The sequence below is a fragment of the Mesoplodon bidens genome, assembly GCF_964165515.1.
Source record: "Mesoplodon bidens genome assembly, chromosome: 5".
NCBI classification, from domain to species: domain Eukaryota; kingdom Metazoa; phylum Chordata; class Mammalia; order Artiodactyla; family Ziphiidae; genus Mesoplodon; species Mesoplodon bidens.
This window is the reverse complement of record NC_138161.1, coordinates 35,940,992-36,085,170: the sequence shown is the minus strand read 5'-3', so window position 1 is coordinate 36,085,170 and position 144,179 is coordinate 35,940,992.

Genomic DNA, 144,179 nt, shown 5'->3' with positions numbered 1-144,179 from the left:
ATTGTTCCCTTAGTATATCCTTCCAGCTGTAACTCTTGCTCTCCATCAAGAGTTAAAATGTGGCATAAAGGACTTCCCTGATGGCACAGTGGTTAAGAATCCGCCTGCCAATGCAGAGGACACAGGTTCAATACCTGGGCTGGGAAGATCCCACATGCCGTGGAGCAAATAAGCCAGTTCACAACTACTGAAACCCACGTGTGTAGAGTCCATACTCCACTACAAGAGAAGCCACTGCAGTGAGAAGCCCACGCACCACAATAAAGAGTAGCCCCCACTCGCCTCAACTAGAGAAAGCCCACGTGCAGCAATGAAGACCCAATGCAGCCAAAGATAAAATAAATAAACAAATTTATGAAAAAAAAAAAGATAGCTAGCAGGAACATACTATAAAGCACAGGAAGCTCAACTTGGTGTTCTGTGATGACCTAGATGGTGGGATGGGGTAGGTTGGAGGGAGGTTCAAGAGAGAGGAAATACAGGTACACATATAGCTGATGCACTTCATTGTACAGCAGAAACTAACACAACATTGTAAAGCAATTATACTCCAATTTTTTTTTAAAAAGGGTTAAATATATATCTTTATCAGCTACATTGGATTTCTAGGATAATAGTTGAGTTTGGGGTATTATAAGTTATTGAATTTTTCTGACACTTGTTAAATTTCACAGTGGGAAGTTGTGAAAAGCTGAGTCATGAAAGTTGTATAAATTTGCTTCTTTCCTGATGATTTTTATTTGAATCAATGTTTATTTTCCAGTTAAGCTAGAAGGAACTACCTGCCTAACATGATTTATAAAATAGCAACTATAAAACAAATACAATTTTGTTATAATAATTTATACTTAGTACTTTTGATTTTTACCCATTATTTATCTTTAACTTTGTTTTCAGAATGCCCGTTATATGTCAGTACCTTGGGAGGCATAGCTGAAAGTGAGTAAATTCCTGGCCTTAGGAAAAGATGAATACTTCTTGTCTATATACAAATGGACTGCATTTAAGGCATGATCTTCACAACTCTACTACTGGACCTTGGAAAAACTCTGGCAAAACTAAGCTTTTCTGTAAGGATACTCTCACATTTTTGTCTTTTTAAATCTTATTAATAACGCTTTATGTTTTTCTAAAGACAAAACAGGCTTCATGCACCCAAAGAATTTAGGTGGGACAGCCACATATATTCATTTATCCATGAAAATATTCTGTTCACACATCACTGCTCTTCTTACCAATATGACCCCATATGCGGGACCTATTCTAATATTCCTCTATTCATATCTGTTTATTTTGTGTTTATCTCCCTTTGAGCAAACATTGTAATAAATTAATCTACTGCTAAATTGAAAAAGATAACAATAGATTATTTGCTATCCTTTAGTGGCAGCCTTTTAATCCTGTAGCAGGGTGTTTGCCTGTTTATTTTCCTGGATTTGCAATGCCTTTGTCCAGAGGAACTAATTTTCTGATATAAAGTTACGGCAAAACCACTTGTTTTGTTGAACTGAAAGATTGGCATCTCTCAACTCATAGCATGTGGGTAGCTGCCACAATCTTGCTTCCTGCTCTGAAGCTTCCTTTTGAAGAGGAGCAGCATTAATATTCTCCTGGAAAAATAATTATCATGCTCCACTAATGCAACATACAAATGTGCCATCTTTACTATTCTGAGTCTGTAACAATACATTGAACACTTGTAAGACAGCTCACCTTCTCACACGGAGGAATGTATCAGGTTTGCTGTATAGAGGTGATTATCCTTTTCTATTTTTTGCTCCACTATCATTTAAGTATAAGGCCATCACATATCCTTCCTGTCATTTTTATGTAGGAAATCCTCAGTGATAAGGTGACAGAGTTTGACAAGCCATTTACCTCCCTGGTTACTATCACTCATTCTACTGAATGCTGTCTTTATTGTGGAGATATGTAGGTAATTACCTCTTTCTTGAAGATTTTGCAAGATAGTCTTGCAGATATTGGACAAAAATACACAAATGAGACTCCTAGTCCTAACCACATGCTTTCTCAATGTACCTTCAGAATTATCTTTATATAGATATGACTCTTTTAAATTTTTTTAATATTATATGCAGACTAATAGATGAGATCTTCACATTAGTTTGAAAAGAGCATAAAAAAACATTTGCAGTTCTAGATTTTAAAAAATCAAACTAATCAGTAAGTTAGAAAAGAACAGAAGTATGTGCTTCATCCTTATCATCATCATTTCCTAAGAAGTTTACTCATGTATTTAAGCATATAATTTCTAATGCTCTATTAGCTTCCCTCATTGTAAAGCCATTAGCCATATAAATTTGAAATGTAGTTACTTTAAATATCACATCATTTCAAATATATCTACATATTTATTATCTAAATAGATTACATAATAGTAGTCGATTCAAGCTAAAACTTAAAATATCTGTATTTCTGTACATAGATCTTTATTACATGTTGAACACTGCATGTTTATTGCACATATAACAATCATAACATCTATATTAGCTCATGGAATCTCAGATTCATTTCCATTTTAAAATCAAACTAATATTTTTATCCTTTGTGATGCAAATAATTGAACCAACTCTACTTTTGTCTGAATTAGCTGGTGATTTAGAATAACTGAATGTTTAAATAATAAAGTCAGTTGTGTAAAAGCTAAATCCCACTATTAATGTAAAAAAAATTCTCATTTGTCAAGAGAAACTAAATTCATAAGGTTTCTTTTGGGCATTAGGGCTCAAAAAGTTTTCTTCCTGCTGAAGAAAATATATTTCTGCTACATATATGATTTAAAATGAATATGATATTTGTGTTTTCTTTGGTGTGTGTGTTTCATGTTTTAAACTTTTACATTCCATGAAGGGAATATTATTGTGAAATTGCAATGAGCTCTCATTCAACTGACATCCTCTTTGAGAATTGCCCATCATCCGACAAAATTGGTCCTAGTCTCCATATTTAAATAAACAAATACATACACTTGCCTTTTATCAACCCACATCCAATCACCCAACCAGAACTGATAGGGTAGAAACCTGAATCAAGATAAGCCAATCAGATTGTCTCTCTAAGAAAATTAGAATTAGAATCCTGCTACTTGATGCTAGGTCCCATGAGTGAGAGATCAGAAGGTAAGAATATCTGGTGACATTGACAAGACTAGTGACAATAAAAGAAGAGCCAAAAATTAAGTATGATGAAGTAAAAACTATTACTGTGAGACTATGCAGAGAAAAAGAAAAACTAATCAGGGATTCAAACTTTTTGGTTCCTATTTCTTTGATGTATTTCCATCCAGAAAGTTATTTCTATTTTATCATTAGCAACTGTTAATTTTATGTGCTAACTATTGTGCAAAAATGTAAGTTTATTTATTGCTTATAATAATCTGTTTAAATTCCATTTATGATATTCATGACATATTTAATCACTTCTTGCTTAAATTGCTGTGTCTGTTGAGTAACCGTTCCATTCAATTCAGGATTTTCCTTCTTACATATCTCCTAACTTTCTACCTGATGGTGATTAAAAATCAAGGCATACTGACATGTGGCTCTGGTAATGAAAATGAAGCCTATGACACTCTCAGTCATTCCAGTTCTTCAAAGCTTTCCAGTTGCAGGATTTTCACCCAATCCAATCAGGTAACTCTCCTTATGTATCTCTTCATTCTTTCCAGCTCTATATTTCTTGGGTTAAACTTAGTGTTCAGGTTTTGGTTTGTTGATCATCAAAAAATGCTTTTGGACTTGTTTCACAGAGTCTGTCCTTTGCAAACCCAAAGCACTTTGGCTTTCCAGGCTATTGATGCTGCTACGATTTTCAAGAGTCTCTTTGACACTTGGTTCTTAACAATATCAGTCACTTCCCAAAATCAGCACTTATAGAATTCTATGGCTGCTCCCAGGATCACTGATGTAGTGGTAGTGTTGTGAGAGGACTAGAGGGATGGGGAATAAATAATATTTAAAAAATTATCTCAAAAAGTATTTTTCAGTAGATATGTATCATTATAAATTTGTCCAAACCCGAAGAATGTGCAATATCAAGAGTGAATTATGTGAACTATAGACTCTGGGTTATGATGTGTCAATGTAGGTTCATCAATTGTAGCAAATGTACCACTCTGGTGGAGGATGTTGATAATGGGAGAGACTGCATGTGGGGGGCAAGAGCTACATGGGAGTTCTCTGTACTTTTTAATTCAATTCTGCTGTGAACCAAAAACTGCTCTAAAATAGAGTCTATTAATATTATGCTTTTAATATTATCACTAAAATTAAATACACTTATCATAAAGCACAGAGTCTGGTATATGGTAGAAGCTCATTAAATGTTTGCTGGCAGTCTAGAGGCATAAACAAATTGCTGAATAGATTAAAGAGTAAAATAAGTTCAGACAAATACATGCATAGATTCAAGAAAGAAGCAATCATTTTAGTAGTAAGATAATAAAGAATAAGTATTTTGTCTGTAAAGAGTAAATAGAGAGACCATAATTAGAAAAAATGGGATGAAGTGCAAGTAAGATGACTCAGACTAGCATCTTTCCTGGTAAAGATGTTCAAGTCTACTTCCAAAAGTCAGACAGCAGTACCTGATGTAAATCTAGGTACAGGTATTCGCTTCAAATTATTTGTTATCAGTAAATCTAATTCCTAAGTCACACATGGTCAGAGATTTTCATTTTATCTTTACTGCAAGTAAAGTAGAACATTCTGTACACACACACACACACACACACTCACTCACACACACACACAAAGAGTAAATGGATAGAGTAAGCGCTCTCAATACTTTTAAACATAATTTCATTTAAAAATAAGTTATTTGGAGTAAATTGTCTCCCAAGTACCTTTCAAATTTAACAGTTCATTACTAATGATACTACTGTTAACTCTGGGTAAACAGCAGATGATTGTAAAATAGATACAAATCTTATTCCCTTGAATTTTAGTTTTCTTAAATGTTTTGATTGTTTTTAATGCATTCAGCATTACAGAATTAAGTACTATACAGTGGATACAGAATATGTGAGAATGATTATGGAGAGAAATAGTGTTGGCAATGTATATGCAATAGAGAACTAAGAGTTACATTATTGTTTCGTTTTGACACCCCTAGGTAACTGTAACATGTTACCTGATATAAAAAGCACAAAAATAAACTCAAAATAGATTAAAGACCTAAACTTAAGGCCTGATACTATAAAACTCTTAGAGGAAAACATAGGCAGAACACTCTTTGATGCAAATCGCAGCAAGATCTTTTTTGACCCACCTCCTAGAGTTATGAAAATAAAAACAAAAATAAACAAACGGGACCTAATGAAACTTAAAAGCTTTTGCACCGCAAAGGAAACCATAAACAAAATGAAAAGACAACCCTCAAAACGGGAGAAAATATGTGCAAATGAAGCAACTGACAAAGGATTAACCTCCAAAATATACAAACAGCTTATGCAGCTCAATATCACAAAAACAAACAACCCAATCAAAAAATGGATGGAAAAAAAAATGGATGGAAGATCTAAGTAGACATTTCTCCAAAGAAGACATACAGGTGGGCAAAAAGCACATGAAAAGATGCTCAACATCACTAATTATCAGAGAAATGCAAATCAAAACTACAATGAAGCATCACCTCACACCAGTCAGAATGGCCATTATCAAAAAATCTACAAATAATAAATGCTAGAGAGGGTGTGAAGAAAAGGGAAGCCTCCTGCACTGTTGGTGGGAATGTAAACTGGTACAGCCACTATGGAGAACAGTGGAGGTTCTTTAAAAAAGAACCTCCACTATGGAGGTTCTTTTAAAAACTAAAAATATAGTTACCATATGATCCAGCAATCCCACTCCTGGGCATATACCCAGAGAATACCGTAATTCGAGAAGATGCATGCACCCCAGTGTTCATTGCATCACTGTTTACAATAGCCAGGACATGGAAGCAACTTAAATGTCCATCAACAGAGGAATAGGTAAAGAAGATGTGGTGCATATATACAATAGAATATTACTCAGCCATAAAAAAGAATGAAATAATGCCATTTGCAGCAACATGGATGGACCTAGAGATTGTCATACTGAGTGAGGCAAGTCAGACAGAGAAAGACAAATATCATATGATATCACTTATATGTGGAATCTAAAAATAAAGGTACAAATGAACTTTATCTACAAAACAGAAATATAGTTTCAGATGTAGAAAACAAACTTATGATTACCAGAGGGTAAGGGAGGGGAGGGATAAATTGGGAGACTGGGATTGACATATACACACTACTATATATATAATAACTAAAAAGGACCTACTGTATATTACAGCAAACTCTACTCAAATAATGTGTAATGGCCTATATGGGAAAATAATCTATAAAAGAGTAGATATATGTATATGTATAACTGATTCACTTTGCTGTACACCTGAAACTAATACAACATTGTAAATCAACTATACTCCAATAAAAATTTTTAATAAATAGATAGATTTTCCTACCCCCTCAAAAAAAAGAACAAATAAACCATTACCTACTTTTCATAAATTCACTATTCAGAAAGCCCTTTTCATGCCACATTTCTTCTTCTCTGTCATCCCAGCAGCATGATGCATTACAACAGCAGAAAATAAATTATATCACACTGACAAGAGTGTCATGACGATTGCACATTTAAAGAGAGGAGGATGAACATATTGTGAACCCATGGTTAGGTGTCTGGAGACCATCACCACTGGAAGCAGCTATGAGACTGTTAAGATCAGCAAGCACTGAACACTGCAAAGCCTGTAGTTTTTAGAAGTATGCATAGTACTGCATTCAAGCCTTTTTTAAAAATATTTTTATTTTTCAAACTTGGACACATTTTATGAACTGATAAAATACTAGATAAGAAATACTATATCTACAACATCTAATAGAAGACTGTATACTTCAGGGCCTTTTCTGATTTCCAATCACAAAATAATTTTTTTCTTTGAAGTTTTTCTTTTTAATATTGAAGTGAATGCATATTGAGATTCAATAACTAAAAGAATAGACCAATACAGTTTCAAAGTTTAGCTATTCATTTGTCCATTATTGCTCTTCAGTTGAAGCCAAATTAAAGCATTGGTTTTTCAGGAGAAAAGAGACACCCATCTTCCAGTTGGCTAACCTATCTCTTGAATTCCAGATGCTTCATCTCCCAATTTTATATCTTCACCCCTGCGTATTCTATTCCATTTCAAAGTTTTTATTCATTAATCTTCCCCAGAATATTTTAGAGTACCACATTCTTTGCAGTCATTTCTTTTAAGATTCTAATTACCTTTTGTAACTTACTTGTCTTCAGATGATTCTCAAATTTGTCTTTCTTCTTTCTTATTTGTACCTTTTCAATCTTCACTTCAGAATATTGCCCTGGAATAACTCAGGCATGCAATAACTCAGTAAGGTGTTAAAGTATCTTCTCTCTTTCTCTATCACTAAAGTCATTATCCTTCTGTCTCAATAATTAATCTTACCTTATCCTTGACCTTAAACTTCACTCCTTTATAAAATAAATCTAAAATACATCACTTTTTCTTATCTCCAATATACAATTTCATTCAGTAAGTTGGACATTTTAAATTTCTTCTTGCCATCTGCCTGTCCTTCCTCTTTACTATTTTGTAAGAGTAAAATGCAGTTTGTAGAATGTGGATTGCAATGAAATGAACCACCATAGCCTACACTTCAGGTTAATACAACTCTGTATTCAATTGTTTTACAGAGAAATTTACTGAAAAAAAACTTTATCCATATATTAATACGCACAAAAGCCTTATGATTTGGGGAGAGAATCAGAAGATGGTTTTATAAGTGGATGTGATAAGTGGATGTGATATTTATACCCAATTATTAAAACTGTTGTCCTTTTATCCTTCTCTTACCTGTTATCATAATCTTGTTTGAACTAATTTTCCCTTCACTCAGTTTCCTTTTGCCTTATTCCTTTCTCTTTGTTCTAACTTCCCTTTAGAAATTCCATTATTTCATAATTAGCTTGTAATAATGTTTTCTAGATTAGTGGTGTTACTTAATACAAAAATTTAAGTATTAAATACTCATGACTGACAAACTCAGAAGCATTAAAAAATGTACTGATGTAAATGTATTACAGGTATGTATTATGAACTATAAATTAAATTATCAGGGAAAAATACTCTAAATATGAAAATTTTCTACAGTATTTAACTTTTTCCATTGCTTTGTTTGTTTAATGGACTTAAAAATCTTTTTTAATGCTTTGTTAATTATGCTTTAACATTTAGTATAATAAAATTACATATTTAAGGCCACTGAGCATAAAGGAAATTAGAAACAAGTATAAGACTATAACTGCCATAAAGTAAAACTAATCTGTACCACTATACAATATATTGATAATTCTCCAAATTTATTAAAGTAAGGGGTATTATATTACCTCATAAATTCTGCATTTTGATTGTTGTAAGAAAACAAAATCAATGGAAAAAATGAATATAAGATTTAGAAAGTTCAAATGTTGTGTAGACAGGTTCATATCATGTAGTATACATATGGGAAAAAAGGCATTAATAGTAGATAAGATTTTACTATGAACTTTTTATTCTGCTTTTTTCTTTCAATAACATTGTAATAAAACTAGATTTTGTTCACCCCAGACAGTAGCTATATTGTATTTATAAATAGAACCCACTCATATGATTTTTGTGATAAAGCAATAAATTGGCATCTTTTTATAAAAAAGAAGAAAAGTTACAGTACTTAGAACTGCTGCAACAGTCTCAGACTGCTCACCAAGCTCCTCCTATGTGTAAGCTAATAAATGATACTTCTCTTTTTGAAGTTGGTTCAAGCTTCTGCTGAGACTTTCAAAATGTGATATATCATTTTAAAGGTAATAGGGAAAACTTTTTTATTACTTTAAATTAAAAGTATTTATAAAGATATCATTATGTCCTTCAGCCAAGGTTGTTACATTCTTGCTATTATTGGAAAACAATGGCTGTACTCTTTTACATTTATTTTGATCCCACTGAGCTACCTGCTTGAACAATAATACTTTCTTGAATCTCATTATTTGGTGATGTGATTGTGATATTGGATTTCATTGAGATAATCAATGTAAACATGACGGGAATTTATGTATACTCTATATGCCTGCTGTTTTTAAAATGTGATAAAACAAAAAATTTCTTAGAGTATGATGTTTCATTTAAAAATAAACCAATATCAGGCACTTTTGAAACAGTCATTAAACAATTTAAGTAAACTGTCTTCCTTACCATCAGGATCTCTTGTTAGCTTTGTAGATACATAAGATTATATGAGATATACTGCACTGTATATTGCAGTTGGTTAAATTCATGAATATGCCATTATAGCAAATCACAGGTAAAAATTAACTAGATATATCATTGTTTTTGCTCAAGTATCAAGCTAAAAGTTTATACATTTAGACGTGTATTTGCTATAAACTTCAGTTTCCCTCACATTACCTACTTCTTATAGAACAGTACAAAGAGGTACAGGTTATAAAATACTTGGGTGTCTATCCCTTAAATTGAATATTTTTTCCCATTGTGTATTTCTATCTTAATGAGAAGTATTAAACAAACAATCTGAAGTAATTTTATGTTTGTAAATGTATTGTTTAGACATTTACAAGCATTCTCTAGAATTTTTAATATGAAAGTCTCTTGACTACCATATACCCTCACTCCAGTAAATTTGGTGGAACATGCTTCACCTGGTAGTCCAGGTATTTTTCCATGCCACAGGTTTTTCCTACAAGTATATAGAACAATTTTAGAGAAAAGACAATAGTGAGCTTTTTCCACTGGTTTGCAGAGTTCCTTCCCTTGCTGAGAGAGTGGGGAGAAGCAGAGAGAGAGATTGAGTCGTGAGCACAGTTTGAAACTGCTGTCTTAAAGGTTAGAACTGTGCAACATTCAGTTATAAACGCCCACTAGAAAACTTGTAAATTTTCTATGATATTAACAACAGAACCACACGTTTGTATTACTCTATGGGATTTGTATAGGGTTTGGTGGTGAGTGGTCTGTCAAAGTGACTAATGAACTCAGCTCACTGAGTGTTCCTTACATTTCTAATAACCCCAGGTCTGCAGGAGGCCTCCCCACTGTTTTGCCCCTGATGTTGCCTAGCTATATCTCTGTGTCAACCTCGTTTTGAAACAGCTGCCTCTTCACAAGAAATTCAATCACCTCAAGACTTTTCTAGGAACACTGAAGATTTCAGAAACAGTGGGGACGAATCCCTGGTGTAGCAATCAGCATTCTGTCATCTGGCTCCCCTTCCAATGCTCTGTCTCTTTCTTAAACCTCTACCTGCCCCATGTCCCAGGACCTAATTCTTCTCATTTTGTTATGCAGAGTTCCTTCTATCTTGCCTGGAATCCTGGTAGTCAGTTATCACCTGAGTTTTATATTTCAACCAATAGGCCAAAAGAGGTTATTAAGGTTTAGCCTCAACATTGGCAGGTGCCTCCCTAAGAGAAATTATCAGGGTGACTCCTTAGGGAAAATAATTTTAACTCTTTATATAAACAAATATTTTATTCAAAATATATTTAAAATCTGATCTCTTCTCACAATTTCCATGTCACCACATTTGTGATATTGTGATTTATATATAAGAAATATATATCAATATTTGGTCTTACTACCCTGTTCCTGGCACAGAGCTCCTAAATACCTCGGAATTTCCCAAATGAGGAAAGTGATAAAGAAGTGGTTTATAGGTTAATGAGGTCATTTGGGAAGCTCTTAGGTCACCTAAGGTTGGGGGCTGATTGCCAGCAGAACCAGCCATGTGATTAGTGCTTTGAAACTTTCAGTCCAACCCTCGACCTCTGGGGAGGGGTTAGAGGTTGAGTTTAACTTCAAATGGCCACTGCTTTAACTAATCATGATCATGTGATGAAGCCTCCATAAAAACCCAAAAGGATGGTGTTCAGAGAGCTTCTAGGTTGATGAACACGTGGAGATTTGGGGAGAATGGAGCTTGTGGAGAGAGCATGGAAGCTCCAGGTCCTTTCCCCATCTCTTACATCTGACTGTTCCTGAGTTATGTCCTTTTTTAATAAACCAGTGATATAGGAAGTAAAATGTTTCTCTGAGTTCTGTGAACTGCTCTGGCAATTTAATCAAACCCCAGGAAGGGGTCCTTGGAAACTCCAATCTATATATAGCTAGTGGGTCAGAAGCACAGGTGACCATCTGGACTAGCAATTGGCACCTGAAAAGGGGTGGGAAGGAGTTTTGTAGGACTGAGCCCTTAACATGTGGGATCTGAAGTTATCTCCTGGTAGAAAGTGTCAGAATTGAGGTGAATTGTGGGACACCTGCTGGTGTTAGAGAATAGTTGTGTGGGGAAAAAAAACAGTCATTAGAATTCATGTCGGAACCCTTCCATCTCTTCTGGGTAATTATACACACTTCCTAACTGCTTTGCTTGCTTCTACTCTTGCCCCTAAGCCACACAGAGCAACCTGAGGGATGCTTATGAAATGGAAGACAGGTTGTGTCCCTGTCATGTCTAAGATGTTACTGGTGTCCTATCTTACACAGAGTGAAAGAAAATGTTTTCTCTGTTCTTATTTATTCTCTTCCACTTCACCCTTGCCATGTCAGTGTAGTCTCCTTTTGCACCATCTCCACACCAACCCACTCCTATCAGAGACTTTGGATTTGCTGTTCCATCCCTAGAATGCTTTTCCTCAAGACATCTGCATAAGTCACTCCCTTTCTCGCTTGTTTCATGCCTCAGTGTCATCTTAACAAGGAGGACTGCAAAATATAGCAAGCAATCCTCCACACCCCTATCAGCAACACACTCACAAGTACATGTGTATTCCAATATCCCTAACCTGTTTTATTTTTCTTCATAACACTTAACACCTACCCTGTCATCATAAACTGGTATCTTAATGTGTCAGCTAAGTACTGACTTAAGTCTCAGATTTCTTTCTTTGCAAATAGAATATAAAATATAGTCTTGCAATGCATGCAACATGTATTCATTTATTTATCCATCTATTCTGCAAATTATTTAGTAGTAATTTCCATTTACCTCAGTGTATTCAACTGTAAAATTGAAAAAAGTTTTAGCAACTGCTACTTACAGTGTTTTAGGTAATATAAATTTAGAAGGTATATTTAACGAATTGGCTTAGTGCCTTAGATTAAAATGCCAGTCAATATTAACTATCAATACTGTAATTTTCTGAAGGACAGGTAATTATATTAATAACAAAATAAATAATAATATCCCTGATTCTATTAGTAGGTGTTTTTAGGTCTTAAGAAGCATACCCTGAGATGGGGATTCTTGTTAGGAAGATGAATCAGAGGAACACTCTCAGGAGAGGGAGTGAGGAAAGTAGGATAAAGCAGTGAGGGGGGCGGGGGGATAGAGGTAAGTAATGTGGCATCTGCTAGAAATCTTGATCTCACAGGGAGCTTGATCTCACAGGGAGCACTTGATCTCACAGGGAGCACTGATCCACAAGTTACACCACAGAATCCCACCTCGATGCAAAAGGGTCAAATTTTTGTCCCTCTATGACAGTCATGTATGACCACAGAGGACATGGGGGGCTCAAAGTGGGGGCTCCCAGGCAAGGAGGTCTGCCTTTGCCTGAAAATGATCCTCTTGAGAAGAGAGTACCTGTTGAGTTGTTAGTGGCCAACACTCACTACTGAAGGATGGGTGCACCCCTTCTAATGGGATTTGGGTAGATTTGGGGGGAAGGATAAATTATAATTTATTTTTATTGGAAAACAAATGTACAATTTGGAATGGATCTGAGGAAAATTTTGCCCTAAGCAGATTTTCTTTAAGTGGCTAAACCAAAGTTTAAAAAGCAAGTAACAACAAAATACATGTTTCTGGTACAGGACCAGAAGTATAAAAAAATAGTGTACAAGTACTGGATGTGTACAATGCACCTGTTTTGCAATAGTGCAGCTTCTAAGTACACACTCCATAACTCCACACTTCAACAGCAAAATGCTGATAGTTCCTAAAGAAAACTACTTAAAATCCAGATGTTCCCTTATTTGACCAACTCTATCTAAGTTTGTACAGAAGGGCTTAGAGATATACAGAGTAAGCCACATGCAGTATGTTACTTGATCAATTTTCTAAAATAAGGTTTCAGGACAATGATAGTAAGATGAGGGAAGAAACATTGCCTACAACTTCCAAAATTTTATCATAATTTAAAAAATTAAAGATACTGAATGCAGGGTTTGAAATTCATTTACGAATGGCTCCATATTTGTTTCAGTAGGGGTAATTCATGTCCTTTCCACTCTCTTCCTACCTTGTAATTGAACTCCAATTTTAGATTGGTGATCACACTCAATTTTGTAGCCTCCCAGGAATCCCTGAAACTAATGGAGCATGCAGTGGGATGGTGATTGATTTCTTTGGGTTTGTTTATCTGAAATTTCAAGGAGATTAACAGATGGAATGTCAGATTCAAATGAAGCTTTATTGCTTCAAGTGAAGGAGCAGCAATTAGATTGTTGTTTACATAGATTAACACTCTGAACCCCTCCCTACCTGGTCCAAATACTTACCACTAGGACATACAACTGTAGATTCTAGGCAGCTGAAACAGCAGCCAAAACATCCTCAGCCATTAATAAAACTTTTTCTCCTTTAGTACTTTCTGTTGAATCTCTCTGCCAATAATATAGCTCTTCTGTTACTTATTGCCCAAATATATGCTGAATAGAATATATTTTAAAGATTTTTATGTTCCATGTTAAAATATGATAAACTAAGAATCATTTAATGATTAAAGTCTTAACAATTGCAATGCAGACCATAAAACACTTGATGTGGCACATAAATAAGAGAAATAGTCCCTTGGTTATTGAGAAATCAGGACTATTTTAAAAGGTCCATTTTAAATAATTAACAATCCACTAAGACTTAGTACCTCATGAATGTCTTCTTGACTCAAGCTTAGCTCTTTGGTCTTACAGAATGGACGTAGTGAAAGGGTTTTAATAGCCAAATTTACAATAGTTTGTACTCCTGTATATTTTAAATCACTTCCAGATAGATGGCCATTCTCTATCTGATTTACTGGTCAACAATTCATGCTAAAGAAACCTGTGATACACTCCTTTCAAAAGACACAAAAAATCAATAGTGCAAAGAGTGACAAAAGGAAATACATAAATATAATTATATACAATCACTAGATAGAATTATTATAACTATTTGCTAAGTACCGAATTAAAAGTGGCTAACTATATACAATATCCTATAGCAGGATTTCTCAGCCTTGGCACTATTGATATTTTGGGACAGATAATTCTTTATTGTAGGCCAGACTGTGCATTGTAAGGTGTTTTGTTGTTGTTTTTTGACCTCTACTCACTAGACACTGTTAGCAATCTTCTACCCAAATTGTGACAATCAAAAATGTCTCCAGATATTGCCAAATGTCCTAGGGAGCAAAACCCCCAGTTGAGGACCACTGCTTATTAATATGCTATGTCTGATGATAGATATAAAATTATGTTAATTATTGAGGGTGCCAAAGATACAAAACAGGGGCTCAGTACTCAGAAATATTGCTGTTTATTCCAAGGCTATCAGATATTCTTCGGGCTGCTGAAGATGCAGTCTTAGGCAAAGTGAACAGTCAGAGAAGCCTGGTAGGTAGAGAAGGCACAGGAGGGGATGCTAAGTCTACTTTACTATGAGCCAAACAATGTGCAACCCAACTCCCCAGAAGCACCTCTCAGGCAAAGAAAATATAACACCTACCTGTATTCACAGGATTCACTATCATGTTATGAACAACACACAGACAACTTAGGAAGATGTCTTTATTATTTTTATATGTATAACTATAGCATCGCTGTCCTCCAACCACTCCTGACTGTGTGGACCACCAGTCTGTATGGACCATAGTCTGTGAACTCATGGTTATAATATATGCTTGTTTATGTGTGTGTATGACTAAAGACAATTTTAATTTCCTAGACCCGTCTTAACTCCCAGCACAAAAGTTCTTTATGCCAAAGTTTTGTAGTACCTATACCTATAATTAAAATATGTGAGAGCATATTAAATTTTCTCTCCCAATATCCCATTAGAATTCTAAAGTGCATCCCATAACAGTTTTAGGAATCTGGAAAAAATTGTTAGGAGCCAAATTTCCAGAAGTCTGTCACATTTTTGCATGTCTTGTCACCAGAAACATTGACTACCTTTATTCCAGATTATTTTCATGGATATTTGTATAAAATCCAAGTGAAATCCCTTGGAAGGTAAAGAAAATATCTTCATCCAGGGATGAGAGGCATGCTTACTGTCTAGTATAATGAAGATAATATTTCCCTGTGGAACAAAAATAAGTCAGGTTTATTGCCTATTTAAAAGATTTGGGTTACCTGAGCTCAAAGCTCCTTGCTTGGAACACAACTCACTGTATGCAAAGGTATATCGTTGCACTTTCCACATCACCCTGTGGCAATTAGGACTCAGGGAACAGTACAGGAAAATGCTTATATGCTCTCTGCTGCCTTTGCTGTGAGTAAGAGAGTCTTTTCTCTCACCAAGGAATGGCATGTCTTCTTTCAACATACATGAAAATTGTGGCAGGTAAACTTATACTTTCTACTCCTCTATGCTGCTGGTCTATACAGAGTCTTTCTTTATGAAGGCTGTGTACAAGTTAAGTGACCATCCATCCTGGTCTGCCTAGACTTTCCCAGGTTTAGCACTGAATATTTCACATCTAAGGAAACCCTTTGGTCCTGGAGAAACCAGGACATTTGGTCACTATACATATGCAAATTTGCTTCCTGTTTCTTCTATTTTCTTTCTTCTCCTTTTTATTTTTTTATCTTTCTTCTTTTATTTCTTTCTTTTTCCCTTCTCTTCTACCTTCTCCTCCTTCCTCTTCCTCTTCTTTTTCTTCTTCTTTCCTCTATCTTTTTCTCCTTCTTTCTTTCCTTTTTTTTTTCCATCCTATTCAATTATTCAATCAAGTTTTTAAAAAGAAGGCAAAGAAGAACTAATTTCAAATGCTGGGCATCAATAAGACACACCTTTAGAACAGGAACAGTAGGTTTCATAATTAACTGGGAAACTGATAGTAACCAATTCTTGATGTTTTCATAGTTTTCACCTTTATTACCTACTATTTATAGATAATTTTTCATAGATTCCAAAATTGATTATATAACTGTTCTCAAATATTTGCTGCCCATATTTGTGGGAAAATTTGATCCTCATCTCATTCACTGGACCTCGACATGTGATTTGAATGTTTCTTTCTGTGGGGGGTTTAGCTTCACATTTCACTGAAATCAGAAATGCCTCTGTGATTTACTTTAGTCAAGAAAATGTGAGCAGAATGACACATAGCCCTTCCAAAGAGAATTTCAAGAGCCAGAAAATTATTCCACCATTGCCCTGTGCCATTTGCTTCCAGATTGGCAATGTCTCACATAGGGCCAATGCCAAAATCTGAATCAGTTAACTGTCTCTCCTGTACATTGATACAAACACATAAAATGATAAAGGTTATCAACTTCGCTCTTTGCTAATGTCTTTCTCATTCTCTATCCATTTTAGCTTGGGAAAAGAAAATTACCACGTGGAACAGTCAGAAGTATTGCTGATTAGTTAGTTACCAAAGATCAGTAACATAAGACCAGGAAAGATTCTGTAACTGATTTTTTTAATTGATTTTTATATTGTAAGCCATATATTTTTTCCAGGACTACTCTATGTATTTGAGGAATCCCAGTCTCTAAGCCATACAAAAATTAAGAAAATAGAGATAATTAATACTGAGTTGTGAAATTTTAGGTGAAACTACTTTAAGAAAATAGCAAAAGGACTGATGTTTATAATAAATTATGGCAATAAATTTATGAGGAAAATCACATAATAGTGGGAGAAAAACATACACAGAGAGAGAGGACCCAAATTACTAATAACAGAAATGAAAGAAGGGATACCACTATATCTCCCATGAGCATTAAAAGGATAATTAAGAATACTATGAACAACTCTATGCCAACAAACTTCATAACCTAGATGAAATGGACCAATTCATGGAAAGAAACAATCTTCCAAAACTCACAGACACAAAAATATGCAATATGAACAGAAGTCACCAGGCCCAGATAGGTTCACTGGTGAATTCTACCAAATGTTCAAGAAAAAAATTGTTCCAATTCTCTATCATCTCTTTTAGAGGACAGAAGCAGAGGGAATACTTCCTAACTCATTCTATGAGGTCAGCATTATCCTAACACCAAAACCAGACAGAGACATTATAAGAAAAGAAAACTACAGACCAATATCTCACTGAACATAGATGGAAAAATCCTTAACAAAATATTAGCAAATTGAATCCAGGTAGGATTTATCCCAGGTATACAACACTGATTTAACATTCGGAAGTCAATTAGTGTAATCTCACACATCAACATGTTAAAAAATAAGAGCCACATGATCATATAAGTAGATAACAAAAAAATCATTTGACAAAATCCAACACCCATCCATGATAATAACTCTCAGTAACTAGAAATAGAAAGGAAATTTCTCAACTTGATAAAGAATATACTTGCAAAACCATCTACAGCTAATACTAGTGAGAAAATCAAAAATTTACACTAAGATCAGGAACTAGGCAAGGTTGTCCCCTCTCACCACTGCTTTTCAACATTGTGCTGGAAGACTTTTAGCTAATGAAGTAAGATGAGGGAAGGATTTAATAGGACTACATATTGAGAAGGAAGAAATAAAACTGTATTTTTTCATGGATAACATATCATTTAATTAAGAAAATCCTAAGGTACTGACAAAAGAACTCCTGGAACTAAAGCAATTATAACAAGGTTACAGGATACAAGGTTAATATACAAAAGTCAATCACCTTTTTTAAAAAAATTAGGCTTAATGGAACCAGTAACTTACAGGTCACCTTTTAATGTTAAAGCAGCTTCCTTTTGATTGCCAAATTTTTTGCATGCTTCTTTTTTTAACTGTTGCATATTTAGTTAAGAAATGACTTAACCTAGTAATAGATTTTGGTGATATAGGAACCCAGTTAATTCTGAATGACTATCCCCAAATAAATGAGTGAAATAAATAATTTTGAGTTAAATATTTATCAAAAAGTCACTTGGGGACTTCCCTGGTGGTAGAGTGGTTAAGAATTGCCTGCCAATTCAGGGGACACAGGTTCGAGCCCTGGTCCGTGAAGATACCACATTCCGTGGAGCAACTAAGCCCATGAGCCACAACTACTGAAGCCTGCGCTCCTAGAGCCTGGGCTCTTCAACAAGACAAGCCACTGCAATGAGCAGCCCAGGCACTGCAACAAAGAGTAGCCCCCACTCGCCATAACTAGAGGATGTCTGTGCGCAGCAAAGAAGACCCAATGCAGCCAAAAATAAATAAATTAAAATAAATTAATTAAAAAAATAAGTCACTTGGATACATTATCACTATTAGAGAGATAAATGTAGGACCTGACTGACAAATATTTCAAGTTGTAGCAGATCCCTTAAAATATACATTCTAGTTATTGTTTTTTTTGTTTTTTGTTTGTTTGTTCGTTTGTTTTTGTGGTACACAGGCCTCTCACTGTTGTGGCCTTTCCCATTGCGGAGCACAGGCTCCAGACACGCAGGCTCAGCAGCCATGGCTCATGGGCCTAGCCACTCCGCGGCATGTGGGGATCTTCCCAGACCGGGGCATGAACCCATGTCCCCTGCATCGGCAGGCAGACTCTCAACGACTGTGCCACCAGGGAAGCCCTCTTGCTATTGTTTTTAATGACTTATTCCAGCACATTTTAAAAATCATGTTTGAAGTGTTCCATTTTTTTCTATTTTTGTAAGATAAAAAAAAATCATAATTTCACACACACAAAAAGTCAATCACTTTCCTATATACCAGCAATGAACAAGTGGAATTTAAATTAAAAACAAAATACCATTGTGTATATGTGCCACATCTTCTTTATCCATTCCTCTGTTGATGGACATTTAGGTGGCCTCCATGTCCTGGCTATTGTAAATAGTGCTGCAATGAACATAGGGGTGCATGTATCTTTTTGAATTATGGTTTTCTCTGGATGTATACAATGGAATATTACTAGGCCACAAAAAAGAATGTAATAAGGCCATTTGCAGCAACACGGATGGACCTAGAGATTATTATACTGAGTGAAGTAAGTTAGAGAAAGAAAAATATCATATGATATCACTTATATGTGAAATCAAAAAAAGAAGGGTACAAATGAACTTATCTACAAAACCGAAATAGAGTTACAGGTGCAGAAAAAAAAAAATATGATTACCAGAGAGTAAGTGTGGGGTGGGAGACAGATAAATTGGAAGATTGGGAATGACATATTCACACTATGATACATAAAATAGATAAATAATAAGGACATACTGTATAGCACAGGGAAGTCTACTCAATACACTGTAATGGCCTATATGGGAAAAGAATCTAAAAAACAGTGGATATATGTATATGTATAACTGATTCACTCTGCTGTGCACCTGAAACTAACAAAATATTAAATCAATGATACTCCAATAAAATATTTTTTCCTTTCTTTTTTTTTAAACATCTTTATTAGAGTATAATTGCTTAAAATGTTGTGTTAGCTGTTGCTGTATAACAAAGTGCATCAACTATATGTATACATACATCCCCATATTATTTGGTGTGTGTCCCCAAGGGGTAAAGTTGGTTCAGTGGGTCGTGCATGTCTCCTGTTGGAGGGGACTTGTGCCTGTGTTCAGGTGGATGAGGCTAGATCTTGTCTTTCCAGTGGGCAGGACCACATCCGGTGGTGTGTTTTGGGGTATCTGTGAACTTATTATGATTTTAGGCAGCCTGTCCACTAATGAGTGGGTTTGTGTTCCTGTCTTGCTAGTTGTTTGGCATGGGTTGTCCAGCACTGTAGCTTGCTGGTCGTTGTGTGGAGCTGTGTAACGTTGAGACAGAGATCTCTGAGAGAGCTCTCACTGACTGATATTACACTGGGCCAGGAAGTCTCTGTTGGTCCAATGTCTTGAACTCAGCTCTCCCACTTGAGAGGCTCAGGCCTGACACCCAGCCAGAGCACCATGACCCTCTCAGCCCCACAGCTCAGAAGAAAAGGTAGAAAAGAAAGAAAGAAAGAAATATAAATAAAAGAAAATAAAATTACTAAAAGAAAAATATATTATTAAAATAAAATTAAAAGAAGAGAGCAAGAAAACCAATAAACAAATCCACCAATGGTAACAAGCACTAAAAACTAAACTAAGATAAACATATTAATCAGAAACTAGTCAGTCACATACAGCAAACCTGAAGTCTACAGTTGTTCCTAAAGTCTGCCGCTTCAATTTTGGCATGATTCGTTGTCTATTCAGGTGTTCCACAGATGCAGGGTACATCAAGTTGATTGTGATAATTTAATCCACTGCTCCTGAGGCTGCACTGAGAAATTTCCCTTTCTCTTCTTTGTTCGTGCAGCTCCTTGGGTTCACCTTTGGATCTGGCCCCGGCTCTGCATGTAGGTTGCCCTCTGGAGTCTGTTTCTTGCCCAGAGAGTACAGTGTTAAAGCAGTGGCTTATTAGGGGCCTCTGAATTACTCAGGCCATGGGGAGGGTGGGGTGTGGAGTGCAGGGTGAGCCTGCAGTGGCAGAGGTCTTCATGACATTGCAACAGCATGAGGTGTGCCGTGTGTTCTCCCGGGGACGTTGTCTGTTGATCATGGGACCCTGGCAGTGGCAGGCTGCACAGGCTCCCGGGAGGGGAGGTGTGGATAGTGACCTGTGTTTGCACACAGGCTTCTTGGTGGCTGCAGCAGCAGGTTTAGAATTTCATGCCAGTCTCTGGTGTTTGTGCTGATAGCTGCAGCTCGTGCCTGTCCCTAGAGCTCATTTAGGCAGTGCTCTGAATCTCCTCCCTCATGCACCCCGAAACAATGGTCTCTTACCTCTTAGGCAAGTCCAGAGTTTTCCCCGGAATCCTTCACATCTAGCTGTGGCGCACTAACCCCCTTCAGGCTGTGTTCACACAGCCAACCCCAGTCCTCTCCCTGGAATCTGACCTCCAATGACTGAGCCTCAGCTCCCAGGCCTCACCCACCCTGGTCAGTGAGCAGACAAGCCTCTCAGGCTGGTAAGTGCTGGTCAGCACTGATCATCTGTGCGGGAATCTCTCTGCTTTGCCCTCTGCACCCCTGTTGCTGCACTCTCCTCCATGGCTCCGATGTTCCCCCCCCCCATCCACACCCCGTCTCCACCAGTGAAGGGGTTTCATTATGCATGGAAACTTTTCCTCCCTCACAGCTCTTTCCCAGCGGTGCAGGATCCATTCCTATTCTTTGTCTCTGTTTCTTCTCTTTTTTTTTGCCCTACCCAGGTATATGTGGTGTTTCTTGCCTTTTGGGAAGTCTGAGGTGTTCTGCCAGCATTCAGCAGGTGTTCTGTAGGAGTTATTCCACATGTAGATGTATTTTTGGTGTATTTGTGGGAAGGAAGGTGATCTCCACGTCTTTGTCCTCCGCCATCTTGAAGGTCTTCCAAATAATTTTTTTTAAATAGCATCTACATTCACAACCCCACAGATGAAATACCTAGGTATATAATTATGTAGTAACAAAATATGTACAAAATCTATATGAGGAAAATTATGAAAGTCTGATAAAAAAAAGCAAAGAAGATCTAAATAAATAGAGAGCTATTCCATGTTCATGAATGGGAAGACTCAATATTGTCAAGATGTCAGTTCTTCCCAACTTGATCTGTAGATTCACTGTAATCCCAATCAATCAAAATCCAAGAAGTTATGTGTGGATATCCACAAACTGATTCTAAAGATTACATGGAGAGGCAAAAGACCCAGAATAGCCAAAAAAATATTAAAAGGAAAGAACAAAGTTGGACAGACACTAACCCAGCTCAAGACTTACTATAAATTTTCAGTAATGAAGACTGTTTGGCACTAACAAAAAAATAGACAAATAGGGCTTCCCTGGTGGTGCAATGGTTAAGAATCTGCCTGCCAATGCAGGGGACATGGGTTCAAGCCCTGGTCCGGGAAAATCCCACATGCCACAGAACAACTAAGCCCGTGAGCCACAACTACTCAGCCCGTGCTCTAGAGCCCGTCAGCCACAAATACTGAGCCCACGTGTCACAACTACTGAAGCCCGTGGTCCTAGAGCCTGTGCTCCACAACAAGAGAAGCCACCTCAATGAAAAGCCCGCACACTGCAATGAAGAGTATCCCCCGCTAGCTGCAACTAGAGAAAGCCCTCGTGCAGCAGCAAAGACCCAATGCAGCCAAAAATAAATAAAAATTAAAATTAAAAAATGTATTTAAAAAAAAGAATTGACAAATAGATCAAGGGAACAGAACAGAGAGCATAGAAATATACCCAAATAAATACTGTCAACCGATCTTTGACAAAGGAACAAAAGAAATACAACGGAGCAAAGATAGTTTTTCTAACAAATGGTGCTGGCACAACTGGACATCCACATGCAAAAATTCAATCTAGACATAGACTTTACACCCTTCACAAAAATTAACTCAAAATGTCTTATACACCTAAATGTAAAAGGCCAAACTATAAAATTCCTGGAAGATAACACAGGAGAAACCTGAACAGCCTCGGATATGGCAATGTCTTTATATACAACACCAAAATCACGATCCATGAAAGATATAATTGATAAGCTGGACTTCATTAAAAGTAGTAATTTCTGCTTTGTGAAAGACACTGGCAAGAGAATGAAAACATAAACTGAACTGCGAGAAAATTTTCGCAAACACATATCTGATAAAGGACCATTATCCCAAATATTTTTTAAAAAGCTCTTAAAACAGTAAGAAAACAAACAACTGATTAAAAAATGGGCCAAAATCTTAACAGACACCTTGCTAAATAAAATACGCAGCTGGCAAATAAGCATATGAAAAGTTGTTCCACATCACATGTCATCAGGGAAATACAAACTAAAAAACAACAAAAGATATACTACACCCATATTAGAATAGTCAAAATCCAGAACACTGACACCACGAGATCCTAGTAAGGATGCGTTGCTGGTGGCAATGTAAAATGATACAGCCACTTTGAGAACTGTTTGGTGATTTTTTATAAAACTAATCATATTCTTACCATACAATCCAGCAATTACTCTTTTTGGTGTTTACACAAATGAGTTGACAACTTTTGTCTACATAAAAACCTGCACACAGTTTGTCTATAACAGCCTTATTTATAATTGCTAAAACTGGAAGGAACCAAGATGCCTTTCAATAAGTGAATGGATGAATACACTGTGGTACATCAGGACAATGGAATGTTATTCAGTGCTAAAAAGAACTTACTTAGTACAGAAAAGACATGGAGAAATCTTAAATGCATATTACTAAGTGAAAGAAGCCAATCTGAAAAACTGGCTGCATACTGTGAATCCAACTATATGTTATTCTGGAAAAAGCCTAACTATGGAGACAGTAAAAAAAAAAAAAAGTGGTTTCCAGGGTTTCAGAAGAGGGAGGGATGAGTAGATGGAGTACAGAGGATTTTAGATCAGTGGAACTACTCAGTGTAGTGTAGTGGAACTATTCAGTGGAACTGTAAAGGTAGGTATATGGCATTATACATTTGTTCAATCACATAGAATGTACAACACCAAGAGTGAACCCCAATATGAACTATGGGCTTTAGGTGATTATGATTTGTCAGTGTAGGTTCATCAGTTGTAACAAATGTACCACTCTGTTGGGAGATGTTGATAAAAGGGGAAGCTATATATATGTGGGTGCAGGAGGCATATGGAAATTCTCTGTACCTTTCACTCAACTTTGCTGTGAACATAAATCTTCTCAAAAGAAAAAATGTATATTCTATTAAACACACACACACAGTGTTGACAGCCTGGATACCTGATTCTAGTTCTTGTTTTCCATGATTAGCTGTTTGATTATATGTTGGTCACAACAGATTTCTGTAGTTATTTTCTTATTGAAAAGTGAAATGATTAAGAAGGTCGCTAAGGTTCCTTCAATTCTAACATTTAGTAAGCTCTCTCTACTTCACTTCAATAAAAGCATTAAATTTTATGATAGTAATTTTCTGCTTTCATGAGCAGAATACATATTTTTATAATGCCATGTTCTGATATTGGGGTTATTCTGCCTTTCTCTAAAATCATTGAGTGTTCATGTTTACTTTATCCATTGGTACAAGTAGTCAGTGTCATTAATGCAAAATATATAATTTAGGACTCTTTTCAATAACACTGCTGTTCAACCAGTGTAGAAAGACAGAGTAGCTGAAAAGGTGCAGACCAAATATTCTTCTTTACAGACAATTTTGGACATACTTTTATGCAGAGTTCAAGCTCTGCTATCTCCAATGTTAAGATTAAATGAAGATGTAAGAATTCAGTAGGATTCATTGTGTGTCATTTCTGAAGGAACACAGTTGTCATGAGTCACCATTTGAGTCAATAGTAATTAAGGCTCAAATTACCACCTTTCTAAATGGCATGCTGGCTCTCCATGGAGAGTAACAATAGGCTGTATAAATGTGGAGTCAATTAAACTTGTACTACGTATCATGTGAATTATTCTCACTGTAAAAGGAATTTGCGTATAAATTAAGGTACGTTTAGTTCTTTCTCCAGATCATAGATGGCTAAAGACTCCAAATGAGGTGTTCCTCCAAAGATTGGGAACTAGTAGGAAAATTTCACTCTGATCTTGAAACTGGAAAGATTCAACATAAATTAATGAGAATAGCCATCTGCAGAAGTGACCTATTCTAACAAATCGTTCCTAAATGTGAGAATGATTACACAGGGGGGCTTCTCAAATCTCATTAAAGAGACTCAGATAAAGCCAATATAAGATAAACTGTGACCTAATTAATTGTAACTTCTTCTATGTAACATCAGCAGAAGGCTAAGGCATGACTGAAATCTGGGGGAAAAAATGGAGAGCCAAAAGGCCAGAATCTGACACTGGCATCCACTCAGGCAACATTTCTTGAGTGTCTACTTACGGGTCAAGCATTTAGCAATATGTTGGCTCTTACTTAGAGAATAGTAATCACAACACTGAAGATAAATGTTTATATTTGCTTGGCAAATATGTCCTGTTGTATAAAGGGTTGGATTATTAAACTACCAGATTTTATTAATGCTACTAATTAAAATCCTCAAATTTCCTCCAATCAGATCTTTTAATAAATTTGCAAACTGATTAACCAGTATAAATATTTTGTTTAACTGTTTTTTAAAATCTCAGCATACTTAATTAAATTATCATTTTATTGAGAAAATACTAAGTAAAAGACATTTTGCATAAAGCTATGGAGAATGCAATAATTAATATGTCAATGTCTTATTTGCTGCTTTAAAAGTATGTAATCATAGGGGAAATAAATCCATGAAAACATAGCTACAATATTAAGTAAAAGGATATAGAAAAGAATTAATAATTCTTCATCTGGCATTTGGAAGCAGAGAGTAGAAGAGGAGAAGCTTTCATGAAGGGGATAACATGAGCTGAATCTGTGAAGATGTAAATGTCTCTTGAAAGGAGGAATGGCACGCCAAGTGGAAGGTATAATGTAGTTAACTCATAAAAGGAAAAAGGTGAAATTGGAAAATTTTCTGGAATATAGCGTGTATGGAGAGGAGTAATCACAGATAAGTTTAGAAATATGTTCAGAATAAGGTCATTGTATATCACATGCCAAGATAAATATATTAAACTTAATTCTTTAGAATGCAGGAAGTTATGAAAATATTGAGTTAGCATGTAAATGGTGATCATGATTAAATATTTGAATGTCTCCATGCACAGTTATAAAACTGCTTTCTGACTTTTAAATTAATCTATTGTTATTTGGATGAATATACTAGCATATGAACATCCCTAGGTAGACTGATAAGAATCAATATCCAGATTAAAAAGTACTGAGAGCCAGACTCTGGTCCCATGATATAAATGTCTCATGAAGTCATAAGATAACAAAACACTTCTGTAGATGTTTTTTACTCACCCTCTTTCCTCTAGACTATGATAAAGCCTAAATTTTAAAAGCTGAATTATCACTGAATTAAAAACTGAATTTAGTCAAACTATGATTCATTTAGTGAAATAATAAGTCTTTATTAAAAAAGAAAACTTTTTTCTTCCTCAAAACTACTTAGATAATTACATTGTTGTACAGGTATCCTCCTTAGAATTTGAAATTTCACGTACTTTGAGATTAGAACATTGTTTCAGCTATCTTCTTTTTAATGAAAAACACATCTTTTGAGAATAACTTTTAAAAATATATTTTAATTTGTACTTCAAGTCACAGATTATAGTTTTAAAGTACTTTTCCATTTAAGTTTTCTTCAGTGAGGAATTTTTAACATCATTGACATTAATAATTTCTACCTAGCTGCTTTTCTTTTCAATGTATCCCTGAATTAGAGAGCAAAATGTCAAGTTATGCGCTCCTAGAGTCCATTATTTAGAAGATCATCATAAACCCTGAAAAAAGAAAGGTAACCAATTTATTAACTTCAATGTAAATTGTCTTCTGTTGTTTTAATTACTTGATTCAATAACTAAAACAAATTTCTGCTTAATATCACAGATTTTGATATAAAGTAAAACTGAGAAAATCATTTCATACTTATGTGTCGCTTGGCTACACATTATATCATCAATAGTATATTTGTCCAGAAGCACTTTTTAATTTTTAATTTCCTATTGAAAGGATATTGGTGTATTGTTCTTTTCTTCTAGATAAGTGGTGTCTAACACTATAGAGATTCCCATGGAAATAAACAATAAGAAATAAAAATAGAAAATTAAAAATCAAAAAGTACTTCCATACCACCAAAGAAATGGAAGAAATAGGATTCTCTCACAGGATCATGTAAAATTAAGCTGCCAGAATGGTGCTAATGCTGTGATTGTTGTTAACTCTCATTCATGTCAGAGGTAGGATTAATTTAGAACTCATGTTCTCCAACAACACATTGCTAACCCTTGGGCTTGAGCCACAGGTGTGGGCTCAAATAGCTCTCTCCCATTTGATTTCAACCATGCAGCCCACCTCACCTCCACAACACTTAAGAGCAGTGGGGGTGGTATTAGGCATCTTTTACCCTATGTGTAGCCTATCATTGGCACCAAGGGCAGTTACCCCACCTCTTTTGCAAGCTTTATGTCAAACATCAGGCAGTCAGACAAGAACAGTATTCTGGATTGAATTGGGACTCCCTAAAACGTGTTGAAGTCCTAATGCCCGGTACCTGTGACTGTGACCTTATTTGGAAATAGTCTTTGCAGATGATCAAGTTAAGATGAAGTCATTAGGATGAACACTAATCCAATATGTCTGTATCCTTCCAAAAAGGATAAATTTGGACATAGAGACTGAGAAACAGAGAAAATGCCATGGGGGGATTTGAATTACAATGCCACAAGCCAAAGAACACCAAAGATTGCCAGCAAACCACCAGGAACTAGGAGACAGGCATGGAACAATTTCTCCCTCATAGTCATTGGAAGGAAGCAATCCTAGCCTCCAGAGAGGTGAGACAATAAATTTCCATTGTTTAATCCATATACTTTGTAGTATTTTGTTATGGCAGCCCTATGGAACTAATACAAGTGACCACAACTATCTCCTCTGAGAGAATATAAGACTGTTACTCCACAGTACAAACCAGCCCTTCCAATCAATGTGGTCACTTCCTATGTCTTCTAGGATGGTCTTCTAGGACACTCTTCCAGATAAGGGACAAACATTCTTATTGTCCCTTCTGATGGTAGCTGCAAAAGACATGGGTGTGTAAAAACTGGAACAGGTCCCAACCTGGAAATGCAGTGGTTATGGTCTAAAGACTTTCAGAGTGCTGTTTTTGGAAGATGCGTTATTCTATGTTAACTCCATAAAATTCTAAACAGTCAGTTTAACATGACCAAAAACTGAACTGTTGTTCACAATTTTCTGTGTATTCTGGGTAAGACTGATTTGCGATTACCATCAACAAAGCACAGTAACAATCTTTAAGAGAGTCATCAGGAGCCAGCTTTCATAGGCAGCATGATAGATGATCAACATAATGAGTAATGATGAAACCCTAGAATTATGTAAATATTAGGGAAATGTAGAGGCAAAATGGTCTGTATAGTTTCAGTACAGACAAATTCTGTAGTGAATATAGGGCCATGGAACAGTGAGTAATAGCAGAGTCTCTATCTTTTTCTTGTGATGAGAGGTATAAAATTAGCCAGTGCTATAGAAGAATATTTGTGTTCCTGCCTAATTCATAGGTTGAAACCTAATCCCCAATGTGATGATGTTTGGCAGTGGGCTTTTGGGATGTGATTAGGTCATGAGGGTGGAGTCCTTGTGAATGGGATTAGTGCCCTTATTAGAAATCCCAGAGCTCTCCTTCCACCCTTCATTCACGTGAGGACACAGGGAGAATACAGCCATCTATAAACCAAGAAGTGAGCTCTTACCAGACACTGAATCTACTGGTGACTTGATCTTGAATTTTCTAGCCTCCAGAACTATAAGAAATAAATGTTCATCGTTTAAGCTACCCAGTATATGGTACTTTTGTTACAGTAGCCCAAATGGACTAAAACAACCAGATATGACACATTTACAAGTAAAGAATGCAGAGGGATGATTCCTGGAACTGAATAAGAAGAGATGGTACTAGATACTAATAAGAATATTCATGTCCACAGATTGGAGAATGAATGTGTAAGGACCTCTTTTATATCCATTATTCTAAATCTTCATTGATAAATCACTACTTTTTACAAGGGCTCACAGATTTTGCATCATGTTTTTTAACCAGCCTGTTTATATAGCAAAAGGGGTTAGAAGTGAGGGTTGGTAGTAGGCAATGGGTGGGGGGAGCATTTCTCCAGAAAGAGGACCAGGGTTTTATGTTACAAGACCAAGATAGATCACAAGAACCAGTGATCCTTTGAAAATTATTCCCAGATCTCCTTGGCTGCCTGCATATCCATTCCTTCCCCTTCCCCTGATCTTCACTGAATTGCAAGGCACCTGACATGTGCCAGCTTAGTATTTCTAACTCTAGTGTCATTTGTTGGTTGCAAACTAGGATTTATCATTGGGAGACACTGGTGGGAAACTGGAGGATTGATGACAGAATTCAGGATATTGCTGTCACAGTTTCAGCCTTAGAAGGCTTTCTGGCCAAGGCTGTTGCTTCTCTGTGGTTTCAGCTCCCACTGGGTAAGTCCACTGTGTGCTTGTTCCACTGTTCCCAGGGCTCTAGTGACAGTCTCCACTCAGCTTCTCTCTAGCTTAAGGGTAATAGTGTCTTGCTAAACAATAACCTGAGATGCAAATCTCTGGAGGACCTCAAAGTGTTTCAGACACCAGCTATTGATTATGGAAATAACCAACGCCCTGAATAAATCCTACTATAAATATTTGTGACAATTGTCTTATTTACCTACACCAGTAATATTTATCTACTTCAGCAGTGCCTTCATCTTCCATGTGGTACACCAACTGTGGCAAATCAAGTCCTGTTTCTGGATTTCTTTACAAGCTTTCTTTTAATTCTACCATTTCCCTACCCATGGCCCTGAGTATGGCATGAGCAGTACAAGAGTCCCTCTTGAAGGTGGCATCCTCTGGAAAAATGTAAATGTAAACAAGACCCAGGACAACACAAAAGGCTCTTGTAACCAGCCCCAGCTGCCCAGAATATGCAACCTCCACATACACATGACAAGGCAGCTTTAACTGTCTCCTTTTCACTTGTACTAATGACGGTTGAAAACTGGTGGGAGAATTTCACCTCAGAGCTGATGTTTTCTGTCAGTTGGCTCTGTATTTTACTACCATTTCTTTTAGAGATGGGGCCTGAAGTGAATGAATATTGGTCCCCTTTTAAGAAAGACGCCAGCAGCACTATTCTTTCTACCTAAGGGTGTTTGGGTCTTGGGATACAAAAGGTTGATTGGTGACTCCTATCAAAGGCACTCCTGTCTGTATGTCATAGGCAGTTAAAATGGTGAAGCACTGAAGTTCATAGGGAAAGATTCCTTGGTTGGCTTTAATGGGTTAGACCACTAATGATTGATGCATCTGCTATGGTGTAGATGGACATCCTACACTTAGAGTAGTACACTGCCAAGGTTTACTCCAAACAAAGTGTTAGGCCAGTCAGAGAAAAATGGCAATATACTGGCTAGTGTTAGGATGTTGTATAAATTGAAAAGAAAGTGTTTGTTGCAGGGGTAAATCTCCCTGCCATGGTTAGTTCTGGAGGGAGTTCTTCTCTGGCTACTGGAACCCTTATTATGCCAAAATAAAACAACAGAATTTTTTTTCTTCATTCATTTCCTGAGACAGAAATATTTGCAAAACTACACACAATTTATGGGTGTGTCTTCCAGTCTATTTCTAATAGTGGAAAAATACGGCTTTTTCTCTGTAAATATAAGAAAAAATCAAGGAGAAATAAGATAAAATTCAGTAATTCTAAGTTTAAAAAGAGAATCAAATAGGAACAAATACCTCTTATACTATCAGGAAAACACTTCTGAAATTTTCTAATTCACATTCCAAATAATATTTCCTCTCTGAAACAAGAAAAGCCAGCTATAAAGTATGATAAAATAACACTGTGGTGAGCAATTACTTTTCACTCTTCCTCTTCTATCCTTTATTTTAGGGATAGTGGCTAAAATGGGTGGTCAATTGCTCCAGCTTTGAAAGCATTTTGTACTTTTCAGTGCCAAACTGTGTCAGTTATTTTCTGTTGTACTGCTCAAAGAAGAAACATTCTGTACCTGCGTAGGCTTTGTTTGGTTTCTTGTTTTGTGTTGTTTTGTTTTGGTTTTGTTTCAGGGTCAAATGATGGTGGTGGGACAGATCTTTCCAAAATTAATGTGTTTTCACAGCACTTTGTGCTGCTGCTTGTAGCACCCCAGGGTTTCACGGCCTTCTTCTTTCATATTCAGTGGTTTAATGACACATTTTTGCAGTTCTGTATCACAGTTCTTTAATTCAGCAATTGAAGTCACTCATAAATAATGATCAGCATAAGATGGAGAAGGTCTGTTCAATATTAAAATGATCTCAACTTCAGGTCTCTGAAAATTGTTGATGATATGGCTGTCTTGACAAAAATCTGAAGTTTTATTTTTCAAACATAGTTTCTATATCAATCTGGTTGTGAAGACAATATTCTTTTCTTTATAAATCAATACATATATGAGATATTTTTCTTTGTCAACAGTCAGTGGCTATAAGGTGTATTTTACCTTTAAGAACTTCAGGGAGTAGTCATTCTGTCTTGTCTTTATTCTCTAGAAAAAAACTGTGTTCAAACTGAAGTCCCAGTAATGAAAGGTGTTTTTTTGTTTGTTTGTTTGTTTGTTTGCTTTTTATGTTTCAGGCCATTTTCAGGAGGCATCACAAAGGTAAACCGTTCGGAAGTCATTGAATCCTGTAAGAAACTAACCCTAGAACCTGAGGTGGACATTCCTATGCTCAGTTTCTCAATGATTTTTTTTTTTTTGGCTGCTTATTAGAATTCAACTAATCTATCAGCAAGTACCCATTGAGCTCCAACAAACACAAAACTAGGCTCAATAATGTAGAGAATATAAAGGAAATGTCAGCTTCAATTCTAGCTCTTAAGTAGTCTATGAGAGTTCTCTTAACTGACTTCCTCACTCTTTTATCACTTCTTTAGACAAAATTGTTTCATAGATGGTGAAGACTACATGTTTGGAGGTATCAATGTTTCCCGCCTAATTCTGGAAATTCTGAAGTTTGTTTCAGGCAGGTACTGATAACTAAATGTACATGAGCTCTTAATTTTTAGAGTTGATGAATGGTTTGCAGAATATGTCTAAATACTGTCAACTTTCTTGTCACAAATGCTTGCCTTTAACCACTTTGTTACTACTATACAATGTAACCTAACAATTTAAAGTAATGAATCTCATCCCCATACCTGAGAATCATAAAAGACTGTGATTTCCAGTTGCTTAAAGAAGAATTTGGGTGTATAAATTGGTGGAATCTCTATTCATCATAAGAACAAACATTAAAAGTAATTGACACATTTTGTTATAAAATGTACATCATTCAGAGAATTTAGATTTTTATCTCTACTTTGACACAGATTGTAAGGAGTTCTGGAATTTCCCATTTATATCCATACCCTCAGTTAGATGGAAGACATGCAAGCAAATATACTGGTTAAATAAATTATGATATATAGTTGATGGAATATCTCTATAGCAATTAGTTAGAATGTGCCAGGATGTTGACTGATGACATAATATCATGTACATGTTTATGGTAGGAAGAATAATGACCCCTCAAACTTGTCTATATCCTAATCCCTGGAACCTGTGAATACGTTACCTTACATGGCAAAGGGGACTTTCCGTATGATCTTGAGATAGGAAGATAGTCCTGAATTATTCATGTGGGCCCAATGTAATCACTAGGGCTTTTATAAGAGCAAGAAGGATGCAGGAGAGTCAGAGAAGACGTGACAATTAAGCAGATCTTGGAGTGATTCAGCCATTAGCCAAGGAACCTGAGCAGCCTCCAGAAGCTGGAAAAGGAAGGAATAGATTCTTCCCTAGAATCTCCAGAAGGAACTCAGTGGTACTAAGACTATGATTTTGTCCCATAAGACCCATTTTTAGGCTTCTGAACTCCAAGTTATAAGATAATATTTGTGTTGCTGTAAGCCACTAAGTTTGTGGTAATTTGTTACAGCAACAACAGAAAACTAATAGATTCTTTGAGTATAAAAAATCATATTAGAAATTTTAGTTCAAGTTAGCAGAAGGAGCAACCTTATCTGCCCGCTAGTTCCCCCTAAATCTTATTGCCATGAAGTACAAAACATTAAAATCTGTAATAGTGAGGAGTACAGTGTTCATAGTAGAGATGCATCATTAACATGCAAACACAATTAAAAATATTTCTGACAGGTTGAAAATCAAGACATACAAAATGAGAAATTAATCAGAATAGAAGCAGCTGCAATCTTGTATGAAAAAACGAGGTAGAAAGAGTAGAAATGGGAGGTAATATTTTTTTAAAGCCCACGACTTTGGGACAGGTTAAGTTTTGACAGTGGGAATGAGTAGTGGGGCAGAAAATGGGTTGATTAATTGAAGGCTTTCTGTGGTAAAATTTTCTGGGTCATTTGGCCCGACTCATCCTCTGTCCTCCACCCAATTCAGCTTACATAGGGCTTTAGCACATGGAGTTTTTCCCAGGGAAAATACTGGAGCTCTCTTTATAGAAATTGCATGGCTGGGGAAAAATGAAGTTTTCTAAGATGAAGTTAGGACTTCAAAGTTATTTCATCTCATTTGAGATTTGCAGAGGAGGGGTAGGAGCAACAGTGAGTCTGCTTCTGGTTTTCACATATGGTTATCAAAGCTTGCCTGCAAGTCCTACAGCTCTCCCCAGTATCTTTAACTGCCAGTCAGACTTATAATCAAGGAAACAGGGCTTTGGAGAAACTAAGTTTCAGTACATAACGACAGAGGGAACCCAAGACACCTACATACATTGATCAACATGCAAATGCTATTAAAGTATTTCTGACAGATTGAATAACAAGGCACACATATTGAGAAACGTATCCAAATAGAAGAAGCTGTGATCCAAACTAACTCTTTATTCTTAAATATTAACAGAAAGCTGAAGTCACCAGATCTTTGAGAAAATAGCACTTTGGATAAGAAGGAGAAAGCTGGAGAAATGTTTACACATTTTAAGTTTGTATCCTCGGAGTTGTTTGATTAAGTTATTGAGGCCATAAAATAAAAACAAGAAAGTTTGCTGTAAAAAGTGCAGAGAATGCAAAAGAAATTTGCAAATTTAAAAAATATAATTTGAATAAGTAAATGCAGTCTTGTTGGAGTAATGGCAAAGAGGAAAAGAGTGTGAAAAAAAAGTCAAAAAAACAGAGGATTGATTGGGAAGATAACATTCAACTAACAAAATAAGAAAAAAATTAAAATGAGCAAATTATGCCCCCAAATATTGAAATAATTTTCCACACTGAACAGGACCACTAAGTTCCCGGAGAGTCAAATATCAGAAAATCAAAAGGGAACCAAGATCAACAGCAAACAAAATAAAGAGAAGATTCCAACTGATATCAAATATTTCTGTAGTTCACTTACAGGAAACTTTAAAACGATAAATTATAAACTTATTGTTGGAAGTAGCTTTTAGTAATATTTAAATAAGTTCAGTAGTTTTCTAAGCAATTCTTATTAATATAATGCAGCTAAATACCTCTTCCTAACACTTGGCCCTGTTTCTCTTCATTTCTCCACAATCTGCCTCAGCTGCAATCTGGTTCCCAACCAGGATGTTGCCTCTTGTTTATCATCAGGCTCTGTCCCTCTGGACTTGGCATTCACCTGGGTATACTCAGTAGGTTCCTCATTACCCTCACAGATGCTGGCTCAGTTTCACACTGACCTTCCCCATAATGAGTCACTTCTGAGAGCTCACGGCCTCTCATATCCTGCCAGCCCAATAACCAACCAGAAAATCCTCTATGTTGAGGAGAATGGGAAAGTCTTATGGTTTTTGCTTGAAATGGCCAAATTCATTTTAATCCATCAGGGGACTGTGACAATTTTTGTTGGGGAGCAGTTTCGTATTCTTCTTGTTGCTTTGATTTTAGTTTATTGCCTCAGTCACTGAAATGACACACACTTTTTTCTTGTATTTCTGTCAATGTTCTTTCAGTCATCCAGAGTTTGCTCACTGTAAAGTATGTTTCTGAGCCATCTGCAGCTACGATTCACAGCCCATTTATGTCCAGATCAGCCAAACACATTTCAGGAGACATAAGTTGAATGGTGATAGATTCAGAAATGACACTAATGGAGACGCTCAAAATACAAGATTTGTTGTCTGTCACACTGCCAAAAATTACAACCATATTGAAAATTAGATATGCATGTGGCACAAGTCCTCAAAGTCTGAAGAAGTTTCTCATCCTAAGATGGTTTCTAAGAAAATGCTACATGATTTAAAAATACAATCATTCATGAACACAGACAAGAAAGTGATATGACAACTATTGTGTGCACTTTATGTGTTACCATAGCAGTCACTTCTTACTGTAGGAATGAGGTGGTAGAGACCTTCCCAAGAAGAGTTCCTGAATGGCCCTAAAGCCTAAAATCAATGTTTACCCATGTTTTTAATAGCTTTCAATAGCTTTAATTTGCTTTCAACATTGACTGAGTTTATTGAAAACTCCCACTGGCCGCTTTAAGTATCAAGTTAAATTGAAAGCTCCCAGTGGTGCTACTGAAACCTACAACTAGCAGGCACCCCTGTTTTTTCAAAGAGCCAATGACCCTGACTATCACTGGTTGCTTAAACCCTTGGCAAGCAGCCACAGGATTTCTGAAATTAGCTGCTTTTCTGGCCTGTTTTCATTGAATTAAAAAAAAAAGCTTTATAGAAAGTAATTACAAAGTCTTTCCATTAATTCTAGTAATTAAATGTGACTACACCTATTATTACCATCTGTTCTTTCCTGCATTACTAACGGAGACAAAGGGAGCTTGACATAAAAGTTTATCCCTAGCTGGACATGAATTATTTAAATCAAATAAATAGACATATTATAAATGTATTCTGTTTGAATAACTTGGAAAATTGAGAATTTTTGCTTTGAGTGGAAAGAGGCACAAATAATAAAAGTAAAATGTGACCAGGTCAAGGAACACTAAAATGACCAAATTCCATTTCCTCATTCAAGTATTTTTCAAAGAAAAACTAGTATGGAGGATAGCAGGAATTCAGAGACCAGTAGAAGTGGATTCTCTTTCCTAAACTTCCTATACCTTAATTTGGAAAATGGCATTCTGGAGAAAAAAAGTGTGTGTTCCCTTTGCTCTCTCCATATGATGTTTATGGCGTGTTGACTAATACCTATGTACTAAAGAACATCATCCAGCTATTACCAGTTTAGCATAAGAAGAATGACCAAAAACAAGATTCAGAAGACCTCTTTATATGGCCATTTTATGATAGTTGTGTATTAAATTAATATCTAGAAAGTAGTTGTTTCTTCCTATGACATCCATAAGTAAGTCCTGTGTGGAGAAGCATGAGCAATTTATTTAATATTTTAATGATTATTTATTATTTATCTCCTCTTGTCTTTAAACTATTTAAAATTAGAGGGTCAGGGCTTCCCTGGTGGCACAGTGGTTGAGAGTCCGCCTGCCGATGCAGGGGACATGGGTTTGTGCCCCGGTCTGGGAAGATCCCACATGCCGTGGAGCAACTAGGCCCGTGAGTCATGGCCGCTGAGCCTGTGCGTCCGGAGCCTGTGCTCCATAATGGGAGAGGCCACAACAGTGAGAGGCCCGTGTACCACAAAAATAAATAAATAAATAAATAAATAAATAAATAAATAAATAAATAAATAAAATAAAATAAAATAAAATTAGAGGGTTTATCATGATATTCTCTGAGGGAGACAGTAGAATATTAATTATTGCAGTGGACACATGTTTGTTTACTCCTAAGCACTCATTGTTACTGCGTATTCTTTATCATTGTCCCTAGTTTCTAAGTGCTATTCCAAGGAGGTTGACCAAACTCCCATCTAGGGAAGTAAGCATGAATCCTTGACTATACCAATCATTACAATTCATACCCTGGTCACAGTATTTGCTTTAACTATGAAAATGTGTTTAAGTTGGCCCAATCAAAGTGGAGCATAAAAGCTCTGCTCACAATTCTGACATATATACTCTTTCCAATAAGGTTGATATATTAGAAAGATGCACATTTTGCTATAAAATGGATGCAGCCTTAGGATGAACTTATATATGGAAAGGGAAGAGTCTTGGAAAATAATGAATGATTAAGATGGAGCCACGATTAGGCCAATCCTGGATCCCACCTTTTTTTGTGAACTTTTGTTTTATTTGAGGTTTTTTTGTGAACTTTTGTTTTATTTGGGGTTTTTTTGTGAACTCTTAAATTAGTTTGATTTGGATTATGTTCTTGTAACCAAGAGTCTTGACTGTTATAATAATAAGAGAAGATAATAAAGAAATAATTTACCTGTGAAATTAACAAAACATTCTTAATCCAAAAGAAGTGGAGTTTAACAAATATTCTTAATACTCTGCTTCTCAGTCAGGGCACCACTGTACAGTGATAAATCCCAAGTTCTCCACAGTCATATCAATAAATTTTAGTTAATATATAACATGTATTTTTGGTAAAACTGAGTATATTCATTGTTTTGATGAAACATAAAACAATTATACTATACCTAGGTTTTGTCAGTTTCCTTAATCAGGAATTTGAACTCCAAGGGTGTTCAGTTATAATTAAATTTATAAAATCTAAATTTGGAAGCAACGACTAAAAGCACTTCTAATATCCATATCTCAAACAATACTAGGCCTTTCCAAATAGCATAATAAATCTTAGAAATATGTCTCTATTGCTGAAATATAACTAGTGGCTTGTTAATCACCATGATGAATATTAGCAAGGGATTCTTAGCAAAATTAATAGTATTCAAGATATGTAAATTGACTAAAATAATTAAGAACCACTCCTCATCTTTGCATTATCAGAGCATAAAATTCTCACAAATTGATCATCAAATGGTCTTGTGTCTAACCACTGAGTTCAAAAATTTCTAAGTTTTGTTATCAACTAAAAGGAAAATAGAATTTTATCTCTGGAATATTAACATGTCTGCCTTATATGAACCTTTCATTCAATGTGTGGTTGAAGCATCAAAAGGTCAGAGAGCTGGGGTTTCACTGAACTTACAAGATAAGTGGCATGAAGTATTTTATATCTACTTGCTAATGTTTGCTTAATATATTTCTGTATATGTGGCTGGAATTGGCCTAAGGGTTCCTTTCCATTTAAGAATATAGCAAGACTCTAGGGGTAAAGCTAGTCTTCACCTACCTCAAAGTTCTCCAGAGGTAATCATTATCCAACAAAAAGAACCTAAGCACTCACTGTGCAGGGCCAAAATGGCCTAGAGCATTTTATAATACCTATTGTAAAAGCAGTATCTCTCAGATAACATTGTGATGCATGCATCTGATGATATGGTTTAGAGTGAGACACAACCTGTTTCAAGACATAGGTAAGAATTATAATCTTGTCAAAGATGATCTAGAGCAGAAAATAGTTATATTCCAATTCTGACATAAAGCTAAACGGTAACTGTCAATAAATGAAGAACATTAGGCCTGGGATTATATATATATTTTAATCTAAGCTATTATTGTATTATCTTAAGCTGATTTTTAAACAAAAACTTTATGTAAATAACAAATATTTTTTCATGGAAAAATACTAAACTATTGTACATAAGAATGAAGTCACAAATATTGATTTTTTTTTTTTTTTTTTTTTTGCGTCAAATATTGATTTTAATACACCAATCTCAGTCTTCTTATTGGTTACTAATTGCTGTGCATATCCTATACTTGTTTTCTATGTATTTACAAACACACACACACACACGTGCACACAGTCATGGGAAATAGACACATTATTTAGGAGGGAAGAAGAAAAGTTATAGAAGTAGTATATTCTTTTTTCATTTAGCATTGTCTCAGCAAAGTAATGCACAAAATTACAATTTGTTTTTAACCTAATCATATTAATTGATGTTTATTTTTCTTTTTTTTCTAATACAAACAATGCTGCAGTATATATTATGATTTTTCCTTGGTTTAATATAGGAGGATTTCTTATGTTAATATAGCAGTATTTCTCCTAATCTAAATTCTAATAATTTGAAGTAGAATTGCTGAGTCATAGAAAATGTATGTGTAAAATTTTAATGGATATTGCTCATTGTCCTTTAAGTGTTTTATCAGATGAGAGAACCTGTTTCCATATACTGATGTCCCTTTCAACACTTGATATTATCATATTTTAATTGTTTGCTAATCTCACAGAAGAAATCAGTATCCCATTCATGCTTTAGTTAGCAATTCTCTGATTTCTTGCAAGGTTAAAAACTGTTTTGTAAGTTTATTAGTGATTAGAATTTCCTCCTCTATAAATTTCCTGTTCATATTTCTGGCCTAGAAATGCTTTCATAGGTACCTATCATTGCTACACAGGACTAGTAATTAATAATGATTTCCAACTAGCTTGATGTTTTGATACTTTTAATTCCTCAGTGGTATAACATATCAAAACAATCTAATATTTTAATGGTATACAACAAAAAATTATTGTGAATTACTGCTAAAATTTAATTTAAAAATATTTACATAAATTCATATATCTGTAGTAAAAAAGTGTTCAGCCTCCCTGAAGAGTAATTATGGGAGGAAACCACCAATATTTTGTTCTTTTAATTTGTTTTTGTACTTTATATTCAAATGAATAAAAAAACAGTAGTAATTTGTTCCTAAATACCAAATACCAAATCAGAGGTATGAAAGTTTTATTTTTCAGAAAAAGAAAAGACCGCAAATTTCTTATAATGCATCCATAAAGAAAAAAAATATTCAATGAATTTCATTTCATCCATGGTGCAGAAATACCAAAATATTTGTCACAAAATACTTCAAAATGAAGTGTTTAAGTATTTGGAGTTTTACTTATTTCTAATTTTTCTCTACACCTTAAAAAATTAGCTTAACCTCTCTGGTTTTTATTGTTCTTTTTTGCAAAGTGGCAAAATATTTAGCTCATGTTGTTGTTTTAAATTACTGTCCTAAGAATAAGGACAAATTAAGCACTGCAGAAATAGTTTGAGAGCAAGACAGGAGCAAAAACTCCCTTCATTATATTAAAGAGGGTTAAAAATATTACAAGGAATTATACCTTGGGGATGGGGGAAAGACATATTCTTCTTTAACTTTCATTATCGTCTCTAAAAATTCTGGATAATAATTTTGTCTTTTAAAAGTTTTAGATTTTTTAAACATGGCTGTCAGGTACATTCTAACACATTTTGTCCTAGTATTTCCTTAAGACATACTGTCTTTGAATTTTCTTAGACTATTTCACAAAAGAGATACTACAGTTACTGAAATGTCATAGATTTACATAATAGGAATTCAAATTTAGGGCTTAATTAGAAAACCTTCAACAGGTTTCATGTGTCTCTAGTGTTTCCTCTTCCTTTTATGAACAATGCCTTTTTCTTACCAAAAAAAGTCCAATTATTTTATTATCCAACACAAAAACATCCAGTTTCAACCATTGCTTTTGTGGTCTCCTGAAGTCATTGTCTTCCTATCAATAGGTTTACATTATCTAACTAGGTACTATGATAGGAAGTGTGCTGTTTTCTTTTTGAAAGAGGTAGTTTGTTGCAAGTTTGAACTTGTAAGTTATTTCCCCTACCTCTGTTGTAGTATTTTTAATGCTCTCTATTCTGTAAGATTTCTGATTATTAAAAGGAATGGTAATATCATAGTTTGTTTGAAGAGCATTGATTTATCAATCATGCCACCATTTTTTATGATGAGTATCTCTGACTGTTCAGAGTGATTTCCAAGGAAACTCACTGTTTTAGAGCTGTTTTAAAGAACATGAATAAAAGTTCTACTTTCTGGTTCAATATACCATAGATTTTTAGGAAAATGGTTGGGAGAGTTGTGAAAGCAATTTAAGTTATGCCTCCCACTCCATGTATTTTGTCTAACTTCCAATAATACATTTGGTTGAAAATCTTTGACTATGCCAAGAACTTACAGAACAGCTAGAGAAGTTACACAAATAGATCTTGAGTTGGACATGGAAAATATAGTTATGAATTAATTGACTACCCTTTAGTTTGACTTAATTAAATAGAAAGTTAATACCACTGGGAAAACTAAATCCTCACTCGTAACATAAATTAATATCAAATTATTAGAGGAAAATTATAAAACAACAATGATGTCTTTATTCTTTGCTACCAGTAGGCATCCATAGATGGCCTAAAAACACATTTATATAAAACATTATATTAAATTAGCACTAGTGATTGTCCCTCATTGAGACATCTGGAAAAGATGCTTCAGATAAAGGAATGATAGTCATGAATTCCTGAGACAGGCGTTACTGGTAGCAGGTTTTAGAAGATCATGTATTATCACATTAGAATACCTGGCCAATGAATGGCTTGCTTACACCTCAGACAAGGGAAGTGATATTCTCTAATGTTATGTGTAAATTGTTCTTTCTATAAATTTAGTTCTCATGTATGACATTCTTGAAAAAAATATATTGTCATTACTCCCGATATAAATTATTTTTATAAAGCACACAATATTATCCCATAATGAGGTTGGTCATGTTTTCTTTCAGGTTTTTTCCTCACTGTTTTTAAAAAAATTAAGCTTTATTTATTTTTGATTTTATTTATTTCTGCAGGAGGCAGAGAGAACCTGGGGAAAAGGTCCATGCTGGAAACTAACATGTTTGCCAAAATCATTTGTGTTATTCAGAAATAAAAATAACATACTATTTTTCAGATGTTGTCCATGTTGGAGTTTTAATTACAGCATTGGTGGCAGCAACCTATGTTTTTTTCCTTGTTTTTTATGCAGGACCTAGGAAGTGATAAACTAGAAATAGAAAATATTAATGAATAATAGATTATTTCATTTATATTCTTGCTGAAATTACAGAGGTTGGTGTTAATTATATGATTCTTATATAATATCTTTTGTTTGACTTCAGAATCAGAAAGGTGATAACAATTAATCTAGATAAGTCTAGAAGCATACTAAATTGTACAAGATCAGAAGACAAAGTCAATTTAAAAATGGCCTCTATGATTTCATTTCAGTCAGACTGTTTTCTACACTTATTTGTATAATATTTAAAGATGTTTCCTATAAGAACTATAATTTTTGGTATGGCTTTTTGAATGCTGCTTTTTTCCCCAGAACTTTTAACTATATGATGGAATATAAGGATATAAATGTTCATTTTAGAAGACCAGTCCTTGCATATTTGAGGTGTGCACAGACCAAGAACGGTCCTTAGGGCAGAAAATATCACCCAGTCAACCACTTATTATGTTCCAGGAGTCCTAGGCTAAGTTGTAAGGAAACAAGGCAATTAGTATGCACCCAGTCTAAAGGGGCACACTATATAAAAGAGGAGATGGGTTTATAAGCAGTTAACAATATAAGTGTTAATCTAGCACTATGACTGAAGTAGTTATAGAATTATAGAGAAAGAAACAAATTAATTTCTGAGTAGAAAGACTTCATAGAGGAGACAATATTTACACTGGGCCTTAAGGGATGACCAGCATTTTTCAGGTGAAGAAAGATCAGAAAGGTGTTCTGGCAGAGGAAGGAACATAAGTAAAGGCATCTAAGTGCATAGGGCATCTGGGGGTCACAGGTCCCATGGGGAGAAGTTGTAGGAAAGGAGGCCAAATTATGGATGGCAATATATTCATTTGGACTATGATTAGCCACAAAAAAGAAATGACATGCTACAATAAGTGATGATAATTACTTTGAATATTGGAGGGGGAGGGGCTGGAAGCAAGGGTGCCATTAGGAGAGGACTGAAATAATGTGAGCAAGTGATGATATCAACTGGATAAAGACAAGTAGAATTAGAGTGAAAACAGGTCCTTAGAGGTATTTTAGACATTAATTTACAGGATCTAAGGTAAAATTTCTTCTAGAGAGTGAAGCAAAGGAATAAAAATCATAGGAGTGTCTGTTGGGTCCCTGGGTACGTGAGAATATATTACTTACATTTCTTTCTGATATAAAAAATCCAGAAAAAGGAATGTGTGAGGGTGAGGACAAGAGACTATACTTATAGTTGAACTTGGTACACTTGACAACACTACACATACCCAGGTGGAGAGAGTCAGGTGCAGTTGAAAATATACATCTGGATTTGACAAAATTGTTTGATCCTATAGCTAGTGCTTTGGGAATAATTGGCATATTGTCAGCAATTGAAAAGGGCTAAAATTAACAATCAATACTTAAGATAAGGAATAAACAAAAGGTCTCAGCTTAAAGCTTGAGAGCTTTACCAGGAGCTCTCTTCCCTTGCACAGCAGGTATTCCCATCTTTCTCCCAACTCTGTGGACAGCTGAAATCTCTCCTTAGCTTTTGAGCCTCCTAACTGCTGCTTTTGGTCTAGTTTCTTGGAATCTTGCCCCAGATATGTAGCATTATATTCAGGTTATTGACCCTTTAAGTCTTGACTGTTTTGATAGCTTTAAATCCAATATTTTTCTACTTAGCTCAGTGAGACACAACAATCTTAAGGCTGTTACTTCCTCTATGGGTCTGTTTCTTGCTGTGAATAAACCAAATTCCTTGACAGGGAAAGTCTACAGAAAAATTCAGCTCACCACAACACATTTTCCTTCTCTCTGGAATATTGACTACTAAATTCTTGGCTTTTTTTTTTTTTTTTCTTTTCTGATGACTTCAAATAGTTGTTTTTTTTTTTTTTTTCCAAAATATTATATCCAGATTCTATAGTTTTTCAGGTGGTATGATTATTCTGGTAACAAGGATTCTATCACATGCAAATATGGAATTCTCCCCTGTAGCTTCTTATATGTAGCTGTTAAAAAACCACTGCAGTGTGATTTTATTATACATATACCCCTTTCTCTTATTAGACTTAAGAAGAGGAAATTGTTAATTACTTTATTATATCTTCTTTTAAAGTCCCAGCACTTAATATCTGGCATCAATAAATGATACATGGATAAATAATGAGCTTTGAAGAGTACATGAAAGTTTCTGAGATCTATAAGAGAAGGAGAATGTCTGACCCTGAAGAAAAATAAAAGAACCTGTCTTTACATCCCACTTTGTGGAATATGTCTGACTCCTTCACACTTTACCTCCCAGTTATTCTGAACTTCTTGATGGCTCCTACCATCCTGTCTTTTAACCACATTTCACTGACATAAAATAACCTGTTTTGCTTTTCTTATCTCTCTATGAAACTCCTTTTCCTTCCTCAAATTCTGGCTAAGCAGCATCTCCTCAGTGAAGAGATCCTCAATCTCCTCCCTCCCTTATGCTACTTTAATATTTTGCATTTTTAGTGTTACACTTATTGTGGCTTACATGCTTGTCTCTTCTGTGGAGATAACTGAATGTGGTAGAGTCTGCACCTTACCATTTCCCGAACTTCTGGGAGTGTTATTAGCCAGTCTCCTTGGAGGGCTTGCAGGCTATGGATAAGAGTTTGCTTGCTTTTTTTTTTTCCTTTAAATTTCACACACACACACACACACACACACACAATGATGTAAATATTATTAGTTCCATTTTATAAAAGAAAAAACTGAGGTTCAGAGAATTCAGGAAAATTATCCAAATCTCCAAAGATAGTAAGCAACATAGCAGGTCTCAGAATGCTTATTTTTAATTTCTAATTTTGCTGCCCATGGTAGTGTCTGGCACCAGGCAAGCACTATATACATCTTATGGAACAGAATATAATTATTATATTATATTATATTATATTATATTATATTATTATGTTATTGTGTTATATTACATTATACTGCATTACACTGTAGTAAGATATAATAAGTAGGGATTATTTTATCAAGGTTACCCATTTGTAGGTTAGTCACCAAGCAGTGAGTCTGAATCATCCTCAGCTATTTTAGGCAAAACAATGAAAAGACAGCAATGAATCATTTACTCAAGAAAATTGATCACATGAAAACTAGAATATTTTAATAAGAAATGTTATATAGATCTTTGGTTTTCTTAAAATTATAGACCTTCCAGATACAAGGAATGTGTTAGTAAAATGTTTTATTTCAACAATTTTATAATCTGGGTAAAGGAAAGTAATAGTTTGATTTCAAACAAATGCACCATCATTGAAATCACATAAGAGATTTTATAAGACTTTTATGTCTATTATATCACATTAGTCATTTGCATTGGCTGCTGAAGGAATTTTTAATATTAAAGAATATTAGAATCATTTCTTGAGAAATAATCAATGCTAAACAGAGGAAAGAATTTCCCTCCATGAGATTGGAATAAGAATCATATTACCATGAGCTCAACCATGAGAAAGAATCAATTCAGAGAGTAATGAATTGTTATCTTCATGAAAAATCTACTATTCATTATACCTAATCATGTATTATGTATTAAAATACAACTTAAGTACATAATACAAAGGATGCTAAAGAGCTATGGTATTCCCTGAATCACTTTTTATGCTACTACATTGTGAATCACATAGTAAAAAAAGTGATAACACATGGTATTTCAGGACCAGAATTAAAGAATTAAAGGACATATAATCAACAGAATTACTTACACTCACATGTGTGTGAGTGTGAACACACACACAGACACACACGTTTACACAGTCAAATCTTTGTAACCAATAAACAGATTCTGTGCTTTGTGTAAGATCAACAGTGTACACTCTTAGTTTCCCTTTTGCAGTACGACCTAGTACTTTCCTAGGCTGTCTTGTACCCTAATTATTTTGTGTGTATTGAAATAATTTGAAGTAGTTTTAATCATTTGAGAGCTAATTTACTCAAGTAAATTATAAAATGCTGTCTAAAATAAATAGAGTCTGATTATTGATGCTCTTATTTTATATACTTATCAATAAATCCATAATCTGATTTTATGAAGAGATTAGCAAGCTCCAGGTCAACAGCATTACTGGTAGCTTCCAAAGTTCCACACAAGCTGACCCCAGGTTTATTTTCAAAGGTAATTTATTGGGTTGAATAGGACTACTGTGGAAGTTTGAAAAGAAAGATAAAATAAATAACACATATATACAGATTTTCAAACTGCCTTTATTTCTTGCATTAGTTGGATTACATACATACACACACATACAGCAGACCACTGGGGTAGGTCAGCCTTTATTGGGTATTTCATTAAGCGAGGGAGGAGGAATTCTAAAACAATGGAACAATTATTAGTCAGGAATTTAATGTCCATAACCTACTCAATCTATCAACTCTTTATAAAAGATATTTCACTGATGCTAGGGTACTGGGATATTATGTGCGATAACTACTATAAGAAAACACCAAAAATTAGTATAATTCTAAAAAATTGATATTTTTCAATGCTGTCACTTGTTTTTTTATATTCAAAATTCATGAAAAGTGCTTTCTAAATCATCAAAGAGAATATATATATATATATGTGTATAAATATATATATACATACATATATATATATATGTATATATTTGACATCTTTCTATGCAATGAGTTATTTCATCTTATTTACAGTATTTATAAATCACTGTTATCTATATGGTAACTCTAACTAAACCAGAATCGTAAAATAACTAGTTCATTCCAAAACCACTCTTAGTTAATCTTAGCTTACCATACAATAACATCACGATATTTTCTAAGGAATTATACGCATACTTGTTATTTTCCTCTCTAGTTCAACCTCCTACAAGAAGAGAATTCTGGTTTACACCAGAAACTTAATAGTGCAACATTACTGGCTCCTTTTTCTAAATACCAGCACTAGGCCAAGACTACGAACAAATATGACAATGTCAATATAAAGAAATCAATCTGGCACAAAGAACGTGGCAATCAAAGTATCTTCCTTTCTTTGAGCACTACTTCCTCAAGAGATATTGGCTGGAGTGGTGAAGTTTGGACTGACTGAGAATTCCTCTTAGTAAAGCCTTTGCTTTGGAAGGTGAAGGAAGATTGGGGTATGATACAAGTTGCAATGAAGGCATCTCAGGCACAGACTTGGAGAGACAAAGGTGAAGGAGGATATTAGAAGGCTTCCATGATATCAAGCACATGATGTTAGAATAGGAAAGTAATTAGGATTCAGCAGAAACATTAGGATTTGCAGAAAGTTACACTTTACTGATTTGTTTCTTTTTTTTTCTTTTCTTTTTTTCTTTTCTTTTTAGTTCTCAGTAACTTGATTCTAACAATTGGGGTACTGGGGGAAATAGTCAAAATAAAACAATCCTAGAGCCTAGAAAACTCCAGAAATTACATCACACCATGAATTTCTTAAAACTAATTAACTACAATTTATGAACAAATAAATATATAATAGTCAAATTTCCCATACATATATCATGTCTGTTAGGTATGAAAATCTTGCAAAGGCCCTATGTTACGTATCTCTCAAATACACAATAATGTCCCTAAAATTGATATGCTTTATGCTTCTAATGACTCTGATCACAAACAAAAGAAAATATGTTTAAACTAAAGTTGTTATATCATACAGTGAGGTTATGCAAGAGTAGAACATAAGACATGAAGCTAGAAAGTCCTTATTATGGCTGTATATTTTCACAGCCACTTCAAAATGTTTCTTTAATTCTTTGCATATATATGGAAATGTGTTCTTTGTACTTTATTTGTATTTTATGGTGCTAATATTAACACAGCCACAAAGAGTAACTTAATAAAGGCCAAGACTGTCCATTAGTGCTCCTAAATTTTCCATACATATTTTGTTACGCCTCTAAAACTAGGTAAAATGTTAGAGACACCTTTACTAGCTACTTTAGTGATTACTTGCTACACATGAGCTATACACATACCATGAACTACATATTCTGTACATAGTGACACTTTGAAACCTCATAACAACCCAATGGGAAAAATAATGCCATATTTTCATTTTATAGAGTATGTTGTATAAGTTCATACAGCCAGTGAATACAACTACATCCAGACAGTCTGGCTGTAAAAGCTGTACTCTTAGGTATTACTCTAAAAAGCCTACATTAATAACTACCATCTATATAGCAAATACTGTGTAGCCAAGTGTTTTGGTTATATTTCCCTTTTATTTTTCATGTCATCCCAATTCTACAAATTCAGATATTGAGGGTTAGAGACTTCAAGTTCAAGTGATTTGGTGAAAGTCCCAGTGACTATTCCAGTTCCTGGTAACTAATGGAAAGTTAAGTTTAACAATTGACTGAACCAATACATGACTGCATTTTTAAAACTCAATCACTAAAGAAAAATATATTTATCATTATGCAAAGGTTTTCTTATGTTAAACTGCTAAACTAAATTCTGCAGTCTTATGTAAAATAGATAACTAGTAAGGACCTACTATATAGCACAAGGAACTCTACTCAGTACTCTCTAATGACCTATATGGAAAAAGAATCTAAAAAAGAAAGGAGTTATATATATATACATAAATATACCTATATATAATCTAGATATCTGTATATATATATATCTGATTCACTTTGCTGTACACCTGAAACTAACATTGTAAATCAACTATACTCCAGTAAAAATTTTTAAAAATAAAAAAAAATGTTTTTTTTAATCTGCAGTCTTTTTCTGTTTTAAAACTTCTCCTTTTAAAAGTTCATTGCATAACCTTGAATTAATTAAAATTACTGAAGAACAATTAAAGTGTTTTGAAAAGAAAAAATAAAGTTCATTGCAGAGGAAGAATGGCCACCAAGAACAGTGAGAACAAGTCAACATTCTGTGGAAATGATACATGGGGATGATTTCAGAGATCTGGTCTGCTATATACACTGTTTATAATAAAATTAAATATGGTGAAGTGCCTCAGGGCAAAGATATCCAGCCAAGTTTAACAATAAGGGCATACTTTGCCAGGCAGAAAGACAAAGCCCTAACCTGGGATGCGAGTAGCATGAATCACAATTTAAATGTCGGTAGATTTCACCTATGCTAAATTTTTAAAGACAGATTATGTTGGGGAGGCAGGTAATTGTGAGGAAGAACTAATTTTAAGTTAAAATGAGTTACATATATTTGGGGGACAATAACTAAAATAATTGTCCTGGAAGGTTAACATCATTATAAAAATATAAAAGGAAAATGGTAGTACAAAAGATCCCTATGCTGTTTGATAATTAAACACCTGGAGGTTGAAGGAATAAAGTTATTTATAACATATTCATTAGACATGAAAATTACAGACTGGAAACATTGTTCAAGTTTAATAATAAAGTAACAAAACACAATGGAGAAGAACTGAAATACCATGCTTCTTCTCACTTAATTTCCCAAGCTCTCTTTCTTAAGGGAAATGTGGCATTATGGAAGTAAGATTCATCTCCACTTTAGATCAGTAATGGCCTATTAAAAGGTGGTTATGCATACAGTATCATGGTTTATCCTAAAACCTTGCAGCCAACACATCTTCCCAGAGATTAGGCTTATCATTCTAAAAATATCTTTAAAATTCAGTTCCATTCCATTCTTCCTCAAAATCTAAACCATGAACCCAGATCTCAACATTGCACTTTATAGAATTCAAGAAAGATGAGAAACATTTTCTTCCAAGCATAGGAACTGATAATCAGTTTCAGTAGCAAAGTAAGATCCTAAGGCAGACACATGCACTGATATATTTAATCAGGACTATTTGGTTGCTCAAGCTGGAAACATGGATGACAGAGTTTCATTAATTTCCTTTAGCATATAAGTCTGAGTCCTTATGATTAAATGAGAGTCTATTTTAGTTCTGTTTCTTTTTTGCCATTATTACTATCTTTGCTTTATGTTTCTTATCTTGACTATCACAATGTCCTTTAGAAAAAATTTCTCATTTCATATGCTTTTAATTTTAAAATACTCTCTAGTTTATTCTCCATTCTTCCACCTCACAGCCAGAGGGATGTTTCTAAAATGCATAATTATGATACTTCTCTAAATTTCTTCAACACTCCACCTGAATATAGGATAAAGTTCAAATGCCTTTGCATAAAATGGAAAGCTCTTTACCACAGTCATACAGAGCAATCTAGTTTTCCCTAAATAGACTATATAACACCTTCTGTTTCTTATGTCTTTAATGACATTTTATATTCATCGAGGTTGATTTACAAACATAAAACCATTCTTCAAACTGCAACTTATTTGACATCTACTTAAGGAAAACACTCTTGCATCTCCAGACAGTTAGGTTCTTCCTCTTGTGAGATTCTCTAGCCCCTTGATTATGGCCTTTTATAATACTTATCACATTGATGAGAATTTACAAAAATATATTGTGTGCTATCCATCTGTGTATTCTTGGTTATTAGTGGTGTCAATAAATTATGCTGAAGAAAAGAAGGGAAAGAAGAATAGAGAGGGGAAATAAGAACAAACCAGTTGTACCATTAATTCTAATTTCAGGTTGCTCTTAGCTCTTCTCAAATTCTACTAACTTATAAATGTTTGATATTATTTTTATTACATATATGCATTGTGGTAGTTAATTTTATATGTCAATTTGATTGGGCCACAGGGTGTCCAGACATTTGGTCAAATGTTATTCTGGGGGTGTCTGTGAGGGTGTTTCTTGATGAGATTATCATTTGAATAAACTGAATAAAGCAGATTACCCTCCCTAATATGGGCAGGCCCATTCAATCCATTGAAGGTTTAGATAAAACAAAAGAGCTGGCACTCCCATGAGTAAGAGGGATTTTCCTCCTGCCTGACTACCTTGATCTGGGATATCATTGGTTTATTTATTATTATTATTATTTTCTGCCATTGGACTTAAACTGAAACATCAGCTCTTCCTGAATCTTAAGGCTGCAGATCTTTGGACTAAACCTACACCATCCACCCTCCTGGGTTTCCAGTTTGCTGACTGCAGATCTTGGGACCTGTCAGCCTCCATAATCAAAGGGGCTAATTCTTTATGATCAATATCTCCCTCTCTCTCTCTCTCTCTCTCTCTCTCTCTCTCTCTCTCTCTCTATATATATATATATATATATATATATATATATATATAAAATATATATAATTTTACTCTGAATTTTACTCTGAATACAATATATTCAAAATATACCTCTGTCATACTTGCACATTTTAATCTTTATGTATATGTGCATATCAGTCAGGATTATCCAAAGACATAGGACCAATTATATACATATTATATATAATTATATTATTTAAATAATATTATTATATTATTTATTATATTATTTATATTATTTATATATATAATATGTATATAATTGGTCCTATGTCTTTGGATAATCCTGACTGATATGCACATATACATAAAGATTAAAATGCGCAAGTATGACAGAGGTATATTTTGAATATATTGTATTCAGAGTAAAATGTAATCAGCTTTTCAAACCACAAGAATCAATGACTCGTAATAGCTACTTGTGTCTATTACTGAAAACTTCAGAAAGCAAAGGACAAAAGTGCACAGGTGTCCTTAGGAAAGGAAAGAAACAATTCTCTGGTTCCACCATTTTCCTGAGTTGGCCTGAATTATCTTAAATCATTCAACCTTCTTAACTTTCTTAAATGTTCTAATGAAATATTTTTTCCCTGGGAAGATATATATACACAATTTCATAGAAATTTTGTTCTTGATCCTTTAACACAGGTGAACATAGCCTCTAATAATGTATGAAGTTTGTGCTGATTTCGTTGTTTAACAAAACTAACTCTACAGAGTGCTGAGATTTTAGAGGGATCTGTAGTTCAACCACTTGATTTCATTTGACAGCTGGAGCATTCTAAGGCTCTTGTCTAGGAGAGAGTGCTGGAGTTGAAGACATTGCAAGAACGGCAGGCTGAATAAGAAAAAGACAAAACGAACACCCTTACTTCTGTGACTAGATACAAAGAGTAAATTTGAACTGCCTTATAATTATGCTTGAGATGGATAATTGTAATCCAAATAACACAGGGGGACATGTAGTAATATTAATAGAATAATTACAATAGTAAGTAATAGGTAATAATTAATACTAATTAATATTTACTGAGTGCATATAATGTCCAAAAACTACTGTAAACACATTTTATACATGCTACCGAATTTAGTTAACAATTTCTTTAAAAGATAATACTATTATTATCTCTAATATACAGATAAGTTTTCTAAGGCACAGAGAATAAAGGACTTTTTTTTTTTACTAGTTCACAGAACTAGTAAGAAGTAGAGACAAGGTTCAGTTCAGGGCCTGTGTTCTTATCACTATTCAATTCTACTGTTCACATTGTAACAATTCTACCAAGTAGGCACCTACCCACAAAGACAGATAACAAGGAAAAACACAGTACTATTTTCAGGGTTTCACAAATACTATGTATTTAAATATTATTACAATAAGTGAGTATGCTGGAGCCAATAATCCATTTATGTAAATAGATGGTGAAATGTAAAGTGTTTCCATTTTCATTAAAGTATATTATTTTCAAGTGGAAATTTATTATTTTTAAAAACCCTTTCTGACACTCATGTTGGCCCTCCTGCCTAGATACATAGTAGATATTTAAGAAAGACGGTCCAAATGGATAGTCTGCAAAGAGTGCCAATTTGTGGCAGTTTATCCTGGTTAAGATGTCTACCCCAAAAGTACAAAGGAGCAGACAAATCATTATTTTCATAGCGAACTGCTGACAGTATTACATAGTAGGGAATATGGTAACCAGGGGGCATAAAGAAAATGGCAGGTGGAGAGAGTCAGCAAGCATACATGTGAAAAGATCGGCTTCAAAGTTCCCTCAGGTTATTGGCAGGTTCATTTCCTTGCAACCACAGAACTCATGGTCACTTTCTCATTGAAAGTCAGCAGAAGAATCTTTGCTCCTTTAGGTTTCTGACTTCTAGACTCTCTTCTAAAGGGTTCATCTTTTGTTTAATATAAATAATCTCCCTTGATTAGTATCTGTTTTGATTAATTTAAAATCAGTTGATTTGGAACCTTAGTACATTTACATAATCCCTTCACCTTTGTCATTTTTGTTTTTGTTTTGGTTAGAAGGAACAAACTCAAGGGAAATGGATTATACAAGGGGATAGGTCATTGGGGGGGGTGGTCATCTGTGAATTCTTCCTGCCTACATTTACCATGAGAAGTGGACTAACCAATCAGTACAAAGAATTTTCATCTCCAGGTGCTTTATTACAAGGGTTAAGACTTTCCTGCGTTGGAAGCAAATTTAAGACCTAGTCTAGCCCAGATACAAATTGAACAATGCTAGTCTTGAAAATTTATAGACTAGAGAGTACAAAGCTTCCTATCTTTAATACCTAAATCACAGAACTCTTCTCTTATCAATACTCCCAATTAAGTCTATGTTATTATATTCTGACTTTCATGGTAGCAGGAAATCATTAGCATTTTCTTAAAACACTCCCTTGTTTATTGCCAGCTTCAAATACTCTTGTATCATCAATGGATCACATTTTTCATGTAAATACAATTGCCCATTTTTTTATATTGGTGCCTCCAGTTTTTCAAAATGTGTTTTAAATAAGTTGAAACCCTCAGCTGAATATGAGATGAGTCTAAGAGAGCTTAAAATATGTTTGTATTCCAACAAACACACTTTCTGGTTTTTATAAACAGTATCATAGGGTTAATATATTTTCAACTTATGTTGCACTGAGGAAGTAAATACTTCACTGACATTATCAGTACAAATTATTTTCCAATTTGTATTTGTTAAATATTGACTTATACCATTTTTTAATTTTTTTCTGATGATTTTTTTCCTAATATTTTACAGTGGTTTAGTATGCTAACCCTATCCTTAAAGAGTACCTTTTCCATGCTGTTACCTAGGTCATGAATGAAAATGTTAAATAGTACTGGGCCAAGTCTCTATAGAGCATTTCTTATTATGTCTTCCAGTCTCAGCCTGAACTATTGATAATGATGTTTTAGATAAGCCATGTACACAGTCATTCTACAATTGCATTTGAATCTAATAGTTCAGTTGGACGGTCTGCATTTTCCCACTCGATGAATATGTCATGTGGAACAAAGTCAAAAGTCTTGCTAATATGAAGACTGATAACATTTATTATTTTTCTTGGATCTTCTGAAGCCATTATTTGGTACGACAAGAGTTTTTAATCTTAAAAAATTCTATGGTGCATCTTTCTCTAACTACTAGAAAAAAATTTCTTTTGTTAGTTAAGTTACAAGCACAAAAGATAAATAAATGTATACTTTTCAGGAGAACTTTTTTGTTTTTTTTTATTTTAGCTGTAGCTAAAGACTCTTCAGATATCCTGCTGATTCTCAGTGAATTATAAGAAACAGTCTAACAGCTTTTTTTCATGATTCAAATCATCAGTGCCTAATACTTTTAACATACCCAGGATATGCACATTTGCAATGTGCTTTCTCTAACCATTCCTTTCCCCATTGCATCTTTGTTCTTTGCCCTCTTATTCTACAGGTCCCCATTTCAATTGCTTTCAATGGCACAAATTAAAATAAGCAACATTAGAAATTTCTGCCTTTTTTAAGTGTCATCTGTTAATAGCTTTACCTAGTTTTTTGGGGGTTTTTTGTTTGTTTGTTTGTTTTTTGTCCTATCTCTTTAAGGCCTGCCTTATGAAAAGAATGTTTTACAATTCCCTTTATGTCCTGTGTAATAACATCTAATTTTGTTTTCTTTTTTTCTCTCCAAATATTCACTAATTCTTTTCTTTTTTTGATAATTAACATCTTTATTTTAGTAGTAGTGTCCATGTGTTAAACTTCTATTATTGTGGACTTAACCAAACAAGTTTACTAGGTTTACTATATTATATTATTGGTACACTGATTGAGCCCATACACTACATGCTTTTCTAAATAATAACTTGTTTGGATCAAAATGTTTTCAAACTTTAGTGAGAATGGAGGATAAAAATCTTATTCAGTAAGAAAATGCTTTGTAACTTGGAAAAGGGATGGTGACACAATTAGTAAGACAAAATGAATTTTGTTTATCTTCAACATATCCTCAATGAAATTAAATAAGTTTACTATACCAAAATATGTGTTTACTGCCACATAAATGAAGCCTTCCATACCAAAGGCAACATGATAAAAATGCAAGTAAGGAAGAGAAAAAATAGATTTCTGAGGTTTTATACTAAATATTTCACAGTACCGCCCACTTCAAGATGACTTGCTGTATACTATACTAAATGGGAACTAGAATGTGGTACTGTTAGGCATATGACAATATCGCAAAATTTAAAAAGAAATTTAATATCAAAGCAATTAATACTATACCTAGTAAGAAATTTTTATTGACTACAAATGACTCATTATTATTGAACTGATTACATACAGCCAGACATGACAATTTGGTGCCTGTAGGTGATGATGGTGGTGGTGGTGGCGTGTAATCTACTTAATGCATGAAGAAATCAAATATTTTATATTTCTTACTTACTGTAGCTTCTCAGACAGTAAAATACCTTGTACTTAATTTTCATGAAAATTATATTTTCCTAAGTTTTTATGGTTTTATCTTCTATTTTCATGTCAGTATATTGGAGATGAGTTGATCCATGAGGATTTACAGCTTTATTCATGTTTAGCTCTAAGCCATTATTCAAATTCCAGCTGACCACACATTGGCTTATTTTTTAGAACGCTCATTATTTTGTTCTATCATGTAATAAATGTTTCGTATAGTTATAACTAAAACATTGCACTGATCATGGGCAATAACAAAGCAGAACAATAAGATAATAAAAGAAAGGTTTGATGAGGATATGGAGCAGTAAGAACTCTCACATGTTAGTGAAAGTGCTAAAAGCACTCTGGACATCTATTTGGTAGCATTGATTAAAGCATACCTGACAACCCAGTAATTCTACTAGATATGTACAATTCATAAATTCATACATATGTGCACAAACAGCTTTATTAAAATATGACCAAAATGGAATTAACTATAATAGCCAAAGACTAGAACTAAGAAAATGTCCATAAACTGTAGAATGAATAATGAAAATACATTGTATTAACTGAAGTAAGATTTATAAGCAATGAAAAATAATATTACATACAATGACATGGATGAAATTGTATAAATGTTAATATTGAATAAAGAAAGCCAGATATATAAGAATACATATGTTATGACTTCAATTATATAAATTTTGAAAACTAAGAAAAATAATCTTTGGTTTTAGAAATCAGAATAGTTGTTTCTTTGGGTGAGGAAGACAGTGGGAATATTGAATTGATGGTGGCAAGAGGGAGGCTCCTGGATGCTGAGAATGAGCCTTAATTCAGTTACACAAGTGTGTATACTCTGGAACTTCATTGAACTGCACTGTTTTGTACGTATGCTATACTTTAATTAAAAGGAATGTTATGTATTTGTACAACTGCAAGCCATTTGGAGGGAAATTTCTAAATTGATTAAAAATTTTAAATGGCCATAAGTTTATGATGATAATAAAAGTTCCTGAAGAAAATATAAGTGAATATCTTTAATACTGGATTTTAAAAAAGCATTCCAAGATTTATACTCAATCCAGGAATGACAAGAGAAAAGAAGAAAAGTCCTAGTTTCATAAAGATTAAGACAACAGAGAAAACTAAAAAAAAAAAGAATGGGAAACAAGAAATATAATTGCATATGAAAGATACAGGGTTAACTAACTGATCCCCTTACAAGGATAGCAACAAATCATTGTCTAGAAAACTGGCAAATAAACATAAAGAATTTAACATTTATCCTTTTTTCTTATATTAGTACTACAATAGGGTAGAAATTAGCAGTTGAGGGGAACCTTCTCTTTATAGAACATTCTGTCAATTAGTGAAAAAGTACTTATATAATTAGAATATCAGCATTTTGTAATACTCTATGAAGTAATGCACCTAGATACAGGCTGTCAATGTAAAAATAAAAATGGCATCATGGGTGATATAGCTATAAAACAACTGTAAGATTCAGAAGTGTTTTCATTTGAAGGGAGAGAAGAGGTCATCCTTGGGATGGGTCACATGTAGTGTCTAGCAAAATTCTATTTCATGACCTTGGTATTTGGGTCAATATTATGAGGGTACTTAACTTATCATAATTCATTGAGCTACATGTTTATTTTATACAGTTTCCTACATCTCTGTTTTATTATATAATAAGATATTTAAAATGATTTAGCACTAAAATGTATATAGGAAAATTTTAAAATAGATAAAAAAGTTGAAGTTTCCACATAAGAGAAAATGAACCTAGAGTGTCAATTTAGGAAAAATAGTAAAAATTTAAAATAATTCTTACCAGCAACGTATGAGATTCAAATTCTAAAAATAAGATTTATTTCATATGGTGTGTTGTAAAAGATTGAAAAGTCTGATACAACACAGGATTAGACATGAGTATATAACCGTTCTGGGCAGGCATTTGGTAATGTGTATATGTCAAACTGTCACTCCTCTGAAGTAACAAAACAAGCATATTAAAAGGCAAATGTACAAAATTTCCTCCCTACCATGTTCTATAACAACAAATAATTGGAAATGATCTAACCATTTAGCAGCGATAATTACATAAATAAATGTTGGCATAACCATAAAATGGACTACCATGCATTCATTAAAAATTATGATATAGACCTTTATCTGTTTACTTGAAAATTTGTCTCATATAGAATGTTAACTAATTAAAAATCAGTATGTATAATACTATATGTAAATTTTGTAAAAACAGACACATAAGAAATTCTGGCATCTTTTAGGCAATACATTATTTGCTGTTTTTATATCTTTTTTCACATTTGAACATTTTACATGAGTTCATATTATTTTTAATCAGGAAAAATTTGAGGCTGTTGTTACTGAATAAATGATTTCTAAAATCTAATTTGTCTTCTCAAGTGCAGAGTCAATATATTTTCCAATTGTCTATATTAAACATTTTTTTCCTCCTAGGGTAAATGTATATTTATCCATTCATTCATTAATTTCACCAGAATTGATCTGAAGTTTCTATGTAGTCTGTGAAAATATACAGTAATATTCTCTATCTTTTTACTTTTTAAGTAACTAGGTATATACTTTATATATCTTTTGGCAGTTTAAGATTTCTCATCCATTTTTACTTTTTATTATATTTTCAGGTCTATACATGTAGCTCTAATTCATTTTAACTAATATATAGTCTTCCATTGTATGAATATCCTACATGTTCTTTATTCCACCCTATTGTTGGGCCTTGAGGACGTTTTCACTTTTTTCCTGTTAGGAAAAAGTGCTGAGTTGAATAGTTTTATGCAAAGTCCTTCTTGTGAAGACATGCAAGAGTTCCTCTAGGACAAGAAGAATTATTTCATCATTGGGTATGCATACTTTTACCTATGTTAGATATCGTCAAAATGTACCCCAATATGCTTATACCAAGTATTACTCCCACCAGCATTATTTGGTATCACCATATATACACTATCACCCATATCCTCATCCAAACCTATAATTGTCAGATTTATAATTTTAGCCTATCCATAGTATCTCACAGTTGTAATCTGCATTTTCCTGATGACTATTGAGGTTAAGCATTTTTTATACCTATATTTTTTATGCCTATATACCTATATTTACTATTGAAGTTTTTCTTTTCCATGAATAATGTCCTGTTCATAATCTTTATTCATTTCTAATTGGTTTGATTTTTTTATTATCTAGTTTATCTTGTAGTGAATCTGAATAATAACACTTGCAAGCTGTCAGATCTCCTGATACTTTGTGCTTTACTTCCTCTGCACTATCATTTTAATTTAAATATAATTAAATTTAGCAGTATGTCTTTTACGGTTGGTGATATTTGTGAATGCGTGTGTCTTACTTATAAGTCCCAATCCGAATGAGTTAAAATTAGCTTTATATGTTTTCCTTTAATTACAAAATGTTTGTTTTAAATGTTTTTTTATATTTAGCCCTTTAATTAATCTGGAATACATCTCAGTGAGTTGTGAGGTAGGGATGCAATTTTATTTTTCCAAAGAAATAGTCACATGTCCCAATACTAATCAAAAAGCTCATCTTTTCCCCACTAGTTTATAATGCTGCTTCTGTCATATGCCAAATAACTCCATGTGCTTTTGTGTCAGTTTTGGGGCCTTCTGTTTTAATCTTTTGGTGTATTTGTCTATCTGAGATACACAGTCCTAATTAATATAACTTTATACTTAGCCTTGCTATTTAGCTTTGCTCATAAACCACATTATTCTCCACACTTTCTTAGATATTTTGACCCACAACTACTTCATATTTATTTTAGAATCTTTATTCAAATTACAAATACATTTTTAAATGATCAGATTGTGATTGGACTTGCTTTCAGTTTATTAATTCAGGGAGAACTGATATTTTGAAAATATTGAAGTTTTCCATTCATGTGTGTGTCACATATTTGCATATATCACATTTTTCAGTTCCTTTAAGGGAGTTTCATCATTAATTCATAACATTTTTTGTTTTGTTATATTTGATCTTATATACCTTACATTTTTGTTAGTAATGTAAATGGCATCTTTTTAAAATTATATTTTCTAGTTACATGTTGCTTGTGGGAACACAACTGCCTTTTATATACTAACTTTTGTCCAGGAGCCTTGCATTTATTAATTCTGATTCTCTTCTGTATATTTTCTTAAAACATAACTATTTTGTGTTTATTTCTTTTCAACATTTATAACTTTGCTATCATATTTCTGTACAATCTTCTGGACAGAACATAAAGTACAATAGTGAATAGAAGGTGTAATAATTCAAAAAATCCCTTATGTTATTTCTGATTTTAAAAAGAAATTGCTTGTATTTTCACCCTTATATATAAAGTTTGCTGTAGGATTTTGTTACTCTTTATAAGACTTTCTAGAATTTCTCATGTATTTTTTTCTATTGCCTCATTTGCTTTCTTAATATTTTATTTAGGTGTTTTATATTTATATCAGTGAAATTTTCCTCTAAATTTGTTCTTATAATGTATTTTAAGGTTTTTAATATCAATTATATATAATACTAGCTTTCTAAAATAAACTAGGTAGATTTACCACGTTTTTCTATTCTTTAGAAAATATTATATAATATAGGAAACAGTTCTTCCTGGAACATTTGATAGAATTGTCTCCTAGCAGTCTAGGACTGACTGATTGATTGATTAGTAGATTTACCAAAGGCAGAAGTATGATGATTTTTTTTTTTACATTTTACTGAGTTTTTATAATAATTATAGATCTACTCAGATATTCTCTTCTGTCAGTTTTGGAATCTATACTTTTGGCTTAAAATTTTTCAATTTTTTAATATTTTCAAATGTATTGACATTTTAGAATATTTGTTAGGAATACATAATATTTATTGATGTTATTTTGCTTATTTCATACTTTACATATTGATGCCTTCTGTTGCATATTTCTGCACCAATAAGATCATAGTTTTATCTTTAAAAAAATTTTCCATGATGTATTATTTTGTTTTGCTAATTTTCTCCTGTTTTTCATTTTATCTCAATTTCTGTTGTGATTTTCATTATTTTACTTTCATCAAGTTTACTCTATCATTTTTTAATATGATGAGTCAAACACCTTACTAACTCACTTTAGTCTCTCTTCTTTGCAATGTATTAATGATTGTATAAACTACTTTTTTTGTTTGTTTGTTTGTTTGTTTTTGCGGTACACGGGCCTCTTACTGTTGTGGCCTCTCCCATTGCAGAGCACAGGCTTCCGGATGCGCAGGCTCAGTGGCCATGGCTCACGGGCCCAGCCGCTCCACGGCATGTGGGATCTTCCAGGACTGGTGCACAAACCCGTATTCTCTGCATCAGCAGGTGGACTCTCAACCACTGCACCATCAGGGAAATGTGGTAAATGTCATAAATCAGCTCAGGAACTATACTTCCTTCAAGACCAATTCTAAGCTCCTTAATATATCTTGAATTTCAAAACCCTCTATTGTCCATAATCCTTGATTGCTATGGGATAAGTGACCATGCATTTTATTTATAATTACCCATGCCTGTACATAGCATTTAACCAAGCACATCATGATTGCTCAGTGAGAATTTATGAATGAGAAAATGTGTTTGCTGATACTGTGCTTCCTAAAATGACCCCATGAAAAATATCTGTACATGACTAAGTACTTATGTTTTTAAAAATTTATATTCAGAAGTAACTTATTTTATAACTTCTATAAAGATGATATATATAAGTGAAAAAGATAAACACTTGCTTTGATTTAAAAAATAAACTGTAAGTAGACCCGTTTACCAATTTAATTATTAGCAACAACATAATGCCATTTAAACTTCAATTTGGATGACATTTTGGAACATAAATGATTCATTGTTCACTTAGAAGAATATTGTTATGAAAAGAAGAGAAAAATATCTGAAAATAAAAATTGATCTGGAAAGCTTTGACCTAGAATACCAACATCAATAGGTAGCAAGATACTAATCAGAAAAAGCCAAGCTCCAAATAAGTACTTCGGACCCTTTGTGAAGGAGAGGGTATTCATGAAATATTATGAAGCAGTTAGCTCACAACCAATTGGGAAAAAAGCAAAGCAAGTATACAGATTATATCTTCACTTCACAATGTACACCAAAGGAAATATCAAGTAAAGTTAAAAGGTTAATTATAAGAAATGAAATGAAAGGAAAACTAGATGAAAGTGAATCTATTATACTCTAGGTAAGGAATTTCTAAGCTCAGATATTATTGGTAAAATCATAAAGAAATATTACTTGACTATAAAAATTTTTAATTTTCTTTGTTAGAGTAAGAAATCAAATAGCTCATATTTGCTACAGAAATTACAGAGAAAGGCTTAAAAGTGTAGTATGGTGCTTCCCTGATGGCGCAGTGGTTGGGAGTCCACCTGCCAATGCAGGGGACGTTGGTTCGTGCCCCGGTCCGGGAGGATCCTGTGTGCCGTGGAGTGGCTGGGCCCGTGAGCCGTGGCTGCTGAGCCTGCGTGTCCAGAGCCTGTGCTCCGCAACGGGAGAGGCCACAGCAGTGAGAGGCCCGCATACCGACAAAAAAAAAAAAAAGTGTACTATGAATGTCACTAATATTGATGCATGAGAAACATTTTAGTAGTTTGAGAGCTTAGCCAGAAAGAGACACCCCTTATAATAACAAATACAAATTGTAACTAAATATATGAAAATGTTAATCATAGTTAATAACCATAGAAATGAAAAATAAAATATAAAGCATTTTTCTCATATAGCATATTAAAAAAACTTGAAAAATCTTAAAACCCAAATATGACAAATATGAGATAAAAAAGTTACTTTCAAAAATCAGTAGAAGTAAGGTAAATTAGGAAAGCTCATTTAGGAAAAAAAAAATATATATATATATGTGTATATATATATATATATATATATATGTATATATATAGAGAGAGAGAGAAAGAGAAGAAGAGTGATTAAATTATATTATGTTGAATTATAACTGTATATATATTTTACATATATTGGCAATTTATAAAAGAGAGCTTACTGGTATTTTGATTGAGATTGCACTGATAATAGGCATTTTAACAATGTTGAGTGTTCTCCCTGTGAACATGGTTATCTCTGTGATTTAGGTCTTCTTTACTTTCTCAGAAACGTTTTGCACTTTTCAGTATAAAGGCCCTATACATATTTTTCAGATATATAACTATTTTATATTTTTAATACTTTCATATACAGTGCAATATTCTGTCAATTTGCTCATCTCATTTGTTATGTCTAACAGTTTTTTTATAGCTATCATTGGATTTCTAAATAGACAATCATGTTGTCTGAGAATGTAGAGAGTTTTAGTACTTTCTGCCAATTGAGATGCATTTTACTTTTTTCTTGCTATGTTGAATGGTGAGGACTATTAGTACGATAAAGTGATGAGAGCAGTCATTTTGAGGTTGGAAGATGACCCCCCCAAAAATAAATAAAATAAAATAAAATGAAAAGTTTGCCATTTGTAGAGAAAGAGTTTGAGATATTAGAGTTATACAGTAACCCAAAAGTGATAAATCCCACATTATTAAAAACACTAAGTTAAAATCTATAGCAATTTTATTTTAACTTCAAATCCAGGGAACTTTGTATAAACCCGGGATTTCCCACAGCTGAACTGATTTTATGAAAGGAAGCATTATCAATGTCCTTAAAGCACTATAATAGAAAAAAAAAAGCACTAAAATATACCATAAAATTGAAACGATGTCTTACCCTAACTTTTGTGACTACAATATTAGTACTATGGAATTTAGAAAAATGAAGTCTTTAAAATTAAGCTAGTCTTATGGTACATTTAATGACTGAATTCCCTCTACCAAGTGTTTGAATATCTTCATTGACAAAAAATTTGCTATTTTCTACAATATCTCATTCTATCTTTGGATTTTACTAATTGTTAACATATTCATTGTTAAGTCTTCAGTTGAACAGTGTCTAAGTATTTTTTAATCCACTGGTCCTTTTTCTAGTCTTTTCCTTCTCTGAGACATCTGTTCTCAATGTTAAAGTTAATATGTGACATCAAATATATTATTGATGATATAATTCCATGTCCTCTCTCTATCCTGATCTATCTTCTGAACAAAATTTAACGTTTCTAAATCCACAGTAAAAGTGTTATGTGCAAAACTGATTCCATTTTACATACGGAAAATAAAGAGTCACCAATTCTTTAAAACAGAATACCAATTTGACTTGTATGTGTTCTGCAGTATCTTTGCTCTGTATCTTCTCCTTTCAGTAGAAAAAATCTTTCTGATATCAGGTTATACAGTTCAAGGTACAGGAGATAACAATTTTATCTTTGGCTAACTTCTATTGGGGTGATTATTGTTATTCATTCACTCATGAAATATTTATTGTGCTTAGGTTAAACAGGTTCTCAGCTAGGTACTGGAATTACCAAGTGAAGAAAGCAAGTTCATGCCCTCAGTAGTTCACAAGACAGTGGCCTTTACATTACAATATAATAAATGTTACATAGAAGTATATATAAAGTTAATAACAAATAGATAAGGGCCTATTTAACTCTGACTAGGGGAACCTAAAAGAGGATGTGACATTTCATCTCAAGAATGTTTAGGAACGATTAGAAGTAACCAAGTTGAAAGGAGACACAGACATAGAGAAGGACATGTGGACCCGGAGGTGGGGGGGAAGAGAGGGTGGGATGAATTGGGAGATGGGCATTGACATATATACACCAACATGTGTAAAACAGATAGCTAGTGGGAACATGCTGTATAGCACACAGAGATCAGCTCCATGCTCTGTGGTGACTTCGATGTGTGGGATGGGGGTGAGGGAAGTTCAAGAAGGAGGGGATTATATGTATACATATAGCTGATTCACTTTGTTGTACAGCAGAAACACAACATTGTAAAGCAACTATACCCCAATTAAAAAAAAATAAAAAGATGGAAGGGCATTCCAGGCATAGGGAGCTGCATAGACAAAGAAATTGAGGTACAGTAACTTTAGGAGTTATAAGATCGGGGGTCTGAATTATTTTATGCTTCATATTTGAATTTTCAGGTTTCCTTTGTTGTTTGTTACTTCTCTTTGCTGTGTCTCTTTCTTTGGAAAGTACTTGCGAGATTAGCTGTTTTCCCGCTTTTACCCATGGACTAACATGTGGAGGAATTTTGGTGTGTCTAAAATTGGCATTTCAAATAAGAATGCCTATTTGAAAGATTTTTAAAAATCTTCTTCACTGATATAATATACAAAACAGGGAAGAGAGTAGCTTAAGTTCTAATACTTTAATAAAACGGTACGAATGCTAAACTGGACAAAACTGTGACACTGGCAGAGATCTTATTGAGAGCCTACTGAGATGGGCAGTGTCACTGGATTGATGAAATATGTCGGTACAGTTTTATATTAATGAAAATAAAAGTCTTTGTGAAAAGCTTTAGCATTAGTACTCTTAGTAGCAACAGCTGCTGTGTCTGTCTTTGCTTTAGCAGCTGTTTCATGTAGGTGACAGGCTGACAGGAGAACAATCAGGGGTTTATTTCTGGTTGAATTTTTAGTTTCTTCTTTCATTTGTGGGTTATTGTTTGGTAGTGTATCCATGTTCTCTGTTTTGTCAGTAGTCTTCCTTTTCAAGTTTTTGAAGCTTGTCACATATGGCTAGCAAACAACTGAAATTTTTAAAGCTTTTTATTGTATGTGTATGATGTCCTCTATGACTTTGAGTTTGAAATAAGTAAAATGAAGCTATCCATGCTTAAAAATTGGGTTTTGGCATATATGTAATAAAACTAGTTTAACCTGAAGAATTACTGGCATCTTTGTAGAATTGTGTCACTCTGGCTTGCCTAGTGCACTATTGCCATACGGTAAATGTTGAAATAAATCATAACAATGGGCTTTCAAATCTGACTAGAATTACAGTAATTTCGCTTATTTTGAGAAAGTGAGTTACTTTAAGTTTATAAGTATTAATCCCACGTCTTCATTGGTTGGAAAATGTTTTCTCATGAATTTTTCCCAGGTAAAGTAAGGCATTTTTGAAGATACAGTAATGCTCTTGGTCTAGAGTACCAATTAACTCACTACAGACATACTTTTCCAAGTGGTACCTTAGTCCACTGAAAGAGTTAAGGTCGTGCCTAATCACCTCTATAATCAACATTCTAATAGGAAGTTTCTGGATATTTTCTAAACAAAATGATTTAAAGCAGTAAGAATTGAAAACTGAAAAACTTGTTTTTTTCCTGTATTAGGCTTCTTTATAAGTCAGGAATGATGGGTGATAACTTCTTCTAAGAGCTCATAAAGCTCAAGTAAAACATTAGAGGAATATTAAATTTACATAGACTTGGCAAGAAGGGACTGCCATGATACTACACAATGCAGATTATTCTACAAAATAGGAAAAAAAAATAAACAATGAATACATATTCTGTTATTGTGAATAATAGGCAAGTTGTTTCTAATCACTTTGAAATGACATTTATTGAGTGCTTATTATGTACAATGTGTATATTTCAAATGTATCATCTAATTCTATAAGAAATATAAGGTAGGAAATTAATTATCTTTATTTTATAAATAAATAATTGTTTTTCAGAGAGGTTAAGTAATCTAAGCTTGATTACAACTACTGCCAATGTTTTTAATGATAAAATAATGCTGAGCCTAGGGTCGATGATACTATATAAATTCATTTTGCTATTTGATTAAGAACATACTTGTCAGCTAGTAATATTTTATTGATAGTTTATTCAGTTACCAAGCACTGATTGAGCAACATTAAACTTCTTGATCGACAACCTAAGGAGGCCCAATATTAAGGTAAATTTTATAGTCATATAATTCTAAAAAAAAAAAAAGTGAATAGCCCAAGAAGAGTAAAATTTCAGGACGGCTAAGTTTTCAATGAGTGTACCTTTATTATTAGAAGGGGCTTGGAGAAGAAGGAAATGGAATATTAAGATATATTTGAGACTAGTAAATTGGTAATGTGTATTTCCATGATAGCATTCATAGAATGAGTATATTTAAAGTAAATTTTACTTTATTTTATATTACATTCAAAAATTAAGAGAAGAATACTATAGTGTGCTTTTTTTTCACACATGCAAAACTTCTCCTTCGCACCTGAAAGAATAGGCATAAATATTTTAAAATTCGGCTGAAAGTAAGACTAGCAAATGATGTTTTAAAAATAAAATTAGCTCACATAGGTATAACAACAAATATTGTAGTCTGCTTCATCTCAGTTATATCTTAAAACCTAAAATATGCAGAAATGCTATATTTGGGTTAATCAATAGTTAAGTGGTATAATACATGTGTATTAGGTTAGGGTGCTCCAGAGAAAAATAACCAGTAGTATATATATAAATAAGATTTTTTGCAGAGATTATATATATATATATATACATACATAATTATATTATCTGATATTATATATACACATATATGTGTATATATGGGGCCACAGAGAGACACAGTTAGAGTCAGAAACAGAGACACAGAGCAAGAAAGAGGGAGATTTGTTATAGGATTATGGACTGTTATCAAGAAGTCCCATGATCTGCCCTCTGCAAATTGGAGAACAAGGAAAACCAATGATGTAGTTCAGTCTGAGTCTGAAGGCCCAAGAACCAGGAGTGCCAATATTCAAGGGCAAGATAAAGTGTATGTTCCAGTTCAACAGAGAAAAAATTTACTCTTCTTCCACCTTTTTGTTCTATTCAGGTCCTCAACATATTGGATGATGCCATCCACATTGATAAGGGAGATCTTCTTAGTCTACAATTCAAATGCTAATCTCTTCCAGAACACCCTCACAGACAAACCCAGAAATAATGTTTTGCCAACTATCTGGGCATCCATTAGCCCAGTCAAATTGACACATTAAAAATACTAACCATCACATGTTAATTGAAAACATTTAGTTAAAACAGAAAAGTATAAGGCAGAATATTATAAAATCTTTAATCAGACTGCACAAAGGTAATCACAGTTAACATTTTGCTGCATATCTTTGATCATTCATTTATTCATTTAAAACTATTTATAGATCACTTACAATGTACATGCTCTTTACCAGTCAACAGGAACATATTCCTGCCCTCAGATATTACATCCTGGTGGGAAACCTAGGCACATCAACAGAGAGTTTGATGAGTCTGTTGATAGAATTGCAGCAAGATTTGGGATGAGATCCTAATACAGATTTACTGATCATAAAAACATTTCCAAAACAAGTGATGCCAAAACTAAGACTTTGGGAATTTAGCTCAGAGGAAGGGTTAGGAAAGGGGAGAGAAGATAAAGAGGAGAAATGTTTCTCAGGCAGAGAATTCCATGTGCAGAGATCTAGAGATGAGAGAGAATAACATTTCATTCAAGAAAGTTAAAAAAAATTTAGTTTCGGTAACAAAATTTTCTGGAAGTGAAGTGGAGAGAAATGAGAAATAAATATGAGAAAGATCACATAGGGTTTTTAAAGTCATGGTAAGAACGTTGAATTTCATCCTAAAAGCAATGGGACCACAAAAGACTTTTAAATAGGCAAGTAACTGTGAATAGATTCACATCTGGGAGAGCTTGTGTTGGAGGATGCTAAACAGTGGGCAGTCAGGCCAGTTAGAAAGCTGAAGAAGTTATTCCAGTAAGAGACCATGATGAGTTGAAGTAGGTTGATGATAGTGGAGACAGAAAGAGGTGGATGGATTGGAGAGTTCACTTTTTGGTTTAGAGAAAATTTATTGTTGTTGAGATGTAGGGGAGAGAGAGAAATAAATCAAAAGTGAAGACAAAGTTTTTGATTTGGCAGCTGGGTAAATAAAGTCACCATTGGTTGAGATAGGTCATCTAGGAGGATAATCAGATTTAATAAGAAAAAATAATAATTCAATTTTAGAGATGCTGAATTTGAGGTTTTGATACTCAGGTAGACATGTCAAGCAGACAATTGAAGATATGAATAGTTACAGATCCAATCATCAGTGACATCATTACCAGATTTGTTATTAGGATGACTGGGAAGTGTGAGTAAAGAAGGCTCAGGACATAAGCCATATTTAGGGCTGGGCAGATTAAGAAGAAATTACGATGGTAATGTTAAAAGGAAAAGTCAGAGAGATCCATCCACTTATTTTCTATATATTTATTGGACATCTGAGAGGCAGGAACCGTTTTTAGGTGTTAGGGAAATATAACAGTCTAAGGTTCCTGCCTTTGGTGTGGGCCATGGAAATCAAGAAGGGGGGACACAGTGCTTCAGGAAGTAAGTGGTTGATATTCAAGTTTCTAAAAACTATATAGTAATCTTTCCAAATGTTCCATTTTTACCCACTGAATAATGGGAGTCTGTGAAAATCTGGTATTTTCTAAAAATAGAATGACTGGGCACTCTTTAGATGCCCTCACATTTATCCTAGATTGGATTAGATTCCTCTCAGATCCTCTTAGAGGGCATATTGATATTAGTTTAAGTATCTTCTGCAATGGTTGGGAACTGGGGGAGCTGTATTGTCAGCAAGAGAATTTCATCTTTGTATCTGTCAACTCTCTGTTTGGAGAAGACTCTATACTGTGAACATCACTGTGTGCTTTTATTGACTTGGACCCCACTGCAAAACATAGTGTGTCTGTGCCTATAGAAAACTCCCTGCCCTATGTTTTCCAAATGGGTGCACCACTGGTCTTCCTCCTGTTACTATTGCCAACCTGCTGATCTTTAAGGGTAAAGACAATCCAGGAGGAATGTTCTCTATCACATTGCCAGTCCTAATAATCCCCTTTGTCCTTCAAACTCTATGGCTAAGTTCTCCTCTACACACTTCCTGCGATATTGTGCTCCTTTCTCAGGAAAACAATATTTTATTCAGCTTCTTCTATTATGATTCTGCACCCAGTTACAGTGTAGGAGGAGGAGGTTTTCCCACACCACCAAGCAATTCTAGGACAACAGATGTGTATCCTATAATTCAATTCTGACACTTCCTAGAGATAGCATCAGATCCCACAGGTGAAGAGTCCTACAAGATTGCCCCCTACCCCACTTCACTTGCCAATCTCAAGTCTAGGTTGCCACCTGAATTTCTGACCCACTAGTTGAAGATTGGATGTTCCAATGACTCCCCTCCTTTGGTTTGATTAATTTGCTAGAGCAGCTCACAGAATTTAGAGAAATATTTTTCTTACTAGCTTATCAGTTTATTATAAAAGAATGTAACTCAGAAGAGCCAGGTGGAAGAATGCATAGGGTAAATGAGGAAAGGACACAGAGCTCCCAAGCCCTCTCCAGGCACAACAATACCCAAATTTCCAGGAGTTCACCAACCCAGAAGCTCTCTGAACCATGTCATTTTGGGGTTTTATGGAGGTTTATTCCATAGGCATGATTGAATAAATCATTAGCTATTTGGCCATCAATTCAACCTCCAGCCCTTCTCCACTCTCCAGAGATCAGGGGGTAAGACCAAAAGTTCCAACCCTCCAATCACATAGTTGGTTCTTCTGGCAACCAGCAGAAAGTTACCCAATTAACATAACAAAAGACACCTTTATGCTCTCATCACTTATGAAATTCGAAGGGTTTTAGAAGCTCTGTGCCAGAAATGGATGAAGACTAGATATACAATTATTATAAATCAAAATATCAAAACTATATTTTCCAATCTGGTTCCATGTGAACTATTTTTGGTCAAAACCCTGATATTTCAGGCACAGGCATGCCCTGTGTACTTAGTTTCTGCAACTGATCATGCTCTTCTCCCATTATTTTCAGTTCTTTGGAACATGTCAGTGTTAAATCCTGCTCCAATATTGGGTAATGGATGGAATAGGAGGTGAAGGAAGAAAAATCTTAAGTTTTTAGTGTTACCTTAAATTCCTCAAATTACCACAATTTTGACAAACAAAATTCATGAACACTGATAGGTACATCAGTTAAGAATTAAATCAAAATATCAGAGAGAATAAGAATTTGATATTTTAAAGTTAATAAAATTTTATATTAAATTATATAAGAACCAGTCTTCCTTATCTTCTACATAAATATTAGTTTAGCATACAATTTTAATATAGTCTCACTCACTTCCTTGATGTTCCAGGAACACACCAAACACTTTTGCCCTCAGGGCCTTTGCACTTGGTTTCCTTCTACCTTGGACACCTGCAAGGCTTGCTCTATCCCTTCCCTAAAATATTTATTCTAGCTCAATTACCTTCTCAGAGAGGCCTTCCCAGGCAGCCTTCTTTTTTTCATAGCATTATCACAAACTGACCTATTATATATTAGTTTGTTTATATTCTTTCTACTTCTACTAGTTTCAAACTCCAAGATAAAACACATTTTGGTTATTTCAGTTATTGCTCAACTTACAGTGTCAAGAAGAGAGTTTGACTCATAGCTGGCATTCAATAAATAGTTGTTGAGTGAATTAATGAATGTCATTTATCTCCTATTGTATAGATCATTTGACACAATGTTATTATTCCAAATAAATAAACAAAAATGAGACAGCTAAAGGTGATTACATTTTAATTTCCTAAACATTTATTAGCTTTATATACATATCATCTGCTTTTTGGAGATCAGGGAGAATCAAAATCTTTATGAAAAAATGTAGAAAAATGATTAAAGTGTACATAATATAAAAATAAAAAAGCCTAATCCCACTGCTAAATAATTTTACCAGGTTTAGTTGTTATCATTTGAGGTTTAGTCCTGATTTCTCAGCTGTGTTTCATGTATCTCTTCATTGCAAGAAACTCCAAGGTCAGCTCCCATTTATTTATTCAAATTTTATAAGGATAAGTTATAAGTACAAGGATAAGTTATAACTCCTTGAGACAGAGCATCTCATTTTCCAAGCCACCCCACAGATATCAGCAATTACACTGCTATACAAAAGGTTTCCATCCAAGCAAATAATTTGTTTTCCAGTGAAAAATAAAGGATATCTCACCCCTGAAGAGAGATTTTTTGTTTCTTTCATAACTGTGAATGACCTGTGTGATCCACCTGGTCTTTCCACAAATGAAAGAAAGAAAATCCTCCAAGGGTAAAATGTGAGTTATTCTATGAGAAAACAATTTTAAATTAAAAAAAAAAGAAAGAAAGGGTTTGGCTTGTATCACGGCATGTGTCTGATTTGAATCACTTTCAGCTAGCACTGTTGTACCACTTAAAGTATTTTTGTTGTATAATGCATATGCAAAAGGAAGAAAATATTTTATTTCAGAATAAGAATTTGCAATAAGCATGAAAACCGTTCTCACATTATCAGAATAAATGAAATATTGTGCATGAATATTTTATAGCTTACTGACAAATAAAGTCAAATAACGTATTTGCACCTATACACATTTTTCTATGAAAAAGTTCCAAAATTATACTGAAATATATCTCTGCCTCATATAGAGGATGGAAATAGTAGCTCAGCCATTTTTCAGAATACATAAAATAACTGAATGAGCCAAAATAAAACATAATGCTTCCATGATTGTGGAAACACACTGAATAGTTTTAATTAGCTTACTTTTAAACTGTCTTTCACTGGATTATTTTTGCACATAGGTAATAATTTTTCATCAAGCAAGGCTTCAATTAATTTTGTGAGAGCTCAACGTTCTAGGTCACATGATTAAAAGACATTCACCAAATTTTATGCCAAAGCATTTGTTTCTCTTCCCTTCACAGGAAACTCCTTGGCTCAAATCTTCATTATATTTAATCTGGATATTTTAATCAACTCCCAACCTGTCTTACTGCTAATAATTTAAACTCAATTCAAGTGCTACTCAACACCATTCCTAGATAAATCTCTAATATAGTGAAAAACAGAGTAGTGAGTTAAACAAACTGTATAAAATCTTATAACTTTTTGTAGATGCATGACTTTAGATAAATCAATTAACCTATCTGATTCAGTATCCTTATCTGTAAATTGAAGATGATATCAGCTCTAAGATTTCTGTGAAAATAAAATAACATACAATTTGGCAAGAAGCATCAGAGGTTGAACATGGCAAGTGCTAACTTAATGCTAGTTGTCTTTCTTTTCCTTCCTAGGACATAAAATTATTCAAGTCCACTCACTGGTGTCTTCCTGTCTCTTTCATGATAAACTCCAAAATCACTAAGGCAAACAAACTCTCCATGATACATCAATATTCCCAACATCATTTCTCCCTGTGCTTCCTCCAGAATGTACCTGGTGCTACAACAATGGGTAAGACTGTGCAGCTACACAAAATACTATTTTCTGTGTTGTTGGGTTTTTTTTCAAATAATCTGTAAGTTCTTTGTGGGAAGACACTGTATTTTGATACTCCAAATGTGCCTGAATTCAGAACTTCCCACTGTGGCTGATTAACTAGAAACCTATCCCCTATCCTTGTCCAGTTATCCCTTGCAATACTTCATGTAGTCTCAAGATACCCTTACCTCAGTTTGAAGAATAAGCCAATAGTATTCTCTCCAGAGATAATACATAACAGTGTAATGGCAGAACAACTACTTTAAAATGTCAAATGACAATGTAATAGGCTTTTTAAAAATCAGAGGTGTGGTTAAAGATGGCAATTAAAATATTTTATGTTACTAGTTTTTCTCCACAGAAGAAAGACAAACCATAAATGATAAAATAGATATTTTAGTACATTTTCTTAAAGTTATGGACTAGACATTATAAAAATCACCTCAATACTTTTTGTATCAAAGCCATTTTCAGTGTAACTTTCAAACCACATCATCCATAGAAAGGGTGTATTTCCCCAAACATTGAATATAGGCTAACCCTGTGGCTTGCTTTGTCCAAGAGAATGTTTGTGTGAAATTCCAAGCAGGGATCTCAAAGGTCTTAATATACTTCTACACAGAGCCTGGCTACTGCCAACTTAACAAATCCAGAAAAGCCTGTTGGAATGTAAGAGATGATGTGGAGAAGAGTCTAATTGTACAGATGAGGAAATCACAGACTAATGTAAAGATATTTGACCCTCAAACATATGATACAGCCCTTCCAAAACTGGCAGAGCTGAGCATTCAAAACAAGGTTGACCATAGACTTGAGTGAGCTCAGCTAATATAAGAACAAACCAGGTGATCTATACACTCACGAGCACTAATAAATTTTTAAGCTGCTGCATTTTGAGGTGTCAACTATTAAACTTTGTATTCTTTTAATTCACACTATTAAGCCAGAATATTATGTGATACAATATTCAAAGTACTGTCTTGAGGAAATTTTTTAAATGTGAAAATAAATTTCACATTTATTTCCTTACACCAATTTAAAATATCTTAGTCCTATATATATATATATATGGCATTGACTCTTTATTATACATTCCACTGCATTCTACTCTTCTTTATTATATTGTATACTGCTTCAGTTGTCAGTTCACACTGGATATGGAAATAAATGTCTTAACATTCATAGTAATTTATTTAAAAGATCCGTACTGAGTATTGGCTGAAGGCAAAGGCAGTCTACACTACATCAGGGGTGGAGAGGTTAAACAGTAACTGTCCTGAGATATCCCGCCAATGAAACTTTTAGTCAGGACAGCCAAGAAGTACATGCTATCCACGGCTTTGGCAAGTGGAAAATCATTTTCACTTCACACTCCAATTAGGATTTTCCATTTCCTGACAGAAATTAAAAAAAGAAAGACCAACAACAACATCCCCCACCCCTCACTGTACTGTGACATGTTGATGTATACACCAGAATATGACAGAGCACACTGCCTCAGGACACAATATCCAACTCAAAGGAGATACATACTGCTACAGCCTCAATCATCCTTCCTAGGATATAGAAGCAAAGCAAGAATTTAGCAGCATGAAGTGTATGATGTAAGAAGGAAAATCCTCTTTAGCAATGTTGTTCTTTCATATAACATTAAGGATCCTGGTGTAGAAAAATGTGACCTCAGTGAAAAACACATTAAAAAAGATTAGCAGAATTTGAAGAATTCTAGAAAAAGTAGGTCAATATATATTGTACAAGAATATTACTGTTCCAGCCATACTGGCTTAAGGATTTCCAAAGAACAAATTGGGAAATAATACTAGTGAGGAGAGTGTGAGAAATTTTATTAGCATATGATGGCACAGAATCCATAATTTGTTGTATTTATAATTAAATTAACAGAGTAGCAAAGCTTATTGGATATTATATAAAACTGATTTTAGAGTACAGTATGACTTTTTTTAAGACTTGGATTGTCATCATAAAGTTCTGAATCAACTCAATCCTTCAGGTAAACTATAGATATCTATACCAGTTGGATGCTGACAACAATTATTAAGAGGACACTTCAGGAAATAGTTTGATAAGGGCTGTTGGTTTGTTTACTTCTGTGTGTGTGATGACACGTTACATAAACCACCTGCTGGGCAATGAGAAGGAAAAAAGGATTAACACGACACAATCTCCTGAACTCAGAAACTCACAATCTAGCTTTGAGGTTTTGAGAATACCGGTTTGTCAGTTGAAATTGGCACTGCATTTAGAAAAGGACTAGAAGAGTAGTAGCATTAAAAAGCACTTTATAGTACTTCCTATGCCTCAGGTTCAGATCGAAGTGCTTTACCTAGGTATGCTCATTGAATTATCACAACAAATCTATCTATGAGCTAGGGACCACTGTTACGCTTATTTTGCAAATGAGGAAAGTGAGGCACACATAAGTAATTGTCATTAGAAACTCAGCTGGAAAGTATTGGGTTGGCAAAAGCTTCATTCGGGTTTGAGTAAACCTAAAAGCCACATTTTTCATTTTCACGAAGAACATTATTGAACAGAGTATATACTAACCAAATGTACTTTTTGGCCAAGCCAGTAAATAAAATGGGACTTGAAGTCAGCCAATCGGGCTCCAGTGTGTGTGCCCTTAACCACTATACTCTACAGATTCTCTTGGCACCTTTACAGTACTTTGGAGAGCAGTTATCTGCTACAATTTGTTCAGTGTCATTCTAGGTTGGCACCTCCACATCTTAGAGTCTGTGTGGCTAAAAAGCTCTATACGAGCATTTCAGTCTATAAAAAGATTTTATTTATTTATACAACCCACATCAGGATAAGTTATCCAGGGTATCTTTATTTTTTTTAACATATTTATTGGAGTATAATTGCTTTACAGTGTTGTGTTAGTTTCTGCTGTATAAAAAAGTGAATCAGCTATATGCATACATATATCCCCATATCCCCCCTCCCTTTTGCGTCTCCCTCCTTATCCCATCCCTCTAGGTGGTTGCAAAGCACTGAGCTGATCTCCCTGTGCAGCTGCTTCCCCCTAGCTATCTATTTTACATTTGGTAGCTTGTATATGTCAAGGCTACTCTCTCACTTCCTTCCAGCTTACCCTTCCCCCTACCCGTGTCCTCAAGTCCATTTTCTACGCCTGCGTCTTTATTCCTGTCCTGCCCCTAGATTCATCAGAACCATTTTTTTTTAATTCCATATATATGTGTTAGCATACAGTATTTGCTTTTCTCTTTCTGACTTACTTCACTCTGTATGACAGACTCTAGGTCCATCCACCTCACTACAAATAACTCAATTTCATTTCTTTTTATGGCTGAGTAATATTCTACTTTATATTGAAGATGTGCAACATCTTCTTTAACTATTCATCAGTTGATGGACACTTAGCTTGCTTCCATGTGCTGGCTATTGTAAATAGTGCTGCATTGAACATTGTGGTACATGACTCTTTTTGAATTATGGTTTTCTCTGGGTATATGCCCAGTAGTGGGATTGCTGAGTCATATCGTAGTTTTATTTTTATTTTTTTAAGGAACCTCCAAAATATATAATTTTCCAATATTTAATACCACAAAGAATGAAATATTATTCAAACTTATAAACGTCCTTCTGTGGATGATGACTACTGCAGTAAGGATAGGGTTTCACAATTTAAAATTTGGTTTTTATTTTAAAATGCTTTGTAAAACTAAAAAGTACAGAGTAATTTAACATAGACCTGTAGTATCTCCAAAAAAGACAGAGTGTAGATAATACTCATGCCTATTCTAGCTTCCTTTTATGCCTTTTCTCCATTCCACGTGCTGCTACAACCAATTAATTCAAAGTTCTCTGCACATGGCAGTGTTTTTCAAAGTGTAGTTTATGAACTTCTCTTGGCCTGTGAAACAAATACAGTAGCAAATGTTACTTATACTACTACTAACAATGATAATATTTTTAGTCTCATAATAATAATAATATTTTGAATATAGAATAAATAATAGAATCATATTACCTGCAAGTGTGCCTTCATGACACTTTTGTTTCACTGCATATGTTTGTATGTGCTGATCTCACGTGTACTATAAATAAATATACTTGAGTAAGTAATACCAAAGAAAATTTGAAAGCCATTGTATGAAGAGCGATCGCAAGTTGAATTGGATATTCTGCCTGTTGTTAGAATTAGAATTTGTGCCAAAGCCGAGAGTTCGCTGAAGAGAAGCCAGCTGATATTCTCTCCCAAGTTTCTTGTTCTTAGAGAGGAAAGTTATTGCCACTTATTCTTAAGCATGATTTAGTCTATTTCTGTACTTCAGATATTTAAAGAGACTATTTTCAGTGTTGCTTTGAAATTAAGTGACTCACAACTTCAATCCTGTAATCTTTAGACTAGTTATGAAGCTCTTGGAAGTATAATCATGCTTCAGATATTTTCACCTCCATTAAGATTGAAGTTACCCAGTAGAAAAATCCCCAGAGCCCAGGAGGGAAGAAGAGGCAAGTAGGTCATCCTAGCTCCTAGTCAAGTCTTCCAGAATAGTTCAGCTGGTTCAACATGCCTTTTATGATAAAGGCACAGAATTAAAGAACAAAGTCAGTAATGAGAAAAGTTACATGAATTGTATGGAAAGGAGTTTATAAGAAAACAGAAGCTAATAAATTTGGATAAACTCAATTTAGGCTATTAAATAGACATAGACACTGAAATGCATTTCAAAATGAAAAATAGAGGTAAGCTTTGATGTAAATATAATAAGCTCTGGCCTTGAAGAGGTTACGTGAGTCCACAATCACTCACTTATTTTTTTACTCAACAAATATTAAAGACTAAATATCCTAAGGAGAATATAATGATGAAAATACTAACTTTAAGGAAGTTTCATTTAAAAATTCATAGAAATATGAGCCAAGTGTATGTAATCCCCATAAAGCCTTGTTACCTGCAGTCAAGTCTGAGCTTCACGTAAAATCAAAGAAATGCCAACCAGTTCAAAATCTAATAAGGATTTGAAAGGCATTATATTTACTGTTCCTTAAAAAATGCAAATATACCTTATTATAAAATCCATTATAGGTTATAAAAACTTATCTACCATATGTTCAAGTTTTTCTTTCTATAAAGTCTCTAAAACTTTTCCCTAAACTAAGCACATACTGATTCTTTCTTCTCTGTTCATCTCATCTTTACGTCTATTAACTGATCCTCTGACTGAGATTGTCTGTACTTGCCTATTTAAATCTATCAAATCTATAAATATTCATACATATTTTCTGTCCCATGTAAAAGTAAAGAAAATATTGATACAATATGGAAAATATAATGGGAAAATGATACTAATATAAAAAAAGAGCACTGAAAAAAAATAATGTTGAGAGAGAGAAGATTCATTCAGTGCCAGAGGCATTAATGTAAGTTGTTGGTAAAATTCAAAATTGATTATTTCCAATGAATACTTTCAAATGTTTGGTATAAACTTTAGTGAGGTAAAATATTTGGATTTGTAAGAATAGGAAGGTATTGTTACATCGTAAATTGCATGAGACTGCAAAGAGTGAGAGTTTTGTTGATGAAGAGACAAGTTTTAAGGAAGATTCCTGGGAAACAACTCTATTAAGTGGATAAGACAAAAGAATGAGCCAGATAACAGATGGCAAGAGGAAAAGAAGACTGAATAATTCTGTGTCAGGTAATAAACAAGATTAGAAAATAATAGATGCCACAAAGAGATCAAGAAGTTCAATTATATACAGGGGTATCTGATATATACTGTGAGACTATTCTTGTGCTGTGGGTAAAATTTCCTTTGAAAGATATAAAAAATGACGTCAGAAAATTGTTCATTTTTTCCAAAATATTAACAATTTTACCTATTTTTGAGAAAAATGATTGTAGTATATAAACTGTCTGCTAAGACAAAAATAAAAATTACAATATAGCAATATCATACTTTATGAACGTACTTAGGGAATTTTTTGTTTGCTTATTTGATACTTTTTGTTTTTTAAAATTAAGATGAGCTATGAAAGAATGAAAGATGTAAAATTACTCCTAAATAAGTCTGCTTAGAAAATAATATGAACAACTGTTCCTTTGACTCAAAATTATATTAGTGAATATATCCTGGGAAAGAATTAATGGAGACATAGGAATTACTGTCTTGTTTAGCTTTAAGTAAGCATAATATAATTCAGTATCCCATTTTATATCAAATAATAATTGACAAAAATCATCAATTATCTGAGTCTGTCCCCCTTTTTCTACTTTTACTTCATATGAATTAATGAATACTAGAAATTGATAAAGCACTGTATGCTATCTAAAATACAGCTTTTTACTTATTCTAATATGTGAAACAATTTAAGCAAGAAAGTAATTTTTATCTAAGAATATTACTTCTCTGACTTAAAATCAGTGACTCCTTCAGGTTATCAGATGGATTTATAGAAAATAAACATGGTTGAGCAACTCTCATGGGGTATCTAACAGTTAAGGAATGCAAATGACATTTGTTGGATTTCATTCACCACAGTGAGGCAAATTATAAAGCCAGGTAAGAGTGAGAAATAAGGAATACTTTCTCCTAATCTAAGTAAACATGAGAGCCTACAGCTAGGAACCTACTGCAGAAAACTAACTTTCTTATTTTTCTTGTCTGTCTTCAGGCTTGATTAGCTGATCTGGTCTGAGTCCATTTTAAGATTAATCCAGGTAGTGTTGAACTGACCAGCTGACTGAAAAATATCTGCCTTTGGTAAACAAAGGGACCAGGAAATTGAAAGTGAAAACTTCACTACTATGGGTCAGGCAATTTAAACATGTTCTACAATAACTCCTTATATGTTAAAAAAAATATTACATTACCTGATGTGCTGTGTGTTATTTGCACTTAGAGAAAGTTAACCTTTGTGATTAAATGATGTTTTATTGGAAAAATGGTTACATGAATACATTCTCACAGTTTATTCACCCTTTTTTTGAAGAATGTCATCTTTCAATTTTTTCTTTTTATGTTATTAGTTTTTGAGCTTCTTCTTTTTCACTTTAGCTCAATTTTATCTAACACTTTGGTTTTGCCTCAGTGAGATTCAAACTTTTCAAGTTTATACCTGTCTTAACATGTTAACCTTATAAAGCCTCTGTATCCATCTATTTCTCTAGAGATCAGATTGTCAATTATAGTTGCAATTTAAAATGCAGCTACTGTTAAAAAACTTCTACTAGCACCAGTAAGTTATACTTCAGCAATTACTCTTCTTCACTTTTTTTCCATGTTATTTTCCCTAATTACTTAACTGGAATACAAATGATTAAGATAACTATGTTCAAAAATCAATAGTCGGGGCTTCCCTGGTGGCGCAGTGGTTGAGAGTCCTCCTGCCAATGCAGGGGACACGGGTTCGTGCCCCGGTCCGGGAAGATCCCACATGCCACGGAGCGGCTGGGTCCGTGAGCCATGACCGCTGAGCCTGCACGTCCGGAGCCTGTGCTCCACAATGGGAGGCCACAACAGTGAGAGGCCCACATACCGCAAAAAAAAAAAAAAAAAATTCAATAGTTTGAAATCATTTTTAACCCCACTGAGGTATAATGATTTTAGGAAGATTCTGTAGTTATTCTTACAAAGTAGTATATAAACCTGTCTGGTACATTCCATATATCTCGAGTGAGTCTAGATTTAAACCTGAGGTGGCATAACAGACAACTAATTTTATTGAAACTTGCTAACAAAGAATCCAATGTCTAGGTAACCAGAAAATGATTTGATTTTTGTTTTCAGTTTAATCCCCAATATTCTTATTTCACCAATCTTTCCTTCAACATTTACTACTTTCAAAGTTACTTGTTATAGGATGTCTTTTCTTTTGCTTCATAAGCAAAGTAATTTAAACAAAAAAAGAAGTATTCAATTGATCTCGAACTAATGCATTATCTTTCTGCATAACAGGATTGAAAGTGTGACTTTAACATTAAAAAAAGGACTTGAGAAATAATAGCTAAAAGACAATTGTCACATTCGACCCTTACACCAAAAGGCCCAAAACTTTTACTCTCCTAGATGAGGGGAAATAATGTATAAAGATAGCATCGGTTCTTAAAAATTGATTCATTCATCCGTTCAATAAATTATTGTTAAGCATTTCCAAATATTCTAACAAATAAATGGACAATCACATGCTGAGAAAAGTGTTCAAAAGGAAGTGATAATAGTTTCACAAAACATTACTTTAAAATCTTGATTCATTTTAGGAGGGGAGAATAGGAAAGCTGTCTCTAAAAAGCAATAATTGTGCTGGATTTGGGGAGTGAACTTATTATCTCAGCAAAGTTATCCCAATTACATTTCCTTACACAAAACTCTTTTTAAAGAATTTATAACACCATAACAGTAAGGAAGGTTTAAAAAATAGGGTAATATATTACCCAGGACTCTCTCAGCTGCAGGTATGAAAACACAGTTCTCATGATGCTAAAAGAAGCAACAGGATGTTCATAGTTGAGATCCAGCTATTGAATCCAACTGTCAAGATTAACGCCCTGGTTCCTCTTGTGAAATCCTGAACTAGTTACTGTGGTAGACACAGTGAAATACACCCAGATCCCCCTTCAGTGAGTGACTTGATGCCATGTCTGTGGAAAGTGCCATGGCAGAAGCCTTCAACTGTTAGTCCCTCCAATAATTGCCTCAAGTGAAGAGATCCACCTTTTCTAAAGTCCCACCCTCTTCCCGAGATGAGGCAAATCTAAGAACTGATGACTTGGTCTATAAAGAACCAATCTCTTGCCCCAATGGCATATCATTGAAGTAGAGTTACAGATCCAGAGCTCCCAGAGACAATTCCAAGACTCTTTAGGTCTGCACTACAGCTCAACTTCTCTCTCTACCCACTTGTACTTGCTTCCCTTCCCTTTCACAGGTATTGGTCTCAAGAGCAGTCCTTAATAAACACCCTGAATGCTAAACTCCATACAAGGGGTTGTTTCCTGGGAAATGTCATCTGTGACACCTATACTCTCTGACCTCTGTTTTCCCATCTATAAAAAGAGAATAATAGAACCTTTCTCCCTGGATTTTTATGAAACTTCATTGAGGATATTCATAGAAGGTACTTAGTCTGATGATTTATATATAGTAAATAGTCTATACATTTTATTTATGATGATGATGATGATTATGATGATTGGGGAAGAGAAACTGGGATGTACAGGTATGGTTGAGTTCAGGATTCCAAATGATGTCATTATGTTCTATCACTTTCTTGCTCTCTCCAATTTATTTATTTATTTTTTTAATGAGCAACCATATTTTCTCAGCTTCATGTGTTTTCCTCATTTGTTCTAACTACAAACCAGCACTATCCATGTGGTAGAAAGAGGCCAGACATGAACTGAATGACAGAATAAATCTTTTCTTTTCCCCCTCTTCAGGAGGGATGTACTTTGATTTTATGCCTGGTCTGGGTCATGTAATGTAACTTATGACCCTGTAACTTTTACCAACACTCCAGATAAAATCTACCTGAAATACTGACAGTGGTCAAATTTTTACTGAAAGTTAAAGCTTTTGTCCTTTTTGAAATGTTCATCTTCTAGGAAGAGCTAATTCTTTACATACTTTGAGATGAATGAAACTTTTTTTCTTTGTCTCAGATCCTTTCCTGAGAGTAGACACTGACAAAGAGAATAAAACAGAGAGAAATGAAGGGTACCATAGGGGAGGGCTGGAAAAAAGGGGAAGAAAAAAGAACTAAGAAGCTTAACACTCCTAAAGATAACATGTTCTCTACTTTATAATACAGAATTGGGCCAGTGTTACATCACAGTGTCAAATATAAATATTTGTGCAAAAATATGTTCTTCCTTGATGGTGACATCAAAATTGATATTATTATTATAAAGTACAGTAACACTTAACCTATTCAGAAGATGTTTATCTATCTGTTGGCTATTTGGAAAACAATCAGTGAAATAATAAAATGGAAAAAATATACATTAAAATATTAATACATTTTCCCTCTTCACAGTCACAAAGTGAGGACACTGGAGGAGAAGGGAAATATTACAAAAGGACTCAAGAACCCTGAACTGACTTTCATCAATTCAAATACCCAGAGGAGACTGCTCCCTTGCTGAAGGATATGCAATTCCTACATATGCTGTCAGACCCGAGGAAGATGAAAACATAATCTCTGGACATAGGAACTTGAATTTGTCTTTCAAAAATAAAAAATCCTAACTTACAAAATATTTTTATCTTGGACTATGGTAGTTTGGCTTTCTACCTCAGAAAATCATGTCATTTAGCTTGCCTGGCAGAATAGGGCAGACTCAGGTTAAAAAGAAAAGTCTTTATTCCATTCACACTTTTGTCTGAGCACCTAAATCTCCTCAGTTAGTTTTTGTGTTTGCCTCTTGACCCAACTTTCTCTCTACCTAGACAGACAAGTCTGTTTTTTTTTCCTTTTTTAATTTAATTATAAAAACAATTAAACATAATTAGGACTCCAGAAGAAAATGATTAAAATAATTACAATCTAACCATCCTACTGTAACTCTTCCTATCATTTTAATATATTATTTCCTAGACATTTTTTTCTCCAATACATATTCTTGTTGTCACTGAATGATATATCGTATCCTGCGTTTTCTACTTAACATCTTATAATACGCATTTACTTGTGTATTTACCAAGGCTTCATAACAACTTTCTAATGGTTGCAATTATTCCAAACAAATTTTTTATTATTTTCCTAATTCCCCACTATTAGACAGTTTGATGTTTTCCAGTATTCACAATTGTAATTAATACTTACCTGGCAAAATTTTTTACACACACAAGTTTTTCTATGTTTTGTATTCTTTCTTCTTTAGAATAAAGGTCTAATAAAATATTGTTGAATAAAGTTAAGAGCCTTTTAAAATTTGACAGTGAACTGGATGAGAAAAAATTGTGTATGTGTAAATGTTCCAAGCATCAGGGTAACATTTCTTTTTAAGATGAAACACAGTGGTCAGAGACACTGCCCCACGTGCTCAGACATTGTTTGCCATCCGTCTGCCTGCAAACTATGCTCCTTTCTTTGGAAGTTTATCTCTTACAGTCTTAGGACACCCTCCCCTCAATCTGATACTGATCTTCTCTGGGGCACTTGGTTTCCTTGGGCAAAGAGCCAAGCCTCAGCTTCCTTCAATGTTACACTTCACTGAAAGCTTAGAAAAAACACAACTAAATTCCAATAAAGATATTTTTAAATGTCACACTAAATATGACTTCCTTAAGAGTCCAAAGGCCCAATTCCTCCTACAGAATTTTCCACAGATTTGCAGTTTCTTACTAAGTTTTTCTGTCTTGTTTCACTGCAGTAGAGGAAAGACAATCACATCTGGCCAGCATTCCCATTCACAGTGAGGAAGGCCCTGGGCATCAATTCCTCCTGTCTATCCAAGGTATATAGAGAGACAACTCTTCACCCTTCACACCAATGTAGTCCTAACCACCAAGTACTAATCTTCTGCTAGAGAATTAGCTTTGGACACCAGGATGATAATCAGGAGACAGTAAACACCACCTTCAGCCTCAAGAGTATGGTTATAAAAGGACAAGGATTTAACTTCCAAAGTATACAAATACCTCATACAACTCAGCAACAACAAAAAAACCCACAGACAATCCATTGAAAAATGGGTAGAAAACCTAAATAGACAGTTCTCCAAAGCAGACATACAAATGACACATGAAAAGATGTTCAACATTGTGAATTATTAGAGAAATGCAAACCAAAACACCACCTCAGCCAGTCAGAATGACTATCAATAAAAAATTTACAAATAACAAATGCTGGAGAGGGTGTGGAGAAAAAGGAGCCCTCCTACACTGTTAGTGGAAATGTAAACTCATGCAGCCACTATGGAAAACTGTAGGGAGGTTCTTCAAAAAACTAAAAATAGAGTTGCTATATGATCCAGCAATCCCACTCCTAGGTATATAGCCTGACAAAACTATAATTCAAAAAGATGCATGCACCCCTGTGTTCATAGCAGCACTATTCACAATAGCCAGGACATGGAAACAACTTAAATGTCTATCAACAGATGATTGGATAAAGATGTGGTACATACATACAATGGAATACTACTCAGCCATAAAAAAGAATGAAATAATGCCATTTGCAGCAACATGGATGGACCTAGAGATTATCATACTAAGTAAAATAAGTCAGAAAGAGAAATACCATATGATATCACTTATATGTGGAATGTAAAATATGACACAAATGAACTTATCTATGAAACAGAAACTTTCTCACAGACATAGAGAACAGACTGTGGTTGCCAAGTTGTAGGTGGGAAGGAATGGACTGGGAATTTGGGATTAGCAGATGCAAACTATTATATATAGAATGGATAAACAAAAATGTCTTACTGTATAGCATGGGGAAATATATTCAATATCCTGTAATAAACCATAATGGAAATGAATATGAAAAAGAGTGTATATATATGCATTGCTGAATCAATTTGCTGTACAGCAGAAATTTAAAAAAACATTATTAACTATACTTCAATTAAATATTTTTTTTTTAGAAAACAGAGTACAGTGAGAAAATGAAATAAAAAACCCAGTCTAATTTCAAGGTATTTGCAAAGGTCTAAGTTATTGGGTATGAAGTAACTCCACATATAGGACTTAACAGTATAATCCATATTGCACAGCATAAAGCTTTTTTCTGCTTCTATTTGGTTTCTCCAGGCTTTAGGTGGGGGGACAGTATGGCTCTATATGTCTACTGTCAGCCTCTCCTTGGGATGGCTCAAGTAACAGCACACAGAACACTGAATAGACATGTGTTCGTATATAATCATGGCACCTGTGGAGAGGAGCGACTCCATATTTTAAAACACAAATATATACCAGGAACATAATTTATGGAGGGAAAATTACTTTAAAAATAAAACTAATTATATTATTAAACAGGATTTTTAAGAAGACTCTTTGTTCTTAAGATTTAGATGCACTTAATTTAAATGATCACTCAAAGGCTTTTTCAAAGAACAGAGAGACAATTAGCTCCAAAGTTAAATTTAAAAACCCACTCATAGAAAACAGAAGCTGCTTGCAACTTTATTTTTTTTTTAATTTTTATTGGAGTATAGTTGATTTACAATGTTGTGTTAGTTTCAGGTGTACAGCAAAGTGGCAACTTTATTTTCTTTCATATATTTACTGCTATTCCTGAACATGTTTAAGATAATAATAATACGAACCACAACAACAACAACAATGAAGATACCCTGCTATATTGGGACTCTTCCATACCGATATCTAAGAAACTTGAAGTTTCAAAATGAAAAGCTGTCTGGAAGTATTAAATAGAGGTAATGAAAGCTGCAAAAATTTGAATGAAGAGTGCTGAAGATTTCAATATATTAGAATGTTTTAAAAGGTGATTAACTTGTTTGAGGACGAATTGGGTTAAATGCAATTCTTAGGCTTTTGGGTAGACTGTGGCTGTCAATGAAAAATTTAAGGCAAGTAAAGATGACTTACACTCACCAACACTTTGCTGCCAAATTATAACTAGAACAAACTTTAGACAAAATTTTGCCACAATTATTTTTACCATACAAACACTTGTTAAACAATATTAACAAGAAAGTGCATAACATAATATATCTTATTCTTTAAAACAAATGAAGTCAGCTTTTGGTCATTTTAGTTGTTTTGGACACTACCTTGTATGAAACGTTTATTTAAGTCTTACCAGCCAACGTTCTGGAAGTAGGACTCTGTTACATTTTTAGTTGACATTAGGCAACCAGCATCTTCAATATTCTCAGACAAACAAATTTATTTGGGAAAGTAGTTTAGAATATCATCCTTAAAGATATATGCTATTTACCTAGCAGAGTTGTCTCTTTCATGTAATAGCTGGGGGCTGTCTCTAAGATACTTCAGTCATCCAGATATGTAGGATACCATTCATTTAATAAGTGAAAGTCTATTTCTAACATTTGTTACACTAGTTAGCAAAGCCTTGGCTTTTGATTGAGATATGGATTACAAAAGCAATTTTTATAGCCACCCGTGGATTAAATAGAATTCTGCATAACTGTGTCTTAAGTGTGATTGCCTTATGATGAATCTTGAAATCAGTTAATTAAGTTCTCCAGCTTTGTTATTTTTTTCAAAGTTGTTTTAGCTGTTCTAGATCCTTGTATTTCTATATGAATATTAGAATAAGTTTGTAACTTTCTACAAAAATGCCTGAAAGGATTTTGATTTAGATAGCTATGAGTCTAAACATTAGTTTGGAGAAAATTAACAGTTTAGCAACATTGAATCTTCTGATCCATGAATACATTATACATCTCTATTTATTTATTATTTGATATATCATAGAAGTATTTTGCACATTTCAATGTATAATATTGCATGGTTTTAAATCATGTTTATTCTAAAGTATTTCAAATTTTTGATGTTGATATAAATTTTATTGAATTTTTATTTCAATTTCCTAGTGTACACTGTTAGTATATAAAAACAATTTATTGGGAGTATATGAATCTTTTACCCTGTAAAATTATTAGTTTATACTACTGGTGATACTAAAATACCTATTATTTTAGCAGTATTTTTGTTGATTCCATAGGATTTCCATATAGATGACTTTCTGAGAATAAAGATAACTTTACTCCTTTTACCCAATCTAAGTGGCTTTAATTTATTTCAGTTTTATTGAGGTAAAATTGACATACAAAACTGTAAGGTATTTAAAGTGTACATCATGGCGATTTAATATATGAGTACATTGTGAAAGGATTTCCCCCATCTAATTAATAGTTAATTGACATATCCATCAGCTCACATAATTATCTTTTTATTTCCTTTTCCCTATTTTTTTCTTTTTCTTTTTTCTTTTTTTTTTGGTGAAAACATTTAAGTTCTACTCTCTTAGCAAACTTCACTTATATGATACAGTGTTATCAACTATTGTCATCATGTTTTACATTAGATCCTCAGACCTTACTTTTCTTAGGGTTTTTTTTTCTTAATAACAAGTGGAAAATATTCATTCTTTCACAATTAAATATGATATTAGATATGGGTTTTTCATAGATACTCTATGAGACAGAATTTTTTTTTCCCAGATTGCAGAGATTTTTTTTAATGGATTTCTTTTTTGTCAATTGTTTTTTCTGTCTCTAGTGAAATGACTATGTGGGTTCCCATTTTCATTTTTTGAATGGCAAACCACCCTTGCATTCCTGGAATAATCCTCATTTACTTGGGATATAGTATCAATTTGGTGTATTATTGAATTCAATTTGTTAAGGTTTTATTTAAAATTTTTGTATCTATGTTGTTGGAGATATTTATTCTCTAGTTTTCTTATGATATCTTTGTCTTGTTTTGGTATCAGGTTAAATTCTGGCCTCATAGAAATGTGTTGGAAAGTATTCTATCTGTGATTTCTGCAAGAGTTTGTTTAGAAATGTTTTTTAAATTCTTTCTTAAATGTTTCTTTCATGGCATTTGCCAAAGGTAACTACTTGATATTAATTTCCATTTTCCAACAGAAATCATGACTGTTTTTCTTGTCATTATATCTTTAGAGTTTAAAAGAATGCTGGCTTCATAGTAGCAGCCCAGGAAATATATATGGATTGTATAAAAGATTTTAAAAAAACAACAATAAAATGAATTCCAGTCTTATTATGTTCTTTGCTGTTGATTTAGGAAACACTGAGTTTTCATCTTAATATTAATTCAAAATTCTATTACCATTAATTAATTTTTAAAACGTACACCTGAGGTCTTATTTTATGCATTTATTTATTTATTTTTAATATCAGGCATAGTTTTAATAATTTAGTGATGAAATTATTTATTGAAAGTAATTAGCAGCTTCCATATGTAGACATACAAGTAAAATACCTATCACCTTTTCTGCCTTTTTAAAAGAATAGTATTTATTTAATTATTGTCTTACTAAAAAGGACATAATATGTTTAAATGCTTAAATATTTTCTATTGCACATGCCAAAGAACAAGTGGCTTTAATAGTGTTTTCTCAGCTCTATGTTTGTAGTTCAACAACATCCAATGTTTCTGTTCAATTTCACTACTCAGTATAAATTTGCAACTTCAACTTGGTATTTACTAATTATCCACCACCCTGACATCTAATTTTTTAAAATAATTTGAATTTCTAAATCACTTCAAAACCTAATGGAACTCAAATGCTATTACAGCTGAAACCACTTAATAGGGCCTTCTTAATAAAGACAATCTAGTTAAATTAGGCACTTTCAGTGAACATATTTTATCTTGGCCACTTGATGTAATCCAGAATAATAATGGCTAATAAGTACAGCCTGATAACAGGACATTTTTTCCATTAACCACTTGCCTGGGCTGTTGGGATTTTTCTGCTTCAGGGTTAAGAAGAGTCACTGATTTGAGAGATTCTATTATAAATTCTGATTTGTGGTTTACAGAGAAGAAAACAAGTACTCATAATGCAGTGATATCAGTATAATTTAAGTATGTATACAAAAGCCCGTTCAATAATATACAATTGTTATATCCCTTCCCAGAAAACTAACCATATTTAGATCTTTCTTGAAATAGGTCATTGCTATTTTTATTTTAGTTCTATTAGCTATCAGAATTGAAATATCACAAACTCTCATTAACACTATCTTATGTGGGTGAAACACTTTGCAAACTGCAATATTATAGTTACCAATTTTAAGATACTTAAAACACTACAAGTTTATAGAACAGCTAACAATTTCAAAAATTTATCATAAACATTGAAAAACAATGTGTCATATTTGAGTTTATTTTTTCTATCTCTTCATTGTAATTTAGTCAAATGTTAAGCTGCTTCTCTAAACAGCATGACACTTCACTTAAGTGTATTTTATATGCTCTGTTTAAGAAGAATAAAGGAGATATTTCATTCAAACAAAAGTTTTGATGAATATTATAGCGGCAATATAATATTATAACTACTAAAATTAGTTTTCTTTTTCCAAAAGTTTATGAATCTTTAAACAAATTTGTATAACCAATTCCTTACCAGAACTGATTCTTTCATTCAGTCTTCAATATTTATCAAGTACCAAATACATATTAAATATTATGCTATGTTTCATTAACATAAATATGAATAGTGCCAAATTTTCCACTGTCAACTTGGCATTATCCTACCCATCCTATATTCTTCCCAGTAGGAGAGAAACCAAGAACTACATTTGTTTGAATTTTTTTACACTGTTATTCTGGGTTAGATCTACCAATGAGGGCTCTCTAATGAGATCTTTAGGAGAAAACTAGGCCATTTTTCTATAGTTGTGCTGTGTTCAGGCAGTTAAGATCATCTACAATGGCTTTCAGGGGTCCTTCTGGAAGTCACTGTTGTGAGCATCCAACTAACATCTCCAGTGTAGGCTTCTCTTGGATTCCAAATTGGTAAGGTCGGTTACTCTGGAAAATCACTCACTATGGGGTTGTAGGTCATTGACATCACTAGAAGAAACTTGCCAGAAATTTTTGCACTTTAGGATATCTTGGAAAAGGCTTTTCTGATCTTAGGCTCCAAAACCCCTAAAGGTTGTATGATTTCTAATTCCTGATTTAAATTATTTTTCTACTTTAGCTTTTAGCTAAAACGGAGAAACATGAAATGAATTTGCCCTGTCACCTAAAACAAATTAAAAAAATGAGATAAACTATAAAACAGGGGTCCCCAACCCCCGGGCCACAGACCAGTACTGATCCGCAGCCCGTTAGGAACTGGACTGGACAGCAGGATGTGAGCAACAGCTTCATCTGCTGCTCCCCATTGCTCTCCACTGCTCACATTATCACCTGAACCATTCCCCACCCCCGTGCCATCCGTGGAAAAATTGTCTTCTACGAAACCAGTCCCTGGTGCCTAAAAGGTTGGGTACTGGTGCTATAAAACATGTTTTTCAAGGATTGTGTACCAGACAGTCCAAAACATTGATCCTTGTAAGACAGAAAACAAACAGAATTCAATGATTGGCTCACTTTACTGTCTAGAGAGAATTTTTTAGCCACTGTCCAGGGAAGGGGAACACAGGTAGATCTTGGCGGTCTCCCTGAGTTGAGGATATGGAGAAAAATATTCATGAACTTACCACAAATTTGGTGGCTTGAGGTTTACAAGACAGTATAGCAAAGAAGAGAGACTTACACAGTCTCTCTGGAGGCTTCTCCAGAGATCTACAGAGGATTCCTTTTGAGTCTTTAGCTTACTGAGAAAATTACCCAAGAACTACCTAAAAGGAGCCTGTAGAGCTATCTTCAGAACTTATGCAGGGCTGCTCTCAAATAACTTAGAACCCAGCAGAAGTCAGAAATGTAACAAGTTACATATACTAAATTGTGTGTAATACAATATGTTACAACAGTAGTCTGAAGAATATGAACACATGCAACTAGGATCTAAAAATAAATGGTCAATAGGCAGAAGATAAGTAGCTCAGTATAGCTGACATAGAGGAGAAGGGGAGAATATAGACAAAATACAAAGCTCAACAGATAAATATAAAACCAATCATGAGCAGCTTTTTTTGTACAAAGAAGGGCTATAGGTGTTAAGAAGTCATACAGCATATTTATAGGAGAGCAACATGAGGATATATATCAAGACACACATGGAAAAATTAACTGCAGTTTAGAAACTTTTGGGTGAAAGTGACAGAAAATTGAACTCAAATTGTCTTAGGCAAATAAGTTTAAAAAATGTATTGGCTCATATATTTTAAAATGAACTATTCAGCTAAACCACTGTTTGATTCAGAGACTAAAATGATGTTTCTGCAGAGGGTTTCTCTCCATTATTTTGCTCTTTAATCTCCAAGCTGACTGTCTTCTCAATCTCCATTTAGTATTAAGATAATCTACCAGTAGTTTTCATTCTACAAATTCCAAGGTATAAAACCAATGAGAAAAGGTCTACACTTCCTTTCCAGTAGTCCTACCAAATATTTATTTGAATCTCAATAGCCTTGATTGGGTCAAAAGTCCTTAACTGATCCATGTCAAGATAGTGCTATGTTCTGATTGTCTAACTTGCAAACAAGTCATATACTTACACCTGTTACTGTGAGGTTAGGGGATGGAGTGGTTGCACAAAGGGAAATTTGGACAATGTTAGCAGAAAAATTGAAATGACATGTAAGTGACAAAAAACTACAGGGATAAATAAAAGTTTCCTATGGGGAAGAAATGTGTAATGAGTGCATTTGTAAAGTTATCTATAGTTACAGAGGCTGTTAATTGTGGGATTTCCTTTTTTGCTGTTGTTCTCTGGGAAGTAAAAATGACATATATTATACCAAAAAATATTTACTGAGTGTCCACTGAGAGCTAATTATTTTGCTGTGTAATAAAGACACTAAATCAAACAAGATGTGGTTCTCGTCCACAGTAAATTTATAGCTTAGTGTGGGAAATAAGCAAGTTTGTTAAATGCTACAGAAAATGTTTGCAAGGAGCCCAAGGAAGAACTTCAAGATCATAGTCGAAGTGAGCACTGTTGTTTCTTCAGCCAAATTTGAAAGGGCAGGAGTTAGTTAAATGAAACAATATCACAGAGTGGGGATAATAAGAATATTACAGCAGAGGTATCAGTATAGAAATTGTTAAAGACTTTGTATATTAATGATACTGATGTAGAGAATAGTGGAGTGTAGGAATATGAGAGTAAATAAAGTTAGACACATAGACAGGGAGCATACAAACAAAGACTCTGTATACTAAGCTAAGAAGCTTGAAGCTTTTGTGGAAAATATAGTGGACCTACCAAGGTATTGCAGTGATGGAATAACCACCAAGTTATTACATTACAGGAAGACCCTTTTGACAACTGAATGGAAAATATATATATTGGAGGAGGTCCAGAGTGTCAACAGGGAGATTCTCTAAAAGGTTCTGTAAATAATTAAGATGAGTGACAATAAGAGCCAGGAAAATAGAAATGAGGCAGTTGAGCAGATGTTAAGGTAAAAGGCACTATGCTCCACAGGAGAATGGAGGCTTTGGTGATTTTTGTCTGGATGGGATAGTGAACTGAATGAGAGAGTGCAAGGGAAGAGATTATGGTGATTCTAAGTTTTATGTCTTGTAAGAATGAGGAAATATGGCACTATTTAACAACAACAACAAAAATAACTGAATTACTTTTATTCTGCATTTATCATTTAGAATCTGGAAACCCAAAAATGGTGACCTTTTAATTATTTCCTTAAAAATAATGTATCTGCCTGCCTTTGTGTGTCCAGGTTCCTAGAATTCATCTTTTACTAAGGTTATGTACTTGTTTTAGCCTAAAAAAACCTCACTTATGTAAAGTTTCAGCCTAGGGGTTGAGTTCCTACTACTACATCTCCATGGACTGGAGTCCTATTCCCAAGGGATGGTAGATCATGGTTCAGGAAATGTTCTAGGAGATATTGTTTTTCACTTTCGTAACTAGAATTTTTTTGATTACCTTTATGTAAGTAGTAAACCAGAAAATACTATGAGCAGAATCAAAAGTGCAAAGGCCTAAAATGCTAATGGAGATCAATCTTTCAATAAATTTAAAGAAAGAGTTTCATGGGAGAGTTTGAGAACAACTCAAACCTAACCAGGTGTGGATAGGGGGTTATCTCTTTAAGAATATAGGAGATCTAGGCATTCATATGAATAAAGTGATAGCAATTATGAGAAAGTTACTGAAAATGTAAGAGTTGAGATAATTGAAGGAACAAAATCCTTCCTCAGTCTATAGTAAAGGTAAAGAAATAGATGATACTGAAGAGAAATTCTGAGATGGAGTGAAAGGAAGTTGCCATGACATTTTGTGGGTCTTCTATTTTATTGGTTGAGTAGGAATCAAGGTCATCCAGCTATATGTTGTCCTACTGAAATGTGCTGAAAAGCTGAGAATACGAACTTAAACACATGATTACACAGACAGAGATAATGTTCTGCATTTCAGTTAACAAGATCTCCTGTACCAATCTGCTTTAATAGAAACCTACCTAAAAAAAAAATCTTTGTGTTCTGATTGACTATAAGGTCAATATGAACCAAAAGATGGCATGGCACCTGATGCAATATTGAGCAAAATATCATGTCTAGAGTCAGATAAAGAGGGTGATCATCCCACTGAAATCAGCAATGTTTGGGCCACAACTGAGTGTATATGTTCTATGCTGGACTCTGCAGTTTATGCAAGGTTTATTTGTTTCTTAGTCACAGTAATATGCTCTTTGTAAAATGTTTGGAAAGTGCACAAAAATACAAAGAAGATAATAAACATTTTTCATAATCCCACCAACCTTAGATGATGACTAATAACAATGCAGAATATTTCTTCAAGTGTTTTTTTTAATGCACACAATCATGCAGAGGCATAGCAAATCTAAATTTTGATCTGAACTAAATATCCAATTACTAAACTATATTAAGCATTAAATCATTCAGATGATTCTGAAATCATTCTTTACTGAATTGGGGTCTTTTCTGGGAATATTGTGTGGATGTTTGCTGTACAATAATAAAAAATTATGTACTCAAGGACATTTGTCCAAAAATAGACAGTACGTCTCAGAGGAAAATCCAGACCTACAACTCTTAGTAGGCAAAAAGTTGCTACAGTTTTTAAGTGAGAGTATTTCCCTTTTCAATAGTCAAGATTTGAAGGAAAAATTTTAGAGTTCAATTTCATCCAGGATATCTACACGCATGTAAATATGTGTACCTATATTTACATAAATATCTTACATGTTATACAGTTTTATAATTACAATTCTACAGTTTATTCATTTACTTCAGATTTTTTTTATTTTATTTTTATTTTTGGTTGTGTTGGGTCTTTGTTGCTGCATGGGCTTTCTCTAGTTGTGGCAAGTGGGGACTACTCTTCATTGTGGTGTGCAGGCTTCTCATTGAGGTGGCTTTTCTTGTTGTGGAGCATGGGCTCTAAGTACGGAGCCTTCAGTAGTTGCAGCACATGGGCTCAGTAGTTCTGGTGTGTGGGCTCTAGGGCATGTGGGCTTAAGTAGTTGTGGCATGTAGGTTTCCGTAGTTGCAGCATGTGGGCTCATTAGTTGTGGCACACAGGGTCTAGGGCATGCAGGCTTCAGTAGTTGTGGTGTACAGGTTTAATTGCTCCATGGCATGTGGGATCTTCCCTGACCAGGGATCGAACCCGTGTCCCCTGTATTGGCAGGTGGAATCTTAACCACTGAACCACCAGGGAAGACCTACTTCAGATTTTAAGTATAAAAATACCACACATACAAAATGTACAGAATGTGCATGTACAGTTTTACAGCAACAATATAAAAAATGAGTATGTGGTTACCACAAACTAGCTGAAAATAAAATATTGCCAAATCCTTTGAAGCCCCTCTGTGTCTTTCACTAACCATATTCTTCTTTGTCACCCAAAGATAACCACTGTCCTGAATTATTCCCTGTTTTTATTTTTAGCTTAGCCATACAGAAAAAAACTGTACCCCAAAACAATCTATTTGTAAAGTTTTACATTTTAAGTACATGACAATCCCTGGCAGGACTTTTATTTAAATGATATTAAATCTACACAGCAATTTTGGGAGAAGTGACATCCTTTCATTATTAAATCCCCTCTCTGTGAACCTAGCTTAGGTTTTCTTTAATGTTTTTCTATAAAATTTTATATATCAATGTATCAAAATTTGTGTCATATTCTGTATTTTTTGTAACAGATAGGATACATTATTTTTAAGAAATATATGCATTTTATTTATGATTTAAATTTTATTTGCATAAGATTGTTTATAACATATTCTTATCACTTTAATGTTAGTATAATCTTTAATAATCCTTTACATTCCTTTTTTTTTTCTTTTTTACATCAGTCTTATATGATGTTCAATTTTACTGGTCTTTCAAAGAAACATTTCATTTTGATAATACTTTCTATTTTATGTCTGTATTCTATCTAATTCATTTATTCTATTTACTTTGCATTTATTTTATTGTTCTTTTTGTATCTTGTTGAGATGGAGGTTTATTAATTTTCCACCTTTCTTATTTTCTATTCCATATTTATAAATTTGTCTACTTGCTAAAATTTATTTGTAATAAGCTATAGACTGAATGTTTGTGTTCCTCCAAAATCTGTATGTTGAAACTTAATCCCCAGTGAAATGGCATTTCAAATTGGGGCGTTTTGAAGGTGATTAGGTAATGAGGGGGAAACCCTCATGAAGGGAATTAGTGTTCCTATAAAAGAGACTCCAGAGAGTTCCCTCAGCCCTTCTACCATGTGAGGAGGGTGCAACAAGAAGACACCAATCTATGAACTAAGAAGTCACTCTCACCAGACATTGAATATGTCAACGCCTTGATCTTGATCTTGATCTTGGACTTCCAAGTCTCCAGGACTGTCAAAAATAAATTTCTGGGCCTCCCTGGTGGCGCAGTGGTTGAGAGTCCGCCTGCCGATGCAGGGGATGCGGGTTCGTGCCCCGGTCTGGGAGGATCCCACATGCCGCGGAGCGGCTGGGCCCGTGAGCCATGGCCGCTGGGCCTGCGCGTCCGGAGCCTGTGCTCCGCAACGGGAGAGGCCACAGCAGTGAGAGGCCCACATACCGCAAAAAGAAAAAAAAAAAAATAAATAAATAAATAAATTTCTGTTGTTGATAAGTCACCCAGTGTATGGTAGTATTTTATAGCAGCCAGAAAAGACTAAGTCATAACCTCAAAATCAATACTTACAGTGTTTTTACAGTCACCTGTGGACATGCACAAAGATGTGAAATATTTGAGTCTCTGATATGCATGTTTCCAGATGAGTCAAATGAAGTAACATTCTCCCCTCTTGTTTAAGTTCTCATGCTGTAAGTAAGTGCCCTTTTCATGGTCTATATAAGTGTTTCATTTTAGTGTCATATTTTTCCTTTTTGTTGGTGATTTTGCTGTTTAAAATACCCCCAAAATAAATGGAAAAAGAAATTTCATGGAAACAGAAATGACAAGAAAGCAGGGGTCACAATACACATATCAGACAAAACAGACTTTAAAACAAAGGCCATAAAGAAAGGCATTATATGATGATAAAAGGATCAACACAAGAGGAGGATATTCTACTCATCAACATATATGCACCCAATATAGGAACACTCAAATATATTAAACAAATACTAACAGACGTAAAGGGAGAAATTAATGGGAATACAATAATAGTAGGAGACTTTAACACCTCACTCATATTAATGGATATATCTTCTAGACAGGAAATCAATAAGGCAACAGAGATACTAAGTGATACAATAGAACAGTTAGACCTAATTGATATTTTTAAGACATTACATCCAAAAAAACCAGAATACACATTCTTTTCAAGTGCACATGGAATATTTTGTAGGATTGACCACACACAAAGGCACAAAACAAGCCTTAAAAAATTTAAGAGTATAGAAATTATTTCAAGCATCTTTTCTGAACACAAGGGCATGAAATTAGAGATCAACCACAGAGAAAGAAATGAGAAAAAAATGATTACATGGAGACTAAACAACATGCTACTAGTGGGTCTAATGGATCACCAAAGAAATCAAAGAGGAAATTAAAATGCCCCCCAGTATAGTGCTGAAGTGCTGCTTAGTATTCCTAAGCATAAGAAGGCTGTTATGTGCTTTACAGAGAAAATACATGTGTTAGATAAAATTCATTCAAGCGTGAGCCTTAGTGCTGTTGACTACAAGTTCAATGTTAATATATATTGAAGCATCTTTAAAGAGAAACACACATAAAACAAGGTTATGTATTGATGAAAGTTGATGAAAATGTGACCAGAGGCTCATGAGAACCTAATCCCATATTTCCCTTTGGAACAATGGTTTAGTATTCACTAATTCAGTGTTTACAGAAAACTTCTAGAACATAGCTACTGTAAAAAATGAGAATCAATTGTTATAGCTTTAACAGTATCTTCTATGTCACTTTATTTTTCTTTCTTTTCTCTCTGTTTTATTCTGGATATTTTCTTCTGATTTATATTCCAGTTTTAATCTGTTAACGAATTCATAATTCACTTATCTTACTTTTTGGTCCTGGAATATCTATATCTATACTTTTTCATGTTTACTTCTATATATTTCAATTTATCTGGAAATTCCTCAATCTTGTCTTTTGTTTTCTTGAATACATTAAACTTAACTCTTTTTAAAATCTATATCTGATAATTCCAAATAATAGTAGCTGTTGTGGGTCTCTTTTTACTGGCTATTGTTTCACCTGGGTCTCACTCATTTGTCTTATCTCATTGGATGCCTGGTTATTTATTATTATTATTATTATTATTATTATTATTATTGTTATTATTATTATTATTGTTTGCAGGACACTGTAGTTGAAAAATTACAAGACCCAAGATGTTAAGACCCAGGATGATGTTATCTTATTTCAGATTTTTTTTTTTTTTTTTTTTTTTGCCTCTCACAGATTCCTGGGGATATAAAAATGTCCTATGACCTGAATTCAATTTCAAAGATTGAGATGATTGAGATTTGGGCTGTAGTCCCTGTGGAGAGTGAACTACTTTAGATTCACTGTTATTTCTGTTGTATACTTCTTTGGAGTCCTTGGTGGGTACCAGTATTCAGCTTGTATCCTGCAAGCCCAGAAGGTTGACAGAAGTGCTATGCAGCTTCTTAGTCTCTCAACCACCAATTGTGACATCAGCAGTCATCCCTAGGGCAAAAGTGGCTCCCAACATCATACTTATCACTGAATTTCCATCTTACTTCAGATGTTGGCTTTACAAAAGCCTTTTTATAAATATATATATTTTGATCAGAGTGACAAACTTAACACAAATTACCTAGTCAGTTATTACTGGAAGCCTCCTTAAATTTTTAATATTCAATTATTCATTACTTCTAAATCCTCTAGTTATTTATCAAATTTGTTTAGTTAAGTTTAATAATTTTATTACCTTTTACCTTCACTCTTTTATATTTTTATTCAGATTGAAATATTTATTTTATATTCTATGATTAATAATTCCCTATGTGTCTCTTACTGTTGTTACTTCTGATGACTCCTGATCATATTGGCTTATTACTTTTGGGTTCAGTAATTTTTTAATTATAAACTTGTATTCTTTGAAAATTATTCAGGGGAATCTTATTATATTTGTGTTTAAACTGTATTACTAAACAGACATTTTGATTTGTTCTAGCACTTTTCTTTTTTTAAATAACAATATAATGAAAAATACTTACATTTAAACATTTGTCTACAAGTTTAATTATTTTCTTAGGACAAAATCCTATATTTGAGATTATTGGGTCAAAGTAGTGCATATTACATTTTAATATGGATTACCAAATTTATGCTCTAAAGGTCACTGTAATTTATATTGCAGGAATATTTGAACTCCATATTTTAAGATGAATATTGACAAAATTACTTACCCTGAAAAGGGTAATGAGTATGATGATAGGACTGAAGCCCAAGCTCCATATAAAAAGATAAAAGAATATTAGTGTATATACTATTATATGTTTTCACCTGCTAACTTTGTCAGACATAAGTCTAGGCAATAAACATGCCAAGTTTATGGTAGGTTCCCTTTGAATGTACTGATTAATCCACTTGCTTACTCATTTAACAATATTTTCTGAGTAACTAATATATGTCAGGCAATAAACGAGTCATGAGGGATTCAACTAAGATAGTATGAAATTTACAGTCTGGTGGAGGAGACTTTTAATAAGCAGGTTAAAAACAAAATATATAAAGTGAAGAGAAACAAAGGTATGGAGCACTAGAGAAGAGACTTCTATCAGCTTGCTTATCTAGAGTGGTTTAGGGAAGTCTCTTGCATTATATTATCATTTAGGTGTGTGTAGGTGATGTATTAAGGGTAGAAATAAACCCCAAGAAAAAGTACAAATATCCTGAAAGATGCTTGCATGGTGGCAAACTTAACGATAGAGTAACATGAGGTAAATTTGCAAAAGAAAAGCAGTGACTAAGTCAAGCAAAGTTCTGTAGATCAAGGTAAGGAATTTGGATATAATTCTCAGGACACCAACACATTTTTGAAGGTTGTTTTTAGCACATTTATCATACAAACTGATATATTTTTAGACGTTTACTCCACATTCTATGAAATGAATGGTTTGTAGACCGTCAACAGTGGAAGCAGGAAGACAAAGTAGGAAATTACTGCAGTAGTCTAATTGAGAGATGGTGATGGCTTGGAATGCAGAGCTTGTAGGGAGATTGAAAGATATGAATGCATTCAGGCTATATTTTAGAGGTATAAACAATGAAACTAAATGATAGACTGGCTAAGGGAGTGAAGAAAAAGGTACAATCAAGAATGATTTTTGGTTTTCTGGCTTGAAAAACTGAATACATAATGGTTTAAATGAATGATATGGAAACAGAAAGAGAGGCACCTAGAATTCTTTATGCCGTCCTGTTACCTTGTTTATGTTTGTCCAAAACAATGCTCTAAACCTCCCCTGGATAGGAACTTTCTTTATCTACTCTTGCATCCCTGTCGCCTAGCACAATGACTAGCATGGGTAATGAACCCAGTAAGTACTTGCTGAATGATGGATGAATACATGATTAAAAGAAAAAATGATTATCCTTTTTTTCTTTTCATACTGGACAACTAGAAATAATGGCTCATAATTACAGGCAGACAGATTTCATTTCCATGTAAATATTGCCAGATAATTAGAACTCCACAAATGAGAGTTTGATTTCAGAAGAGCATGTTCTCTGATAACTAGAAATATTTAAACAGAATTTTGTTGAAAATAAGACAGGTGTCTAATTTTGAAATAGAATTGGAAATTAACTCAGGCAGAAAATATTAATTCTTCTAACCTTCTACTTAATCCCTCTTTGAGTTCAGAATACTTTTCATTGTCTATACATCTGAAAAATGACTTTTATTTCCTGTTAATTGAATTAGTGAACTTATGCTAAAAGAATGTCTTCAAATACTGGAAAGAAAACTAAAATAACTGCTTTTTCTTTTCAGATGCATAAAATCTAGGGTTTATACTTTCCAATGTTCAGCCAGGGTACCAAGATGTCTGGTCCAAATGATCTTGACTAAAGAGAGAGCCCGAAGCATTTGCTTGCTCCCCCTGAAGAGATTCTCTTTCCATGATTTATCAAGTAATAAGGATGTAGGGAGTTAAGGTATTTTGTTTAGAAGAAGATTGCTAGAACTGTAGGATTGGACTTTACTAGTTGGTAGACATTTTGAGTTTAGGAAATCTTTCTGTAAGCCTCTATTCTGCACTGGACCTAGGACTCTACTTAAGCCGCATGGCATAGAGAAGACAAAGGGCCTAAAAAAAATCTGATTCTTCCAGAAAAAGTATCTTGTTTTCTTATATTCTTATTTAAAAACTTAGAGACCAGAACTACGAAAATAGATAGATCTTGGTAACCATAATGATTCTGGTTGAATATCAGTTAGAATGTTCTTTTCCTCATGGGGGAGGGGACAGTAGAGTGAGTGAGGATCCCCGATCGCTACTGCCATTTTCACCTAAAGCAGTCAGCCTTTACAGGTTTTATTACATTCCCACTCAGTTTACTTTGAAGAAAAAAGCTATACCTAGAAAGAGTCTTGATATCAGTGGACAATTTCACTTTTATGACATTTTATATCTTGAATGTCCCATGGATATGTCTCACTATTCAATGTATCTAATTACTCAGGCAGGATACTCCTTCTATTGTATATTAAGAGTACATTGTTGCTTTGATTTGGATATACAGAACCTAGAAAATAACATGTAGAAGATAAGTTAGAAGTGATGTTCTTTTGCTCTTACCAAATTTTATCAGAAACTTTTAGAAATTCTGCATAAAAGGGGGATCCCAAAAAATTCAGTAATTAAAAGTCTGGCATACTGAGATGAAATTCCTGTACATCAAGAGTATGAAGTAAATACTTATTAAAATGATGTTTTTGCAGCTGTGTTACTTTGGTTCTGTGAATTAGTATAGTTGATTTCTTTTTAGATCATCTAAACTTTTAAATGTTTTATCATGACATAAAAATTTTGCAGATGTTCTTTTATATAATAGGATTTTGTCTAGTTTTTCAATCATATATGAAAAGCATGAACAGACACAAGGAAAATAATGAAAAGCTATCCATTAAAGTCTCTCCACAGCCAGTCAGCTACATATTGCAGCATGTTTATGGGCAAGTTCTTTATAATTACTTTTAGAGTGATTGAAAAAGGATTCCCTCTTTCTTTCCTTTGTTATTAGCTACTTGCAACACTTTTAAATTATCTTTTAATCTCATTTTATTTCTGTGGTCCTGGCCCTACGTTTAGCTTTTCTCCTTTTCTCTGTACTACATCTCCTCAACACATACCCCCATGGAACTGACAATACTCTATATGTGTGTTTAATAAGATTTTTTTTAACCCTTTGAAAGACATGTCCCTTTCCCACACACATTTCCCTGAAGAAGATTTCTACCATCAATTATAAAAATAACACAGTGAAAATTAGGTAGTTCTGAAAAAGACTGCCTTGAAATTAAGTTGTCAAAATGCCTGGATCAAACACTAGTAGCTTGAGAATTAGAGCAACAATGATAATCAAAATATCACTAAACACTAAATATAGTGTGTACCAGTAAATTAATTAATTGATTAATTTATTCAGCAAACACATATTAAAAACCCCTTTTATAATAGGTACAACTTTAGAAGCTAAGGATAGAGCAGTGATCACTCCCCACTTACACAACCTTTATAATCTAATGAGACAAGACAGGAAAAGAAGGAAAATAATATGATTTCAGTTAAAGATGACTGCTATAAAGAAAATAAAGTAGGGTCTTGGTAAGCAGAATCACAAGGAATTTGATAATTATGCTTAGTAGAATGGTTAAGGAAGTCTTATCATCTGGATAAGTCTTATCTTAAATAGCCTTTGGCTGACTCCTTTGGCTTTATTCCCACCATAAGTAGATCAAGAGTGTGGTATAATAGTCACTGTAAAAGGATATGAGTTGGAAAGAGGAGATATAGCCATAATCTATGACAATAATTTTTGAAAAGCTGGCAGAGCAGATACACTGACTAATCCTGACTATAGGATGCACTTACCTATTATATCAAACAAATATTTTCTCAACACAACACTTTAATCTTCTACATCTATATTGTAGGGAAGTGATGGGAAAAAAATTTCATCAGGAGAAGGATCATGCTGATTGATTCTTGGTTCTTTAGTCTCAGATGGGCCAGACTCCAAGGTGCCCAAGCCCAACACAGGAAAACATACACCCTACAGTTTATGGATCTGATAAGAGAAAATGGTCATTTTAAAATTTTCTCCAGTATTTGAAGGCATTCTTTTAGTATAATTTTGCCAACTTGAAATCGGGAAATAGTCTCAGGGGTTGGTGACAACCCCCCATCAAAATTTAAAGTAAACTACCAAGAATCAATCCAATTTTTTTTCAAATAGAAACATCTCTAATGAGACTCATTTTGGCATCACTTTGCCATAGTTAGCCTAAATATGTCTATCCTTGTTTCATTTGACAGCATTTTTTGCATTTTATTTTTACTTAGCAACTTGCTTGCTAGTTTTTCAAATTCCTATGAAATTCAATTGCACAACTGAAATTTCAAAGTCAATAAAGTAAAATCAGATAATAATTCAAAAGAAGTCTGTAGGTTAAGTTATTAGGAAAAAGGAGGCACTTGATAATGTGAATCTTGGTAATTTAAATTGGTTTATACATTTAGAAATTTCTAGCATTTTTTCCCTTTTTAAAAAAACAATATTACCATTTTGTCTTTTAAGATGGTAGTTTCTGGCTTTTTAAAATAAATTTTTCTCAAATACTTTTACATGTGATGTCATCTACCACATTGCTGCCAAAAATAACAAAATGAACTTCACAAGTACATGTTTAAAATCCTCATAAATGACAACTCTGTTAAGAATGATTCATTCAACACAGGAAGAATCAAACCTCAGGAACTGTAGGAACATGGATGTATTCTTACACTAGGAAGTTAGAGATAATGGCCATTACACCCAATCTAGGCTCAGACCTAATCCATTCAAGTGTTTTTCTGAGACTATTTCCTGGCTCTAACAAAGCTTACTCAACTAGAAGAACTGGATTAGAGAAAATGATATCAGCCATGAATTCTGACACCCCAGTTATTGTGGCTCCTTATTCCTTAAGTATACAGCTCTAAATTCAATATCTGTGGGAAGCATATCAGGCTTGCATTAGTCATGTAATAAAGTGAAAAGAAAAAAAATAAACTTGTCAGGAACTTAGGCTATCTATGATTTATTCTAGACTCTACTACTAATTTGATGACCTTGCACAAGACATTTCAATTCTTCAGGGAAGGCTCTAATTCCTCACCTGTAAAATAAGAATGTTGAACTAGGTATCTTACAGATGTAGACTTCTGAGTGTGTTGTAGACTGAACTGTGTCTCCCCAAAATTAATACACTGAAGTCCTGAACCCGGTACCTCAGAATGTAACTATATTCAGAGAAAGGACTTTTAAAGAGGTGACTAAGTTAAAATAAGGTCGTTAGGGTTAGCTCTAATCCAGTCTGACTCGTATTCTTATAAGAAGAGAAAATTTGGGCACACAAAGAACATCCAAGGATGCATGTGCACAGAGGAAAGACTATGTGATGACACAGTGAGAAGGTGGCTATCTGCGAGCCAAAGAGAGGGTCCTCAGAAGATACCAATTCTGCCAACACTTTGACCTTGTACTTGTAGCCTACAGAACTGTGAGAATAAGTTTCTATTATTTAAGCCATCCAGTCTCTGGTATTTTGTTATGGCAGCCCTAGCAAATTAGTACAAAGTAGAATTACAGAATAGTGTTCACAAAGCTCTCTCAACCAAAAATAGCACTCACTGAAAAGTGCTTACTGGTTGGACAATTCTTTCGGCCAGCACTACTCATACTGCTTTGAAATAGTATTTCATTGTTATTTTATTCATATTCATATTATTTTTAATTCTCCCTAATAACCATCACAGTGTCTTGCACAGTCTTCAACAATTGTATTATTTTTAATTGATTGACCTTGTCCTACCCCACCACTACTTTTTCTTACCTGTGAAATGAGTTCCTTAAAACAAACCAAAAAAAGCCTGTTGTAGTATTTGATAAACCACCAATACTCTCTCATCCCTATGGCAAGTGTAGCTCAAGAATAGACAAATGAATATAAAGATATGTAAGAAAGATTTTGTTCTTAGAAATATCTAAAGTAGGGAGTCAAACATAGAGCAAAAGAATATGTATATGCCAGATCATTTATTAAAAACTTGTTTTAGGTTTAAGACATTTGGGATATTTGACATCCTGAGTTCCAGCATCTATTAACTTTTAATATTTTTAGAGATATTCCAGTGCCACATAAATTCTCTTTTATTTTCTCAGCACAGTGTTTATGAGAGCTGTTATACATCTATAGCTAATCATCTTCCCAGAATCGCTTATTGAAGTATAGTCTACTTAGCTTTCAGAACAGATCTGCGCCTGCCAATGCAGGGGACACGGGTTCGTGCCCCGGTCTGGGAGGATCCCATATGCCGCGGAGCAGCTGGGCTCGTGAGCCATGGCCGCTGAGCCTGCGCGTCCGGAGCCTGTGCTCCACAACGGGAGAGGCCACAACAGTGAGGGGCCTGCATACCGCAAAAAAAAAAAAAAAAAAAAAGAACAGATCTGGTCTAAACCATAGTATCTGTAGTGAGTGTTGTTTATCACCAGGCAAAATACAGATTTTTATACTAATTTACCATGGGACATACCCATCCTTTTCCTTCACAGTTGGTTTTTCATTCACAGTTCATGAGTTGTGGCTTTAAGATGCAAATAAGCTTTTTACTTCAATTCACTGGCATTTCAAGACTTTACAGCAGTTTAAAAACACTTCAACTGTTTCTTAATAGACTTTATCTTAAAAGCTTTCTGAAATATTTGACTATGAAAGGTCAACAATTTGCCATAATTCAACAGGTTAGAACCAACCAATACAAATCAATATTGGACAAATGACCCACAGGACAGCTGAAAAAATTCAGTATTAATATGGCATTGGAACAGAATGTTCTACATAGATAAGATTCAATAAATTGGGTTTTCTTATGTACCTGATTATTAATTTTCCTATTAACTATTATTCTATCTGGAGATAAAATTTATATAAAATTATTATTGTTGTTATCATTATTATTAAACCATTGTTTTGAAATAAAGACTATCTACTCAGTTTTTTTCATGGACCATAAGCATCAATTATCACCTGGGAGCTGGTTAGAAACACAGAATCTCAGGCTCCACCTCAGACAATCTGAATGAGAATCTTCATTTTTAACAAGGTTTCCAAGTGCTTAGTCTGCACCTTCATATCTGAGAAGAGCTCAATGAAAGGATTTAGTCTTGGTATTTAATAAATACTCCTGAAATTTCCATTACAGATATCTTATCATTCAAATATAGAAAATAATAGAAAGACCTTAAAAAATAATTTAAAATTTGATGCTAAAACAAAAAGAAGAGAGATGTCCATTTGGGTTAAATTCATTTTGAGCAGCTAATATTAAAAACAACTTTGTAATATATTTTAAATGTATAATCTCACATGCTATTACTGTAAGATATAAAACAAAGTTTCTTCTGTAAAATGAAGGAAAGCAGAAATTCTGTCTCTCTCTTATGTCTTTGTCTCTGTCTGACTCACACACCCACACACACACACACACACACACACGGAAATTTCTGATAGAGTAAGCCTATGTGACAGTCCTATCCTTCTTATACCATTTAACATATATCCCTCTATGACATTAAAGCTTGATCTTTTTAAAAATATAAAGTTAAAAATGTTATGTATCCTCTGTAGCTATATTTATCATAGTACTTTTTCTTTTCTCCTTTCAGAACTGACATATTATAAGTTAATATACTGAACGTTTTTCAGCTTTACAAAAATGAGAAAGGAGGTGAAAAAGGGTTAGAGTTACTATTTATACTAAGAATGAATGAACATTTTCTGCCTGCTTTATTCTTGGAAAGTCAAATGCCTAGTCATAAAAATGGTTGCTTTTTCCTTTGGTGTTCTTTTCTTTTTTGTAATGAAAAGCAAAAAAATACATGTACCAGAAATTTACAGTCTTATAAACTCTCTCTCTTTCTCTCTCCACACACACACACACACACACACACACACACACAAACTCTATCTATGTATATACACACACACAATAAATATCTCTACTTATATATACATACTAAATATATAGTATAAATAACATATATGTTAGTATGTATATATCTATACATATATACACATTATATAGATCTATACAGACGTTATATAGATATGCATACACACATACATTGTATATATGTATGTATATACCTACATACTAAATATATACTCTCTTTATATATATATACTCAAAAAAACTATCAGAAAACCAACTGTATTTAAAATTGAAATTTACATCGAAAATGAAGCACTGTGAGATGTCTGTAATCAATTTTAATACAAATAAGAAGAGGGCAAAATTAAATGTACTGACAACTTAAGACTTCAGCGACTCTGCTTTGTACGTATGTGAGTAGTTTCTGATGCACTCACAACATTGCGAAGATATGCCATTTTCAAGCTGTCATCATGAATACTTGGGGGAGGAGAGAACCAAGGTCAATCAAGCAAGAAAAAAAGGTAAACAGGCAAATTGGACACAACTGTGATTCGGCAGCCAATCTAAGTGGCTGATTATAGTTTGCTTGACTACTTAAACTGGCAGCTGTGCTTAGGAGGAAAAAAAAAGTAGGGAGGGAGCAGAACAACTATGAAAAGGTCGTAAATAGACTGGTTTTGAAAGTGAGCTTTATCCTCCACCCATGTCAGCCTCTTTAAGTACTTCCAGAAGAAAATGTCTGAATCAAAGAATATTAAAGTGACGTTAGCAATGTAATAAGACCCGACACAACAGAGCTTTAACGTAACATCATGGACTAGATTTCTATCATAGCAATCACAAAAGCCATCCTCATTTGAAACCCATCACTTCTTTAACATACTGTAAGTCTAATTAAATTATTTTCTGGTATTTTTTTAATTTAGCTTTTAATTTAAATTCTTTCTCACTATAGATTATTTTGAATATGTTCAGAACTGCATGCATATGTGTGGCTGCGTGGGCATAGTTGTGTGTTGTGGCTAGGGAGAGAACAGAGTTGAACAGAAATGAGTAAGCCAATTTCACAATATAAACATTAAATGTTAACATTGGATAGAGGCTTAAAGACTACTTTGTTCCACTAGTCAAGGGAATAGGCTGAAATAGGTAAATAACCCTCAAATGCATATATGCCATAATTATTTAATGGTCAAACCAGAACTAAATTCCAGCCTCTTAATTCTTAATCCTGAGGTTCTTTACACTTCTTTAATCTTTCTAGGCCTTGATGAATTTTTATCTTTAAGAAAGGAAGGTAAGAAAGATGGATAGGTCTTAACTTCTGTCAAGGCCCTTTCCATTCTCATTTTATGACCCTTCAAAGTTAATCAAATTGTGACTCCCAACTAAAGTGAATGAAAGCTAATTTTTCCTAAGCATCAACTCTCATCCTGTCATTTATTTAAAAGATTAATAATATCTTACTTAATGAATTCAACTTACCAATAATATGTCACTATCATCAATTTCTTTTGATAAATGTAAACTTTACAACTGAAAGCAGTTAAATAACTTGTCCAAGATATACCAATTATAAGTATCAGATCAATTATTTAAACCCAGGTCATTCTATCAGACACTAAGCCCATGCTTTTCCCATTAGGTCAAACTGCTTTGTCTGAATGTCAGCCCCACTTACAAGAAAAAGTGTGGTAGTGTGGAACCATGGTAGATATCACTGGACTTTTCACTGATCAATCCATTCATTCTTTCGTTAATATTCTATCAAGTGTCTCCTATGTGATCACAGATATTAAGTGTCATAAGTGATATAAAAATACAAGACCAATATCCTACCTTCAAGCAAGTTATGATCTAGTAAATTTCATTGAACAGACTCCAGAGCAGTAGTTGTCAATGCTCAGAAATATTTTAGACTAGGGAGGTTGACTCAAACTACAGCCCATTGTCCATATCTAGCCTGCTGCCTGTTTTTATTAAAAATAATTTTTAGAGAGCATTTACTGTCTATGGTTGCTTTGTGCTGCAACAGCAGATTTGAATGTTACCAGAGACATTATTATACACACAGTTTGAAATATTTACTATCTGGCCTCTTACAGAAAAACTTTGCTAACCCCTTTCCAAGACCATTTTATGATTTAGGCATGCATCATATAATTTCCCTTATCACCCCAGGTGATATATCATTCTATGACAACACTTTTGTATTTTGAATACATGCCTTGCTAGGTAAATCTGCCCTCGGGTTCAATAGTTGCATGAATCTGGTTCTCTGATTTAAAAATATGGACTATTATTATAAAATATTTGGGAATTTTTAAATATGTATAAACAAATAGTTTTGTTATATTAAAATATAGTTATGTTTATATATGGTTTATATATATATATACCTCAAAGTCCAAATCATATACTTTTGTCTCTTTTTTCTCTTACCATTAATATATCATGAGAATTTCCCCCTAGAACTAAACTAAACTTTCATAATTACCACGTTGTTCTGCCCTGACATATATATATATATATATATATATATATATATATATATATATATATGAAAGAGAAAGAAAGAGAGAGAGACAGACAGAGGTAATCATACTGACTCTGACTTTGAACATTACTCATGCTTTGTAAATTCAAGTTCACATTAGTTATATAAAGTCCAAAAGTAAAGAGAAGCAAACTCAATTTCCTACATGACTCAGACAAAAAAATAAAATAAAATAAAAAATTGAATCAGGTTAGGTACACAACACTACACAGAGGAATCAAGTTTATGATGACATGGCAGTACTAAAGTGTTGTCATAGCCAAACAAGATGAATTCTTAAGTTCAATAAATTATAGTTGGCTCTTAAACAACTGAAGTTTGAACTGCATAGTTTCACTATTTGTGGATATTTTTCAATAGTAAATACTACAGTACTACAATGATCCACAGTTGTTTGAATAGTGGATTCAGAACCACAGATATGAAGGTCTACTATAAGCTATGTGCAATAATTTTTACTAACTCTAACCCCCAAGTTGTTCAAGTGTCACTGTACAAGTTTGAAATTCCTTAAGGAAAATATTGCTTACTATTCCTTTTCCAAATTCTTTGTCAATATGAACTACCATTCTTCTCATCTATTCTCATCTCTAATTTACCATTTATTCCTCCCTTTAACTAGTATTAAATGAAAGTATTAATAATTTTTTTCTCTTCCCAACATGGACAATTTAAAGCCTTCTTGATTAGGTTGACCTGCATACAATGTCAAGTTGGATGGTATCCAAGTTAAATATAAGCATGCCTAGCTGGTTAGTAGATCATATAACTTCTTATATCACTTGACCTAGTATTTGAAATGTCAAAAGACAATGATATATGGATTTTTAAAACATGAAACTGTTAATATCTTTGTTTTTGTCAATAGCACCATTAATCACTCAGGAAATCATGTTTAAATTTTTGTATTATCACTTATTCAATGCATTCCTTTCTCTCAATAGTGATGCAAGTAATACAGTACTGTTTTCTAGGTCTTCAAAGTGCCTTTTCTTTACTAATCCTTTATGTTAGATTATATGTAACACTATTCTCTGAATTATAATAATTACAATGAAATTTTTTGCATTTGACAATCTTCTCACTCACATAGAATAAAATATACCAATGAGGTGCTCTAACTCATTTTAGCTTTTGGTAAGTTTGTCGAAATACGTGCTATACTACTCTGAAATAAAGTTTGAGTGTTGTTTCATGAATTTTGGTAAAGGACTTTTTTTTTCTGAAATAACAAGATAGACTTCATATATCTCTATTTTTAATTTTGATTTTTCCTACTTATTTTATTTATTTGACTCCCATTTTGAGAAACGGTACCCTATTTATTGATATTTCACATAACTTAAAGATGTTGAAATGTATTCACAGATCTTTACATTCAGAAAGAAAATTTGTGTATGTATTTGCTTGGTTAATAAATATGTATAATTAGCTATTAATGATTTCAGTAAGTAATTCTCAAATACTTTTTACCTCTGACATCTATCTTATGGATCACTTTAGTAATGGACTAAACCCCTCACACATCTATAAACTGTTCTTTTCTATATCCCACAATCAGAATTTTAACCCTTCAGTTCACATTACTCAGAATCATTTAGTGAGTGCAATAATAAGCTGATAAAACAATTATGTGAGCACTGAGTGTAGGAAAACTTGCAGTAGAAGTGTACTCTATTTGAAGAATTTTGCTATACAATAATGCATGATTACATGGTATCTTGTTTGAACAAAGCACCAGTTAAAAGACCACTACCTTCAGTCTGCAGATTCATAATAAGAATTCTTTTATAAAATATAGAAGTATAAGATACAGAAAAATGTCTATTATATTAAATTTTAGTGTTACTTGATTATCAAATTTGATGGGAGACAAATGTGCATATGGCATGTTTAAGAAGCTTCAGTGTGTCATAGAAAGCAGTGCATTCTCTTTTGAAGTACTTGGTGTTAGAAACAAAGAAAGTATCTCAGAGGCAGCCTCTGTGACTTCATGTAGGGATTATGTGCCATCCCTCCAAAGCAAAGCAAAAAATTCTTGCAAAATCTATTTTTCAATTTCTTCTAAAGTACTGCAGTGAAAAAAAAAATGTGGCTTTCAAACTTTCAAAGTCCCAGATTCAATTAAAAATAAAACAGAGGAGTTCCATATAGCTAAGAAGTGTCCATTATTGAGCTTGAACATCAACAAAGAAAGAAACTGCCCAAAGAATAAAATCAAGATATGGAAACCAAGCAAAAAAAAAAAAAAGTTTAAAATTTCTACTACAAATAGGCTACTTGCAGAAACTAGTTTTCTCTTATAGTCATTTACTTAAGTTACTTACCATTTCTAAAAGGAATGCAGAAAGGATATTGGACAACAGTTAATATGGCTTTTCTTTTTAGTTCTGATTTTTCCTTTCATTTAACTTCTTGCCATAATTTTATTGTGTGTAAAATGAGGTTTACAATTAAACTTTTCACAATGGCAAAATCCTTGAACTTATTTTTCTTTCTTATTCACATGATTTTCTCAGCTCATATCTGACTTTATACATTCACTTTATTATGATTGTCACCAAAAATATATCAGATAAAACCTCCTCTCTCAATTCCATATTTGACTATCAACTTGAGTATCCAATGTATGTCTCAAATTAACTTATACAAAAATAAACTTTTGCCTGAAAACGTAGTGTTCCTCACCTGCCCAGTACACTGACGGCACAGTAGGTAAACTCAAAATGTTGACACCATACTTGTCTGCTATTTTTCCTCATATCTCATATGGTAGAGATGACTACTTTCCACTAATGATTCATTTCTCACTTTGCATAGCAGTTATTATAGGAAAGTAGCTGCCCAAGAAGCAACTGTAATTCCCAGCCCCTGTGCATATAATTTAGGGCACAGTGGCTCATCATTGGAAATGATGTTTGCTCAAGATGAGGGCAATATGATTAAGAAATGAATGTGCTATCTCCATTTTTTTCTTTCTCCATCAGCCAGTTGGATGTCAACACTTGGGCAACCATGAAAGCTACACGATGAGGTTAGCAGAGTCTCCATCACCCCGCCTCCCTGAATGACTTTTGAAAAGTACTCCTACCACTACCACCACCACCACCACCACTCACACACTGACCAGAAACACTACAGTGGACTGTTTAGAGAGCAAAATGAAATTTTAGTTATTCTAGGCCACTGTTAAAATGGAGTGTGTTTTTTACAATAGATAATGTTACAATAACCAACATTCTTCATATCCAACCCAACAGCAAGTCCTTCAAAATATATCCCAAATCCAGCCATCTCTCTCCACTTCTTGTGCCACAATAATGGCACAATAGTCCAAGCCACCATCAATTTTCACCTGAATTAATGCAATAGTCTACTAATTGGTCTCCTTGCTTTGACTTTTAGCTGTTTTTATCTTGTAACCATTCAGTAGCTAAAGTAATTCTTTTAAAACAGAAATACGCTTATGGAACTTTTCTGCTTGAAATATTTCAGTGGATTTCTAGTACATTTAGAATGGAATCCCAAATCCCAACATGATTTCAAGGTGCTATGTGATCTGAGTCTAGCTACATCAATAGTATCTCCCCTTTTATGTCTCCTCTCCTATAGCTAATCCTCAGGCAGTTCACTCAGCTCTCACTCCAGATCTTTGCATTCACTAAGCCCTCTTCCCAGGACAGTCTTCCTTCAGATGTCAGCATGACTTGTTACCTTACTTTGTTCATGTCTCCATTCCAATCTCCCTTAATTAGAAAAGAATTTGCTGATGAAAATGGCACCCATCTTGTCTGATGCAACATTGCAGCACATTATTACCTTATTCTGTTTTATTTTCCTTAGCAGTACTTTTTACCACCTAATATATATTTACTTGTACTTATTTTTTTTCCTATTTCCCTCAGTAGAACATGAGAAGTGTATATCCCCTGACTTTGAAAAGAGCTCCTAAAATCATGTCATGCCATGGAGAATAAATATTGTGATAGAAACTACCAATCTCTGTATAAATTGTTGAATGAATGAACATGTCAAAGAAGGAACTAATAAAATGCTAAAAATGTTGCAGTTTACATTACATTGAACTTAAGTTAATATTGAAATTAACTAAATATTAATTATTTGAATTAATATTCTTATTCCTGCCTAACACATAACAATATTTCTCTTCAGAGATTCTCTTTCCTAACCTTCATTATCTAATGTTTGTATCATCTTGATAGAAGTTCTCAGATAAAAAATTAGATCAACTGTCAATAATTTAATTCATAGTCTTAATATATCAGCTTTTTAAGTGAATAAAATAGGAGATAAGGAAATTTTTATAACTTTGAACATGATTCTAAATTTATATTTATTGTTTTATATTATTTTTCTACATGATTTCAAAATACAGTATAAAAATCATATAATCACATCAATAGATGCAGAAAAAGCATTTAACAAAATCCAACACCTATTCATGATAAAAAACTTTCAGAACACTAGGAATAGGGGAGAACTCCCTCAGCTTGATAAAGCACATCTACAAAAGCCTACAATTAATATCATAGTTTAATGTGAGAAACTAGATGGTTTCCCACCAAGATGAAGAACAAGACAAGAATGTCTGCTCTCACCACTCATATTCAACACAAAATTAAGTCCTAGCTAATGCAAAAATAATACAAGAAAAGAAAAGGAAGTGTATACAGATTTAGAAGGAAGAAATAAAACTGTCTTATCTTGCAGACATAACCACTGCCTTTGTAGAAAATCCAAAATAATTGCCACACACACACAAAAAAAGCAAACTCCTGGAACTAGCAAACGATTATAGCAATGTGACAGGATAAATCATTAATATACAAATGTCAATTGCTTTCTTGTATATCAGTAAGGAAAATTAAATTTTTCAATAAAAATCACAATACCATTACATTAGCACCAAAAAAGAGAGAAATATTTAGGTATAAATCTAACAAAATATCTACACAATCTCAATGAGGAAAACTACAAAACTGATGAAAAAAATAAAAGTAGATCTAAATAAATGAAGATATATTCCACATTCATGGATAGGAAGAGTCAACATGGCTAAAACTGAAGTACAATTCATGAAGGAAAAATTATGTTAGACTTCATTAAAATTAAAAACTTCTATTTTGTGAAAGACAGTTAAGATAATGAAAAGATAAGACATAGATTGAGAGGAAATCTTTGCAGAACATTTATTTGATAAAGTAATGGTATCCAAAATATACAAAGAACTCTTAAAACTCAAACAGTAGAAAACAAACAACCCAATTAAGAAATGGGCAAAAGATCTAAACAGACACCTCACCAAAGAAGTTATATAGGTGGCAAATAAATATAGTAAAAGATATTCAACATTATATGTCATTAGGGTGTCACAAATTAAGACAACAATGAGATTCCACGACACTCATTAAAATGGCTAAAATCCAGAGCACTGACACCAAATGCTGGCAAGGATGAACAGGACATGTCATTCACTGCTGGTGGGGATGCAAATAGTAACAGCCATTTAGGAAGACAGTTTGGCAGTTTCATACAAAACTAAATATATTACAAATATATGATCTGGCAACTGCATTCCTTGTTGTTTACCCAAATAAGTTGAAATCTTATATCCAAACAAAAAATCTGCACATAGATATTTATAGCAACTTTATGCATAATAGCCAAAACTTGGAAGCAATATGGAGGTCCTCCAATAGGAGATGGATAAACTCTAATATATAGATACAATAGAATATAATTCATCAATAATTTTTAATGAGCTATCAAGCCACCAAAAGGCATGGAGGGAACATAAATATATATAGGTAATTGGAAGAAGCCAATCTGAAAAGGCTACAAATTCCAACTATATGACAGTCTGCTCTACCACATTTTTTTGATTACTATAATTTTGTAGTAGAGTTTGAAATCAGGGAGTGTGATACCTCCAACTTTGTTCTTCTTAATACTGCTTTGGCTATTCAGGGTCTTTTGTGTTTCCATACAAACTTTGGAATTATTTCTTCTATTTCTGTGAAAAATGCCATTTGATGGGGCTTGCATTAAATCTATAGATTGCCTTGGATAGGATGGACATTTTAACAATATTAATTCTTCCAATCCATGAGCACAGTATATCTTTTCATTTGTTGTGTTGTCTTTAATTTCTTTCATCAGTGTGTTATAGATTTCTGAGTACAGATCTTTTACCTGCTTGGTTAGATTTATTCATAGGTATCTTATTCTCTTTGATGTGATTGTAAATGGGATGGTTTATTTAATTTCTCTTTCTGAGAGTTTATTATTATTATATAGAATCACCACAGATTTCTGTATATTAATTTTGTCTACAACTTTACTGAATTCATTGATGAGTTCTAATAGTTATTTGGTATTGCCTTTAGGATTTTCTATATGATATCATGACATCTGCAAAAGTGACAGTTTTACTTCTTCCTTTCCAACTTAGATTCCTTTTATTGATTTTTCTTCTCTTATTTCTATGGCTAGGACTTCCTAGCCATGGAATAAATTCCAATAATATGTTGAATAAAAATGATGAGAGTGGGCATCCTTGTCTTGTTCCTGATCTTAGAGGAAATACTTTCAGCTTTTCACCATTAAGTATGCTGTTAGCTGTGGGGTTGTCATATATGTCCTTTATTATGTTGAGACATGTTCCCTCTATGCCCACTTTTTGAAGAGCTTTTATCATAAATGGATGTAGAATTTTGTCACAGTTGTTTTTGCATATATTGAGACAATCATATGGCTTTTATTCTTCAGTTTGTTAATGTGACGTACAACATTGATTGATTTGTGGATATTGAACCATACTTGTATCCCAGGGATAAATCCCACTTTATAATGGTGTATGATCTTTTTAAAATATTGTTGGACTTGGTTTCCTAATATTTTGTTGAGCATTTTTGCATCTATGTTCATCAGTGATATTACCCTGTAATTTTCTTTTTGTGTGATATCTTTATCTGGTTTTGGTATCAGAGTGATGCTGGCCTTGTAGAATGAGTTCTGAAGTGTTCCTTCCTCTGCAATTTTTTTAAGTAGTTTGAGAAGGATACATGTTAGCTTTTTCTGTAAATGTTTGATAAAATTCAACTGTGAAGCCCTCTGCTCTTACACTTTTGCTGGGAGGTTTTGTGGATTGTTTTTTACTGATTCAATTTTATTACTGGTAGTTGGTCTGTCATATTTTCTTTTTCTTCCTAATTCAATGTTGAGAGATTATACATTTCTTAGAATTTGTCCATTACTTCTAGGTTGTCCATATTATTGGCATATAATAGATCACAGTAATCTCTTATGATTTTTTGTATTTCTGTGATGTCAGTTTTAATTCTCCTTTTTTATTTCTGATTTTATTGATTTGGGCCCTCTTTCTTTTTTTTTTCTTGATGAGTTTGGCTAAAGTTTTATCAACTTTGTTTATCTTTTTGAAGAACAAATTCTTAGTTTCACTGATATTTTCTATTGCTTCTTTTAGTCTCTATGTTATTTATTTCTGCTCTGATCTTTATGATTTATTTCCTTCTACTAACTTTTGGTTCTGTTTGTTCTTCTATTTCTAGTTCCTCCAGGTTGCTTTTTGAATTTTTTTTCCTTGTTTCCTGGGTTAAGCTTGTATTGCTATAAACTTCCCTCTTAGAACTGCTTTTGCTGGGTCTCATAGATTTTGGATTACTGTGTTTTCATTTTCATTTGACTCCAAGTATTTGTTGATTTCCTCTTCGATTTCTTCAGTGACTCTTTGGTTGTTTAACAGCATAATGTTTAGCCTCCACAAACACTATTTGTGTTTTTTTCAGTTTTTTTCTTATAGTTGATTTCTAGTCTTAACAATATGACATTCTGGAAAAGGCAAAACTATGGAGATAGTAATAACATCAATAACTTTGATAGAGGTTTAGGGGAAGGGAGGGAGGGGAAAGGAGGGAGGGATAAATACGAGGAGCACAGGTAATTTTTAGGGCAGTGAAAGTATTCTATATGATACAAAAATGGTAAATATGTGTCATTATATATTTTTCAGTCTATGTAATTACATAAGGACTGAACCCTAATGTAAACTATGGACTTCAGTTAATAATAATAATGGATCAGTATTGTTTCATCAATTGCAAAAATGTACCACATATTTTCCTCTCTATCACAAAGCAGTAAGTAGGAAAAAATTTCTTTTAACAACTGGGTTTTACTGTTTATCTCCATTAACCATTAATAACTAAAAACCAGTTTTTCCATTTGCCCTCTTCTTTTTGTCTTACATTGTTCTACAAGAAAAAAAAAGCTACCCTGTCTAGATTATTAATCAAATAATAATTCATACAAAATAACAAGATGTGTTATCTGCAGTTTATTTTTTAAAAGTATGTTTCACTAAAATTTTGTTATATTTGATAGTAGGTAAAGGATCCTTAATTTAAAACATGAAATGTAGGCTGTTTGTATTCAAAGTATTTTTTTAATTCTAGAGTCTTAATTTAAGGTCTTATGAAAGAAACTTGTCATAAAGCTAAATAATTCATTTTTAATCATAAGTTACTTTAAAGAAAAGGAATTGTCCATTGCAAACAGTCTCATTTTCTCTAGCGTCTATGATAGAAAGGGTTGATATTTAATTATTTTCTTAAGAGTAGGCTGACTCATTCAATCTACACTTTTATCCGTACTACCTTTATAACAATTAATCTAAGTGGATGATGATTTCACAGGTTTGTCATGTCTCTTCAAATATATTTGTATTGTGTTTCTTAAACCATTATTTCTATAAGACAATATGTTGCACTGTCAAACCCCCTGAAGTAAATATCAAAGCATATAAGAAATACCAATAAAAGTATGCACACAGTGATACTCTGAAATGGCCTCATATCCTTAAATGCACACATAGCAGGTATGCATGTGGGAAAAAGTATACATATTAATGTGTCTGTTATTTTTCATGTAAGTAGAATGATTGACACTGCCTTAATCATCTAATTTAAAACATGTTTATTTAACTTACATCATTTATTTTAATAAACTTTTAGTTCCTAGTCAAAACCTCACAATTTACTAAGCATCACTAATACTTCTTGTTTTTTTCCACAAAATTGAAGTGAAATAAAATAATTATACCAGTTCCTTAAAAGAAATACAAAATAAGACAAAAAATTATTTTGTCATTTAATGAGCACCTACTATTGTGTCCAACTTAAAACTATCAGTAGTCATGATTTCTAAGAGGTATCTTGTATTTTTCCTTGATTTTCAATTTCATTGTGTTACAATGTCATTAATTGATTAATATGTACAGTATACAACCTACTTTCACTTAACTCAGAAAAATTTATTACATTAAGATAGTATAGATAAGGTCACTCTTGTGATTTAAATGAATTGTGTTCAGCCTCAAAATGAGGTCAAATTTTGAAAACAAATTTGGGCTATTTTTTTAGAAGATGTAAAATAAATGCAGTAGAACAAACGAGTCTTAAATTAACCCAGTTTTAAAGTAACTATATCCAGTAACACCAATATATGAAAATTCCTCTTTATTCCCACCTCTGTGGTTTGATTATAAATTAGGCCCCTACTTCATGTGAGACCACACAAATGAGTCAGTTGATAGATGTAAGCTATCTTTTTTCTTTATATTTATTTTGTATATTATATTTATTTAATATTTTTATTATATTTATAATTTAAGAGTAAAGAATCAAAGTGGGGTCATCTATTTGTTCCATCTAAATGAGTTAAGTTCAGTTATTTTAAACCAGAATAGTGTTTTGTATTGTTTTGCTTTAAGATATTACTGATCTCAATCCATTAATAAGACATAGTATAAAACAGATAACCATAGTAACATTAAAAATTAATTAAGTTTGCAACTACATACAAAAATATCTTAAGGGTCCATGAATTTCCTTCTAGATGTTTTGAGACTTCACTCTCAATACCTGAAAAACCAAGCAAGAAACAAAAAGTCAAGATGCAAAATATCAGATTTCATTTTATTCTTCCATGTTTAAAGGTTTTTCTCAGAGTTTCTGGTGATTCTTGAAAAGCCTTTCACCTTTCAGAAGGTGACTCTAAAAAGCTGATGGTTGTTCCATGTGCATGAGTGGAACTGAGTACCTAGGAAATCAGGCCAGGCTGTCAGTGATCTTGGAGCCCAAAGGAGAGAAAAGGAGTAGAGATCTCACTTTTCATCATGCAGACTTCCACTTATCCCCTCAGTCTCAAAGAGACACCCCACAATCTGCACCTGCTGTTCCTTAGTCCCTAGGCCCTCTGGTTGAACTTCTCCAGAGGGTAAAAGTCCTGGATCCTTTTGGAGTAAGAAGTGGAGAATAATGTTCTGGCTATGAAGAGTGGTGATGAAAGTTCAAGGCCCTATGAATTTATACAGATTTTTAATCAATCCTTCAATTTCAGCAACACTCCCCATCCTCACCCCAAACATCCACCAACTACAGAGGTAGGTGGTGCTTTAGATTTGAGCCTTTTCTCAATGCTGCAGCATAAATGGGTTGTGTATTGACTTTTCCAAACTTCCACTCCTATTTGCTTTATCCATTCATCTGTTGATGGACGCTTAGGTTGCTTCCATTTCTTAGCTATTGTAGATAGTGCTGCTAAGAACACAGGGGTGCATGTACCTTTTCGAATTATAGTTTTGTCTGTTTATATGCCCAGGAGTGGTATTGCTGGGTCATATGGTAACTCTACTTTTAGTTTTTAAAGAAGCTTCCATAACCCATAGTGGCTGCACCAATTTACATTCCCACCAACAGTGTAGGAGGGCTCCCTTTTCTCCATACCCTCTCTGTCTTTTGTTATTTATAGACTTTTTGATGATGGCCATTCTGACTGGTGTGAAGTGATAACCTCATCATAGTCTTGATTTGCATTTACTTAATAATTAGCATTGTTGAGCATCTTTTCCTGTGTCTGTTGGCCATCTGTATGACCTCTTTAGAGAAATATCTATTTAGGTGTTCCGCCCATTTTTTGACTGGGTTGTTTTGTGATCTTGGGTTGTTTTTTTTTTTTTTTTTTTGATATTGAGTTGTATGAGCTGTTTGTATATTTTGGAAATTAAACCCTTGTTGGTCGCATCGTTTGTGAATATTTTCTCCCAGTCCATATGTTGTCTTTTCATTTTGTTTATGAAATGAGCTGTGCAAAATCTTGTAAGTTTGATTAGGTCCTATCAGTTTATTTTTGCTTTAATTTCTTTTGTCTTGGGAGACTGACCTAAGAAACCATTTCTATAGTTTATGTCAGCGAATGTTTTGCCCATGTTCTCTCCAGGAGTTTTATGGAATCATGTCTTATATTTGTCTTTAATCCATTTTGAGTTTATTTTTCTGTATGGTATAAGGGGGTGTTCTAACTTCATTGATTTACATATGACTGTCCAGCTTTCCCAACACCACTTGTTGAAGAGACTGTCTTTTCTCCATTTTATATTCTTGTCTCCTTTGTCAAAAATTAATTGGCCTTAAGTGTGTGGGTTTATTTCTGGGCTCAATGATCAACTAATTTTATAACTGATATTTCTGACTCTCAATTTTCATCTGAGGTCCAGAATCCCATTTCTAAAGGTCTTCTCAATATTGCTCCCTGGATACATGGTAACATCTGTAATTCTATAGGTTCACAAATAAACTCATTGCCTTCTCTTCAAAAACATGTATTCTTATTATATTTATTGTGATCTTAATGTCCTGAGCACCCATTCAGTTTCTCATGCTGAAAGCCTCCAAATTATCTTCAACTTCTTCTTTTCTTTATCTCATAAGACCAAATTATTAACCACATGTGCCTTATTCAACAGTAAAATCTCCCTTAAATCAGAGTTATTATCACTTTTCACATAATTATTGCAAAACAAAACTGCCTCTAGTTTTCTATATCCCTTCTCTCAAAGGTTCACCTGTGCTAATTGAATAAAACAGAGCTGGTTTTGTCACCTCCACTTAAAAAGAAAGAAAAACACACTTTGCTGGAAAAAACATACATACACATAAGCACACACACACACATACAAACAATATTTCATGAGTTTCCAGTATTCACTTCTAATTGTATAGAATAGTATTTGTAACTCTGATTTCTAACTTAAAGTCAGATGATTCTTTGATTCTACTTCCTTACAGGTTATAGCTCTTTGACACGCACACTCAGTTCTAATAAAACAAGACTGCTGGACTTCCCTGGTGGCGCAGTGGTTGAGAGTCCACCTGCCGATGCAGGGGATACAGTTTCGTGCCTCGGTACGGGAAGATCCCACATACCACGGAGAGGCTGGGCCCATGAGCCATGGCCACTGAGCCTGTGCATCTGGAGCCTGTGCTCCACAACAGGAGAGGCCACAATAGTGAGAGGCCCACGTACCACACAAAAAAAAATAAATAAATAAAAACCAAGACTGCTGACTATTCTCTAATTCTCTTGTCAGTATAATGGAAAATCTTTTTCTTACCCTTTCTTCTTCTGTTCACATTGAATTCATTCTTGTAGGCCTAGTTCAGTTTTATGTCCTCAAGAAATCTTGTCCATTCTTTAACCCTAACTTTTCATTTGTTTACAACTATATTGTGAGGTGTATGCATACATATATCTATCTACAATACATACGTTTCCCTATGAAGAAACTGAGTGTTTATTTCTCATCTTTATATTTCCACAGAGGTCCTGGCATAAGTATTTGGACCATCATGATTAATGCTCATAATGTGCTTGTTCTAGCTAGATGCAAACAGTTAGGGACATAAACTTATTAGTCCTAAAATGTAAAACAATTGAAGCTGATAATGATCCCAGGCTATTTTCAAGAATTGTGAAAGTCTGAGATTTTAAATCTATTTTCAACCTAACCTCTGTTTCATGGATGGTGGAAGGAATATGACACTGTTGAGTTAGAGACAAAGTATTTTATTACCTACATCAATAGCAGTAATCAGATCATCAGTATTTGTGCCAGTCTTTCAAACCCTAATACCCACAGTGTAACACAAAGAGGAACAAGTGATGCTGCAGTGGATTATGTTAAAGAACAGGGATTCTGAGTTTAGAGAGCCCCGATCTTTTATAAAGGACAGAAATCTTTCCTGAATTTTGTCCTGAAGATACTATCTTTACTACTCTGTCAAGAAATAAATCTACCCTCTGCCCCAGAGGGACACATGGTTTCTGTCTTATAAGGCTGTCTATAAACATCCTTGAAAAATTAATCCAGAACAAAAGAAGTCAGTGACTCTGCTCACAAGATAGGTGGAAAAGCAAGAAACCAACTGAGAATTGTCTCCTAATGCCTATTTTTACCCAAAACATTCTGATGCATATATAAAGGACAATTACAATAGGGGGAAACTGAAGCATTTGGAGTACAAGACTAGAAGTATCATTCAGTCACTCATCAGTTCAATTAATATTTATCAAGTGTCTCCTACAGACCAGACACTTATCAAATTCTGGTGATAGAGCAATGAACAAAACAGTGTTTCTGCCTTCTTGAATTTTACATTCTACAAAGACGGGAGTCAGCTTGACTCCAAAATTTCTAGTCTAATCAATTATAAGCAGGAAAAAACAGTCAGGAAGATACTACATAAGCACCCATTTTAATCATACTCTTATACTTTGCCACTATATATTTCTGAAGGCATATTTTTTCAATATTATCTTAGCATGTTCCATATTTTTCATTAAATTGCCTGCAATCATCAAAGTACTTAGAAAGCTCAGAGCAAACTCTATTCAAAGTAGGATGTTCCAGATTCTAATTTTCATGTTGAAATGTATAAATATTTCAGCCCAAGTATTTTCATAGGTATGATTTTTACTTGCATAAAAAGTAAGGCTCATAGACAAAATATTTTGCAAGACAAAAATTTTCAAATAAATTATCATTAAAAATAATTTTTGCATGTTTTACCAATTTCAGTCTAAAAATTCATAGAAATTCTCAATTTAATTCCATGTTTATACAGATTATATCTTTATACTAAATAAAATTTTTTATCAAATATTTTTCTACAAATGAAGATATTTTAAAATAAAATCACAGAATTTCAAGGGTTCAAATAATTCTAAAGTTATAATGAACACCACACAGAGAAAGCACATACTGCCACACTGAAAGAGGTTTTCATTAAGAACATCAGCTCTCCGGGACTTCCCTGTTGGTCCAGTGGTAAAGAATCTGCCTTACAATGTAGGGGATGCAGGTTCGATTCCTGGTCAGGGAACTAAGTTCCCACATGCTGCGGGGCAACTAAGCTTGCGCACACAAATATTGAGTTCGTATTCTTCAAACTACAGAGCCCATGCACTCTGGAACCCACGCACCACAACTACAGAGCCCATGTGCCTTGGAGCCTGTGTGCCATAACTAGAGAGAGAAAAAACCCCACGCCACAGCTAGAGAGAAACTCGTGTGCCACAATGAAGATCACGTGTGCCTCAACTAAGACCTAATGCAGTCAAAAATTAAATAAATAAATAAAACCCAAAACATCAGCTTTCCACAAACATATTGTGGCTCAGTTATTCTGTGTATGTATAAAAATATTTCTTTGGTAACCACAGTTTCTTTTTCAATTAGTAGAACATCATTTCTGTGTCAATTCTGGTTATCTGAAAAGGAGAGACAAAGATAGGATAGATTGCAAGAGAATTATTGGGAATCACCAGTGAAGACTAAAGGGCAGAAAACAAAGGAAGGCAGGGAGAGATTTAGACAGTAATGCATATCTGACACCTGAAAGAAAAAAGTGTAAAGGAAGAAGGATTGGGTAAAAGAGCTTCAGTCCACAATTCTAGTGCAGTTTTGAGAGAGTCTCATTCAGGACAATGGGGAGTCCCTGAGCAAAGACTGCTCAATAGAGTTGTCCTGCATTGGGCAGGAATTGTCTAGCTCTAGTACCACTGCCATGCTCAGACACTTGGTGGAAGAATTTCGGGGTGGGGGTGGGGAGCAAGGCTTTGACAGGAATATCACAATGAATCTGAGGGAGCATAGATTCAACTATACTCCCCTTGGCACATTCTCTTGAAGGGAGAGTTGAGCAGTGCACCTCACAGCTGCCATGGTCTCTGATTGGAATTAATTGATATTCTTTATGAAATGTAAGGTAACAAAAATTAAGATAAACCCTTCATTACTTAACTCTTCAAATATTTTATTCTGCTAATGGAGTCAACTAAGTAACTGCTATAACTTCACTTTGCATACGTACGAATAAAAATTAGCATCAACAATGAACAAAATTAATTTAGAAGAACATTTTTTTGGACTAAATGAAACATGTTTTACAGAGTGATAAGTAAACACAACTTCTTCAGCTGCATGTGTTAAACTGTCATCTCTAGGCACAGTCTACTAAAATAACTGATATTTCTTTAACAGATTTGTGTCTTCTGTTCTCTTGTGGCCACTATGCTCCTTATGTTGGATTATAAATGTTGAGATGCATTTTGTGCAAGTTAATTTTTCATCATCAAAACTTCCTTACTCTTGCATTGTAAAAATTCATTTTCATTTTTCTTTTTACTTACTAATGGCAAATGGGTTCATTACAAAATAAAAAGCATTACTAAACATTAAAATTAATAGTTGTAGATTTATACCTCTGTAGTGAGAGTAATCAGATTACTTTCTATAAAACCACATCACAATCGCTCAGACTTTATTCTTCATACATATTTCATGTACACCTAACCTGTCATTTACCAAATTTTCCATGATGACTTCTGGCTGTGTATGGTCACTGCTGATCCCTATATGGCTCACAGCAACTAGCTGTTACACACACAGACAGCAAGACTACAGTGGCAACCATTTCTCTCATCACTGCCACACACAAGACAAAGTTAGCTGTCCTGATTTCTTTTATGTAAGCATCTTTTCTTTAATTAGTGTGTATCTTGCATATTCTCTTGAAGGAAGTGTTTAACTAAGTAGAGTTTGAAAATGGTCAGAAAAAGAGAGTTATTCTTTCAGATTACACCATGTATTAAAAGTGAGAATTCTGTTCACCACATATGAATAACATGAATAACATAAATTACTAACTGATATTATGATAAAAACTAGAATTACATGGTGAAGGTCTGGCTAACCTATCTCAGCACATTTTCATGCAACTGTTAATCAAAACAACACATTGTTTATAAATGAACAATTCAGGAAAAATCCTAATGAAGACAGCACACTGAGACAACAGGCATAAACCAAGACTGTCTCTGGCAAACTGAGACACAGTCACTCTAGGAGAACCTATGTTTTCTGGACAGGGAAAAATATATTCTATAGTAATTGAGGGTGATTTTGAACACTGATCATAGAAAAGGCATTAAAAATGAAAAACAATACCAGTAAGCTTCAAACTGAGACTTTTACTCTGAAAAGAAAAGGAAAAGTCAATCAGAAAATCCTATCATGTTTGAATGAGATTTAGAAGTAAATGATGTGGAGGAGGAGATACAGATGGCAGAGTAGGAGGATGTGGAACACACCTTCCCCCAGGAACACATCAAAAATATGTCTACATGTGGAACAATTTTCACTGAAAACTGACTGCAAACTGGCAGAAAGACTCCTATATAACCAACGCTGTAAGAAAGATCCACACAAAATCAGACACAAGGGGAAGAGAATTGATCAGATGGGGACCTGTGCCCCTAGGAGGGGACTCAGAGGATAAAAGAGATTACATGGGTGGAGATCCTCCCTGGGGACTGAGCTGTTTGAATCACATATTGGGTGCCCCAACCCTGAGGCCTGAAACAGAGAAGAGGAGCTGGTTGGAGGGCTGGTGGGACTAACAGGAGGGCTATGGGAAGCCTAGACTTTGCTCATGAGGAGTGCATGAACACTTGCTTGCTTCCAAAGCAGGGGCAGTGAGGGCAGATTGAAAACTGCTCCAGCACCTGTCCAGTTTCCTGAAACCTTCCCCTTGTGTCAAGTGAACATTCCAGCCCCACTTGCTTCATCACTCAGCTCCACCTTAAGGTGAGGACTCAGCTGTGAGACTCCAAGGAGGCTCAGACCTGAAGTAGCATCTGAACAGGGTGGGGGAGCCATTACTGGCACTTACATAGCCAGCACGTCAGAAACAGTTTGGGTCTTTGTTCTAAGCTGGACTGCTACAGCCTGCATCCCGGCCCACAGCATGTGCCCACACTGGTCCTTCTTACTCCAGCATGGTTCCCTCCTAGGGCAAGGGTGTCAGTGCAGGAAGCAGGGAGAGCACACAATTAAAGAGAATAGAGCCAGCTCAGGCCAGATCCTCAGGGTTTCTGCTCCAGCAATCTGAACTCTGACCCCACCCCTGGTAAAGTGGTTATGGCCACTGAGCTGAGGGGAAGCTCCAGCTCACATCTGGCTCTGGCCTTGGCCCCTCCACCTCCAGCCCCACTTCCTACCAAGGTGATAGTGTGCAAGCACATGCTGAGGAAAGTCGTGACTTGTATACACATCAAATCCAGCTCTCCCACCAAAGCCATTGTACATACACAGACTGTATAGGGACACTCCCACCTAAGGACATGTCTTCAGTACTGCAGTAGGTAACTGTTTCACCAAATTTCATTGAGACAAGAGTTAAGCAAAATGAGAAGACAAAAGCATTTGTCTCAACTGAAAGAGCAAGAGAAAAATCACTGAAAAGACAAAAGAGAAGCAGAAATTAAAATTTACCATATAAAAAAGGCAAAGTATTAATAAGAATCCTAACTGAATTAGGGAAAAGAATAGATAAATGCAGTGAGAATTTTAACAAGAAACTAGAAAATATAAAAAAGAACCAGTCAGAACTGAAAAATAAAATAACTGAAATTAAAAACATACTAGAGGAATTAATAGCAAACTAGGTGATACAGAAAAACACATATGTGTTCTGGAAGACAGAATAATGGAAATTTCCCATTCAGAACAGCAAAAAGAAAAAAATGTGATCTGGAACATAGAATAATGAAAATTTCCCAATCATAACAGCATAAAGAAAAAGGAAAACAAAGAATAGTTTAAGGGGTCTCTGTGACAACATCAGGTGTACCAAAATTTGCATCATAGGGGTCCCAGAAGGAGAGGATAGAGAGAATGGGATCAAAAAAGTAATTTGAGAAAATTGTGGCTGAAAATTTCCCAAACCAGAAGGAAATGGATGTCCAGGTACAGAAAGCCCAGAAGGTCCCAAACAAGATGAACCTAAAGAGACCCATGCCAAGATATATTATAAGTAAAATGGAAAAAAGTTAAAGAGATCATGCTAAAGGCAGCAAGAGAAAAACAAAGAGTGACATACAAGGGAACATCCATGAGACAGTCAGCTGATTTTTCTGCAGAAACTTTGTGGCCAACAAGGAAGTGGCATAATGTATGCAAAGTGCTGAAAGGGAAAAACTTGCAACCTAGGATACTCTACCCAGCAAGATGGTCATTTAGAATTAAAGGAGAGATAAGGAACTTTTCAGACAAGCAAAAACTAAGAGTTCATCAATACTAAACCTACCCTAAAAGACATGTTAAAGGGTCTTCTCTAAGGAAAATAAAAGGCTATAACAAGAAGAAGGAATCTATAAGAAAGGGAAAATCCCAATAACAAAGGCAAATATAACAGCTGAGTATCAACCACTTAAATAAGCTAGTAAAAAGATTATTAGTTTAAAACGAGTAGACACAGTTATAGGTTGACATATATATATATATATATATATATATATATATATATATGTTGTATTTTGTATATATTTGTATGTGTATATGTATGTTTTGTATATATATGTTGTATCTATATATATATATGCTGTTTACAAGAGACTCACTTTAGAGGTAAATATACACACAGACTGAAAGTGAGGGATGGAAAAAGGTATTTCATGCAAATGGAAACAACAAGAAAATGGGAGTAAGTAATACTCACATCACACAAAATAGATTTTAATACAAAGTCTGTAACTAAAGACAAAGGAAAGCATTATATAATGATAAAAGGATAAATACAAGAAGACGATATTACACTCATTAACATATATGCACACAATATAGACGTGCCTAAATATATAAAGCAAATATTAACAGACATAAAAGGAGAAATGGACAACAACACCATAATAGTGGGGAAATTTAACATCCCACATACATCAATGGACAGATCATCCAGACAGAAAATCAGTAAGGAAATTAGTCTCCAATAGACCAGCTGGAGTTAATAGATATCTACAGGACATTTCACCTCAGAATAGAATAAATTTTTTTTTCAAGTACACATGGATGCTTTCCTGGATAGATCACATGCTAGGCCACAAAATAAGTCTCAACAAATTTAAGAGGATAGAAATTATATCAAGCATTTTTTCCTATCACAGTGGTGTGAAACTAGAAATCAACTACAGAAAAATAAATAATGGAAAAGGAACAAACATGTGGAGATGAAGCAACACACATAAAAAACCAATGGGTCAATGATGAATTCATGGGGAAATCAGAAAATACTTCGAGAAAAATAAAAATAGAAACACAGCTTTCCAAAATCTAAAGGTTAAAGCAAAAGCAGTTTCAAGAGGAAAGTTCATAGCAGTACAAGCTTTCCTCAAGAAACAACAAAAATCTCAAATAAACAATCTAACCTACCACCTAAAAGAATTAGAAGAAGAACAAACAAAGCCCAAAGTCAGCTGAAGGAAGGAAATAATAAAGATCAGAGAGGAAATAAATAAAATAGAAATTTAAAAAATATAAAAGATCAATGAAACAAAAAACTGTTGTTTTTTTTTAATGATAAACAAAATTGATAAATCTTTAGCCAGGCTAACCAAGAAGAAAAGAGATATGACCCAAATAAACAAAATAAGAAAATTAAATAGGAGAAGTAACAACTGACACCTCAGAGATACAAAAATTCATAAGTGAATAATATGAAGAGTCATATGTCAACAAATTGGATAGTCTAGAAAAGATAAACATATTTCTAGAAATATACAACCTCCCAAGACTAAATCAGGAAGAAACAGACAATCCAAATAGACTGATCACTAGTAGTAAAATTAAATTTGCAGTTAAAAAAACTCCCAGCAAATAAAAGTCCAGGACCAGACAGAGTCACAGGGGAATTCCCCCCAAAATATAAAAGAGCTAATAACTATCCTCCTCAAACTATTCCAAAAAACTGAAGAGGATGAAGATTCCCAGATTCATTCTATGAGGGCACCATTACCCTAATAGCAAAACCAAAGACAATACAAAAAAAAAGAGAAAATTACAGGCAGATAGCTTTGATGAATACATATTCAAAAATCCACAACAAAATATTAGCAAACCAACTTCAACAATATACTAAAAGGATAATACACCATAATCAAGTGGGGTTTACTCCAGGGATGAAAGGATGTTTTGACATTCACAAATCAATCAATGTGATAAACCACATTAACAAAAGGAAGGATAAAAATCACATGTTTATCTCAATATATGCAAAAAAAATTAATAAAATTCAACATTCATTCATGATAAAGCTTTCATTAAAGTTTGTGTAGAAGGAACATATTTCAACATAATAAAGGCCATTTATGACAAACTTACAGCTAACATCATACTCAAAGGTGAAAAGCTGAAAGTCTTTCCTCTAAAATCAAGAATAAGACAAGGATGCCCACTCTTGACACTTCTATATAACACAGTATTGGAAGTCCTAGCCACAGCACTCAGGCAAGAAAAATAAATAAAAGGCATCCAAATTGGAAGGGAAAAAGTAAAACTCTTACTATTTGCAGATGAGATGATACTATATTTAGAAAACCCTAAAGACTCCACCCAAAAGCTATTAGAAATAATAAATTACTTCTACCAAGTTGCAGGATACATGACCAATACACAGAAATCTGTTCCTTTTCTGTACACTAATAATGAACTATCACGAAGAGAAAGCAAGAAAATAATCCATTTAAAATTGCATGAAAAAGAATAAAATACCTAGGAATAAACTTACCCAAGGGGTTGAAAGACCTGTACTCTGAAAACAATAAAACACTGATGAAAGAGTCTGAAAATTATACAAAGAAATGGAAAGATAACCATAGCAATCTACAGATTTAATGCAATCTCTATCAAAATACCTATGACATTTTTCACAGGACTAGAAGAAATAATCATAAAATTTATATGAAACCAGGAAAGACTGTAAATTGCCAAAGCAATCTTGAGAAAAAAGAATAAAGCTGGAGGTATCATGTCCCAGACTTTAGACAATACCACAAATCTACAGTAGTCAAAACAGCACAGTACTGACACAAAAAACAGACACAAAGATCAATGGAACAGAATAGAGAAACCAGAAATAAACCCACACACTTACAGTCAATTAATCTACAACAAAGAATATACAATGGAGGAAAGACCTGATTAAACTTAAAACTTTTGCACAGCAAAGAAAACCATCAACAAAATAAAAAGACAACTTACTGAATGGGTGAAAATATTTGCGAATGACATGACCAATAAGGGGTTAATATCCAAACTATATAAACAGCTCATAAAACTCTATATCAAAATTTCTTCAATAAATGGTGTTGGGAAAACTGGACAGCTACATGTAAAAGAATGTGATTAGAACATTTCCTCACACCACATACAAAATAAAATGAATTATAGACCTAAATGTAAGACCTGAAACTATAAAACTCCTAGAAGAGAACATGGGCAGAATCCTCATTGACATAACTGTTGCAATATTCTTTGATCTGTTATCTAAGGCAAAGAAATACAAGCAAAAATAAACAAATGGGACCTTATTAAACTTAAAACTTTTGCACAGCCAAGAAAACCATCAACAAAATAAAAAGACAACTTACTGAATGGGTGAAAATATATTTGCAAATGACATGACCGATAAGGGGTTAATATTCAAAATATATAAACAGCTCATAAAACTCTATATCAAAAATCAAGCATACCAATTTAAAAATGAGCAGAAGACCTGAATAGCTAGACATTTTTCCATAGAAGACATACTGATAGCCAATAGGCACATGAAAAGATGCTCAACATCTCTAATCTTCAGAGAAATGCAAATCAAAAGAAATGAGATATTACCTCACACCTGTCAGAATGGCTATCATCAAAATAATCACAAATAACAAATGTTGGTGAGGATGTGGAAAAAAGGAAACACTTGTACACTACTGGTGGGACCGTAAATTGGTACAACCACTATGGAAAACAGTGTGGAGGTTCCTCAAAAAAAACAAAACTCCACTATCCTTGGATCCAGGAATCTCTCTCCTGTGTAGACATCCAAAGAATGTAAAAACACTGATTTAAAAAGATACATACACCCCAATGTTCAGAGCAGCAGTATTTATAATAGCCAAGATAGAGAAGCAACCTAAGTGTCCAAGTGTCCATCAACAGATGAAAGGATAAAAAACAGGGGTATATATATGCATATATGTATATGCAATTATATATTATTACATATTATTCCATTATAAAATAAAATAAAATTCTGCTGTTTGCAACATCAGTGGACCTAGAGAGTATTACTACTTTTTCTAGCAGTGAAATAGTTCAGACAGAGAAAGACAAACACTGTGTTATCACTTCTGTATAGAATCCAAAAGACAAAGCAAATGTATATGGCAAAACAGAAACAGATTGACAAATATAGAGAATAAACTAGTGGTAGAGAGGGAAGGGGTCCGAGACAGGGGTATAGAATTAAGAGATACGAACCACTTGTATAAAAAAGAAGCAACATGGATATATTATACAACACAGGGCAATATAGCCATTATTTTGTAATAACCTTTTTGGAGTATAATCTATAAAAATATTGAATCACTAGTTATACACCTAAAACTAATATAATATTATAAATCAACTGTACTTCAATTAAAGAAAAAAATGAATGGTGTGTTGAGGCATGGCAGAAGTGTGGGATTTATACTAAACATTCCTGGGCTTGGATTTTTCCTCCACTTCATACGACACTGGGATAAATGAATTTATCTCCTCAGTTTCAGTGTCTTTAAATGTAAAATGAGATAATAATGACAACAGTAAGTCTGTTGTGAGTATTAAATAATATAAGTAGATAATTCTCTTGACACTAATGTGTAGCTCTACAGAATATTAGAGTGTATTAGTGCAAACATATATATCTGTAGTACCAATAGTTCTGAAAAGAACTTGAAAGGTGGGCATTTAAGGAATTTTAGACCTGTTGAGATTTAAATACTATTTCCCTTTCTCTTATGAAAGTGCTAATGCAAGCAAAGGAAGCTATCAGCATCATTAAGGCATTTGGTAAAATTAAATACAGTGTAACTGCCCCTGAGAAATCTAAAGCAAAACTAATAGACAAATGTCTTTCAATCAGTAAATGCTTTTCAGGGAAAGTTTGAGATCACCCTGATCACTGTGAAGGAATTCTAACAATTCTATCCTTGTTAAGATTCCACATCTTCTAGTGTGTAGTAATAATTTTTCAGTCTTGTAACAAAATCTCCTTTAGCAAGACTTTGTCAGGACAATACAATACAGTATCATACGGATCATTCAGTTTGAATAATAATTTTTCGACTGATATTCTCTTCAGCCAGCCTTTCATATAACAATGCATCTTCTGTCCAGCCTCATGCTCTACTGGCTTTCAAATGCCTTGCACTACTGGCTTTCTGAATTTAACTGATGTATCTCTAGTGTTAAGGAATTCACAGAGGATGTGACTTCTTGCATAATATTACTTCTTTAAACCAAGTCACATAAAACTTTACTCCCTAGGTTCTGATCTAGCAAACATGTTTTGCTGCCATTAGAGGACATTGATGTTAAAACTCTACCAGACTAAAAACAAGAGTAATAGCTACCTTTATTTAGAGCTTACTGTTTGCCATTGTCATAAATGCTGACCTTCCACATCTCGCTATTTTGTACACATTTTACATAAGTGAACTGAAGCTTAAAGAGGCGAAGTAATTTGGAAGAGATCATGGATGAGTAAGCTACGAAACCTGGATCAGAGGAATCCAGTTCTGACTTCAGAGTTTATACTCTCAACATCAGACCACCTGCCTCCCTTGTTTTTTTTGCTCATCTGTCTGACAGCCAGAGAAAATATTCCCTTAAACTACTAAAGAAGGAAAAACATATAATTTAATTTAATTTAAAAGTAGTGATTCATAATCTTATGAGAAGCAGATTATGTAACTGTAAAAAACTAGATTGAGATTTTAGATGTCTGAGAGATACCTAGAACTCTGCCACTGACCAGCAAGGCTGAATTACCTACTCTATCTAAAAATAAGTTTCCACCACTGTAAAGTGAATGAGTTATATTAAATTACAAAAACTTAGAAATGTCCAAAATCCTTTTTAACATTTAAATGTTATTAATGAACTATATGTTACTAATATATTACTATTATGTCTAGTAATATATAGCACACAGCAAATGTTTTAGCTATGTATCTACTCACCTTCATGTCATTCTACAGTGGGTGATTTCACTTGTGACACCTCATTTAAACTTCACAACAAAAGCAATCATATAATTCATATTTTGTGAATAGGAATATTACATAACTAGCCCAATGTCAGACAACTAGCTCAGAGTATAGATGTGGACTTGAAATTAAGTCCCCAAAAGTTAAAATATTTCCACTATAGTACAGAAATATTAGAAATATTGAACTTCATGTTACATAAGCATGGTGCCTCAGTTCTGCATCAATTTTTGACTGGACATTTTGTAGAAAATTGCATGAGATTTGGAAGGCAGAAGTGAAGCAATCTCCATGTTTAAGGGTTAGTGTAGGGAGACTTCCCTGGTAGTGCAGTGGTTGAGAATCCACCTGACAATGCAGGGGACATGGGTTCCATCCCTAGTGCAGGAAGATCCTACATGCCACGGAGCAACTAAGTCCATGTGCCACAAGTACTGAGCCTGTGTGCCTAGAGCCTGTGATCCACAGCAAGAGAAGCCACCACAATGCGAAGTCCCTGCACCGCAACGAAGAGTAGCCCCTGCTCGCCACAAGTAGAGAAAGCCCGCATGCAGCAAAGAAGACCCAACACAGCCAAAAATAAATAAATTAATTTTTTAAAAGGTGCTGTTTCTTGACACTTTTTTTCATTGTTTTCCACAGGAATCTTTATTTAACTTCTTTTTTTCCGAATTGACCTTCCCACCCTCCTGAAATTAAATACTAAAGAACTAGACTCTGCCTAGTTGGGCTAAGCTTTGGAGGACCAAAGTTGATGTAACTGAGCAAGGGGGCTGGTTGTGTGCCACACAACAGAAAGACGAAATACTGAGGCAATGGTCTTCTGCAGAGATAAAAGGGCTTTACTGCAGGATCGCCAAGCAAGGAGACAGGAGACAAAGCTCCGATGTCTCTCTAATTGGCTGTTGATTGAGATATTTATCATGGAAGCAGAAATTAACAGGGGGAGGGTCTCAGAAATGATTGGTGGAAAGCAATTTGGAAGTTTCAAGAGTTCTGTATTCAGGTGCAACTGCCTTTTCATGGGTTACATGTGAAAATTTGGGGGTGTTCCCTATGTAACATGCAGTGGATTTTCAGCCTGATGTCTAAAGTTCACTGTCAGTCATGCTAGTCCGTGGTCCCTACTGCACCTGCATAATGCTCAGTCAAAAGGGCTATCAGTAAGTTGTTTCCTTATCTGTGGTTTCCTGGTACTCTGCAAAACAAGTGTGGTGTTTTCTTGATGTATCATTTTGTTTCTACCTTATGAGCCTTGTAAGTTACAGGGTACAGTTTCAACTATTGTAATAAGATTGCTTTTACTCCACCCCCAAACCATTGTTTTTCTCCTTGGGAAGGAGAGGATATCATCCCTATTGATATGGGGTCAAATAGTGCTGCTACTTATGAAGGTTGCCATTAATGTTGGCTCATCCTGTGGCCCTAGGACAGCAGCTGGGCCTGAAGCTTTGCCAGCTCCTGCTGCATTTCCTCCTCCTTTTCTCCTATCTTCCTTCTAACAGTCTTGGGTCAGATACATTTACAGCTCTGTTCATGAAGGACAACAGCATACTCTGCACATCACCCATATCATCACGTTTGCAGGAGGTAAGAGAGAGGCACACAGGTTCTAGTTCATCCTTTTGGATTTCAGTGATTCTCCCAAATTCCAGTTTGTCATCACTCTCCTCCACTTCACAGCCATCTTTTCTTTCCTGCTGCAGACCATGTTGACTTCAGGCCCAACACAAGAAGAGGAGCAAGAGCCTGAATGGGATGGCTTAACCACCTCCCACAAGTGGGTAAGGACAAATGCTTATAATAAACAGCTTACTACATATTACTCACAATGTTCTTTTTGTCTGATAGAACCCTACTTAAAAATAGGTGATTTTATAATATATCATTATTAACATTAACACATATAAATAATATTCTCAGTTCTCATTTATTTCATTGTCTCTCCTAAGTTCTTATAAAATTAAGTCACCAAAACAAATAAATAAAGAGGAAAAAAAGAAAGAAAATCCCTGGATATACACAGCCTCACACTGTTCATCATGTCATATTTCCAATAGTTTTCAGTATTTAATGCCTGGTTCAAATGTCATTAGCACATTCAAAATGACTGACAGAGGAAACATTTTTTGATACACATGTACTTCTTATTACAACATTTGGCATCACTGTTTGTAAAATTACTCTTTCATCTCTGTTTATCTTTCACATAAAACTATTTTAAATTAAATGGATCTAATTTGCATTATTACTCATTGAATAGTAATGTATTCTTTTTTTTTAAACATCTTTATTGGAGTATAATTGCTTTACAATATTGTGTTAGTTTCTGCTGTATAACAAAGTGAATCAGCTATATGTATACATATATTCCCATATCCCCTCCCTCTTGCATTTCCCCCCCATCCTCCCTATCTCACTCCTCTAGGTGGTCACAAAGCACCGAGCTGATCTCCCCATGCGATGAAGCTGTTTCCCACTAGCTATCTATTTTACACTTTGTAGTGTATATATGTCAAGGATACTCTCATTTCATCCCAGCTTACCCTTCCACCCGCCATGTCCTCAAGTCGATTCTATACGTCTGTGCCTTTATTCTTGTCTTGCCCCTAGGTTCATCAGACCTTTTTTTTTTTTTTTTTAGATTCCATATATATGTGTTAGCATATGGTAATTATTTTCACTTTCTGACTTACTTCACTCTGTATGACAGATTCTAGGTCCATCCACCTCACTACAAATAACTCAATTTTGTTTCTTTTTGTGGCTGAGTAATATTCCATTGTATAAATGTGCCGCATCTTCTTTATCCATTAATCTGTTGATGGACACTTAGGTTGATTCCATGTCCTGGCTACTGTAAATAGTGCTGCAATGAACATTGTAGTACATGACTCTTTTTGAATTATGGTTTCCTCAGGGTATATGCCCAGTAGTGGGATTGCTGGGTCATATGGTAGTTCTATATTTAGTATTTTAAGGAGCCTCCATACTGTTCTCCATAGTGGCTGTATCAATTTCCCTTCCCACCAACAGTGTAAGAGTGTTCTCTTTCCTCCACACCCTCTCCAGCATTTATTGTTTGTAGATTTTTTGATGCTGGCCATTCTGACCGGCATGAGGTGATACCTCCTTGTAGTTTTGATTTTCATTTCTCTAATGATTAGTAATGTTGAGCATCTTTTCATGTGTTTGTTGACAATCTGTATATGTTCTTTGGAGAAATATCTATTTAGGTCTTCTGCCCATTTTTGGATTGGGTTGTTTTTTTGATATTGAGGTGCATGAGCTGCTTGTATATGTTGGAAATTAAGCCTTTGTCAGTTGCTTCATTTGCAAACATTTTCTCCCATTCTGAGGGCTGTCTTTTCATCTTGTTTATGGTTTCCTTTGCTGTGCAAAAGCTTAGAAGTTTCATTAGGTCCCATTTGTTTATTTTTGTTTTTATTTCCATTTCTCTAGGAGGTGGGTCAAAAAGGATCTTGCTGTGATTTATGTCATAGAGTGTTCTTCCTGTGTTTTCCTCTGAGAGTTTTATAGTGTCTGACCTTACATTTAGGTCTTTAATCCATTTTGAGTTTATTTCTGTAAATAGTGTTAGGGAGTGTTCTAATTTCATTCTTTTACATGTAGCTGTCCAGTTTTCTCAGCACCACTTATTGAAGAGGCTGTCTTTTCTCCATTGTATATTCTTGCCTCCTTTATCAAAAATAAGGTGACCATATGTGCATGGGTTTATCTCTGGGCTTTCTATCCTGTTTTATTAAACTATATTTCTGTTTTTGTGCCAGTACCATACTGTTTTGAATACTGTAGCTTTGTAGTATAGTATGACATCAGGGAGCCTGATTCCTCCAGCTCCATTTTTCTTCCTCAAGATTGCTTTGGCTATTTGTGGTCTTTTGTGTTTCCATAAAAATTGTGAAATTTGTTGCTTTCCCCTTGCTGCTTTTAATATTTTTTCTTTATATTTAATCTTTGATATTTTGATTAATATGTGTCTTGGCATGTTTCTCCTTGGATTTATCCTGTATGAGACTCTCTCCACTTCCTGGACTTGGGTGTTGTTTTCCTTTCCCATGTTAGGGAAGCTTTCAACTATAATCTCTTCAAATATTTTCTCAGACCCTTTCTTTTTTTATTCTTCTTCTGAAACCCCTCTAATTCGAATGTTGGTGCATTTAGTGTTGTCCCAGAGTTCTTTGAAACTGTCCTCAATTCTTTTCATTCTTTTTTCTTTATTCTGCTCTGAGGTAGTTATTTCCACTATTTTTTCTTTCAGGTCACTCATCCATTCTTCTGCCTCAGTTATTCTGCTACTGATTCCTTCTAGAGAATTTTTAATTTCATTTACTGTGTTGTTCATCATTGTTTGTTTGTTCTTTAGTTCTTCTAGTTCCTTGTTAAATGCTTCTTGTGTTTTCTCCATTCTATTTCAAAGATTTGAATTATCTTAACTGTCTTTACTCTGAATTCTTTTTCAGGTAGACTGCCTATTTCCTCTTCATTTCTTTGGTCAGGTGGGTTTTTACCTTGTCCCATCATCTGCTGCATATTTCTCTGTCTTCTCATTTTGATTAATTTACTGTGTTTGGGGTTTCCATTTTGCAGGCTGCATGTTCGTAGTTCCCATTGTTTTTTGTGTCTGCCCCCAGTGGGTAACGTTAGTTCAGTGGCTTGTGTAGGCTCCCTGGTGGAGGGGACTCATGCTTGTGCTCCGGTGGGTGGGGCTGGATCTTGATTTTTTGGTGGACATGGTTGCGTCCGGTGGTGCGTTTTGGGGTGTCTGTGAAGTCAGTATGATTTTAGGCAGCCTGTCTACTAATAGGTGGGTTTGTTTTCCTTTCTTGCTAGTTGTTTGGCATGGGGCCTCCAATACTGGAGGTTTCTGGCCATTGCATGGAGCTGGATCTTAGTATTGAGATGGATATCTCTGGGAGAGCTCTCGCCAATTCACATTACATGGGGCCAGGAAGTCTCTGGTCGTACCATGTCCTGAACTCGGCTCTCCCACCTCAGAGGCTCAGGCCTGACACCAGGCTGGAGAACCAAGACCCTGTCAGCCATACGGCCCAGAAGAAAAGGGAGAAAAAAAGAAAGAAAAAAAATACATATATATATATATATATATATATATATGTATGTGTGTGTGTGTGTGTGTATAATAAAATAAAATAATTAAAATTAAAAATAAAAAATATTAAAATAAAAAGTAATAAAAAAGAAGAGAGCAAGGAAACCAATAAACAAATCCACCAATGATAACAAGCCCTAAAAACTAAACTAAGATAAATATAAAAATCAGAAAGAAATCAGTCACAGACAGCAAACCCCAAGTCTACAGTTGCTCCCAAAATCCACTGTCTCAATTTTGGATTGATTATTTGTCTATTCAGGTATTTCACAGATGCAGGGTACCTCAAGTTTATTGTGTGGATTTAATCCAGTCCTTCTGAGACTGCACAGAGAAATTTTCCTTTCTCCTCTTTGTTCGCACAGCTTCTGGGTTTCAGCTTTGGTTTTGGCCCCACCTCTAAGTGTAGGTTGCCCTCAGGCTTCTGTTCCCACCCAGACAGGATGGGGTTAAAGCAGTGGTTCATTAGGGGGCTCTGGCTCACTCATGCCAGGGGGAGGGAGGGGTTCAGTACTTATAAATGGAATGTGGGAAGAGCCTGCAGTGACAGAGGCCAGCATCACATTGCAACAGCCTGAGGTGAGCCATCTGTTCTCCTGGGGAAGTTGTCCCTGGATCACAGGACCCTGGCAGTGGTGGGCTGCACAGGCTCCTCGGTGGTGGTTGGGGGGGGGTAGTTGGGGGCATGTGGATAGTGACCTGTGCTTGCACACAAGATTCTTGGTGGCTGTAGCAGCAGTGTTAGCATTTCATGCACATCGCTGATGTCCAAGCTGATAGCCATGGCTCACACCCATCTCTGGATCTGGTTTAGGCGGTGCTCTGCCTTCTGTAGGCAGACAAGGAAGGAATCCCCTCCCCTCGTGCACCCAAAACCAATGGTCTCTTGCCTCTTAGGCAGGTCCAGAGTTTTTCCCAAACTCCCTCCTGGCTAGCTGTGGCACACTAGCCCCCTTCAGTCTGTGTTCACAGAGCCAACCCCAGTCCTCTCCCTGGGATCTGACCTCTGAAGCCCAAGTCTCAACTCCCAACCCCCACCCACCCTGGTGGGTGAGCAGACAAGCCTCTCAGGCTAGTGAGTGCTAGTTGGCTCTGATCCTCTGTGTGGGGTCTCCCCACTTTGCCCTCTGCACCCCTGTTGCTGTGTTCTCCTCCATTGCTCAGAAGCTTCCCCCCCATCCAACCCTATCACTGCCAGTGAAGGGGCCTCCCAGTGTGTGGAAACTTTTCCTCCTTCACAGCTCCCTCCCTGAGGTGCAGGTCCCATCCTTATTCTTTTGTCTCTGTTTTTTCTTTTGCCCTACCCAGGTACGTGGGGATTTTCTTGCCTTTTGGGAAGTCTGAGGTCTTCTTCCAGCATTCAGTAGGTGTTCTGTAGGAGTTGTTCCACATGTAGATGTATTTTTGATGTATTTGTTGGGAGGAAGGTGATCTCCAGGTCTTAGTCCTCCACTATCTTGAAGGTCCCCCCTCTGTAAATTCTTTTCTGATTTGTTTTCCTTCCTTAGACTCTTGGTACATAAGGTTTCGATAAAACACTTATTTATCCAGTATTTCACTGTTTCTTCTAATCATTCATGATCTTCAAGATGATCCAATTGTTACAATAAAACAATAATAAAAAATAATAAGAAATAAAAAAACAGACATTTCCTGGGAAGTTTTTTAAAGTAAGGTATAATATAAAATGGGTTGGACAATGAAAAGAATATGCTTTCTCATTTCTATGGGAATTAGTCTCACATGGAGAAAAATTGTGTCAATCACTCTAAATGACAACTGACAGTCTCAGGGTGAGAATCTCTGTTCCAATGGTATTTGTTGAATGAAAAATATATAAGATGGGATATGCTTTTTATATGGTTTGTGTTTTCATACAGTTTGAATGTATAATCAGAAATTAAAATAACTTAACTGCAGTTATTTAAATATCTAATCCTCAAAATAAATACATTTGTGTTTATTGCAAATCCTACAAATAAACTTTTAAGAAGCTATTATGAGTTCTACTCTTTGGTACATTGTTTAAAATTGGTCAAAACATTAAAGATACCCTTCAAAATATTATTTGTGTGTATGTATACATATATACACATACATATATAAATGTGTGTTACAATAGACAGTTAAAGTTTTCATTATGACTTAATTTTACCTTAGTCAAAGTTTTGAAAATTAACTAAACTGTTCTATTATTTTTCTGAGTAAAGGAAATTTAAAACATATCATGTCCAGAGAATTGTGTTCTTAGTAAAGTTTTCATCAAGATTAATTTCTGCTCTTTCCTAATTATGACATCATTCTTCCAATAAGTTATCTTTAGAGCATATACATTCAGACCCAGTTTTCAATCATATGTAAAAATTGTCTTGAAACTTAGTATTAAAATTTGAGCTACTTGTCCCTTCAATGATATCATATTTCAGCAATTATGTGAGAAAAATATTAACATATTTCAGTGGAAATGTTAGCACACAGGCTCTTATTCCTCAAGAAAAAAAAAGAGTATTTGTTGTTATTGTTACTTGACTAATTAAAAGATAGATTCCAATTAACATAGTCCTAGAGGGAAATCTATTTGTGCAAAAAAAAAAAAAAAAGTCTCCCTACAAAACTATTTTGGATTATGCTATAATCAACTAAAGAAGTTCACATTTCAAATTGACTTCAATTTGTTTAAAGTACACATCAACAATTACAGTATTTTTTCTACAACTCTATTCTAAAACTACATTCTACCATGAGTCAAATTTTGGTATATCTCCTCCTTAATTATCCTAATAGTATTTATTCTATTCTTTCCCAAAATTCAATTTGAGTACATAAAACATTTCAAATACTTTTCCCCCATAATTTCTTATGGACAGAAATTACATCAGATTGCTCATTAACAATTGAAAATGTAGTCCTTGCTATATATTCTTGACTACTGCCACAGAGATAATACAAAGTAGCCCTTAGCTTCAGAGTTTTATAACAGGTGTTCCCTGGGAATAGCTTCTCAGAGAGTACCCACATTCTGTGAGCAAGTGTAGGAAATGGCCCAGTGTTTTTTGCACATGACCAAGAGTGATGTATTGTGACAAGAGCAAGAGCATATGCAGGGACCCAGTGGTCTAGACAGAGACTAAATTTGACACAGTGTGGGTCAAGAAACCTACACTGTCATGTGGTTCCTTATGGATGGCAATGTGACCACACACTCACACACTTACAATCATAGAAATGTAAATACAAATAGTAGAGTTTTCATCGATTTTTGTTTTGTTTCATTTTAAAAGCTTATTAATAATACATGTATGTATCATCAACTAAAACATCTGGCACATGATTCCAAATGTACATTTAGTCAATTTAAATGAAAAATCAATCAATGACTTGACTCTCATCACTGCTCCTAATGCTTTATTCATTTAAGAGGAGGTAGGTGTTCCAATCACTATGGCTGTATAACAAATTACCTTAATACTTAATGGCATAGAAGAACAACTTATTGTGCTCATGAATTCTTAGGGCCAGGAAATCAGACAGAACATAGGATGGCTGTCTTGTCTTTGTTCTGTATTTCCTGAGGCCTTGACTAGAAGACTTAAAAGCTGGGACCTGGCTCATCTTAAGATGTGTTCAATCATACATTTGACAGGTAATGGTGGCTATTGGCCTGGGTCCTCAGTTCCTCCCTGTGACCTTTCCTTATGGTCTAACTTGAGCTTCCTCACAGTGTAGTGGCTTGGTTCCCAAGGCAAGTTTCCTAAAGGAGAATCATGTGGATATTTTATTTTATTACCTATCTTTATAAGTCATATAGCATGATTCCTGCTGTACCCTATTGGTCAGACCAATCATAACCCTCTGTACAGATGCAAGGTAAAAAAAAAAAAAAAAAAGACCATGATTCTAAGTGAAAGGAGGGGCAGAACACCTTGTAAGAACACGTTGGGTGGGAGATGGTATTACAGTTATTTTTTTAAAATATAATCTGCCACAACAGCTAAGAGGCACAATATAAAGTCTAAAACTGGAACTTATCCTTCTTTCAGTTAGTATCCTCAAACTAGTTCTTACATCTTTTTCCTTCTGTTCAGTATAATTCCTCAAACAGCAAAATGATTAATTCACATGTTTTTAATTATGACATTCCTTGGTTGACTTATTTCTGGTTGAGGAAGTTTAATTCTAACCCACAAAAAGAAGGATGTGTTCTAATTTTAGAATTTATCTTATGCAATATTTATGAACATATGAGTCAGATGTGTTGTATGACAGTGATAGGGGTATGGTAAAATCATATACTATCTAAAAATATTTTTGAGATTTTAGTTATTTAGAGTGAAATACTTTAGAACACCAATTTGTTAGGATCAACACCATTTGTGAGAGAGAACACAAAATGCGAGTAGCCTTGGTTCTGAGGGACAGCTTTGATTTTTTGCAAAATTATGAAGCTATGTTTTTCTGATCTGCCCTGGGATAATCTGAAAGTTCTTATTCCCTTTTCTTTGTAGAAGTTCTCACCTTCTTGATGTTTATGCTTGCACAGCCCCTTCTTTTGGACATAAGCATCATGGAGATGTTTTAGATTTTCACATATATTTATCACACAAAAGATAGGTAGATAGCGGAATGTTTTGCAGTATTGGCAGTGACAAATTTCTGATGAGTTCTAGACAAAGGAACCCTGTTTAGAATCAGAGGTCCTGTCATATGTAGTAATATTCTGCTCAGCTGTTTCAGAGACACTGCCTGCTTTCCTCCTAGGCAACCAGTGAAGGAAATCAGAAGGTCCTAGGAATTATGACAGTTGTTATTATTGTTGAATATGTGAGAGTGGACTGGATTGCAAAAAGATAGAGCATAGAGAAAAAAGACAAAGACTTAAGGGCAGACACTTTGGCAATTCATACGTTTAGAGAGATGGAAAAAGAGAAAATACATTCATAAATTTTATATATTTAAACAGACTATCTCATGGCCTAAGGTAACACTTAGCTTGCAATCGAACTATTTGACTCTGAAGTGACTATGGTCTATGTCAAAAACATAAACTATGGCCTATGTTTAAAAACAA